Source organism: Stegostoma tigrinum, chromosome 46, assembly GCF_030684315.1.
Source record: "Stegostoma tigrinum isolate sSteTig4 chromosome 46, sSteTig4.hap1, whole genome shotgun sequence".
In the NCBI taxonomy this organism is placed as follows: domain Eukaryota; kingdom Metazoa; phylum Chordata; class Chondrichthyes; order Orectolobiformes; family Stegostomatidae; genus Stegostoma; species Stegostoma tigrinum.
The window spans coordinates 10,110,126-10,232,050 of NC_081399.1; the positions used below are offsets into that span (position 1 = coordinate 10,110,126).

A 121,925-nucleotide genomic window follows, 5' to 3' on the forward strand; every position below is an offset into this window, starting at 1 on the left:
CCTGCCTGACACCCCTCCCTACCTCTGTATCTCCCTCCAGCCCCTACACCCCCTCCCTATCTCTGTAACCTCCTTCATGCCCTACACCCCCTCCCTATCACTGTATCGCCCTCCATGCCCTACACCCCCTCCCTATCTCTGTAACCCCCTCCATGCCCTACACCCCCTCCCTATCTCTGTAACCTCCTCCAGCTCCTACACCCCTCCCTATCTCTGTAACTCCCTCCAGCCCCTACACCCCCTCCCTATCTCTGTAACCTCCTCCAGCCTCTGCACTCCCCTCTCCCCCCGCCGTGACTGATCCTCCTCAAGCCTCCACTCCCCTCTCTACCTCTTTAACCACCTCTGCACCTATACTGTCCTGTATGCCTGTAATGCTGTCCAGCTCCTAGAAATGTGCGGGACCGCTCCACTTCTCCACACTTAGCCACTTGTGAATATATCCCCAGCCTGCACGCCATCCATCCCCCCGTCTATCTATCTCACCGCCCCTCTCTCTCTCTCTCCCTCTCCCCCCCTCTCTCTCTCTCTCTCTCTCTCTCTCTCTCTCTCTTACCCGCCCCCCCCCCTTTCACTAGCCCTCAGCCCCTGCGCTCTGACAGAGCTTTGTGTTTACATCCTAATATCTCTTAATCTGGCAAACTGGTGAGAGTGAGTTGCATGCCTGTGGGACATGTTGTGTTATTTTATATTTTCAACTAAAAAAGACACTGCATGGATTGAAGCTGATCGATTACACTTGTTTGTTCTAGAAACAAGAGATTGTAACGGTTGGGACTGGCCTTGTTGGGCTCAGGAACCTGGGCAACACGGTAAGGTTGTGGGTGACACATGGAATGGATGGGGATGGGGATGGGGCCGGGGGTATCACTGTCAGCGTCTCTGAGGGTGGGCGCCAGGGTAGATAGACCTCAGTCACTGCGGATGTGTGATTGAGAGTCACTGAATCGCTGCTTCATTTTCGAGTATTACCTGTATCCTTTTTCGTTTATTCATTCGCGCGATGAGGGTGCCACTGGCTAACAAGCATTTATTGCCCCATCCCTAATTGCCCAGAGGGCAGTTCAGAGTCAACCACATTGCTGTGGGTCTGGAGTCACATGTAGGCCAGACCAGGTAAGGCTGGCAGTTTCCTTCCTGAAAGGACATCAGTGAACCGGATGGGTTTTTCCCAACCATCGACAATGGATTCATGGTGATCATTAGACTCCTGGTTCCAGATATTTATTGAATTCAAAATCCACCTCCTGTCCTGGCGAGATTCGAACCCAGGTCCACAGAATATTAGCTGGCCTCTGGGTTGCCAGTCAATCGATAATACTCCACCTTTCTTAGACATAAAGCTCAGCAGCACTCTGAGAAAGAATCAGGGGTCGGTAACTGCATTGCCTGTAACAATAATATGGGAATCCTGCACTGTCAGAGAAGCAGTGTTTAGGGAGTCAGTGCTGAGGGAGCGCTGCACTGTCGGAGGGTCAGTGCTGAGGGAGAGCCGCACTGTCGGAGGGTCAGTGCTGAGGGAGCGCCGCACTGTGGGACGGTCAGTGCTGAGGGAGTGCGGCACTGTGGGAGGGTCAGTACTGAGGGAGTGCGGCACTGTGGGAGGGTCAGTACTGAGGGAGTGCGGCACTGTGGGAGGGTCAGTACTGAGGGAGTGTGGTACTGTGGGAGGGTCAGTGCTGAGAGAGCGCTGCATTGTTGGAGGGTCAGTGCTGAGGGAGCGGGCCCTGTCGGAGGGTCAGTGTTGAGGGAGCGCTGCACTGTCGGAGGGTCAGTGCTGAGGGAGAGCCGCACTGTCGGAGGGTCAGTGCTGAGGGAGCGCCGCACTGTGGGACGGTCAGTGCTGAGGGAGTGCGGCGCTGTGGGAGGGTCAGTACTGAGGGAGTGTGGTACTGTGGGAGGGTCAGTGCTGAGAGAGCGCTGCATTGTTGGAGGGTCAGTGCTGAGGGAGCGGGCCCTGTCGGAGGGTCAGTGTTGAGGGAGCGCTGCACTGTCGGAGGGTCAGTGCTGAGGGAGCGGGCCCTGTCGGAGGGTCAGTGTTGAGGGAGCGCTGCACTGTCGGAGGGTCAGTGTTGAGGGAGCGGGCCCTGTCGGAGGGTCAGTGTTGAGGGAGCGCTGCACTGTCGGAGGGTCAGTGCTGAGGGAGTGGGCACTGTAGGAGGGTCAGTGCTGAGGGATCGCCACACTGTCGGAGGGTCAGTGCTGAGGGAGCGGGCCCTGTCGGAGGGTCAGTGTTGAGGGAGCGCTGCACTGTCGGAGGGTCAGCATTCTGGAACGTATGCTGCAGCTGTACAATGGTTCTGCAGCACATCGAGTACAGCTTCTCACCCTGGGTGCGCACCAGCACCTCTGAAGGAGTCGTTAGAGTTTAACAAGAACTGCTGGCCTCGCACGCAGCATTCACATCCTCTGAATGAATATAAAAGCACAAGGCATCTGTTGTGTTAATTACCTTGGGATATTTGACTGTTTGGGCTGATATTTGATCGTTATTTTCTCAGTGTTTTATGAATGCAATTCTTCAGTGCCTCAGCAACACTCAAGGACTCCGGGATTACTGCATCCGCAGGGAATATCAACTGGAAAGAAATGGTTTTGGAAAGCGGAACTGTGAGCTCATGGATGGTAGATATACCCCTCAATCCATGTGTGGTATCACAAAAGTTACCCCCCTCCTCTGTATATCATAATGAATGGCAGCCCACCCCCCCCCCCACTTTATATATTGCAGAGAGTAGGAGTCCCTGCCTGTATTTCATAGATTCACAGAATAGCAGTCAGAGCCGTACAGCATGGTCCACCCAGTCCATGCCGACCATCATCCCAAACTAAACTAGTCCCACCTGCCTGCTACATAACCCTTTTAACCTTTTTGCATTCACGTCCTTATCTCTGTGCCTTTTAAATGTTATAATTGCAGCCATTTCAGGAAGTACATTCCACACGCGAACCACCCTGTACCTAAAACAAAATTGCCCCTCAACCTCTGTCCTCTCAAGTGTCCCCCCCGACATGAAATCCGTCCCCCCCCACTCCGCAGGAAAGAGACACCTACCATTAACCCTGTATATACCTCACATTATTTTATAAACCTCTATAAGGTCGCCCCTCAACCACCTACACTCCAGTGATAGAAGTCTCAGCCCATCCAGCCTTTCTTTGTACCTTAAACATTCCATACCTGGCAATATCCCAGTAAATATCCTCTGAAAGCCCTTGAGGACTGTCGGAGGGTCATTACTGAGGGAGTGCGGCACTGTCGGAGGGTCACTGCTGAGGGAGTGGGCCGTCTTGGAGAGTAAGTGCTGAGGGAGTAGGCCCTCTCGGTCATTACTGAGGGAGTAGGCCCTCTCGGACGGTCATTACTGAGGGAGTGCGGCACTGTCGGAGGGTCAGTACTGAGGGAGTGGGCCCTTTTGGAGAGTCAGTGCTGAGGGAGCGCCGAACTGTCAGAGGGTCAATGCTGAGGGAGCAGGCCCTCTTCGAGGGTCAGTACTGAGGGAGTGCGGCACTGTCGGAGGGTCAGTGCTAAGGGAGCGCCGAACTGTCGGAGGGTCAGTGCTGAGGGAACGCCACACTGTCGGAGGGTCAGGACTGAGGGAGCACCGCACTGTCGGAGGGTCAGTACTGAGGGAGCACCGCACTGTCGGAGGGTCAGTACTGAGGGAGCACTGCAGTGTCGGAGGGTCAGTGCTGAGGGAGTGTGGCACTGTCGGAGGGTCAGTACTGAGGGAGTGGGCACTGTCGGAGGGTCAGTGCTGACGGAGCGCCGCACTGTCGGAGAGTCAGTGCTGAGGGAGTGGGCACTGTCGGAGGGTCAGTGCTGAGGGAGTGGGCACTGTCGGAGGGTCAGTGCTGTGGGATCGGGCACTGTCGGAGGGTCAGTGCTGTGGGATCGGGCACTGTCGGAGGGTCAGTGCTGAGGGAGCGGGCTCTGTCGGAGGGTCAGTGCTGAGGGAGTGGGCACTGTTGGAGGGTCAGTGCTGTGGGATCGGGCACTGTCGGAGGGTCAGTGCTGAGGGAGCGGGCACTGTCGGACGATCAGTGCTGAGCGAGTGGGCACTGTTGGAGGGTCAGTGCTGAGGGAGCGCCGCACTGTCGGAGGGTCAGTGCTGAGGGAGCGGGCACTGTCGGAGGGTCAGTGCTGAGGGAGCGGGCACTGTCGGAGGGTCAGTGCTGAGGGAGCGGGCACTGTCGGAGGGTCAGTGCTGAGGGAGTGTGGCACTGTCGGAGGGTCAGTGCTGAGGGAGTGTGGCACTGTCGGAGGGTCAGTGCTGAGGGAGCGCCGCACTGTCGGAGTGTCAGTGCTGAGGGAGAGCGGCACTGTCGGAGGGTCAGTGCTGAGGGAGTGTGGCACTGTCGGACGGTCAGTGCTGAGGGAGTGGGCACTGTCGGAGGGTCAGTGCTGAGGGAGTGGGCACTGTCGGAGGGTCAGTGCTGAGGGAGTGGGCACTGTCGGAGGGTCAGTGCTGATGGAGTGTGTCACTGTCGGAGGGTCAGTGCTGAGGGAGTGGGCACTGTCGGAGGGTCAGTGCTGAGGGAGTGTCGCACTGTCGGAGGGTCAGTGCTGAGGGTGCGGGCACTGTCGGAGGGTCAGTGCTGAGGGAGTGCCGCACTGTCGGAGGGTCAGTGCTGAGGGAGTGGGCACTGTCGGAGGGTCAGTGCTGAGAGAGCGGGCACTGTCGGAGGGTCAGTACTGAGGGAGCGGGCACTGTCGGAGGGTCAGTACTGAGGGAGTGCGGCACTGTCGGAGGGTCAGTACTGAGGGAGTGCGGCACTGTCGGAGGGTCAGTGCTGAGGGAGCCCCGCACTGTCGGAGGGTCAGTGCTGAGGGAGCGGGCACTGTCGGAGGATCAGTGCTGAGGGCGTGTGGCACTGTCGGAGGGTCAGTGCTAAGGGAGTGGGCACTGTCGGAGGGTCAGTGCTGTGGGATCGGGCACTGTCGGAGGGTCAGTGCTGAGGGAGCGGGCACTGTCGGAGGGTCAGTGCTGAGGGAGCGGGCACTGTCGGAGGGTCAGTACTGAGGGAGCGGGCACTGTCGGAGGGTCAATACTGAGGGAGTGCGGCACTGTCGGAGGGTCAGTGCTGAGGGAGTGGGCACTGTCGGAGGGTCAGTGCTGATGGAGTGTGTCACTGTCGGAGGGTCAGTGCTGAGGGAGTGGGCACTGTCGGAGGGTCAGTGCTGAGGGTGCGGGCACTGTCGGAGGGTCAGTGCTGAGGGAGTGCCGCACTGTCGGAGGGTCAGTGCTGAGGGAGTGGGCACTGTCGGAGGGTCAGTGCTGAGGGTGCGGGCACTGTCGGAGGGTCAGTACTGAGGGAGCGGGCACTCGGAGGGTCAGTGCTGAGGGAGCGGGCACTGTCGGAGGGTCAGTGCTGAGGGAGCGGGCACTGTCGGAGGGTCAGTACTGAGGGCGTGTGGCACTGTCGGAGGGTCAGTGCTGAGGGAGTGGGCACTGTCGGAGGGTCAGTGCTGAGGGAGCGGACACTGTCGGAGGGTCAGTGCTGAGGGAGCGGGCACTGTCAGACAGTCAGTGCTGAGGGAGTGGGCACTGTCGGACGATCAGTGCTGAGCGAGTGGGCACTGTCGGAGGGTCAGTGCTGAGGGAGCGGACACTGTCGGAGGGTCAGTGCTGAGGGAGCGGGCACTGTCAGACAGTCAGTGCTGAGGGAGCGGGCACTGTCGGACGATCAGTGCTGAGCGAGTGGGCACTGTCGGAGGGTCAGTGCTGAGGGAGCGGACACTGTCGGAGGGTCAGTGCTGAGGGAGCGGACACTGTCGGAGGGTCAGTGCTGAGGGAGCGGACACTGTCGGAGGGTCAGTGCTGAGGGAGCGGGCACTGTCGGAGGGTCAGTGCTGAGGGAGCGGACACTGTCGGAGGGTCAGTGCTGAGAGAGCGGACACTGTCGGAGGGTCAGTGCTGAGGGAGTGTGGCACCTACTCAACCACCTACACTCCAGTGATAGAAGTCTCAGCCCATCCAGCCTTTCTTTGTAAATTAAACATTCCATACCTGGCAATATCCCAGTAAATATCCTCTGAAAGCCCTCGAGGAACCTCTCCAGCTTCATCATATCCTCCCTACAACAGGCCAACCAGAACTGGGCACAGCGCTCCAGGAGAGGCCTCACCAATGCCCTGTACAGCCTCAACATGACATCCCAACTCCTACACTCAAAGCTCTGAGCAATGAAGGCCAGCATGCTTAACACCTTCTAACCTCTCTGAGATGCAAACTTCAGAGAATCCTTGTCGATATTACAGAGAGTAGTAGACCCTGTGTACATTGTCGAGAATTGCAGCCCCTGTCTGTGCTTTATTTGATTCATTGATGGGATGTGGGTGTCATCTGGCTGAGCCAGCATTTATTGCCAGTCCCTTGTTGCCCCCCCCCACCCCCTCGAGAAGGTGGGGTTGCGCTGCCTTCTAGAACCACTGTGGTCAATGTTGACCCACAATGCCCTTAGGGAGGGAATTCCAGGATTTTGCACCAATGTCACTGAAGGAATGGCAATATATTTCCAAGTCAGAATGGCGAGCAGCTCGGAGGGGAACTTGCAGCGGGGAGTTCCCAGTGTAAACTCCAGTGAGCAGCTGTCTGTGTGCATGTTGTAGATAGGATCAGCCTGGGAAAACACTCATAAAATATTCCCAGTGTCATACCAAACATAAACACTTTCTTAAAATGTGCACCCAGGATCTGAATTTCCCTGACTTTCAGACCAAATTAGAAAGCACAGATTATGTTTCTGTATTCACCAAGGAATATTATTTATTGCAAATCGCTAGTTTATACCTGCGGATAACCAGATATGAACCATCGGCATACGGTACTGCAGACCAAATCTCTGATCCTCTTGTAGTCTCTCACTTGCGTGCACACACAAGTAAATAGGGAAAATAAATTCAGAACAATTGCTGGAGAAACTCAGCAAGTCTGGCAGCATCTCTGAAGAGACAGCAGCCACTCTATATTACAGAGAGTAGAAGACCTGGTGTATATTGTAGAGATTCATAGAACAGCAGTCCTTGTCTTGAATACAGAGAGTAGCAGTCCCTGTGTCCCTTGCAGAGAATAGCTGCTGCTATGGATATTATCGAGAGTAGCATATCCTGTGTATATTATAGAGAATAACAGTCCCTGCATGTATTATAGAGAATAGCAGTCCCTGTGTATATTGTAGAGAATAGCAGTCCCTGCGTATATTGTAGAGAATAGCAGTCCCTATGTGTATTATAGATAATAGCTATCCATGTGTATATTACAGAGAATAGCCCTCCCTGTTTATATTATAAATAGCAGTCCCTGTGTATATTACAGAGAATAGCAGTCCCTGTGTATATTACAGAGAATAGCTGTCCCTGTGTATATTACAGAGAATAGCTGTCCCTGTGTATATTACAGAGAATAGCTGTCCCTGTGTATATCACAGAGAATAGCTGTCCCTGTGTATATTATAGAGAATAGCAGTCCCTGTCTATATTACAGAGAATAGCAGTCCCTGTGTATATTACAGAGAATAGCTGTCCCTGGGTATATTATAGAGAATAGCAGTCCCTGTGTATATTATAGAGAATAGCAGCCTCTGTGTATATTACAGGGAATAGCAGTCCCTGCGTATATTATGGAAAATAGCAGTCCCTGCGTATGTTATAGAGAATAGCTGACCCTGTGTATATTATAGAGAATAGCAGTCCCTGTGTATACTATAGAGAATAGCAGTCCCTGCGTATATTATAGAGAATAGCAGTCCCTGCGTATATTATAGAGAATAGCAGTCCCTGTGTATGTTATAGAGAATAGCAGCCCCTGTGTATATTACAGGGAATAGCAGTCCCTGCGTATATTATAGAAAATAGCAGTCCCTGCGTATGTTATAGAGAATAGCTGTCCCTGTGTATACTATAGAGAATAGCTGCCCTGGTGTATATTACAGAGAATAGCAGTCCCTGCGTATGTTATAGAGAATAGCTGTCCCTGTGTATACTATAGAGAATAGCAGTCCTTGTGTATATTACAGAGAATAGCAGTCCCTGCGTATATTACAGAGAATAGCATTCCCTGCATGTATTATAGAGAATAGCAGTCCCTGTGTATATTGTAGAGAATAGCTGTCCCTGCGTATATTGTAGAGAATAGCAGTCCCTATGTGTATTATAGATAATAGCTATCCATGTGTATATTACAGAGAATAGCCCTCCCTGTTTATATTATAAATAGCAGTCCCTGTGTATATTACAGAGAATAGCAGTCCCTGTGTATATTACAGAGAATAGCTGTCCCTGTGTATGTTACAGAGAATAGCTGTCCCTGTGTATATCACAGAGAATAGCTGTCCCTGTCTATATTATAGAGAATAGCAGGCCCTGTGTATATTACAGGGAAAAGCAGTCCCTGCGTATATTATAGAAAATAGCAGTCCCTGCGTATGTTATAGAGAATAGCTGTCCCTGTGTATATCACAGAGAATAGCTGCCCCTGTGTATATTATAGAGAATAGCAGTCCCTGTGTATATTACAGGGAATAGCAGTCCCTGCATATATTATAGAAAATAGCAGTCCCTGTGTATGTTATAGAGAATAGCTGTCCCTGTGTATATTATAGAGAATAGCTGTCCCTGTCTATATTATAGAGAATAGCAGGCCCTGTGTATATTATAGAGAATGGCAGTCCCTGCGTATATTACAGGGAATAGCAGTCCCTGCATATATTATAGAAAATAGCAGTCCCTGTGTAATAGAGAATAGCTGTCCCTGTGTGCATTATAGAGAATAGCAGTCCCTGTGTTTATTACGGAGAATAGCAGTCCCTGTGTACGTTACGGAGAATAGCAGTCCCTGTGTACATTACGGAGAATAGCAGTCCCTGTGTACATTACAGAGAATAGCAGTCCCTGTGTACATTACAGAGAATAGCAGTCCCTGTGTACATTACGGAGAATAGCAGTCCCTGTGTTTATTACAGGGAAGAGCAATCCCTGCGTATATTATAGAAAATAGCAGTCCCTGTGTATATTATAGAGAATAGCTGTCCCTGTGTATATTACAGAGAATAGCAGTCCCTGTGTATATTATAGAGAATGGCTGTCCCTGCGTATATTACAGAGAATAGCTGTCCCTGTGTATATTACAGGGAAAAGCAGTCCCTGTGTATATTATAGAAAATAGCAGTCCCTGCGTATGTTATAGAGAATAGCAGTCCTTGTGTATATTATAGAGAATAGCTGTCCCTATGTACATTATAGAGAATAGCAGTCCCTGTGTTTATTACGGAGAGTAGCAGTCCCTGTGTACATTACGGAGAATAGCAGTCCCTGTGTACATTGCGGAGAATAGCAGTCCCTGTGTACATTACGGAGAATAGCAGTCCCTGTGTTTATTACGGAGAATAGCAGTCCCTGTGTACATTACGGAGAATAGCAGTCCCTGTGTACGTTACGGAGAATAGCAGTCCCTGTGTACGTTACGGAGAATAGCAGTCCCTGTGTATAATATAGAGAATTGCTGTCCCAGTCTATTGTATACGGAGTAGCAGCCCCTGTGTACGTTAATGGTGGTTTCACTTGCATGGAAACGTATGATAAAAGTTGAAGGGAGAAGTGCTCAGCAGAGGAGAAAATTTCCAGAACACGTAATAGGACAGAGAGAATGGAAAAAGTCAAGAGTCTAACTTCAGGGCCAGCAGATAAGGGGACAACTATGAGAATGGGGAGCAGTGAATGGAGGACTAAGGGTGTTGTACTTAAATGCACACACTTCTGAAACCAAGTAAATGAGCTTATAGCTGATTGAGATTGGTAGGTATGAAGTTTTGGTATCACAGAGATGTGGCTGCAAGGGGATCTAGGCTGCGAACTGGACTTCTAAGTATACATGCTTGTTGTTGTCTTGTTAGTAAGAAAGAAATTAAATAGATTGCAGATGTGATATAAAGTCAGAAGGCATAGAATCTGTGTGGGTAGAGTTGAGGAACTGTAAAGGGAGAAAGACCCTGATGTGAGTTGTGTACAGACCTAGCTGTAGTCAGGATGTCGGGCAGAAGGTAAATCAGGGCGTAGTGCCTTTCGTACATGCCTTTTCTATTACAGTCATCTTGGGAGACTTCAATCTGCAGATAGGCTGGGAGGATCAGGTTGGTAGTGGATCTCAAGAAAACAAATGTTTGGAGTATCCACAAGATAGTCTTTCGGAGCAGCTGGTGGTAGAGGCTGCTAGAGGACAGGCAGTTTTCTGGATTTGGTGATGTGGAAGGAGGCAAAGTTGATTTGGGCATTGGGAGGCAGGTGACCTTAACAGGATAGAATTTATCCTGCAATTTGAGGGGAGGGAAGAGCTGGAATCAGATGTAGCAGCATTACAGTTGTGTGAAGACCTGAGGGAGGGAGGAGCTGGAATCAGATGTAGCAGCATTACAGTTGAGTGAAGACCTGAGGGAGGGAGGAGCTGGAATCAGATGTAGCAGCATTACAGTTGAGTGAAGACCTGAGGGAGGGAGGAGCTGGAATCAGATGTAGCAGCATTACAGTTGAGTGAAGACCTGAGGGAGGGAGGAGCTGGAATCAGATGTAGCAGCATTACAGTTGAGTGAAGACCTGAGGGAGGGAGGAGCTGGAATCAGATGTAGCAGCATTACAGTTGAGTGAAGACCTGAGGGAGGGAGGAGCTGGAATCAGATGTAGCAGCATTACAGTTGAGTGAAGACCTGAGGGAGGGAGGAGCTGGAATCAGATGTAGCAGCTTTACAGTTGAGTGAAGACCTGAGGGAGGGAGGAGCTGGAATCAGATGTAGCACCTTTACAGTTGAGTGAAGACCTGAGGGAGGGAGGAGCTGGAATCAGATGTAGCAGCTTTACAGTTGAGTGAAGACCTGAGGGACGGAGGAGCTGGAATCAGATGTAGCACCTTTACAGTTGAGTGAAGACCTGCGGGAGGGAGGACCTGACCAGAGTTGATTGGAAGGGGAGCGTAGATGGTGGAGCAGCAGTGGTGGGCGTGTCTGGCGATAATTTAGGGGCCACAGCAGAAACTCAACCCAAGGAAGAAGAACCAGACGAAGGGGAGGATGAGGCAGCAGTAGCTGACCAGGGAGGTCAGCGTCAGCACAAAAGGGAAAGTATACAATGTGGTGAAGGCGAGTCGCAAGCTCTAAAAATCAACAGTGGGTAACTAAAACGAGCATCAAGTGGGGAGTGAAAAGATGAAATGCGAGAGTAAGCTAGCTACTAATATAAAAGAAGATTACAAGAGGTTTTTTTAGACATATAAAGGGTAAGATTGAGGCAGGAGAAAACATTGGACCATTGGAAAATGAAGCTGGAGAATCAGTAATGGGGAGCAAAGAAACGGCTGCGGAACCGAATAGGTACTTTGCATCAGCTTTCACCGCGGGAGACTCCAGCAACATCCCAGAAGTTCCAGGGAGTCGGGGTGGGGGAAGCGTGGAGTGCATGGGAGGGCGGTGGCAGAGGAGAAGGTGCTGGGGAGCTGAAAGGTTTGAAGGGGGATACATCCCCCAGACCAGATGGACTACAGCCCAGAGCTCTGGAGGACGTCGCTGAGGATGTTGTGGAGGTATTTGTGGTGATCCTTAAGGAATCCCTGGAGGCGGGGAGGGTCCCGGAGAACTGGAAAATGACTAATGTGACACCTCTGTTTAAGATGGGAGGGAGGCAGAAGCAGGAAGCTATAGGCCACTTGCCCTGACCTCGGTCATTGGTAAGAATTTCGAGCCCATTATGAAGGATGAGTTTACGGAGTGCTCGGGAGCGCATGGTAAGATTGGGCTGAGTCAGCACGGCTTTGTGATCAATGGGAGGTCATGCCTGACAGAACTGATAGAATTCTTTGAGGAGGGAACGATCAAGTGAGACAAAGCAGGGCCAGTGGACGGGATTTATTTGTATTTCCAGGAGGACTTTGACAAGGTGCCACACAGGAGGATGCTCAGTAAGGTAAGAGCCCAAGGTGTTAGGGGCAAGGTACTGGCAGAAGGCAGAGCTTGGGGATAGCGGAGGTCTTTTTCAGGGTGGCATCCTGTGACTAGCAGTGTTAACGCTCTGGAGAAGGAATTGGGCGCATTGTAGCTCAGCTTGCAGATGACACCAAGATAAATGGAGGGCCAGGTCATGCTGAGGAAGCAGGGAGGCTGCAGAAGGACTTTGGACCGACTAGGCGAGTGGGCAAGGAAGTGGTGGATGGAAACACAATATTAAAAAGTGTGAGGTTATCGACTTTGGCAGAAGAGAGGGGGTAGACTATTTTCTAAATGCCTCACTGTGAAACCATGCTGCCGTCCTAGTAAATGCCTGTACAGTTCTTCCCCATTGAGTCCATGGTTTTGAAAGGATGTGGTTCTTACACTTGTAGAGAATATCAGACATTGCGTATCGTATAGAGAATAGGAGTCAGCGTGAATAAAGTCATGATTTCATATAGCGCTATGCAGAATAATGGATTCTGTGTATCTAATGTCAGTTAATTTGTTCTCACTCCCCCCGCCCTGCCCCACCATGGCTTTTTTTCACTAATTCTTTGGTTTCTTTCTAATTGGTTTGCATTGGTTCCTTCTGTACGTCCACCCTCTGTTTCTGTCTGTGTCTCTCCCCACTTCCCCCCCCCCCATCTCTGTTTGCTTTCTGTCTGTCTCCCCTCCCTCCATCCCTCCGACTCTCTTTCTGCCTCTACCCCCACCCCTCCCCGTTTCTCTCTCCTCCCTTGCTCCGTTCTCATTGTCTCAACTCTTCCCGCGTCATTATCCGATTCGCCGATTCCCCACCCCCCCCCCCCCCCCCCCCCGCCCACCGACTGTCTGTTTCTCTGACCCCTTTCTTCTTTCACGTGCGCTCCCGCCCCCACTCCCTTGTTGCCTGGCACAGCGTTCGCCAGTCTGATAGCCATGCTATGGGAACCTTCAAGCAGCGGCTCCATCAACCCCATCCATTTCCAACAGAAATTCCAGAAGTTTGTCCCGCATTTTGCGGGGTACAGGTGAGTTCCGTCAGTGCCTGGCAGTCCTCATTCTCTCCTCACCCCTGAAAGCCCCTACACCCCTGCCCCCTGCCCCTGTTGCATGTATCGAGGTGATGACAGCCCAGAAGGAGGTTATCTTTCCCATCGCATCTGTCCTTGTTCTCCAGATGACCTGTTGCTTCTTTTGCCACTTGCCACGGGTTTACAATCTGTTTGGCGCTGAGAGCACCCTGCCCCCTCTGTCCAGACCCCTCGTGGTGCTGAACATCTCAGACAGACCTCCCGCCCGGCTTCCCAGGTCCTCCCAAGCCTCTCGACTTGACCACCAAACTTCCTCATCCCCAGCACCGTTCTCATATCAATCTTTCCTGCAGTCCCCCTGATGTCCACGTGTCCTTCCCGAACCGTGAGGTCATGACGAGAGTTTTGCATCCCTGACTGTGTCCTCTATTTACCGTCCTCTTGATAAAGGCTGTATTTTTCATGAACTGCGCCCTCAACTTTCTTAGGGCCACACAGCACAGAAACAGACCCTTCGGCCCAACCAGTCCATGCCGACCATAAACCCCAAACTAAGCTAGTTCCACCTGCCTGCTCCTGGCCTGTATCCCTCCAAACCTTTCCTGTTCATGTACTTGTCCAAGTGTCCTTTAAACGTTGTGACTGTCCCCACATCCACCACTTCCTCAGGAAGTTCATTCCACACGCGAACCATCTTCTGTGCAAAAACATTTACCCCTCATGTTTTTTTTAAATTTCTCTCCGCTCGCCTTAAAAATATGCCCTGTAGTCTTGAAATGCCCCATCCTAGAGAAAACACACCGACCTTGATTTTATAAACCTCCGTAAGGTCTCAACCTCCTGTGCTCCAGTGGAAAAAGTCCCAGTTTATCCAGCCCCTTTATAACGCAAACCCTCCATTCCCGGCAACATCCCGGTAAATCCCTTCTGACCCCTCTCCAGCTTAATAATGTCCTTCCTGCAACAGGGAGACCAGAACTGGGCACAGCGTTCCAGAAGAGATCTCACCAGTGTCCTGTACAATCTTAACATGAAATCTCAACCCTGTCACCTTTCTTGATTTATGTACAGTATCTCAACCCATTGCTTTGTCAGCCCCTTTAGCACTGCTGCCTAGATTTCATCCTGCCATTGTTTATATTTCCCAACAAGATTCACACGCCTTTCCTCTTTCTCTCATCCTACCTCCTCCTCACCCTGCTGCATCTCTCTCTCTCTCTCTCTCTCTCACTCAGCCAGCAGGATGCTCAAGAGTTTCTGCGCTTTCTGATGGATTGGCTACACATTGAGATTAACCGGAAACCACAGAAGACTCCGAACATCATGTCGTTATCCGGGATCCAGGTGCCCTCTGACAAGATGGAGAGGTTACGGTGAGCACAGAAATAGTGCGGCACACATCTTAGCCTGTCTGTCTGTCTGTCCCTGATTCGCTGTTTGTCAGATTCTGTCTCTCTCACCCCCTCCCAGTCTCTCTCCTTCCATCTATCTCTCTCCCTCTGTCTGGGTCTCGCTGTCTCAGTCTGATTTTGTCTTCCTCCCCCTGCTTTCTGTCTGTGTCACTTGCCTTCTGACTCTCCCACTCTATCTCTCTCCTTCCATCTGTCTGTATCTGTATCTCTCCCTGTCCCACTCTCTATCCATCTGCGTTGGTTTTTCACGCACTCCCTCTTGTCTTTTTCTCCTTTCTTCATCTGTCATCGTCGTACATTTTCCCCTCTCCCTTTCTCTTCCGTTTTCTCTTTCTGTTATTGCACACTCTGCCCCTTTCCCTGTCTCTAGTTCTTGCCCTGTCCCCTGCACTGCCACCAAACTCTGTCTTTCTCTGTCCGTCTGTTTCTTCCAACCCCTGAGCTTTGCTTTTGTTCCTCAGTGATGATGAAAAATCGATGCAGATGTGGAAACGATACCTGGAGAGGGATGACAGTAAAATCGTAGGCAAGTAACTCCACTAGGCGTAAACCCCTACACTGTCCTCCCTCATCAAACACTCCCAGGGCAGGGACAGCACAGGGTTAGATACAGAGTAAAGCTCCCTCTACACTGTCGCCCCATCAAACACTCCCCGTACAGGGACAGCTCGGGGTTAGATACAGCGTGAAGCTCCCTCTACACTGTCACCCCCGTCAAACACTCCCAGGACAGGGACAGCACGGGGTTAGATACAGAGTAAAGCTCCCTCGACACTGACTCCCATCAAACACTCCCAGGGACAGGGACAGCACGGGGTTAGTAAAGGGTCTGGGTGAGATGCTGCCAGTGACCTGTATTTGTCTCTGGGAGGTGGGCGATTGTGGCTAGACCCAGCGTTTATTGCCTGTCTCTGGGAGCTGGGAGATTGTGGCTAGACCCAGCATTTATTGCCTGTGCCAGTTGCATTGAGGACAGTGATGAGCCCACTTGCATTGCTGTGGCTTTGGAGTGCGGTTTTGGTTCGATAAACAGATTTCCTTTAACCCAAACGACACCAGTGTGCCAGATCGGTTTTACTACAATCAACTGTGGCTCTGCGGTTGGTGTCAGAGCAGCTATTTATCCCGGGGTTTTAATTGAATTCAGATTTCATCTGCGGTGGCCGAATTTGAACCCACGTCCCCCACGCAAGCTGTCGCTCCAGAGGTCTCACCCTGTGCCATTACAGTCGTCACCGTCTCTGCTCAACTTGGAGTCTCCAGCTGAAGCTGTGAGCTCAGACCTTGGAGAGGCAGCGTGGGCTCTCCGTCCTTGTCGTCTGAAACGTCAATTCCCCCCCCTACCCCGCCGTGAAGCTGCCTGGTCTGCTGTGCTCCTCGAGCTATATTGAACCTGCCACCCTTCACCAGCTCTGGCCACGGGGCGACACGGGTGGCGTTGAGCTGCCCTCTGATGTGCCGTTCGTGGGCAGGAGGTCGTCGGTGGGCTTGAGGGGGGGGGGTGGTTTGTGAATGGGCTGCGCAAAGAGGCTCTAATCGCTGTAGGTTTCTGCCCAGATCTCTTTGTAGGTCAGTTGAACAGTACTCTTTGCTGCACCACTTGCGGTCACAAATCCACCACCTTCGAGGTCTTCTGCGATCTGTCGCTGCCAATCCCCAAGGTACGTTCGGTCTGTTGGGGGGTGGGGGGGTGGGGTGGTTTGTTGGTAGTGCCTCAGACTGACCCTGGTGTTCCCCCCCACCCCGCCAAACCCTCACCCTCTGTTACAGAGACTGTCGATGACAGGCCGTGTCTCCCTGCTGGAATGTCTCAGTCTGTTCACTGCCGAAGAGGAGCTGGACACTGACAACGCACCGGTAAGGACGCTGTCTGATCGGCACTTGTTCCCCACCCTCACCCCCACTTCCAAACCCACCACACCCTCTCCCCCCCACACCCACTCCCCCATTCCCCCACCCCTCCTCACTCCACCCACCCACCCCTCCTCGCCCCCACACTCCACACACCCCCCACTACCCCACCACGCCCACTCCCCTGCCCCTGCCACACCCACTCCCGCTACACTCACGCCCCCACGCCCACCACCCCCACTCCCCCGCCCCCTCACTCCACCCACGCCCGCTCACCACCCCACCCACTGCCTTACTCCTCCCACTCCCTCATTCCACCCAACCCCACTCCACCCACACTCTCACCCCACCCCGACACCACCCATCTCCACCCACCACACTCCGACGCTCACTCCACTCACCCCCTCACTCCACTCACCCTCTCACTCCACGCACTCCCACTACCTCCCCACACCCTCCACCCAGCCCATCGCTCCACCCATGCCCACTCCACTCATGCCTGCTCCAACACCCCACCCACTGCCTCACTCCTCCCACCCCCTTATTCCACCCACCCCGACTCCACCCACCGCCACCCACCACACTCCGGCCCCCACCCCAACCTCCTCCTCGCTCCACCCAGCCCATCTCTCACCCACCCCCACATCACTCACGCCCACTCCACCACCCCACCCACTGCCTCATTCCACCCACCCCCTCACTCCACCCACCCCGACTCCACAACCCCCACCCCACCCACCTCCACCCACCACACTCCGACCCACACCCCACCCTCCTATTCACTCCACCCACCCCCACTCCACTGAACCCTCACTCCACACACCCCCTATCACACCACCTGCCCCTCACTCCACCCAATCCACCCACGCCCACTCCTCCGACCCAAACCCCCTCCCCCATGCACCGACCCGTACCCCACTCACCCTCACTGCATCAACCCCCCAACCCTAACCCCAATCCGCTGATCCCTACCCCACCGACCCCTACCCCACCCAACCCCTCACTCCACCCACCTCATCACTCCCCCACCCACGCCCCACCGACCTCCGCACTCCGCCCATCCCCACCCCAAGAACCTCCACCCACCGTCACTCCACCGACCACCCACCCCATCACTCCACCCTCCCCTTCAATTCTCCCACACCCGCTCAACCCACACCTATTCCACCCTCCCTCACGCCACACCCTCCCTCACGCCACACCCTCCCTCACGCCACACCCTCCCTCACGCCACACCCTCCCTCACGCCACACCCTCCCTCACGCCACACCCTCCCTCACGCCACACCCTCCCTCACGCCACACCCTCCCTCACGCCACACCCTCCCTCACGCCACACCCTCCCTCACGCCACACCCTCCCTCACGCCACACCCTCCCTCCTGCCACACCCTCCCTCACGGTACACCCTCCCTCACGCTACACCCTCCCTCACGCTACACCCTCCCTCACGCTACACCCTCCCTCACGCTACACCCTCCCTCACGCTACACCCTCCCTCACGCTACACCCTCCCTCACGCTACACCCTCCCTCACGCTACACCCTCCCTCCCTCCACACCCTCCCTCACGCTACACCCTCCCTCACGCTACACCCTCCCTCACGCTACACCCTCCCTCACGCTACACCCTCCCTCACGCTACACCCTCCCTCACGCTACACCCTCCCTCACGCTACACCCTCCCTCACGCTACACCCTCCCTCACGCTACACCCTCCCTCACGCTACACCCTCCCTCACGCTACACCCTCCCTCACGCTACACCCCTCCCTCACGCTACACCCTCCCTCACGCTACACCCTCCCTCACGCTACACCCTCCCTCACTCCACACCCTCCCTCACTCCACACCCTCCCTCACTCCACACCCTCCCTCACTCCACACCCTCCCTCACTCCACACCCTCCCTCACTCCACACCCTCCCTCACTCCACACCCTCCCTCACTCCACACCCTCCCTCACTCCACACCCTCCCTCACTCCGTCCCCTCCCCAACTGGTGCATTGCTCCACACTGTCAGCTGCAGCCATACCCAGCACACTCAACCGCACTGTCATTGCATCATCTCACCGCCTCCCACCCTGGGCAGGACGCGTGTTCCACCACCCCCCGGCCTTAGGAGTCTGTGCCCATGTCGAATTTGCAAGTTCTCCGTGAAGACGTGCGGGTTATGGTTGGTTGGCCATACTAAATTATCCCGTAGTGCCCAGGGATGTGCGGGTTAGGGTGGGTTGGCCGTGCTAAATTGTCCCATAGTGTCCAGGGATGTGCAGGTTAGGGTGGGTTGGCCGTGCTAAATTGTCCCATAGTGCCCAGGGATGTGCGGATTAGGGTGGGATTGGCCGTGATAAATTGTCCCATAGTGCCCAGGGATGTGCGGGTTAGGGTGGATTAGCCGTGCTAAATTGTCCCATAGTGCCCAGGGATGTGCGGATTAGGGTGGGATTGGCCGTGCTAAATTGTCCCATAGTGTCCAGGGATGTGCGGGTTAGGGTGGGTTGGCCGTGCTAAATTGTCCCCATAGTGCCCAGGGATGTGCGGGTTAGGGTGGGTTGGCCGTGCTAAATTGTCCCGTAGTGCCCAGGGATGTGCGGGTTAGGGTGGATTCGCCGTGCTAAATTGTCCCATAGTGCCCAGGGATGTGCGGATTAGGGTGGGATTGGCCGTGCTAAATTGTCCCATAGTGTCCAGGGATGTGCGGGTTAGGGTGGGTTGGCCGTGCTAAATTGTCCCATAGTGCCCAGGGATGTGCGGGTTAGGGTGGGTTGGCCGTGCTAAATTGTCCCGTAGTGCCAGGGATGTGCGGGTTAGGGTGGGTTGGCCGTGCTAAATTGTCCCGTAGTGCCAGGGATGTGCGGGTTAGGGTGGATTGTCCGTGCTAAATTGTCCCGTAGTGCCCAGGGATGTGCCGGTTAGGGTGGATTGGCCATGTGAAATGCAGTTTTGCAGGGGATGGCGGGCCCTGGTTGGGATACTCTTCAAAGGGTCGGTGTGGACACAATAGGCTGAATGGCCTGCTTCCACACTGTAGGGGGTTCTCTGATATCTCTCCAGTGATGTCCCGTATCATGCAATGTCCTCCACTTTCCTTACTACCCCTCAGCCACACCAAATCCAAGCACTCCACATCTACAGTTGACTCCTGATCTCGCCAAGCTGTAAGTGATCACACTCGCCTATCCTTGTTCTGTGTCCGTGATGTGGATTTTCTGCAGGCATTTCCGTTTGATTAACAGGTACTAATATATCCCCTGGAAACCATTTCCTGCATTCTGCTAATCCTACCTCGTTGAATAAAGTCATCACATTTGTGATTTTCCATTCAGCTCAGACGTTACCCTTGGAAAATCTAGGCAGTTTGTCGATCAGTGCAACAGTACCTCTTGCAGTCATTTCTTTTTAATGACGCTTTTAGCATGAATACCACCCATTCTCACTAAATTGTCAGCCTGGAATACTCATAGCACAATATCACCATGCTGATTATCATTTTTCCAAATTTCATAGTATCCTTGCAGTGTGGGAACAAGCCCTTTGGCCCAACAAGTCCACACTGACCCTCACAGCATCCCACCCAGACCCGTGCTGCAGAATCCACACATCCCTGGACACTATGGGACAATTTAGCACGGCCAATCCACCCTAACCCGCACATCCCTGGGCACTACGGGACAATTTAGCACGGCCAACCCACCCTAACCCGCACATCCCTGGGCACTATGGGACAATTTAGCACGGCCAATCCACCCTAACCCGCACATCCCTGGGTGCTATGGGACAATTTAGCACGGCCAACCCACCCTAACCCGCACATCCCTGGGCACTATGGGACAATTTAGCACGGCCAATCCACCCTAACCCGCACATCCCTGGGTGCTACGGGACAATTTAGCACGGCCAATCCACCCTAACCTGCACATCCCTGGGCACTATGGGACAATTTAGCACGGCCAATCCCACCCTAACCTGCACATCCCTGGGCACTATGGGACAATTTAGCACGGCCAACCCACCGTAACCCGCACATCCCTGGGCACTACGGGACAATTTAGCACGGCCAGTCCGCCTGAACCTGCACACCCCTGGGCACTATGGGATACTATAGCACGGCCAATCCACCCTAGTCTGCGCATCTTTGGACAGTGAGAGGAAACCCACGCAGACACAGTGAGAATGTGCAAACTCCACACAGTTGCCCGAGGATGGAATTGAACCCGGGTGCCGGGTGCAGTGAGGCAGTTGTGCTAACCACTGAGCCACCGCACTGCCCTAAATTCTCCGTACGCTATTTGTTCCCGATTTGCAAGGACCTCTGATGGTCCATGACGTGGAATGGTATGCTTTTTGATTGAAACCGATATCATTGTTTCGGAGGCTCAGTACTGAGGGAGCCCTGCACTGTTTGTGGCATTTTGTGGGAATCTGTCCCTCTGACTGGAGTGATCTCTCTAGATGTGCGAGAGGTGTAACCAGAGGAAGAGAAGCACTAAGAAGCTGACGATCCAGAGATTCCCCAAGATCCTTGTTCTACGTATCCTTTACACGGTATTTGATTTATCAATCTCTCTTTCGATGTGTCTGCTGTTCACTTCTTCTGTCTTCCTATGTTTTACTTTCTGTACCTCGCTCATCTGCCTTTCATTCTTTCTGATTCTGCCTGTCCCTCTATGTCTCATTTATTGTTTTTCTCCCCTTTCCTGTCTATCTCTGTTGTGTCCCTTTTTATCTTTATTTATCTGCCCCCCTCTCTCTGTCTCTGTGGCTGTCTCACTCCCTCTGTGTGTAGCTATATTTCTCCATCTGTATCCCTTTCTTCCCTCACTCATTTTCTCTCTCTGTCATTCTCGGTCATGCTCTGTCTGTTTCTCTGCCTATCCCTCTCTGTCTCACTCACACTCTCCCTCTGTCCATTACTGTTTTCTCTCTCTCTGTCACCACCTCACTATCTTGCCCTGTCCCTTTCCAAAGCTTACTTGCTCTCCCTCTGTGTCCCTTTCTGTCTCTTGCACATTCTGTCTTTTCCTGGCTTATTCTCTTCTGTGTTCCTATCTACTTCTCTCCCCTTTTCTCTGTGTCTGCCATGAGTTCTCTTTATCTCTCTTTCTCTTCCCACTTTACAATTCAGTCTTTTCTTCCCCTCTTCCTATGTTCCATGGCCCCTCTCGCTCCCTCTCTCTCTCTCTCTCTTTCTGTGTTTCATTCCCTCCCTTTTCTCTTGTGCTCCTTCCTCCTCTGCAGTCTGAATCCCCAGTGACGTTCCTTACCTCGCTGCCCAGACCTGAACCGATTCTCTTTCAGTCGCTATGCGATCAGAAAGTCTACCACTCACGTGGAGTTCCCGTTGTACGGGCTGAGCTTAAGGCAGTTTGCTGCCGACAAGACAGGTGAGAGCGCAGGGTGTGTGTCGCTAAGCGGCGTGAGTCAGAACAAACATCTGGGCCTCCCTGTGACATCCCTGTGCTTTCTCTTTGCCCCTGACCACTCCATCTCCCCAGGCAATCCTGTTTACGATCTCTATGCAGTGTGTAACCACACAGGGACTGTGAATGGCGGTCACTACACGGCCTACTGCAAGTCCAGAGGAAAGTGGCACGTCTTCAACGATTCCAGGTTGGTACTGAGGCTCGGGCACAAGAAGACCCCGTGCTCTCGTGGGGGCAAGAGTGGGGGGTGATGGGTGGCTCTGGATATCGTGGCGTGCCAGCACGGTGTAGAGCAATACAAGCCGGTCTGCCTCCCCTCCATGTTTCCCATCCTTTTCCCCCCCAAAACCCTCGGTGTGGATCTCGACTTCGAATGCGCTCAGTGGAATTCTGCTCTTCATGAGTTTGGGGCCTTGCAGCCTTTGGAGAAACTGCTTTGATCCTGTAAAACATCGAGCAAATTCCAATGAGGTTCCCTCTTCGTTCCCCTAAAGCCCGTCTCATATGCCATCTCCCCTCCTAGGACAGTCCCTTTCACCCCAGAAACTGGTATGGCAACCCTTCCCTTGTCCGGGTACGGTATGGACTTCCATGGAGAAACTCAGCAGGTCTGACGGCATCTGTTGGGGAATCTGTGAGAGACACAGAGTCCTTCAGAAGCGAATGGGGCTGGCAAGGGATAGTTTTCCTGTTGTTGAGAAAAGGGGTGAGGAGCGTATCGGTGAGGATGCCCAGAGAGGAAACCCAAGAGAGAGATAATAATGGCAAAGGAGTGATTGTGAAGCAAAATAGATGTTAATAAATGGAATACTGTCCTTCCTTGTGTAAGGCAAGCAAAAACTATGCATGCAGTGCAGTCACTGACAGTCTCATAACCTGTTCAGCTCTTCTGCAGACACCAGCGCAGCCCCCCCCCTCCCCCCACCATGATCCCTAACTTTGGTGGTACGATTGGAAAGTAGAATTGTGTGCAAAAGGTACAGCAGGCTTTGTAAGTGGTGATGGTCAGAGATTGTTGGGTGTATGCATTCAAGGAACCCAGAATGTTAGCGAACGATGAGAAAATGAAACCACGTTGGGCTACATATCACACGGGTAAGGTACAGAGGTAACTAATTGTGTGGAGTTTTGCTTTTTGTTTAATTCACTTGTGGGTGTCACTGCCTGGGCCAACATGTATTGCCCCTGTCCCTAGTTGGCTCCCTTGAGAAGGTGGGGGGGAGCTGCCTTCTTCAACCGCTGCAATCCAAGTGCTATACTTACACCCACAATGTCCCTCGGGAAGGGAATTCCAGGATTCTGGCCCAGCGACACTGAAGGAACGGGGATATATTTCAAAGTCAGGATGGGGGGAGTGGCTTGGAGGGGAACTTGCAGAGGGTGGGGGTCCCCTGTACCTGCTGCCCCTTGTCCTCCTGGATAGAATTGGCCGTGGGGTTTGGAAGGTGCTCCCTGAGGATCTTTGATGAATCTCTGCAGAGCATCTTGTAGACGATGCACACTGCTGTGACTGAGCGTCGGTGGGGGGGCGGGGGGTAGTGTTTGTGGATGTGGTGCCAATCGAGTGGGGGCTGCTCTGTCCTGGATGGTGTCGAGCTTCTTGAGTGTTTGTTGGAGCTGCCTCCATCCAGGGGCAAGTGGGGAGTATCCCATCCCACTCCTGACTTGTGCCTTGTAGATGGTGGGACAGGATTTGGCGGGGGGAGACAGGACGGGAGTTACTCGCTGCAGGATTCCCAGCCTCTGACCTGCTCTTGTAGCCGCTGTGTTCATGTGGTGGGTCCAGTGGAGTTTCTGGTCAATGGTAACCCCCAGGATGTTGATACTGGGGGGATTCAGTGATGGGAACACCATTGAATGTCAAGGGGCAGTGGTTAGATTGTCCCTTATTGGTGATGGGCATAGCCTGGCATTTGTGTGGCACTTGTCAGCCCAAACCTGGATATTGTGCAGATCTTGTTGCATTCGGACACGGGCTGCTTCAGTATCTGAGGAGTCACGAATGGAGCTGAACATTGTGTTATCATCGGCGACCATCCCCAACATCTGGGCTTATTGGTGGAGGGAAGGTCATGGATGAAGCAGCTGAAGACATTTTAAGTACATGATGAAGATTCTCATTAAGCGAAGGGGGTGAAGGGGACAGCGTAAACAGCAATATGTTTACCCATGATCATATTGAGTGGCACAGCAATCTCGATGGGCTGAATGGCTTCCTGTTGCTCCTGGCTGTTGTAAGAGCGGGTGGATGGGGCATTGGGTAGGAGAATGTTGAGCAGAGGAAGGAGGGGTTTGTACAAGGTTGGTGTGCGTAAGTATGGTACTAATTCCTCTCTCTCTCTCTCTCTCTCTCTCTCTCTCTCTCTCTCTCTCTCTCTCTCTCTCTCTCTCTCTCTCTCTCCTTCCTCCTCTTTCTCTCTGCCTCCCCCTCTCTCTGCCTCCCCCTCTGCCCCCCGCCCCCCCTTTCCCCCTCTGCCCCCCGCCCCCCCTCTACCCCCGCCCCCCCTTCCCCCTCTGCCCCCACCCCCCCCTCTCTGCCTCCCCCCTCTCTGCCTCCCCCCTCTCTGCCTCCCCCCTCTCTGCCTCCCCCCTCTCTGCCTCCCCCCTCTCTGCCTTCCCCCTCTCTGCCTTCCCCCTCTCTGCCTTCCCCCTCTCTGCCTCCCCCCCTCTCTGTCTCCCCTCTTCCTGCCTCCCCCTTCTCTGTCTCCACGCTTCTCTCTCTGTCTCCTGCCTCTGTCTCCCCCCTCTCTGTCTCCATCCTTCTCTCTCTGTCTCCCCCCCACCGTCTCCTCCCCGTCTCCACCTCTCTCTGTCTCCTACCTCTATCTCTCTCTGTCTCCCCCCATCTCTCTGTCTCCCCCCATCTCTCTCTCTATCTGTCTCTGTCTCGCCCCACCTCTCTCTCTCTCTCTCTCTCTCTCTCTCCGTCTCCCCCCATCTCTCTGTCTCCCCACCCATCTCTGTCTGACTCCCCCTCTATCTATCTCCCCCCTCTCTGTCTCCTCTACCCCTTTCTCTGTCACCCCTTTCTCTGCCTCCCACCCCTCCGACCCACTCTCCCTCTCCGTCTCCCCCTGTCTCTGCCCCTGTCTCTCACATCTTTCCCCCCTCTCTCTCTGCAAACCCCAAACCCACCCTTCTCTCTACACACACCCCCACCCCCACAGGGTCTCGCTGATTCAGGAGAATCAGATTGTCTCCAGTGAAGCATATGTACTTTCTACCAGCTGGACGAGAGACAGTCTGTTTGGTGAAGGATTAGGGGCAGCGAGGTCGGGCGGGGGGGATGGTGGGGGCGGGGTCCCTGCTTGTGACCCTCACAGATCCTGGAGCCCTCCACCACCCCAGTCCAGTACTGCCCCACCACCCTCCACCACGTGGGTCCATTCTGTCTCCCCACCCCTCACCTACCCGGTGCCCCCGCCACCTCTTCACTGTCCTTCCTCCTCAGAGGGGACCACTCTCCTTCACATACCCTCCTCCCCACGGACTCTCAGGTGACTGGGCTCTTGAGAAGGATTGAGTGGAAACATTGCAGATTAAAATGGAATCCGTTTACACTGGATGCTGCCTGGATTTCTTTGCACGGGCTGTGTGTGTGTCTGTCTGTGTGTGTGTGTCTGTGTGTGTGTTTGTTTCTGTGTGTGTGTGTGTGTGTCAGCCTGTCTCTCACTTTCCCTTTCTCTCCCCTCCCTCTTTCCATCCTCCTCCCTTTTCTTTCTCTCTTCCCCCCCCCCGCCCCTCAGTCTGTCTCTCCCCAGTCCCTCTCCTTCCTTCCTACTAGACTGTCTTCTCCTCAATCTGACCCCCAACCCAAGCCTCCCTCCCTCTCCGCTGTGTTGGTACATCAGCAGTGTTACTGGGAAGCCCCGAGCTGCCTTTCGGCTCTTCCCAGCCCACCCCACCGATTGGGGGACCCTATCCTACATCTGCCCACTCAGTTTGTTGTCAGGAACGCTGCAGACCCCCCTCCCCCACCTCATGTTGTTCTTGAACACCCCCCTGTCATCAGAAAGCCCTGCGTGAAGTGGGAGAAAATGACGTTTGAGATGTAACAAGGGGACTTCAATAAATCTGTTGGTAAATCAGATACAAACCAAAGGCTGGAGTTGGTCAAGTGAAAGTCTCTACCCTCTCTCCCTCTTTCTCTCTCTCTGTCTTTCTGTAGTGCTATTTCTTCTTGCTCATGGTGTTTTACTCTCTCAGTCTCACCCTTGCACTCTCTCTCTCTCTCTCTCTCTCTCTCTCTCTGCTGCTCTGTCTTTGCCTGTGCTCTCTCTCCATCCCTCTCTTTTACTCTCTTCCACCTCCCTCTCTTTGCTTCTCCCATCCCCTCTTCCCCTTGCCCCGTCTGTGTGTGTGCTTCAGTAAAAATGGAAATGTAAATATTGTAATGCTGAATCACCTGTAAACTAGAAACTACACGCACTCACACTCGCAAAGAGAAATAAATTATTTTATCCTTTTGCAATGGCTGTTGCTGAATTTTGGTCAGTGTCTCCGTCTACGCAACTTCATTATTTACAATCCCATACTTTATCGGGAATGTTGACCACTCACCTCGTTCGCCAACAACTGGCTTAGCTCAAAGAGGACAAGAGTGAAGTCTGTGTCAACTGACCACTTCTTTTATGAGTTTAGTCTCCCCCTCTCTCAGAGGGAGAGGGAGGGAGACACAGAGATGGGGGCGAGACAGGAATTCAATTCTCACAGTTTGGCTAGCAAAGGGTTTATGGCATACATACAAAGCTTCAATTCAAATGGGTAACTCACTGAGCCTGGTGTTCCCAGAACCACTGGGCGGGAGCACTGTGAGCCCCTGGTTGCGAGCTGAAGGGTGAGAGTCTGTTCTACAAGTGGGTGTCTGTTGAGACTGTCAGCCTGTCCTGGGAACGGAACAGGGCTTTCCTGTAGGCAGCCATGTCCCTGCGCACACTGTCCACCCCACGTATGAGCCAGACTTACTCCACACGCACACACAGAGCCATACGTATGATGTTTCTGCGAAACAAAATCTTAATAACCAAGATTAGAAAGTCACATTGGCCAGGCATCTGTTCCAGGACTTGGGAGTATTTCCCATACTGCCAACTTTGTGAAGGATTCTCTGTGGAGTTTTCATTGACAGCGCACTGAAATCCTTCATCTTTACCCTTTTTTTCACCACCCCCAAAACACCTTACGTCCCTGAACTGTGGTGTCTGGTTCTTGGTTCCTCAGTTCACTTATGTGCCAGTGTCTTTCCACTACAGGCTCATCCAAGACCACCTTTAGAATTACTCCCTTACTCTTCCACCTGATAAGGATTTCTCCCTTACGGTAACGCTCAGAGCTGATCTAGCTCAAACCACCTCGAGCCAGCATCTAGGGGCTTGGGGGTTTTCCGCTCGCTGTTTTCATTTGTGAGCAGTTACCCGGCAGGCAGGAGGTTACCAGGAGAGAGGGAACCTCCTGGTGTGACACAGTGTGTGAACTATTGCTGTTAACTGTCACATTGTAGTGGCCACAAATCGGTTATTCCCTCTCCTCTGCTTTCCTGAGAGTGGGCAGCTAACCCCAGAGCCTCTGGACGACCATGGAACACCAGCTCTAGCCTGATTATTGATTCTGGCTGAGATGCTCTCATTTCTGTACTAGCTGACTCAGTCTCCTCCATCCCGTTACAAATCATCTGGGATTCTTTACTCACCAGGGAACTGACCTAACTCAACGTTGAATAGAACCATACCTTTCGGAAACTGACCTTTCAGTCCATGCCAACCATTATCCCCAAACTAAACTAGTCCCAGCTGCCTACTCCTGGCCTGTATACCTCGGAACATTTTCCTATTCATGGACTTATTCAAATGTCTTTTAAATGTTGTAACTGTGCCCACATCCCCCACTTCCTGTGGAAGCTCATGCCACACATGAAACACCCTCTTGTTAAAAAATTGCCCCTCGTGACTTTTTCTCACCTTAAAAATGTGTCCCCGAGTCTTAAAATTCCCCATCCAAGGGAAAAGATAACTGCCATTAATCTGTAATCTATCTGTACCCCGCATGATTTTATAAACATCTATCGGGTCGCCTTTCAACCTCTGATGCGCCAGTGAAAAATGTCCCAGCCCATTGTAACTCAACATTTCCATACCTGCCAACATCCTGGTAAATCCCTTCTGAATCCTCTCCAGCTTAAAAATAGCTTCCTCTGACCAGAACTGGACGCGGCGCTCCAGAAGAGGCCTCACCAGTGTCCCGTGCAACCTCAACATGACATCCCAGCTCTGATACGCAAAGGAATGAGCAATGAATGCAAGCATGCTAAAAGCCTTTTTAATCATTCAATCTATAGGGAATGTAAACTTCAAAGAATGATGTACCTGAACCCGGAGGTCACCCTGTTTGACGCTATCAAAAGCCCCATCATTAATTGTATAAGGCTTGTCCTTGGTTGTTAAACGAAAACGCAACACCTCACACTTACCCTGGCTGAACTCCCATCTGCTCTCAGGCAGAACCAGTTCTAAAGACTCATGATTCTGAGAGAACGTAATCCCCAACAGCGCAACTGGAATGGAGCACTGCTGATGGACTAAACCATGTCCCTGAGACTTCTCTCCCACATATGAGGAAGTGTTCTCTCAGATTCTACCCCTTCGGACCTTATCAAGAAGAATTTGTTTTTAAATGCAGGCTGAAGTCACACACTGCAAGGTGATATAACTAGAACATTTTGCTGCTGTCGATGAAGTGATGAATATTATTTCAACTTGAACAGAGGGAGATCTAATCACCTCAGGAGCAACATATACAATAACTGTAACAGTAACAAGGAATTCACTTTGACCTCCAGCCGAAAGGATTACGCCTCTGACAGTGCGGCGCTCCCTCAGCACTGACCCTCCGACAGTGCGGTGCTCCCTCAGTACTGACCCTCCAACAGAGCAGTGCACCCTCAGTTCTGACCCATTGACAGTGTGGCTCTCCCTCAGCACTGAACCTCCAACAACATGGCCCTCTGACAGTGCGGTGCTCCCTCAGCACTGAAGCTCCCACAGTACAGCACTCCCTCAGTGCTGAAACTCCCACAGTGCGGCGCTCCCTCAGCACTGAAACTCCCACAGTGCGGCGCTCCCTCAGCACTGAAACTCCCACAGTGCGGCGCTCCCTCAGTGCTGAAACTCCCACAGTGCGGCGCTCCCTCGGCACTGAAACTCCCACAGTACAGCACTCCCTCGGCACTGAAACTCCCACTGTGCGGTGCTCCCTCAGTACTGACCCTCCGACAGTGCGGCGCTCCCTCAGTACTGACCCTCCGACATTGCGGCACTCACTCAGCACTGACCCTCCGACAGTGCCGCACTCCCTCAGTATTGACCCTATGACAGTGCGGCGCTCCCTCAATACTGACCCTCCGACAGTGCATCACTTCCTCAGCATTTGCCCTCTAACAGTGCATCTCCGCTTCATTGCTGACCCTCTGACAGTGTGGTGCTCACTCAACACTGACCCTTACTCAGTGTGGCTTTCCCTCAGCACTGATCCTCTGAAAGTGTGGTGTTCCCTCAGTTCTGACCCTATGACACTTTAGCGATCCCTCAGCACTGACCATCCAACAATGCCTTGCTTCCTCAGTACTGACTCTATGACATTGCGGCGCTTCCTCAGTACTGACCATCCCACAATACGGGTCTCCCTCTGTACTGACACTTCGACAGTGCGGCGTTCCCTCAGCATTGACCCTGCTACAGTGTGATGCGCCCTCTGTACTGTCCATCCCACAGGGCGGTAGTCCCTCAGAACTGACCCTCTGACAGTATGGCACTCCCTCAGCACTGATCCTCCAACAGTGCGGCACTCCCTCAGCACTGAGGTAGAGTCGCACTGTGGGAGGGTCAGTGCTGAGGGAGCGCCGCACTGTCGGAGGGTCAGTGCTGAGGGAGCGCCGCACTGTCAGAGGGTCAGTGCTGAGGGAGTGCCGCACTGTGGGAGGGTCAGTGCTGAGGGAATGGGCACTGTCGGCGGGTCAGTGCTGAGGGAGCACCATACTATTGGAGAGTCAGTACAATGGGAATCCCGCACTGTTGGATGGTCAGCATTGAGGGTTTGTTGCAGTCTCAGAGTTTCGAATGAGGAATAATGAGGGTCAGTTTGCACTGAGAAATTTCCTGTTGTGCTGTGAGCTAATACTTATGTATTGATTGTCTTGTGATGCTGTGGGACCTTCTCAAATTGTCTGCTGTGTTTCCTGCATTAATTTGCCTGCATTTGATTAAATATTCCATTGATCCAAAGCAGTTTCTGATGTAATGCACTGCTGGTTTTTGTGTCACTCTCTTAGTCCTCCTGTTGCTGAACTGACCGGAGAATATGAATTCATTGCTGTGTTTTTTTGGTGTCATATCTTGTTCTAAGATTTATCTGACTGACCTGTTAGTCCTTCATTCTGTAGGGAATTGAGAAACATTCTGCTCCTTCAACCCACATCAAGTCCCAATCAATACCTGTATTCTTTTACAATCTGTCCTTAATGTAGAAAATTCCAGGCAAAAAAGAAATCATCTCTGTTCATAATGTGATGCTTTGGGGTCCACCCACTTTTCTGGAAAAGCTACACTGAACTCTCTGAGAGCTTATCTATGTTGTATGAACCTTGTGCCTAGAACTGCTCCATGTCACTCCAGCTGAGGTTTAACCAGGCTTTTGAGTTGCTAAAGCCTGATGTTTCTCCATCTGAAATCTAGTCCTGGAGGTGTAAGGGCGAGCATTCAGCTGCACTCTGTCTCTGTGTTTTTGCCACCTTGATGATCGACAAACTCTATTTTTCAATCCCCTCAGTGACGTTTCAGAGCTCTGATGTTCCTGGCCCTCCAGCCCCTAAAGCTCTTCCTCACCTCTTTAATCTCATACTGTACTTGCACCTCTATAACATCCTCCATTCATTTGAATCATCCCTCCAAGATCTCTTGTTTGTTCCAATTCCAGCTTATTGAACATTCCCCAATTTTGGCTCACTCTGTTTTCAGCAGCCATGTCCTCTGTTCTAAAATTCCACCTCAGTCCTCACCACCTCTCTGTCCCTCCTGTTTAAAAAAAACTTCCCTCCATGGAGGGTCCAGCAGTGACCAGGTTTAATTCAGGTATCAATAGATTTCCAAAAGCTAATACCATCAAGGGATAGGTGGAAACTTATATCAATGAAAACCATCAGCTGCGATCTAGACTGAGCTAGTTGGAGGGGACGTTTGCTTTTGATTTGATTTATGGTTGTCATGTGTTCCTAGATACAATGAAAAGTTTTGTTTTGCGTGCAGTGCAGGCAGATCAAACCATACAAAGATTATAGGGTGATAGAATGGGGGCGAGGAATGCAAAGTTACAGCTGCAAAGCAGGTGTGCAAAAAACAAGATCAACACTAGATTTGAAGTTTGAGAGATTCATTTGGAAATCTAGTAACAGGTGAAAGAAACTGTTCTTTAAAAGTTGGTACTTTTGTTTAAGCATCTGTATCTTTTGTATCTTGCTCCAATAACTGTTCCCCTTTGATCAAGATGTCAGTCAGTCCTCCTATTATCTCTTCACCTAGATCACAGCCAAAGGTTCTTCTGTGCCAATCCTCCCTTGGCATTTAGACAAGGATGTGAAATTGCTCTAGTATAGAGGGCTATGTGACAAGTTCTGGAAAATGGAATTACAATAGAGTCATAGATCTGTACAGCACAGAAACAGATCCTTTGGTCCAACTTGTCCACGCTAACCCGATATCCTAAATCAATCTAGTTCCATTTGCCAGCATTTGACCCATGTCCCTCTAAACCCTTCCTATCCATGTACCAATCCAGATGCCTTTTAAATGCTGTAACTGTACCAGCCTCCACCACTTCTTCTGGCAGCTCATTCCTTACACACACCACCTTTAAAGTGAAAAAAGTTGCCTCTTAGGTCCCATTTAAATCTTTCCCCTCTCACCTTAAACCCATGAGCTTTAGGATTTGGACCCTCCTAATCTGGGAAAATGTCCTTAGCTATTTATCTGGACCAGGCTCCCCATGATTTTATAAACCTCTATAAGTTCTACCCTAGGCCAGAGGAAAAGAAAACCTCCTAGCCTATTCTTAGCTGTCTGGATACAGAATTGGCTGGCCAACAGAAGACAGCGAGTGGTAGTAGAAGGGAAATATTCTGCCTGGAAGTCAGTGATGAGTGGTGTTCAACAGGGCTCTGTCCTTGGGCCTCTACTGTTTGTAATTTTTATTAATGACTTGGATGAGGGGATTGAAGGATGGGTCAGCAAGTTTGCAGACGACACAAAGGTTGGGGGTGTCGTTGACAGTATAGAGGGCTGTTGTAGGCTGCAGCAGGACATTGACAGGATGCAGAGATGGGCTGAGAGATGGCAGATGGAGTTCAACCTGGATAAATGCGAGGTGATGCATTTTGGAAGGTCGAACTTGAAAGCTGAGTACAGGATTAAGGATAGGATTCTTGGCAGTGTGGAGGAACAGAGGGATCTTGGTGTGCAGATACATAGATCCCTTAAAATGGCCACCCAAGTGGACAGGGTTGTTAAGAAAGCATATGGTGTTTTGGCTTTCATTAACAGGGGGATTGAGTTTAAGAGTCGTGAGATCTTGTTACAGCTCTATAAAACTTTGGTTAGACCACACTTGGAATATTGCGTCCAGTTCTGGTCGCCCTATTATAGGAAAGATGTGAATGCTTTGGAGAGGGTTCAGAGGAGTTTTACCAGGATGCTGCCTGGACTGGAGGGCTTATCTTATAAAAGAGGTTGACTGAGCTCGGACTTTTTTCATTGGAGAAAAGGAGGAGGAGAGGGGACCTAATTGAGATATACACGATAATGAGAGGCATAGATAGAGTTGATAGCCAGAGACTATTTCCCAGGGCAGAAATGGCTAACACGAGGGGTCATAGTTTTAAGCTGGTTGGAGGAAAGAATAGAGGGGATGTCAGAGGCGGGTTCTTTACACAGAGAGTTGTGAGAGCATGGAATGCGTTGCCAGCAGCTGTTGTGGAAGCAAGGTCATTGGGGACATTTAAGAGACTGCTGGACATGCATATGGTCACAGAAATTTGAGGGTGCATAAATGAGGATCAATGGCCGGCACAACATCGTGGGCTGAAGGGCCTGTTCTGTGCTGTACTGTTCTATGTTCTATGTTCTATTCAGTATCTCCCTGTAGTTCAAGCCCTCAGTCCCTGACAACTCCCTTGTAAATCTTTACTGAACACTTTCAAGTTTAACAACAGCCTTCCTACAGCAGGGAGATACCTTTCAGAACAAAGGAACAGGGGCTATGTCTGACTTCTCAAGCCTAAAGCCCATATTTCTTTTTGTATTGTTGCCTGTGGACAGAAATGGGAGAAGAACTGTTTTAAATCGAAGGATTGTGGAAAGGAAGATGACACTTTTGTAAAGCAAGTTACTGACACTCGTCGTTAGAGAATAGGCGGATGTTTGATGGCCAACATGGATAAGATGGGCTGAAGGGTCTTGTTCTGTGCTGTAAAACTCTGTGAGTCTATCTTTCTAAGTTCCCAGGTGTTGGAACAATCCCTCGTATATTGGGTTTGCGATTTTACTTAACGTTTGTCCCAGAGGCTTGAGGAGACACGATTCAGCACCAAGGACAGCGCTTGCAGAGCCTCTCCTTTCAGCACCAAGGACGGCGCCTGCAGAGAGCCTCTCCTTTCAGCACCCTGTACAGCGCTCCCACCTCTTTAGCGCGTCCTGTCCAGGACTAAGGCACCGCTCACATGGCGATGCGAGGAGCCTGGGATATGTTTGTTTGCATTAAAAGAAAACTCACAAACTTTCCTTCTATTTTCATGTGGCCGCCTTCCTCGATACGCAATGACACGGAGGGAGGACAAATGCAGGCACCTGCTCGCAATTTCTTTCTCTTTTTATTTGTTTTTGAACTGACATTGCAAGGATGAAACTTGGAAAAATAGAAGCGGTCCTTGAACCCGATCCCGGATTGGATCTCAGCGTCTAGCTCAGTTCCCCTGTTCTGGCTTCGTCCCCACGGCCTTTGATCGCTTCAGCACTGAGAACTACATCTAATTGTTACTGAAAGCATTTGAATTGTATTTTGTATGCCAACAAACTGCATTCGGGTTGGACGAGGAGCCAGTAATCGTAGGAAACCAGACTCGTGCGCATTGCAAAGGGACAGAAATGTTAAAAAAAAAGAGCACATTTTGGTGCTGATTTGGAAGAAGGTGGAATATTTAACAAGGGAGATTTTCATTGTGTTGTGAGAAAAGGAGGTGGGGACCGGGGGGGGAGAAAAAAAGCTTATGTACACACGACCATCTCTGCCGGGACTCGAACCCGGACCCTCTGGATTAGAAGTCCAGCGCGCTGATCCATTGCGCCACAGAGACTGACCCGTTTTTCGTGCCCCCTCTATTGCCAGACTACAACGTGAATTCATCTCTGCGAGCGTGTGCGAGTGGGGCGTGAGGCTGCACACACAGAAGGTAGGGACGTCTTTGCAAAATCCGGACCTGGATTACCGTGCCAGTTTGGAGCTGGATGTTGCTATAAGCCCAAACAAGGAGAGAGGGAGGCGCGGTCTAACAGTTCGGGAATTCCTCTCAGCAAAATATCTTCCCTCTTCCCAACAGCCATCCCACATCCAGCCTATCCCTGTTTTAGGAGAGACAGGCCCAAGATTCTGGAATGGAAATTGCTCACGAAGGATTTTGCACACGTATGGTTTTCAAGGGAAGTGCTCAATCTCAATGCCAGTGATGAACCAGGAACGGGGGGAGGCCATTCGTTCTCTTAGAGCTTGCTATCCACCCTTGGCAAGCTGCTTTTGGTTCCTGCCAGCCCTCTAACAATGTTTCCACTTCCTGGACCACCCCCAACCTCTTAACACATCAATGTTCAACATCTCTTAACTACTATGTCACCCATTGAAGAATGTCATATATTTCTTGAAGGACTTATACATATATATAGGGAGCCTTCAATGATCCATTTTACTCAACCCCACCTCATTGACAGTCCATTGCATTCCAAGTACCTGCCAAGTGAACCTTCACTGCATTTCCTCCAAATTAGCTAAAGCTTCCTTCGGGTACAAGCACCTCTGGGGGGTACATGACACCAGATTTGGTCTCTCATCTTCTCAAAGTGAGACAACCTTATCTAACAATCCAGTCCTGAAAGTCCAACATACCATTTACCTTCCTAATTCATGAATTATTTGCAACAAAACTAAGCAACCAGAGTCAACCTGCCTTTTTAAAAAAAAATTAAACAAACCCAATGGTTAACTGTCATTCATCATTAACAGGTGCCTTCTCTCTGACTACTCCTCCAACAATCAGAGTCTGTTTGCCAGCCAATCATGTCTCTCCTCCCGCAACATAAATGTTGGCTTTCCACTTTGGGATTTCTTGTGATTCTTCCTGATGAATGCAAGATGAAAAGCTTTGTTAAAACAAGTCTCATGATGCATTGCGTCACCCAATATTAATAATATTAATAATTGTTTGGGATTGGCTTCACTCTCCAAGTGAAATTGTCCTTATCCCATTGACTCCCAACCTTCCCCTCTCATTCGCTTTCACTGGGAACTGCAGCAGTCTGTGTGCACATTTCAACTGGGGAGGGTCTTTCCACTTCAAATCTGTTCCATCCTGAAAACGACCCCATTTCCAGTCGTCTCTGCTCACAGGCGGGCCTCCTCTACATTGGGGGGGATGAAATTATGTGCCTGAGTCGCAGAACAGCTCTCATTCTGTGCAAGCATGAGACTGATTTTCCTGCAGCAATTCTGATTCACCTACCTCTTGATTTCCACACTGAAAAGTCTGTCCTGCACCTCCATTTCAAAGGAGCTCAACACCACTCCCAATGAGGCAATTCACAGCTTTCCGGACTTGACAGTGAGTCTGCCAACATCAGACAGCTATTTCTGTCTTCCATTTCAAATTTTAAATCTCTCTTTTTTTTCCCCAGAAAGGTCAGTCTTTATCATGTTCTCAGGAATAAAAACAGAAGTCGCTGGAAAAACTCAGAAGGTCTGGCAGCACCTGGAAAGAAAAATCAGAGTTAATGTTTCAGGTCCAGTGACTCTTTCACAGACCGTAACCCTGTCTGTCACCAGTCCCAAAATATTCACTCTTGATTTTTCTTCACAGATTGCTGCCGGATCTGCTGAGATCTTCCATCAACTTCAGTTTTTGTTTCTGATTTACCGCATCTACGGTTCTTTCAATTCTTGTTGTGGTTTGTTACTGAGACAGAAATGTCCCATATTCTGCTATTAACACCGACTCTAACTACTGTTTTGTTTCTTCATGTAGGCCACTTATCTTCCGCGCAGTGAAATATTTGCGATCTGCTAACCAACTTTTTATTCCAACTCTTCATACGGTATAAAATGTCTTCACAACTTTCCTCTTCAGTTCTGGAGGACAGTCATATTGGGTTTGAAATATTCCCCTGTTTTTACATCCATAAATGTGCAAATCAGCGAGTTTCTCCAGCAGTTTGTTCTTCTTCACAGCATTCAAATCCTGCAGCTGCTGCCCTGCCTGGGACTTAACGCCAGGTTCCATTTGCGCTTCAGCCTTGGTGCTCTCTGAAACATGTTTACTCAGTTTTGGCTCATTTATAATCTTGCCACCTTTATTCCCAAATCCCAACCTGGCTCTCAGCGTCTTCTCATGTCTGTCACCTCTGACAACAACCACCTCCCTTTTGGTGTACGCCTTAAGTTGCGAAACACCTGCCTATCTCTGTCACTCCCTCCAGCCCCTACACCCCCTCCCTATCTCTGTAACCCCCTCCAGCCCCTACACCTCCTCCCTATCTCTGTAATCCCCTCCAGACCCTACACCTCCTCCCTATCTCTGTAACCCCCTCCAGCCCCAACACCCCCTCCCTATCTCTGTAACCCCCTCCAGCCCCTACACCCCCTCCCTGTCTCTGTAACCTCCTCCATCCCCGACACCCCCTCCCTATCTCTGTAACTCCCTCCAGCCCCTACACCCCCTCCCTATCTCTGTAACACCTTCCAGGCCCTGTACCCCATAGCGCGGGGTCTGTGTGAATGCACATTGTTTGTTCTCGAGTTTTCGGCAAATCTGTCATTGCAGAGCAGGCCCAGTTGTGACCCCAGCCCTGGTTTATTTGCTACCCGAGCCTCCAGAGTTGTTTGCAGTGTCTGTGCTCTCACTCTGCCTTCTCCCTCCATTCCAGCCCATCCCCTGCCCTCTCCATTCTCCGAACATGCGACACTCGAGCAGCCTTGCAGAGGCTTCCCTGTTGCCATGATGCCGGACAGTGGTAGACCAAGGGACAATGGAGAGATACAAAGAGGGATAGAGAGAGAGAGAGAGAGAGAGAGAGAGAGAGAGAGAGAGAGGGAGAGATAACGGGAACTGCAGATGCTGGAGAATCCAAGATAACAAAGTGTGGGGCTGGATGAACAGAGCAGCCAAGCAGCATCTCAGGAGCACAAAAGCTGATGTTTTGGGCCTAGGCCCTTCATCAGAGAGGCCCTTCATCCTCTCTGATGAAGTGTCTCGGCCCGAAACATCAGCTTTTATGCTGCTGAGATGCTGCTTGGCTGCTCTGTTCATCCAGCCCCACACTTTGTTCTCAGGTAGAGAAAGAGGACTGGGAGAAAGCGAAGAAGTGTGACAGAACAAGGGAGAATGGGGAGGCTGCTTTCAGTTCTGGTGTGGAGATCCTGGACTCAAAATGTTTGCTGTTTCTCTCTCCATAGATGCTGCCAGGGTTTCTGAGCACTTTGTTTAAGTTTCAGATCTCCAGTATTTGCAACTCTTTGTTTGACATTATTGAGATTGAGACAAAGAGAGAGAAAGAGAAAGTGATGGGGAGAGAGAGTGACAGGAGAGAAAGAGTGAGAGTGAGGGGGAGAAGATGCTAGTGACAGGGAGAGAAGGTGAGAGTGATGGGAAGAGAAAGTGAGAGTGACGGGGAGAGAAAGTGAGAGTGATGGGAAGAGAAAGTGAGAGTGACGGGGAGAGAAAGTGAGAGTGACGGGAAGAGAAAGTGAGAGTGACGGGAGAGAAAGTGAGAGTGACGGGAGAGAAAGTGAGAGTGATGGGAAGGAAGGAGATTGTGAAGGACAGAGAAAGTGAGTTTGAGAGAGGAAAAAAGTGTGATGGACAGAGAGTGAGAGTGAAGGGGAGGGAAAGTGAGAGTGACAGGAAGAGGAAGAGAGTGATAGAGAAGAGGAGGCAGAGGCAGGCAGAGTTGAAGAGAAGCAGGGATATAAGCCCAGAGAAATGAGAAGACAGATGCAGAGAGGAAGATCAATGGGGGTGGGGGTGGGGGTGTGGTCGTGTTAGAGATTGAGAAAGAAACAGATAGAGAGGTAGAAGATGTGCTAGAGAGAGAGAGAGAGGTAGAGGGAGTGATATATATATAGAGAGAGAGAAAGAGAGAAAGGAAGTAAGGCAGAGGGTTAGAGAGAAAGATAGTAAGAGTGCCCCAGGGAGAAGGAGAGAGAAGTTACTGCTTACTGAATCATCTTGGGTACAAAGACACTGACGCACAGATTCCTAAATACAGATTTTGGTGGGTTTCACAGTAGTGTAAAAGCAAAAAAGAAATTAAAAGCAAAGAAAATTTAAGATAAAGTCCAGAGGTGAAAGAGACAGAATGGGAAGCTAACCCAGAGAGGATATGAGGCATACAGAAGTGAGTGAGTGAGAAACAGATAGTGAGGAAGGGACTAAAAATAAATGACAAGAAAAAAACAGTGATTGATCAAAATAAAGGGCACTTTGTAAAGGGGCATGGATAGGGTGAATGGACAAGGTCTTTCCCCTAGGGTGGGTTGGGGTGGGAGTCCAAAGCTAGAGGAGTATAGGTTAAAGCCAGAGACTATTTCCCAGGGCAGAAATGGCTAGCACGAGGGGTCATAGTTTTAAGCTGGTTGGTGGAAAGTATAGAGGGGATGTCAGAGGCGGGTTCTTTACACAGAGAGTTGTGAGAGCATGGAATGCGTTGCCAGCAGCAGTTGTGGAAGCAAGGTCATTGGGGTCATTTAAGAGACTGCTGGACATGTATATGGTCACAGAAATTTGAGGGTGCATACATGAGGATCAATGGTCGGCACAACATTGTGGGCTGAAGGGCCTGCTCTGTGCTGTACTGTTCTATGTTCTAAAGGTGAGAGAGGGAAGGGACCTGAGGGGCAACTTTTCACGCAGAGGGTGGTGCGTGTATGGAATGAGCAGCCAGAGGAAGTGGTGGGGGCTGGTACAGTTACAGCATTTAGAAGGCATCTGGATGGGGACATGGATAGGAAGGGTTTAGAGGGACATGGGCCAAATGCTGGAAAATGGGAGTAGATCAGATTGGGACGCCTGTACGAGATGGACCAAACTGTCTGTTGCCATGTCTTATGATTTGAAAGGATGTTTGCACGTTGGAGTAACAGGAAGATGGAGGGAGTGAGAGTCAGGCAGGGAGACGGAGGGCGAGGCACAGATCAACAGACAGAGAAAGCGACAGTGGAAGAGAGAGAAACAGATTTAAGAGTGAGAGGCACGAGGAAAATCTGAGACAGTGAGGTGGGAGACAGAAAGAGAGAGAAAGATGGGGGTAGGGGAGAGGGAGAGAAAGAGAGAGAGATGGAGAAAATAGTGATATACAAAGAAAGAAGGATAGATAGCAGAGAAAGCTAATCAGACAGAAAGAATGACAGAAAGTTCCAGAAACAGAGGGAGAGGGAGGGAGAGAGAAAGATGGGGGTGGGGAGAGAGAAGGATGGAGTGGGTGGGGAAGAGAGAGAAAGAAAGAGAGAGAGAGACAGATGGAGAAGAGAGTGACACACAAAGAACGAAAGGCAGATAGAAACAGAGAGAAGCAATCAGACAGGAAGAGTGACAGAGAGCAAGAGAGGGAGAGACATAGAGAGGGAGGGAGAGAGGGAGAGACATAGAGAGGGAGAGAGACAGAGGGAGGGAGGGAGACAGAGAGGGAGAGACAGAGGGAGGGAGGGAGAGAGGGAGAGACATAGAGAGGGAGACAGGCAGAGAGGGAGAGAGGGAGACAGTCAGAGAGGGAGAGACAGAGGGAGGGAGAGAGACAGAGGGAGGGAGGGAGAGAGGGAGACAGTCAAGAGGGAGAGACAGAGGGAGGGAGACAGAGAGGGAGAGACAGAGGGAGGGAGGGAGACAGAGAGGGAGACAGACAGAGGGAGAGAGAGAGACAGAGGGAGGGAGAGAGGGAGACAGTCAAATGGGAGAGACAGAGGGAGGGAGAGAGACAGAGGGAGGGAAGGAGAGAGACAGAGAGGGAGAGACAGAGGGAGGGAGAGAGACAGAGGGAGGGAGGGAGGGAGACAGACGGAGAAGGAGAGACAGAGAGAGGGAGAGAGACAGAGGGAGGGAGAGAGGGAGACAGTCAAATGGGAAAGACAGAGGGAGGGAGGGAGACAGAGAGGGAGAGACAGAGGGAGGGAGGGAGACAGAGAGGGAGAGACAGAGAGAGGGAGAGAGACAGAGGGAGGGAGGGAGGGAGGGAGAGAGACAGAGAGGGAGAGACAGAGGGAGGGAGAGAGACAGAGGGAGGGAGGGAGGGAGGGAGAGAGACAGAGAGGGAGAGACAGAGGGAGGGAGAGAGACAGAGGGAGGGAGAGAGAGAGGGAAACAGTCAAGAGGGAGAGACAGAGGGAGGGAGACAGAGAGGGAGAGACAGAGGGTGGGAGAGAGACAGAGGGAGGGAGGGAGGGAGACAGAGAGGGAGAGACAGAGGGAGGGAGAGAGACAGAGAGGGAGAGACAGAGGGAGGGAGGGAGACAGAGAGGGAGAGACAGAGGGAGGGAGAGAGACAGAGGGAGGGAGGGAGACAGTCAATAGGGAGAGACATAGGGAGGGAGGGAGACAGAGAGAGGGAGAGAGACAGAGGGAGGGAGGGAGAGAGACAGAGAGGGAGAGACAGAGGGAGGGAGAGAGACAGAGGGAGGGAGAGAGGGAGACAGTCAAATGGGAGAGACAGAGGGAGGGAGGGAGACAGAGAGGGAGAGACAGAGGGAGGGAGAGAGACAGAGGGAGGGAGGGAGACAGTCAATAGGGAGAGACATAGGGAGGGAGGGAGACAGAGAGAGGGAGAGAGACAGAGGGAGGGAGGGAGAGAGACAGAGACGGAGAGACAGAGGGAGGGAGAGAGACAGAGGGAGGGAGGGAGGGAGACAGACGGAGAAGGAGAGACAGAGAGAGGGAGAGAGACAGAGGGACGGAGAGAGGGAGACAGTCAAATGGGAGAGACAGAGGGAGGGAGGGAGACAGAGAGGGAGAGACAGAGGGTGGGAGAGAGACAGAGGGAGGGAGGGAGACAGTCAATAGGGAGAGACATAGGGAGGGAGGGAGACAGAGAGGGAGAGACAGAGAGAGGGAGAGAGACAGAGGGAGGGAGGGAGAGAGACAGAGAGGGAGAGACAGAGGGAGGGAGGGAGAGAGACAGAGAGGGAGAGACAGAGGGAGGGAGAGAGACAGAGGGAGGGAGGGCGGGAGACAGACGGAGAAGGAGAGACAGAGAGAGGGAGAGAGACAGAGGGAGGGTGGGAGGGAGACAGTCAAATGGGAGAGACAGAGGGAGGGAGACAGACAGAGAGGGAGAGACATAGAGAGGGAGAGAGACAGAGGGAGGGAGGGAGACAGACAGAGAAGGAGAGACAGAGAGAGGGAGAGAGACAGAGGGAGGGAGGGAGGGAGACAGTCAAATGGGAGAGACAGAGGGAGGGAGACAGACAGAGAGGGAGAGACAGCGGGAGGGAGAGAGGGAGACAGAGAGGGAGAGACAGAGAGAGGGAGAGGGAGACAGAGAGGGAGACAGACGGAGAGGGAGAGAGAGAGGGAGAGAGGGATACAGACAAAGAGGGAGACAAAGAGACGGAGTGAGATGGAGAGGAAAGGAGTGAGAAAGATTGGGAGGAGACAGAGATAGAGGCAGAGAGAAACAAGGGGGGGGGGGAGCGAAAGACAGAAGCGACAGAATAAGAGAAAGAGAATGAGAGAGACAGACAGAGAGAGACAGGAAGAAAAACACTGACCCATCGTTCTAGAGAAAGTGATTGATATTTATTCAGTGTTTCAGCAGTAGTTTCGGCCTCAGGCCCTGGGTTTCTGGTCTGCGAGAACCTCTCGGTTTCCCAACAGGTCACCCAATCTACTCACAACCTTTCTGTTTCAGGCACCGGGAGAAAAGTACACAGTGCAATCCCAACCGAACCTGGAGGTGAGGCAGGAGATTTCCCAGCCTGTGGATCTACCTCCATTGGAACACCCCCTCCCTACAGCTGCCACCGCATGGAGTCATTACACAGTGCAATCCCACTGGACCCCCTCACAGCAGAGTGGCCAGCTCAAAGTTGGCCCGTGTTCTCTCCGCCATCTCCTGCTCCTTCTGCCTCCGGTATTCCTGGAATTCCTCCCGGAGAGCGGCGCAGCGAGACTCCATGTCCTGCCGAGATGACCGGAGACCCTGGAGAGAACTGGGCGCTCCCAGAGACTGAACTGTCCCGGATCGCCTCAACTCCCAGGGAGCAGCACCTCCTACAGGGAGGTCGGGAGGGAGACACGGAGAGAGGGAGGGAGACACGGAGAGAGGGAGGGAGACAGGGAGAGAGGGGGGGAGACAGGGAGGGGGGGGAGACAGGGAGATTGGGAGGTAGAGAGAGGAAGGGGGGGAGAGAGAGTGGGAGAGAGGGAGGGTGAAAGAGAGTGGGAGGGAGGGAAGGGGAGAGGGAGAGAGGGAGGGGGAGAGGGAAGGGAAGGTGAGGGAGAGAGGGAGGGGAAAGGGAGGGGGAAAGGGAGAGGGAGAGGGAGGGGAAGGGCGTGTGTTAGAGAGAGGGACAGAGAGACAGAGAGAGAGGGAAACAGCGAGACAGAGAAAGAGAGAGGGAGAGAGAAAGAGAGAGTTGGAGAGAGAAAGAGAAAGGAAAAAAGAGGGAAGGAAAGAGACAGGTGGAGAGAGAGAGAGAGAGACGGAGGGTGATGTGGGGTGGAAGGGGGCCATGAGGGTGATGAGACAATGAGGGGTTTGGGGGCAGTGGGAGGGATGTGGGGAATGGGGGTGATGGGGGGAATGGAGGGGGGGAAGGAGGGAGGAATAGAGGGGGAATGGAGGGGAAATGAAGGGATGGGGCAATAGTGGAGCGAGAATGAGAGATTGTGAGAGGCAGACAGCATTAGGAAGTGAAAAAGAGAGAGAGAATGAAACACACAGAGACAAAGGGTAGTAACATAAACAGAGGGAAAGACTGAATCAGCGAAGATTTTCTAAATTCCCTCAGTTTCCCCTCTCCCCATCCCTCATTACCCCCTCTCCCCATCCCTCAGTCCTGCCCTACTCCCCAATCACTCAGTCACCCCCTCTCCCCATCCCTCATTACCCCCTCCCCAATCCCTCAGTCCTGAACCTCTCCCCAATCCCTCAGTACCCCCTCCCCAATCCCTCACTATCTCCTTTCCCCAATCCGTCAGTCCTGCCCTCATCCCCAATCCCCCAGTCCCACCCTCTCCGCAATCCCTCAGTCCCACCCTCTCCCCAATCCCTCAGTCCCACCTTCTCCTCAATCCCTCAATCCTGCTACAATCCCTCAGTCCCACCCTCTCCCCGATCCCTCTGTCCCTCTCCTCTTTCCAATCCCTCAGTCCCACCCTAATCCCTCAGTCCCACCCTCTCCCCGTTCCCTCTGTCCCTCTCCTCTTTCCAATCCCTCAGTCCCACCCTAATCCCTCAGACCCACCCTCTCCCCGTTCCCTCAGTCCTGCCCTGATCCCTCAGTCCCGCCTCTCCCCGATCCCTCAGTCATGCCCAGATCCCTCAGTCATGTCTTGTCCCTGATCCCTCAGTCCATCTTCTCCTCGATCCCTCAGTCATGCCCAGATCCCTCAGTCTCACCTCTCCCCGATCCCTCAGTCCTGCCCAGACTGTTCAGTTCCACCCTCTCCTAGATCCCTCAGTCCTGCCCAGATCCCTCAGTCCTGCCTCTCCCCGATCCCTCAGCCCCACCCTCTCCCCGATCCCTCAGTCCCTCCCTCTCCACGATCCCTCAGACCCACCCCACTCCCAGTTCCCTCAGTCCTGCCCTCTCCCCAATCTCTCAGACCCACTCTCTACGCGATCCCTCAGTCCTGCCCTCTCCACAATCCCTCAGTCCTGCTCCTCTCCCCGAGCCATCAGTCCAGCGTCTCCCCGATCACTCAGTCCAGCCCAATCCCAATCCCTCAGTCCCACTCTCTCCCCAATCCCTCAGTCTCGCCCTCTCCCCAATCCCTCAATCCCACCTTCTCCCCAATCTCTCAGTCCCGCCCTCTACCCGTTCCGTCAGTCCCATCCTCTCCCCAGTTTCTCAGTCCCACCCTCTCCCCGGTCCCTCAGTCCCACCCTCTCCCCGATCCCTCAGTCCCACCCTCTCCCTGACCCCTCAATCCCACCGTCTCCCTGATCCCTCAGTCCCACCCTCTCCCTGATCCCTCAGTCCTACCCTCTCCCCGGTCCCTCAGTCCCACCCTCTCCCTGATTCCTCAGTCCCACCCTCTCCCTGATTCCTCAGTCCCACCCTCTCCCCGGTCCCTCAGTCCCACCCTCTCCCCGATTCCTCAGTCCCACCCTCTCCCCGATTCCTCAGTCCCACCCTCTCCCCGGTCCCTCAGTCCCACCCTCTCTCTGATTCCTCAGTCCCACCCTCTCCCTGGTCCCTCAGTCCCACCCTCGCTCTGATTCCTCAGTCCCACCCTGTCATTATCCCCTCATTCCCACCCTCTCCCCAATCCCTCAGTCCCACCCTCTCCCCGATCTCTCAGTCCCACCTTCTCTCCGATTCCTCAGTCCTGCTGTGAGCCCTCAGTACCCCCTCTCCCCCATCCCTCAGTCCTGCCCCAATCCCTCAGTCCTACCCTCTCCCCAATCCCTCAGTTCCGCCCCGATCCCTGAGTCCCACCCTCTCCCCAATCCCTCAGTCCCGCGCTCTCCCCAATCCCTCAGTCCCCCCCTCCCCAATCCCTCAGTCCCGCCCTCGCCCCAATCCCTCAGTCCCGCCCTCGCCCCAATCCCTCAGTCCCGCCACAATCCCTCAGTCCCGCCCTCTCCCCAATCCCTCAGTCCCATCCTCGCCCCAATCCCTCAGTCCCGCCACAATCCCTCAGTCCCACCATCTCCCCAATTTCTCAGTCCTGGTCCAATCCCTCAGTCCTGCCCCTCTTTCCAACCCCTCAGTCCCACACTCTCCCAGATTCCTCAGTCCCGCCCTCTCCCCGCTACCTCAGTCCCTCCCTCATTCCAGCCTGCCCACTCCTTCCTCTTCTGTTGCCCCACCCCCCCCCAACACCAGCTCACTGAGATGCGACTGTATTCCCGGGCGGATACTGTGGGAGTTGTGAGGCACTGACCTGTCGGGGCGAGCTCGTGGAGAACGATACTCGAGTGTGGACGTTTTCTCCTCTGGTAGCCCCTCAAGGTCTCAAGAATCTCTGAACCCATGGCGGCTCCGGCATCCCACTCGTGCTCCTCCTCGGCCGGGGCCTCCCTGCAAGAATCCGAGGGGTTGGGGGGTGGGGAGCGGGAAGAGAAACAGGGTCAGGAGCCATTTCTCCGCAAACCTGCTGCCCCTTTCCCAACGCCTGCACCCTGTCCGACTGAGCTCCACCCTCAACGGGTAAAGAAGGTGCCAACACTAATCAGGACCTAAATGCAAGAATGCCCAGACTGAATGCCAACTTGTACAGTAAGTGATTCGTTGACTGTGGCTGTTGGCCAGTCTTAGTCAGGTGATTCGGTTTGAAGCCAGGCTCTGATTGATCAAGCTGAGGGGGGAGTGCAGACTCTGTCGCCCAAAGAACAGAGTGCAACATTTCCACAATGTCCTTCCTCGCCAGACACCGCATGGTGGCCTCATCCATATCTATAGGAGCAAAATGGTGAAGACATAACCTGAAATTGGTTTCCTCTGTTATTCTTCGCACTTTTGGGATTGATCGCAAACCCTGCGCATCTTGAGGGTGGTTTATCAGGGCGTGGAAAGCAATTATTTAGGACCACATGGTTTTAGGGCCATTCAGCCCATCACGGCTGCTCACGCCATTCAATGAGATCGTGGCCATCCTCAGCTCCATTTTCCTTTTCTTTTCCCCCTCGATTCCCTTCCCGATGAAAAACCCCTCTCAGCCTCCGCGGTAGGGAACCTCGCAGATTTGCTCCCCTCGGAGAGAAGAAATTCCTCCTCATCTCTGTCTCATATGGGTGACCCCTTATTCTGAGATTCTACCCTCTAGCCCTAGACTCTCTGACAGGGGAGAAGCAACATTTCCCCTGTCAAACCCCATCTTGTACGTTTCAGTAAAGTCGCCTCTCACTCCCCTAAACTCCATCGAGTACAGGCCCATCCTACCCCAACCTCTCCCTCATCGTACAGTCCCTCCATCCCCAGGATCAGCTGAGTGAATCTTCTCTGGGCTGCTCAGTCTGTCTTCCCTTAGATACGGGGCCCCAAAACTGTTCACAGTATCCCAGCTGAACAGTGTCTTGTATAATTTGAACAACACTTCCCGACTTTGAAACAAAGGCCAGCGTTCCATTTGCCTTCCCTGTTACCCTCTGAACTTATGTGTTAGCTTTTTGTGATTTATACATGAGGCCTCCCAAATCCCTCTGCAGCCTTTCTCCGTTTAAACAATATTCAGCTCCTCTACTCTTACTGCCAAAGTCCTGACCTCACATGTCTCACACTATATTACATGTCACAAACTTTTTCTCACTCACTTAACTTTCCCCTATCGCTCTGCAAACTCTGTGTGTCATCCCCAGCAAATGCCTCCTCATCTATTTTACTGCCATCCGCAACGTGCCTATCATCATCGGAGAATCCCCACAGTGTAAATAGAGGCCATTTGGCCCAGAGAGTCAGCACACAGTGTCCCAAAAAATGCGACTCAGACCCACCACCCCATACCCTATCCTTGTAGCTCAGTGTTTCCCATGGCCCGATGCTAACCTGCACATCCCTGGGCACTATGGGGCAATTTAGCACGGCCAATCCACCCTAACCCGCACATCCCTGGACACTATGGGACAATTTAGCACGGCCAATCCCACCCTAACCCGCACATCCCTGGGCACTACGGGACAATTTAGCACGGCCAACCCACCCTAACCCGCACATCCCTGGGCACTATGGGGCAATTTAGCACGGCCAATCCACCCTAACCCGCACATCCCTGGGCACTATGGGACAATTTAGCACGGCCAACCCACCGTAACCCGCACATCCCTGGGCACTATGGGACAATTTAGCACGGCCAACCCACCCTAACCCGCACATCGCTGGGCACTATGGGACAATTTAGCACGGCCAATCCACCCTAACCCGCACATCCCTGGGCACTATGGGACAATTTAGCACGGCCAATACACCCTAACCTGCACATCCCTGGGCACTACGGGACAATTTAGCACGGCCAACCCACCCTAACCCGCACATCGCTGGGCACTATGGGACAATTTAGCACGGCCAATCCACCCTAACCCGCACATCCCTGGGCACTATGGGACAATTTAGCACGGCCAATACACCCTAACCTGCACATCCCTGGGCACTACGGGACAATTTAGCACGGCCAACCCACCCTAACCCGCACATCCCTGGACTGTGGGAGGAAACTGGAGCTCCCGGAGGAAACCCACGCACAGACAGCCGGCCGAGGGTGGAATCGGACCCGGGTCCCTGGCGCTGTGAGGCAGGGGTGCTAACCATCTCCTACGTTGACTTTCTGCAGCCGAACCATGAAGAGATATTGCAAGGAATTGTGTACCCAGCACTGATCCTCGAGGCTCTCCACTACTTTCAGGTTGCCATCTTGAACATGACCCCCAAGATGTCAACTGTCTGCCTGCTCTGAGTGAACCAATCCTCTATCCATTCCCCAACACCATGAGCACTAGATTTTAAGTTGCTGAATGTGCGGTGCCTTATCAAATGCCTTCATGAAAATCCCAATATACTACATCGATTGGTTCCCCTTCGTCTATCCTAATCTTAAAGGCCTTGAATGAACTCGTAGTAGACACTCAATCCTACCTCTTATTATGGCTCCTGTCTTCAGAGAGCCTCCAGGAGGCCTCTCTGCTGTGGTAGCCGCTGCTGCTGGGGGCGAGAGAGCTAGCTGCGGCTTCTGAGTTTGCTGAGGAGGGACAGCAGCTCGCGGATCCTTCGCGGAGAAAGGCCTGGCTCCCAGAGCAGAGTGTGGCCTGGGGGCCATTGCGCTTGGCGGGCCCAGGCCCCGGAGCCTCCCCTCGCCCTCCCGGGAGCAACAGGACAACCTTGCCGGGGCCTGGGCTCACACCCCTAGCGGGAACCGACTCCAAGGAATGCGGAAAAGAGGACCCGCGGTCAGGGCCTCTGTCGCTGTCGGCAACGGGGCCTAGCCCGAACTGGCTGCAGGTGGGTCTGGGGGCTGGGCCCTCGGGGGGATGCGAGGCCGGTTGGGATGGAGCTGGGAGGGCCCGAGGGGCGATGGGGCTTAAGTCGGGGCTGGGGGGAGGCTGGGATTGGTCGGCAGGGCTGCTGGTTGCCGTGGCGAAGTAGCAGGCCCGAGGTCGGGGCCGGGCCTGGCCATGGGCCTTTGGCCTCAGCAGGGCCCTGGCCTGAACCGGCTGGGCTTGGGGGCAAGGCACAGGGGGCGCAGGAGGAGGTGGGTGGGGCAGGATCTCGGGCTCTGACTGCACCACGAAGCGGCCATCGGCTCCCCGTCGAATGGACTCCAGGCAGCCGAGGTGGGTCTCGTACTGCACAGGTCTCCCTCGTCCAGCCTTGCCAGGAGACACAGCCGCACGCTCAAACGTCTCGTAGAGAGAGCTCTCCAACTTGAGCTTCAGCACGCTGTCTGGGCTGTCAGAGCGCCTGAGGAAAACCGTGAAAGAAACAACACTGAGGCAGAATCAGGTACAGAGCCCTCAGCGCCAGGCCTATCAAACACTGCGTTAGATACAGAGTAAAGCTCCCTCTACACTGTCCCCCCATCAAACATCCCAGGGCAGGGACAGCACGGGGTTAGATACAGAGTAAAGCTCACTCTACACTGTCCCCCCCATCAAACACTCCCAGGGCAGGGACAGCACGGGGTTAGATACAGAGTAAAGCTCCCTCTACACTGTCCCCCATCAAACACTCCCAGGGCAGGGATAGCACGGGGTTAGACACAGAGTAAAGCTCCCTCTACACTGTCCCCCATCAAACATCCCAGGGCAGGGACAGCACGGGGTTAGATACAGAGTAAAGCTCACTCTACACTGTCCCCCCGATCAAACACTCCCAGGGCAGGGACAGCACGGGGTTAGATACAGAGTAAAGCTCCCTCTACACTGTGCCCCATCAAACACTCCCAGGGACAGGGACAGCACGGGGTTAGACTGGGATTTGCTGATGTACTTACTCTGTATTTGGAGACTTCTGATAGCGACCGAAAATGACGGGAACATCTGTTAAAAAAAAAATTCAAAATACTTATTACTACAAATTGCTGTGTGAGGCCCTGCGATCCAATGTCAAAATAAATGCTGTGACAGAAAGAAACTTGGAGACACCAGTCAGTGCACAGATATCTCCCTGAGAGAGAGAGAGGGGGGACTGAGAGACACCAGTCAGTGTATAGATATCTCGCTGAGAGAGACAGGGACCACTGAGAGACACCAGTCAGTGTACAGATATCTCCCTCAGAGTGAGGGGACTGACAGATACCAGTCAGTGTACAGATATCTCCCTGAGAGAGATGGGGGACTGAGAGACACCAGTCAGTGTACAGATATCTCCCTGAGAGAGAGGGCACTGAGAGACACCAGTCAGTGTACAGATATCTCCCTGAGAGCGAGGGGACTGAGAGACACCAGTCAGTGCCCAGATGTCTCCCTGAGAGTGTCCAACTGGTAACTCCAGGAACATAGTAGCAGGAGTGGGCCAGTCACCCCCTCAAGATGCCCTGCCATTCTAGATCACAGCTGGTCATCCCCTGAATTCCATTTCCCCCACTATCTCCATGTCCCTCAATGTTGTGAATCTCCAGAAACCGATTGATCTCTGTCTTTGACCTGCCCAATGACTGAGCTCCCAGAATTTCCCGGGGGAGAGAATTCCAGAGATTTCCCACCTTCGGAGTGAAGTAGTCCCATCCCATCTCCGTGCTGAATAGCCTGCTCCTCATCCTGAGGTCACGATCCCTGGTCCTGTTCTTCATAACTCACCCCCTGCCCCGAGGAAGACAGACTCAGTCTCCTCGATCTCTCACGACAGGACGATCCCACCATCCCAGGGATTAATCTGTGGACCCTCCGCTACCCTCCCCCACAGACCCACCCTCCATTCGATAAGGAGACAGGAGCTGCCCACTGTATCCCAGACGGTGCTCTCCCTGGGGCTGTGTAAGACTGACAGGACGCCGACACCGCTCTGCTCAGCCACCGACGTCCCCCTCCCCTCGCTGCCCCTGCACGCTCGCCCTCGGTGTCTCAGGGGCACAGACACTCTGAACCCTTTGGAATCCACACTTCCCGACCCCTCTCTTTCCCTTTCAGAAACATCATGCCTCCCCGCACATCCTTCTCAAAGTGAATAGTCTTCATTCAACCTGTATTCCAGACTCAACAATGCTGCCCTCATTAAACCGCGACCACCCTCTCTGACAACCTGCTGAAGTTTTCTCTTCCCTGAAGAATCCTGACAGGAACTTGAAATCGCAAATTCCGAAAGGAGAGTACTTTTGCGGATAACAGTTAAATTGGCGCTGTGGCTGTCAGCGAGGAAGGCTAGGTTAGGATCTCAACCAGTTCATGGTAGGGTCCTGGTAAGCGCTCTTGGACATAGAAATGACATTGAAATTTGCCTCGCAGGTCGAGAGGGTGGTGAAGAATTTGTTTCGCACGCATTGAGCCCAGGACTTGCAGCTGCACAAGGCATTGGCATGACTATTTTTGGAATATCACGTGCTTTTCTTGCTCCCCTGCTGTAGGAAGGATGTTACTAAACTGGAAAAGATGCAAGAAAGATTTTCAGGGACGTCACCAGGACTGGGGGGGCTCGAGTTATAAGCGAGGCTGGATGATCTGGGACCCTTTTTTTCACTGGAGCATAGGAGACTGAGGGGTGATCTTACAGACATTTGTAAAATCAGCATAGATAGAGTGAATAGCCCAGATCTCTACCCCAGGGTAGGGGAGTGCAAAACTGGAGGGGCATAGGTTTGAGGCATGGATAACTTGGGCCAAAGGGCCTGTTTCCATGCTGTGTACCTTTATGAATCTATGAGCAGGTCAGATGCTGGGAAAGAGGCTTGGGGTGAGGGGTCTTAGACTCGTTCGTCACTTACAGACTGAATGTCAAGGGGCAGTGGTTAGATTGCCTCTAATTGGTGATGGGCATAGCCTGGCATTTGTGTGGCACGAATGTGACTTGTCAGCCCAAACCTGGGTATTGTGCAGGTCTTGTTGCAATCGGACACGGGCTGCTTCAGTATCTGAGGAGTCACAAATGGGGCTGAACATTGTGCCATCGTCGGCGAACATTCCCAACATCTGACCTGATGGTGGAGGGAAGGTCATGGATGAAGCAGCTGATGGTGGTTGGTCGCAGGACTCTACCCTGAGGATCTCAGCTGAGATGACTGATCTCCAACAACCATGACCATCTCTCTGTGTGCCAGGTAAAGATTGGAGGGACTTGTATACACTTGAGTTTAGGAGGATGAGAGGGGATCTGATTGAGGCGTATAAGATTATTAAGGGATTGGACACTCTGGAGGCAGGAAGCATGTTTCCGCTGATGGGGGAGTCCAGAACCAGAGGACGCACTTTAAAAATAAGGTGTAGGCCATTTAGAACAGAGTTGAGGAAAAACTTCTTCACCCAGAGAGTTGTGGATATATGGAATGCTCTGCCCCAGACGGCAGTGGAGGCCAACTCTCTGGATGCTTTCAAGAAAGAGATGGATAGAGGTCTTAAAGATAGTGGGATCAAGGGTTATGGGGATAAGGCAGGGACAGGATACTGATGGTGGATGATCAGCCATGATCATAATGAATGGTGGTGCTGGCTCGAAGGGCCGAATGGCCTACTCCCGCACCTACTGTCTATTGTATGACTCCAACCACCGGAGAGTTTGCCCCCTGTACCCATTGATTCCAGCTTTGCCGGGGCTCCGTTTTGCCACACTCGGTCGAATGCAGCCTCGCTATCAAGGGCTGTGATGGCTTTCCTCACATCCCCCGACCCCCCCGTCCTCCCCATGCCACCTCCATTTCTCTCACTTTGCATCTGCGCCTGTCTTCTGCACCTCATGACATGTGAAACCAGGATGCTGATGGCAAAGGCACTTGTGAGGAAGCACGCTCCAGCGATGATGCCAGCCCTTATGGAATGTGTGAAAGGCTCCCACATCGTCTCTCCCGAGGGGTAGCTGGACATTCCTGGAGGAGGTGAGGGGAGGGAGCGGAAAAGGAGCGGATCAGCACCCTGCCTCAGGCGGTCACGCTGAAAATCTCCCTCAAAGTAACCCCCCGAAAGACGCTGTAAATCGGGGACAAAAACAGAAGTTGCTGGAAAAGCTCAGCAGGTCTGACAGCATCTGTGAAGAAAGCAATCAGTGTTAATGTTTTGGGTCTGGGCAGTGCCGAGGAAGGGTCACCAGGCCTGAAACAGTAAATCTGATTCTTCTCCACAGACGCAGCCAGACTCTGCTGAAAATCTCCCCTGTCCCCCTTAGGCACTGAGGCTCCCCATCTACACACACTCACTCACAGACAAACAGTCAAACACACACACACACACACACACACACACACACACACACACACACTCACAATCTCACTCACACATGGATACAGTCATACACACTCTCTCTCACACAAACACAAACTGACACAGTCATTCACACACACACACACTCAATCTCACTCACACATGGATACAGTCATACACACTCTCTCTCACACACACACAAACTGACACAGTCATTCACACACACACACACACACACACACACACACACACACACACACACACACACACACACACTCAATCTCACTCACACATGGATACAGTCATACACACTCTCTCTCACACACACACAAACTGACACAGTCATTCACACACACACACACACACGCGCGCGCGCACACACAGAGACAGACACACATGCACAGACAGACACACAGACGCACACACACACTCACAGACAGACACATACACACACACACACGCACACAGAAACACACACACTCATACAGGCACAAGCAGACACACACACACACATGCACAGACACACAGAAATACACACTCACACAGACACACCCACACAGACTGACGAAGAGACACAGAGATACATCCCATTACCTGAGGTTGAGATATTAACAATATCACTGGGCTCACTGACCAGCTCCCCACTGAGGGAAATCATTCGAAACTGATAGGAAACATCCTAATAGAACAGAGACCAAACTCACCGTTAGTGACGAGGCAGGTGGGACCCTTCCCCTAATCCCTTTATCTCCCAGCATCTTTCCTTCTATCTCTCACTTGATCTCTCTGTCACTCAATCTCTCACTATCACTCTCTTGCCAAATGCTCCTCTTCACTCTCTGCCCTCACTCTGTCTTTTCTCAACTGATTTCTCTCCTCCCTCAATCGCCTCCTCCTTCCATCTCTCTCCCGCCAATTTCTCTTCTTCATTCTTTCTCTACCTTGACTGCACTTTCATCCCTCTGTGCCTGCCATTCACTCTCTTGCCTCGATCCCCCTCCGTCAATCTCTCTCTCTTTACCCTTCAACAAGTTCTGCCCTGCTGAGCCTCTCTTTTTCTCTCTTACTCTCTCTTCCCTCAGTCTTTCTCCTTCCTTAATTCTATTCTTTACCCTCATTAACGCCTCCTTCGACATCTCGCTCTCTTTCTCCCCCCTCCTTCGACATCTCGCTCTCTTTCTCTCCCCTCCTTCGACATCTCGCTCTCTTTCTCCCCCGTCCTTCGACATCTCGCTCTCTTTCTCTCCCCTCCTTCGACATCTTGCTCTCTTTCTCCCCCCCTCCATCGACCTCTCGCTCTCTTTCTCTCCCCTCCTTCAATATCTCTCACTTCAGTCTTTCTCTCTCCCTCTCTCCCCCCTTCTTCAATCACTCTTCCTTTGTCTCCCAGTCTAGTCTTTTTCTTTTCCCTTTTTTGCTGTGGCCATCTCTAGCTTCGACTTTTCTCTTTTGTTTTTGGCTGACAACGTCTGGTTACATTTGGGAGTTGGACTGCGAACTGAGAGAAACGCTAGGGAGGCCATCTGGTGCTGGGAACTGGCCTGGGAAGATAACGCCAGCGTAATTACCAGCTCCCGGGACACTGGAGACGAGTCGCCACAGGAGAGGTTGCTGCTCTCAGGGAATGGCAGGCTGGTTGGAGGGACAGCAGTTCCTGACCGCTCCATCACAGAGAGCATTGAGAAAGAAAGAGAAACTAAATTGTGAACCGGTATGTTGGGGCAGGAGGCAATTTTGCTGCAGGGTCTGACAGGCAGGAAGGCTAATTTCGCTCTCCCTCTCACTAATCTCGAGTTGTCGACTTGTTCTGAGAAAAGAAATGCCTGTTTGTAAGAAATAAGGAAATGTCTCTAGAACGCAGTGTGAAGGTGTTGGGGCTGACTTCAGAATTTCAGCAATTGTCAATCATTGGAATTATTCTCTACCCAATATTAAAGGGTGCAAACAGATCATTGAGCTGACAAATTACGAAGTCTTTATATTCTAATTTGTCCCTCACTGTGTCTGTCTGTCTGTGAGTGCGCGAGTGAGAGGTTTGGGCTTCAGTTGGAGATATTAATTAGATCGTTCATCTGTGTTCTGCTGAAAGGTGTGTACTCTCCACAATAAATTGCTCACTTTCATTTAAGTTATAAACTTGGTATCTGAGATCTGTTATTTGTCAGGTTTGATAAGGAACAATTGAGCAATTTTGAGGGCCACTCGATGTTTAAATTTTGAATCCAGTGGCAGGGAGGCTGATCTGGTATCCTTTGGTTTGTCATCGCTGTGTCTTTAAACCTTCTCTTTTCCCGCGATCCCCTTCTCCTTCTCTTTGTCTCCTCTTTCTCAATCTTTGCCTCTCTCTCTCACTCTCTTTCCTCAAGAGGTTTGCTCTCTCTCATTCTTTCCTGAAGAGTTTTTCTTTCTTTCCCACTCTCTTTTTCCTCAAGAGTTTCTCTCTCTCTCTTTCCTCAAGAGTTTCTTTCTCTCTCACTCTCTCTTTCTTCAAGAATTTCTTTCTCTCTCTCTTTCCTCAAGAGTTTCTTTCTCACTCACTCTCTCTTTCTTCAAGAATTTCTTTCTCTCTCTCTCTTTCCTCAAGAGTTTCTTTCTCACTCACTCTCTTTGTTCAAGCATTTCTCTCTCACTCTCTCTTTCCTCTAGAATTTCTTTGTCTCACTCTCTCTTTCCTCAAGAATTTCTTTCTCTCACTCCCTCTCTCCTCAAGAGTTTCTCTCTCTCCCACTCCCTCTTTCTTCAAGAGTTTCTCTCTCTCACTCTCTCGCCCAAACTCTTATGTCTCTCCCTTCGGTCTCATTTTCTTTGTTCTCTTCCTTTCCCTCTTTCTCTAACCCCGCCCCGCCAACTTATCCCCGCACCCCCACTCCCCCCACCCACACCCACCCACAACCCTTCGAACTCCTCACCTTGACAAGTCCCGCCAGCAGCAGCTGGTCCTCCTGGGCTGGGATCGCGCTGTGCAGTACGGCCCAGGCGCCTCCGTGGCGGTACTCCAGCACGTAGGCCAGGGGGAGGCGGGAGGGGGAGGGGGGAGCGCTCCACCGCAGCACCACACCGCGCGCCGTCCGATTCACCACCAGGTCACGGGGGGGTAGCAGGATGCGGGGCCCGTCGCTGGGCACTGGGGGGCGCCGCGGGGCGGCTGTCGCCGCGGGAACACCTGGGTAGGGGACACGGGAGAGGGGCAACGGGGAGAGAGGGTTAGACGTTTGATGGAGCCACAAACTCGAGGTGGACGAACGGGGGAACAAGGTTAATACCCTTCGGCCCTTTAGACCCTGCTCTCCCATTCAATCCAATCGCGGCTGACCTGACTTTAACCATAATTCCACATTCCCCCGATAACCTTCCATGCTCTTGGTCATCGAGAATCTGCCTAGCTCGGCCTTAAAACATGTTCAAACGTTCTGCACCAACATCCTGGAGATCCTCAACATGACATCCCCAACTCCTACACTGAGCAATGAAGGAAAATGTGCTCAACGTCTCCTAAAGCCCCCTGTCTACATGTGACACAAACTTCAAAGCATCATGTACCTGAACCCCTGAGGTCCCTCTGCTCTACCCAGGGCCCCACCATTAAATGCACTACTCCTGCCCTCGTTTGTTTCCCCAAAATGTAACCCCTCGCGGGTATCCAGATTGAACACCACCTGCCACCCTTCAGCCCACTGACTCAACCGATCAAAATCTCCTGGTAATCTCAGGTAACCCTCTTCACTGTGCACTCGGCCACCAGCCTCAGTGTCATCCACAAACCCTTCTTATATTGTCGCCCAAAACCGTTTTGTATAATTGGCAGGCCACAGCGGTCCCAGCACTGATCCCCGGGGCGCACCGCTGGCCACCGGTGTCTTTAGTGAGACTACAATCTTCTTTCAGCGTAGCGTTGAAAGTTTCGACAAAGATCTGTTGTGGGCGAGGGTGTTGACTTGCTCGTCGAGCTTGCTTGTTGTTGCTCAGACGTTTCGTCTCCGTGCTGAGGTAACATCATCAGTGGACCCTCCAATGAAGCGATATTGTTCTGCAGTATGGTGAGTAATGTCATTTCCGGTTTTGATCTGGATGGGTTTGTGTATGGGCACCAATTCTATATGTTTGTTTGTTTGCATTGTGGGTGGAGAACCATGCCTCTAGGAATTCCCTCCCAGTGCAACTGCAGTGAGACATCCTTCATGTTAGATTCCATCCCCCTTGCAATATATATTCCCAATGCCTTTGAACCACTTCCTGCAGCTCCATATTAAGGCAATCACTGCACCAGGATTCCGAGACCCCTCTGCACCTCAGGGCTCTGCAATCTCTTTCCATCGAAATGACCTGCCTCCACGCTGTTGCTTCACTAAATTGTGACAGATTCCCACCTTCCAACATCGTATTCCAAATATTCACCCACTCATGTAACATGCCCAGATACCGTTGCCAACTCCTCATGTCCTTTGTATAATATAGATGTTGCCAACGCCCTACCGCCCCCAGGTAGGGGGATCGACATGAGGCAGAGGGTTGGTACTCACTGAGGGTGTGGGTATTGACGATCTGACTGAAGGGCCCACTCCCATGATCACTCTGGGCCAGGACACTGAACTGGTAGCCGGTGTTCGACCACAGGTGGTCCACACTCAGGCTGGAGTGTCCATCTGGAACCATTCGGATAATCCAGTCGTGGGACCCACGGGATATCTGCCTGAACCTGAGAGACAGAGAGAGGGAGAGAGAGAGAGAGAGAGGGTCACACTCACACTGTAACCCCACCGCCAGGGGGTGAAAGGTCAGTATCACACTGTGACCCCACTGCCAGGGGGGTGAAAGGTCAGTATCACACGCACTGTGGCCCGACCACCAGGGGGTGAAAGGTCAGTATCACATACACTGCGACCCCACTGCTGGGGGTTGAAAGGTCAGTGCCGCACTGTGACCCCGCCGTGAGAGGGGTGAAAGGTCAGCTTCACATACTGTGACCTCTACCACTACGGGGTCAAAGGGGTCACAGTTAGATAATGCTATCCCTTCGGGAGAAAGCAAAATCTGTAATGGACACTTTTAACAGCAAAGGGAGCGGGTGAAAGGTCACCCTCGGACCCCATGACTTTTGGAGGGTCTAAAGGGGGCAATGGGCCTGTGGATAGGGTCATGGTAGCACCATGGAAGGGGACATTTGAAGGAGGGTCAAGCAGGCAGGGTCCTACCAGACAGTGAAGTGCTGTGGGTGACCACCATCGAAGCCGGGTTCCCAGGAGACGTTGACAGCGAACACGCCTGGCCTCACCCTCAGGCTAGTGACAGAGTGGGGGCTGGTTCCTACAGCAACAGACCAGGGTCACTGAGGTCAGGGTTAAACCTTTGGGAGATGCAACTGCCCAAACTTGAGCCCCCTCCTCCCCCGAAACTGTGGGACGCCCCCTCACCCCCTCACTCCCCCCAAAACTGTGGGACCCCCCCTCACCCCCTCACTTCCCCCGAAACTGTGGGACCCCCCCTCACCCCCTCACTTCCCCCGAAACTGTGGGACCCCCACTCACCCCCTCACTCCCCCCAAAACTGTGGGACCCCCTCACCCCCTCACTTCCCCCGAAACTGTGGGACCCCCCCCTCACCCCCTCACTCCCCCCGAAACTGTGGGACCCCCTCACACCCTCACTTCCCCCGAAACTGTGGGACCCCCCCTCACCCCCTCCTCCCCCGAAACTGTGGGACCCCCCCCCCTCACTTCCCCCGAAACTGTGGGACCCCCCCTCACCCCCTCACTCCCCCCAAAACTGTGGGACCCCCTCACCCCCTCACTCCCCCTAAACTGTGGGACCCCCTCACACCCTCACTTCCCCCGAAACTGTGGGACCCCCTCTCACCCCCTCACTCCCCCGAAACTGTGGGACCCCCTCACACCCTCACTTCCCCCGAAACTGTGGGAACCCCCTCACCCCCTCACTCCCCCCGAAACTGTGGGACCCCCCCTCACCCCCTCACTTCCCCCGAAACTGTGGGACCCCCCCTCACCCTCACTTCCCCCGAAACTGTGGGACCCCCCCTCACCCCCTCACTTCCCCCGAAACTGTGGGACCCCCCCTCACCCCCTCACTTCCCCCAAAACTGTGGGACCCCCTCACACCCTCACTTCCCCCGAAACTGTGGGACCCCCTCACACCCTCACTTCCCCCGAAACTGTGGGACCCCCCCTCACACCCTCACTCCCCCGAAACTGTGGGACCCCCTCACACCCTCCTCCCCCGAAACTGTGGGACCCCCCCCCCTCACCCCCTCACTTCCCCCGAAACTGTGGGACCCCCCCTCACCCCCTCACTCCCCCCAAAACTGTGGGACCCCCTCACCCCCTCACTCCCCCTAAACTGTGGGACCCCCTCACACCCTCACTTCCCCCGAAACTGTGGGACCCCCCCTCACACCCTCACTCCGCCGAAACTGTGGGACCCCCCCTCACACCCTCACTCCCCCCAAAACTGTGGGACCCCCTCACCCCCTCACTCCCCCCAAACTGTGGCACCCCCTCACCCCCTCACTCCCCATAAACTGTGGGACCCCCTCACCCCCTCACTCCCCCTAAACTGTGGGACCCCCTCACACCCTCACTTCCCCCGAAACTGTGGGACCCCCCCTCACACCCTCACTCCCCCGAAACTGTGGGACCCCCCCTCACACCCTCACTCCCCCCAAAACTGTGGGACCCCCTCACCCCCTCACTCCCCCCAAACTGTGGGACCCCCTCACCCCCTCACTCCCCATAAACTGCGGGACCCCCTCACCCCCTCACTCCCCCGAAACTGTGGGACCCCCTCCTCACCTCCCTGAAACTGTGGGACCCCCCTCGCCCCCTCACATCCCCCAAACTGTGGGACCCCATCACCTCCTCACTCCCCCTAAACTGTGGGACCCCCTCAGCTCCTCACTTCCCCCCAAACTGTGGGTCCCCCTCAGCTCCTCATTCCCCCCCAAGTTATGGGACCCCCTCCTCACCTTCCCGAAACTGTGGGACCCCCCCTCACCCCCTCACTCCCCCCTCACCTCCTCACTCCCCCCAAACTGTGGGACCCCATCACCTCCTCACTTCCCCCAAACTGAGGGAGACCCTCTCACCCCCTCACTCCCCCCAAACTGTGGGACCCCCTCCTCACTCCACCCAAACTGTGGGAACACCCCGTCACCTCCTCACTTTCCCCCAAACTGTGGGACACCCTCTCATCCCCTCACTTCCCCCAAACTGTGGGACCCCCCCATCACCCCCTCACTCCCTCCAAACTGTGGGGCACCCCATCACCCCCTCACTCTCTCCAAACTGTGGGACCCCCCCCTCACCTCCTCACTCCCCCTAAACCGTGGGACCCCTTCACCTCCTCATTCCCCCCAAACTATGGGACACCCTCACCTTCTCACTCCCCCCAAACTGTTGGACCCCTCACCTCCTCACTCCCCCCAAACTGTGGGACCCCCTCACCTCCTCATTCCCCCCTCAAACTGTGGGACCCCCTCACCTCCTCACTCCCCCCAACCTGTGGGACCCCATCACCTCCTCACACCCCCTAAACTGTGGGATCCCCTCAGCTCCTCACGTCCCCCCAAACTGTGGGTCCCCCTCACCTCCTCATTCTCCCCCAAACTATGGGACCCCCTCCTCACCTCCCCGAAACTGTGGGACACCCCCTCGCCCCCTCACTCCCCCCTCACCTCCTCACTCCCCCCAAACTGTGGGACCCCATCACCCCCTCACTCTCTCCAAACTGTGGGACACCCCCTCACCTCCTCATTCCCCCTAAACTGTGCGACCCCCTCCTCATCTCCTCACTCCCCCTAAACTGTGGGACCCCCTCACCTCCTCACTCCCCCCAAACTGTTGGACCCCTCACCTCCTCACTCCACCCAAACTGTGGGAACACCCCCTCACCTCCTCACTTTCCCCCAAACTGTGGGACACCCTCTCATCCCCTCACTTCCCCCAAACTGTGGGAACCCCCATCACCCCCTCACTCCCTCCAAACTGTGGGACACCCCCTCACCTCCTCACTCTCTCCAAACTGTGGGACCCCTCCTCACCTCCTCACTCCCCCTAAACTGTGGGACCCCTTCACCTCCTCACTCCCCCCAAACTATGGGACCCCCTCACCTCCTCATTCCCCCCTCAAACTGTGGGACCCCCTCACCTCCTCACTCCCCGCAAACTCTGGGACCCCTCTAACCTCCTCACTTCCCCCAACCTGTGGGACCCCATCACCTCCTCACTCCCCCTAAACTGTGGGACCCCCTCAGCTCCTCACTCCCCCCAAACTGTGGGTCCCCCTCACCTCCTCACTCCCCCCCAAACTATGGGACCCCCTCACCTCCTCACTCCCCCCAAACTGTGCGACCCCCCCCCTCACCTCCTCAATCCCCCAAACTGTTGGACCCCCCTCACCTCCTCATTCCCCACCAAACTATGGGAGCCCCTCACCTCCTCACTCCCCCTAAACTGTGGGACCCCATCACGTCCTCACTCCTCCCAAACTGTGGGACCCCTCCTCACCTCCTCACCTTCCCCTAAACTGTGGGAACCCCCTCACCTCCTCACTCCCCCCAAACTGTGGGACCCCATCACCTCCTCCAAACTCTTGGACCCCCTCACCTCCTCACTCCCCCACAAACTGTGGGAGCCCCTCACCTCCTCCAAACTGTGGGACACCCTCACCCCCTTTGGCCCCCAGCCTGTGAAACTCCCTCAGCTCCTCGCTCCCCCCAGCCTTCAGTGCCCCCTCCCACTGAGGGATCACCTTTACTGAGTGACACAGTGAGATGGGGAGTCTCACCTGTCACCCACACCATGGTGCTGGCTGTGATCTCAGTGAGATTATCCGATGCCTTGCAAGTCCACGTTCCATGGTGATCCTTCCTGACGCTCCGGAAGAACAGTGTCCCATCCTCAAGGACCTGGAACTGTCCCGGGGAATTGGTGTCCTCCTGGGAAAAATTGAGGAGCAGCCTGATTACAAAGACGAGCCCCTTCTCCGGCTGTTGTTCCTTTCCCATTTCCTCCACTGCATTGCTTGCTCTCTCCCTTCCTCTATCTCCCCCCTCTATCTCATTCTCTCTGTCTCACTCTCATTCTTCCGTTGTCTCTCTCCTCGTGCAGACTATCTCTCATTGTGTGTCTATTAGTTTCTCTCCGTTATCCTCCTAACCTCTCTCGCTCTCCCTGTCGCGATCTCCTGGTGCTTCCCATTCTATCTCTGCCTTGGTCTCGTTGTCCCCTTTGTTTCTGTCACTCTCTGTTTGTCTGGCCCCTTCTCTCTCTCTTTCTCTATCAATAACCTTCCTTCCCTCTTCCTGTCGCTTGTTTTTTTTTTACAGAATTTTTGGGTCTTTGAAAACCCTCAACGAAAACTGTGTTTGCAAATACACTTCTTTACCAAATGGTGGCAAAATTTCACAAAGAGCAATTCGATACCCAACGTGAACAGGGCAAAGCAGGAGCTCAGGAGCTGTTTGCAGCTGAAGCTGATCGGTTCTCATCTAACTGAGCGGGTTGGAACTGGAAATGAGATACAGAGACACAGAGAAAGACAGAGACAGAGAGAGGGGGAGAGAGAGACACAGAGACAGAGATGGGGGATGGGGGAGAGAGAGAGAGAGATGGGGCGAGAGAGAGACAGAAGAGAGACAGAGAGAGAGAAAGACACATTCATTCGGCTGTACAGCACAGAAACAGAGCCTTTGGTCCAACTCGTCCATGCCGACCCGATATCCTAAATTAATCTGGTCCCATTTGCCAGCATCTGGTCCGTGTCCCTCTAAACCCTTCCTATCCATGTCCCCATCCCGATGCCTTTTAAATGCTGTAACTGTACCAGCCCCCACCACTTCCTCTGGCAGCTCATTCCATACACGCACCACCCTTTCAAGTTTCACAACATCCTTCCTGTAGCAGGGAGACTGGGATTACACACAGTATTCCAGAAGTGGCCCTAACCAATGTCATGTACAGCTGCAACATGACCCTCCCAGCTCCCTGTACTCAATGCACTGACCAATAAAGGCCAGTGTCCCAAACACCTCCCTCACCGCCCTGTCTACCTGTGACTCCACTCTCAGGGAGCTATGAACCTGCCCCCCCCCCCGCAGGTCTCTTTGTTCAGTAACACTCCCCAGGACCTTCCCATTAAGTGTATAAGTGCAGCCCCTCACATTTATCTAAATTAATCTCCATCTGCCACTCCTTGGCCCCTTGGCCCATCTGATCAAGGTCCTGTTGTACTCTGAGGGTAACCTTCTTCGCTGTCCACTATAACACCAATCTCACTGCCATCTGCAAACTTACTGTGTGCATTCATTCTCTCAGCCAAAAGCTGTCGTCATAAAACTCCTGTTTAAAACGGAAGAATGATCAGCTATCTTACCTGCAGCAATTTGCAGTGAAATGCGATTTGTGGATTGAGGAATCAGGCACATTTTAAAAGTGGATCATCCACTCTGTGTGTCTCTTGAAAACTGGCAGAAGAATCCAGAGAACAATAACTGATCCAGAAGGGTCTGGCTGGCTGATGTAGAACCATCCCAACATCGGAAACGGGAAGTCTATCAAACAGACTCTCCACCGTGTGTGTACGAGTGTGAGTGTGCATGCGCGAGTGTGTGTGTGCATGTGAGTGGGCGTGGGAGTATGCATGTGCATGGGAGTGTGCGAGCGAGTGCGCAAATGTGTGTGAATGTGCATGTGAGTGCGAGTAGGTAAATGTATGGATGTGCGTGTGTGCGTGTGTGCAACGTGTGTGTATGTGTGTAAGGAAGACGGAATGAAATTTCAGTTCACAGAATCATACAACAATGGTCTATGCCTGTTTATTTGGAGTGAGAAACAATTTAGTTGCAATAATTCTTCTTCAGTACAGAGAGCAGTCGCCCAGTTTCTGCCAACTTTGCTCTGAATGTCAGGCAAACTCCGGTACAGAGTCTACTTTTTTAAAAAATTGACATTTGGTATCACTCTGGAAATAGCAAAGCTCATCTTAGAGCATGCGATCCCAGTGAATCTTACAATCACAGTCAATGACATCTAAAGGGACTGCTATTCTCCACAATGTACACAGGGACTGCTATTCTCCACAATGTACACAGGGACTGCTATCCCCTGTAATATACACAGGGACTGCTATTCTCTATAATATACACAGGGACTGCTATTCTCCACAATGTACACAGGGACTGCTATTCCCTGTAATATACACAGGGACTGCTATTCTCTATAATATACACAGGGACTGCTATTCTCTATAATATACACAGGGACGGCTATTCTCTATATACACAGGGACTGCTATTCTCTATATACACAGGGACAGCTATTCTCTATAATATACACAGGAACTGCTATTCTCTATACCATACACAGGGACTGTTATTCTCTATAATATACACAGGGACAGCAATTCTCCACAATGTACACAGGGACTGCTATTCCCTGTAATATACACAGGGACTACTATTCTCTATAATATACACAGGGACTGCTATTCTCCATAATACACACAGGGACAGCTATTCTCTATAATATACACAGGGACTGCTATTCTCTATAATATACACAGGGACTGCTATTCTCTGTAATATACACAGGGGCTGCTATTCTCTATAATATACGCAGGGACTGCTATTCTCTATAATATACGCAGGGACTGCTATTCTCTAAATTATACACAGGGACTGCTACTCTCTATAATATACACAGGGACAGCTATTCTCTATAATATACACAGGGACAGCTATTCTCTATAATATACACAGGGACTGCTACTCTCTATAATATACACAGGGACAGCTATTCTCTATAATATACACAGGGACTGCTATTCCCTGTAATATACACAGGGACTGCTATTCTCTATAATATACACAGGGACTGCTACTCTCTATAATACACACAGGGACTGCTGCTCTCTATAATATACACAGAGGCTGCTATTCTCTATAACATACACAGGGACTGCTGTTCTCTATATTAGACACAGGGACTGCTATTCTCTGTGATATACACAGGAACTGCTATTTTCTGTGAAATACACAGGGACTGATATTCTCTCATGTACACAGGGACTTCTATTCTCTACAATGTGCACAGGGACAGCTATTCTCTATAATATACACAAGAACTGCTTTTCTCTGTAATGTACACAGGGACTGCAATTCTCTATAATATACACAGGGACTGCTATTCTCTGTAATTTGCACAGGGAACTGCTATTCTCGAGATTTACATAGGGACTGCTGTTCCGTATGTTATACACAGAGACTGCTATTCTCTATAATATACACATGGGCTGCTGGTCTCTGTAATATACACAGAGACTGCTATTTTCTGTAATATACAGGGACTGCAATTCTCGATAAGAGATGCGGGGGATAATATTCTCTATAATACACACAGAGGCTGCTATTCTCAGTAATATACACAGGGACTGCTATTCTCTATAATCTACACAGGGACTGCTGTTCTTTGTAATATACACAGAGACTGCTATTCTCTGTAATATACACAGGGACTGGTATTCTCTGTAATTTGCACAGGGAACTGCTATTCTCGAGATTTACACAGGGACTCATGTTCTATATGTTATACACGGGGACTGCTATTCTCGATAATATACACAGGGGCTGCTGGTCTCTGTAATATACACAGGGACTGCTATTCTCGATAAGAGACGTGGGGGATGCTATTCTCTATAACATATACATGGACTCCTGGTCTCTGTAATATACGCAGGGACAGCTATTCTCAATAACATATGCAGGGACTACTATTCTGAATAACATACGCAGGGACTGCTATTCTCTGTAATATACACAGGGACTGCTATTCTCTACAATATACACAGGGACTGCAATTCTCTGTAATATACACAGGGACAGCTATTCTCTATGATATACGCAGGTACTGCTGTTCTCAACAATGTACACAGGGACTGCTATTCTCTATAATATACACAGGAACTGCTAATCTCTGTGATATAAACACGGACTGTCATTCTCTGTAATGCGCACAGGGACTGAAATTCTCTGTAATATACACAGAGACTGCTATTCCCTATGATATACACAAGGACTGCTATTCTCTCCAATATACACAGGGACTGCTATTCTCTCTAATATATACAGGGACTGCTATTCTCTCCAATATACACAGGGACTGCTAATCTCTACAATATACACAGGGACTGCTATTCTCTATAATATACACAGTGACTGCTATTCTCTACAATCTATACAGGGATTGCTATTCTTTGTAATGTTCACAGGAACTGCTATTCTCTATAATATACACAGGGACTGCAATTCTCTATACTATACACAGGGACTGCAATTCTCTATAATATACACAGGGACTGCTGTTCTCAACAATGTACACAGGAAATGCTGTTCTATATAATATACACAGGGACTGCTATTCTTTGTAATGTACACAGGGACTGCTATTCTCTGTAATATACACATGGGCTGCTGTTCTCTGTAATATGCACAGGTACTGCTCATCTCTGTAATATACCCAGGGACTGCAATTCTCTCTGATACACACTGCTATTCTCTGTAATATATACAGGGATTGCTATTCTCTGTAATATACGCAGGCCCTGCTATTCTCTGTAATGCGCACAGGGATTGCTATTCTCTGTATAATACACAGAGACTGCTATTCTCTGTAATATACACAGGGACTGCTATTCTCTATAATAGACACAGGGGCTGCTATTCTGTATAATATGCACAGAGACTGCTGTTCTCTGTCAAATACACAGGGACTGCTATTCTCTATGATATACGCAGGGACTGCTATTCTCTATGATATACACAGGAACTGCTATTCTCTGTGATATACACAGGGACTGCTATTTTCTGTGATATATACAGGGACTGTTATTCTCTAATGCACACAGGGACTGATATTCTCTCATGTACACAGGGACTGCTATTCTCTATAATGTGCACAGGGACTGCTATTCTCTATAATATACACAGGAACTGCTATTCTCTGTAATGTACACAGGGACTGCAATTCTCTATAGTATACACAGGGACAGCTATTCTCTGTAATAAACACAGGGACTGCTATTCTCTAAAATATACGCAGGGGCTGCTATTCTCTACAATTTACACAGGGACAGCTGTTCTCTGTAATACACACAGGGACTGCTATTCTCTGTAATATACACAGGGACTGCTCATCTCTATAATTTACACAGGGACTGCTATTCTCTGTAATACCTACAGGGGCTGCTATTCTCTATAATCTACACAGGCACTGATATTCTCTATAATATACACAGGGACTGCTATTTTCTATAATATACACAGGATATGCTGATCTCTATAATATAGAGAGGGGCTGCAATTCTCTTTAATATGCACAGGATATGCTGTTCTGTATAATGTACACAGGGGCTGCTGTTCTCCATATTGCACACAGGGACTGCTATCCTCTATAATATATGCAGGAACTACTATTTTCTTTGATTTCCACAGAGACTAACATTCTTGATAATATCTGCATGGTCTGCTATTCTCCACAATACACACAGGGACTGCTCTTCTCTGCAATATACACAGGATACGCTGTTCTCTATAATATAACACAGGGGCTGCTATTCTCTATGATATAAGCAGGAGCTACTATTCTCTATGATATACAGAGGGACTGCTGTACTCTGTAACATACACAGAGACTGCTAATCTATGTAACATACACAGGGACTGCTATTCTCTCTGATATACACAGGGACTGCTATTCTCGTAATATACACAGTGACTGCTAATCTCTATAATATGCACAGAATATGCTGTTCTCTATAGTATCGAGAGTGGCTGCTATTGTTTTAATATACTCAGGGCCTGCTATTCTCTGTAATATAAACAGGGACTGCTATTCTCTATATTATATACAGGGACTGCTATTCTCTATAATACACACAGGGACTGCTTTTCTCTATAACATGCCCAGGGAATGTTATTCTCTATAATATACGCAGGATATGCTATTCTCTATAATATACACAGAGACTGCTATTCCCTGTAATATACCCAGGATATGCTGTTCTGTACAATATACACAGGGACTTGTTGATAAAGTCATGAGGGATATGGACAGTGTGAATAATGAAAATCTGTTGCCCAGGGTGGGGGAGTCCAAATCTAGAGGGACATAGGTTTAAGGTGCGAGGGGAAGATTTAGAAGGGACTTGGGGTCATCATGTTCAGACAGAGGGTGGTGTGTGTACGGAATGAGCTGCCAGAGGAAGTGGTGGGGGCTGGTTCAGTTACAGCATTTAAAAGGCTTCTGGATGGGGACATGGATAGGAAGGGTTTAGAGGGACATGGGCCAAATGCTGGCAAATGGGACTAGATTTATGTAGGATATCTAGACAGGTTGGACTGAAGGGTCTGTTTCCATGACTCTCTGACTGCTACTTTCTCTTGTATACATTGGGACATCTGCCCGCCTCCCTCTGCCTCACATCTCCCTCTTCCTCGCTCTCACCCATCCCCTCTCTCCCTCTCCCTTCCTCCTCTCTCCCCATCCCTCCATCTTCTCTGTGAACCCTCAACCCTGCACATACCCCTGCCACCACCCCCTCACTCCATCTCTCGCCCCACCCCTACCTTGCTCCAGCTGATCCTGGCCTCCGGGTCCCCAGTGGCAGAGCAGTTGATGCTGAGTTCCTGGCCCAGTTCCTGATGGTAATTGGGGGCAGGCTTTGTTAGGAACCTGGGTGGGTCCTAGAAACAAAACACAGCTTCAGAGAGCATCATAAGCAGGGTCTGGGACAGAGAAAGAGAGAGAGAGAGAGAGACCGGGTTGCAGATGGGGAGACAGGGAGAGGTGGGGAGGAACCGGGGGGATAGAAAGGGAGAGAGAGAGAAAGACAGGCAGCCAGAGATAGAGAGGCAGGGGGCAAGAGAGATAGAGGCCGACAGAGACAGAGGAATAGAGAGAGAGAGAGAGAGAGAGAGAGAGACAGAGAGATAGAGACAGGCAGAGAGAGAGGGAGAGAGAGAGAGGATAGGGCAGATGGAGAGACGGGGAGAGATAGAGAGAAGGACACAGACAGGCAGAAACAGCGAGATGGAGACAGAAAGGGAGAGACAGAGACAGGCAGGAAAAGAGGGAGAGACAGACAGAGCCAGGGGACAAAAAGAGAGAGAGAGAAGAGACAGACAGACAGATAGTCAGAGACAGGGAGAGGGAGGGATGGAGAGAGACGGGGACTGAGAGATAGAGAGACAGAAGGGGAGAGACACAGATAGAGATAGAATCAGAAGAGGGAGAGAGAGGGGGACAGAGAGAGAATAGACGACAGAGAAAGAAAGAGAGAGAGAAAAGCGAGAACAGAATGAAAGGGTGAAAGAAAGACAGAGAATATAAACTAGAGAGAGAGAGAAAGAGAGAGAGAGGGAGTGAGAGAACGAGAGAGAGAGAGTGAGAGAACGAGAGAGAGATAGGGAGAGGCAGAAAGCCAGAAACAGAGATGCACCCCAAGGGTGAATTTCCTGGTGTGGTGGTCAGAATCAGTGGAGATGACGTTGCTGCTGGTCTCCAGGGAGAGAGAGAGAAGACGAGGGTGAGCTCAGAGAACAGGGCTCAGTCGCTGAGGTCAGAGACACCTTTAAAATGACGTTGGTGGGGTCTGATGCCCCCAGGGTCCCGTAGCTGTTGTATGGAGTGCAGGAATACTCTCCAATTGCATCATCATTCCCCATCGAGATCACTATCATTCCAGCACTGTCCAGGGACCAACCCGGAACCTGCAGGAGAGACAGAGAGAGGGTTAGAGGGAGATAGAAGGGAGGGCCGCACAAGGAGAGACACAGAGACGGAGAGACAGAGAGGGGATTAGAGGGAGAGAGGGACGGAGAGAGAGGGGAGGGGGAGAGAGAGACACACAGAGACAGAGAGAGGGTTGGGGGGAGAGACAGACACAGAGACTGAGAGAGGGAGAGAGGGACGGAGAGAGAGGGGGGCGCAGAGAGAGAGAGACAGAGAGGGGGTTAGAGGGAGAGATGGATGGAGAAGTTAGGGGGCAAGAGAGGGACACACAGAGAAACACACAGAGCGAGGGTTAGAGGGAGAGAGGGACGGAGGTGGGGGAGAGGGAGAGATACAGAAACAGAAAGGTGGGGTAGAGGGACAGATGGATGGAGAGGGGGCGAGGGGGGGAGAGGGAGTGAGAGGGACACAGAGACAGAGAGAAGGTTAGAGGGAAGGAGTGGGGGAGAGGGAGCGAGAGGGATGGAGAGAGAGAGACAGAGAGGGGAGGGGGAGAGACACAGAGGCAGAGAGAGGGCTAGAGGCAAAGAGGGACGGAGTGGGGGAGAGATAGAGAGAGAGACACACAGTGACAGAGAGAGGGTTAGAGGGAGAGAGTGATGAGACAGAGAGGGGGAGGGAGGTGAGGGAGAGAGAGGCACAGGGACAGAGAGGGGGTTAGAGGGAGAGAGGGACGAGACTGAGAAGGGGAGGGGAGGAGACGGACTGAGAGAGAGACACAGAGACAGAGAGAGAGAGAGGGTTAGAGGGAGCAAGAGGGACCGAGAGAGAGAAGGGAGAGGGGAAGACACACAGAAACAGTGAGACGGCTAGAGGGAGAGAGGGACAGAGAGAGGAGGGGAGGGGCGAGAGTGACATAGTGACAGAGAGAGGGTTTGCGGGACGGAGAGAGAGGGGTTGAGGGGGGAGAGAGAGTGAGAGAGAGAGGGTTAGAGGGAGGGAGGGACGGAGAAAGGAGCGGGGTGAGACACAGACACAGAGACAGGGTTAAAGGGAGATATGGACAGAGCGAGGGGGTAGGAGAGGGCTTAGAGAGAGACAGAGAGACACAGCGACAGAGAGAGAGGGTTAGAGGGAGAGAGGGGGGCTGAGGGCGAGAGACAGACACAGAGAGAGGGTTAGAGGGAGGGACAGATAGAGAGACAGAGAGAGAGAGAGAAACTCACAGAGACAGAGAGAGACCAGCGAGTGGGACAGAGAGAGAGAGCGGGTTAGAGGGAGAGAGGGGCGGAGATAGAGAGGGGTGGGGGGGGTGAGACACAGAGACAGAGAGAGGGTTAGAGGGAGACAGGGACAGAGGGGGAGGGGAGGAGGGGACTTAGAGAGAGAGAGAGGGGAGAGAGAGAGAGAAAGAGACAGTGACAGAGAGAGGGGCTGAGGAGGAGACACAGAGACAGAGAGAGGGTTAGAGGGAGAGAGAGATGGGAGAGTGGGAGGGAGAGGGAGAGATAGAGACAGACAGAGAGAGGGAGTTAGAGGGAGAGAGGGACGCAGAGGGTGGGAGAGATAGTGGGAGGAACGGAGAAAGAGATGGTTGGATGGAGAGAGGGTGGAGTGGGGAGAGACACGGAGAGAGGGTTAAAGGGAGAGTGGGAGGGTGGGCGGGGAGAGGGATAGAGAGGGAGACGGAGAGAGTCGGGGAGAGAGAGGTGATGGAGAGAGTGGGGATAGAAAAAGAGGTGGGTAGAGAGAGAGTGGGGTAGAGGGGGAGAGAAGGAGAGAGACAGAGAGAGACGCATAGACTGAGAGAGGGTTAGAGAGAGAAGGATGGAGAGAATGGGGAGAGAGAGAGAGACAGAGAGAGACAGACAGAGAGAGGGTTAGAGAGAGGGTTGGAGAGAAAGGGGGCGAAGAAAGAGAGCAAGAGAGACAAAGAGAGAGACAGAGAGAGGGTCAGAGAGATAGAGAGACAGAGAGAAACACTCAGAGACAGAGAGAGACCAGCCAGTGGTCAGAGAGAGAGAGTGAGAGACAGAGAGAGGCAGCGAGACAAAGGAAGAATGAGACAGAGAGGTGAGGAGAGACAGACAGCAGAACAGAAAGTAAGAGAGTCAGCGAGAGAGAGAGAGAGAGGGAAAGAGAGGGGCAGAGAGAGAGAGAGGGAGAGAGAGTGACAGAGAGAGAGAGAGACAGACAGAGAGATAGAGAGAGAGAGAGAGGGACAGAGTGAAACAGAGAGAGAGAGAGAGGGAGAGAGAAAGACAGAGAGAGCGAGAGTGACAGAGAGAGACAGAGAGAGAGAGGGACAGAGTGAAACAGAGAGAGAGAGAGAGAGACAGACAGAGTGAAACAGAAAGAGAGAGAGGGAGAGAGAGAGACAGAGAGAGTGAGAGTGACACAGAGAGAGAGAGAGAGAGAGACAGCGACACAGAGAGAGAGTGGGAGAGAGAAAATGACACAGAGAGAGAGAGAGAGAGTGACACAGAGGGAGAGAGAGAGTGACACAGAGAGAGAGAGAGTGACAGAGAGAGAGACAGCGACACAGAGAGAGAGTGGCACAGAGAGGGCGAGAGAGAGAGCGAGTGACAGAGAGAGAGAGAGAGCGAGTGACACAGAGAGAGAGCATAACGCAGAAAGAGAGAGTGACACAGAGAGAGAGTGGCACAGAGAGAGAGAGCGAGTGATACAGAGTGAGAGAGTGACACAGAGAGAGAGAGAATGACACAGAGAGAGAGAGCGAGTGATACAGAGTGAGAGAGTGACACAGAGAGAGAGAGAATGACACAGAGAGAGAGAGTGACACAGAGAGAAAGAGGGAGAGAGAGTGACTCGAGAGAGAGAGAGGAAGAGAGAGAGAGAATGACACAGAGAGAGAAAGGGAGAGAAAGAGAGAGTGACACAGAGAGAGAGAGAGAGTGACACAGAGAGAGAGAGTGTGACACAGAGAGAGAGAGAGTGACACAGAGAGAGAGTGGCACAGAGAGGGAGAGAGAGTGACACAGAGAGAGAGAGTGTGACACAGAGAGAGAGAGAGAGTGACGTAGAGAGAGAGAGTGGCATAGAGAGAGAGAGCGGGAGAGAGAGAGAATGACACAGAGAGAGAGAGCGAGTGACACAGAGAGAGAGAGTGACACAGAGAGAGAGAGTGACACAGAGAGAGAGAGAATGACACAGAGAGAGAGTGACACAGTGCGAAAGAGCGAGAGAGAGTGACACAGAGAGAGAGAGTGACAGAGAGAGAGAGACAGCGACAGAGAGAGAGAGTGGCACAGAGAGCGCGAGCGGGAGAGAGAGAGAATGACAGAGAGAGAGAGAGAGAGAGTGACACAGAGGGAGAGAGAGAGGGAGAGAGAGAGAGTGACAGAGAGAGAGACAGCGACACAGAGAGAGAGTGGCACAGAGAGAGCGAGAGAGAGAGCGAGTGACAGAGAGAGAGCGAGTGACATGGAGAGAGAGCATGACGCAGAGAGAGAGAGTGACACAGAGAGAGAGAGAGCATGACACAGAGAGAGAGTGGCACAGAGAGAGACAGTGACACAGAGAGAGAGAGAGAGGGAGAGAGAGTGGCACAGAGAGATAAAAAGAGAGAGAGTGAGGGAGAGAGAAAGAGTGACAGAGAGAGAGACAGAGAGTGACATAGAGAGAGAGAGTGACACAGAGAGAGGGAGAGAGAGACACACACAGAGAGAGGGAGAGAGAGAGAGAGAGTGACACAGAGAGAGAGAGTGACACGGAGAGAGAGAGAGAGTGATGTAGAGAGAGAGAGTGACGCAGAGAGAGAGAGAGCGGGAGAGAGAGAGAATGACACAGAGAGAGAGAGCGAGTGATACAGAGCGAGAGAGTGACACAGAGAGAGAGAGAATGACACAGAGAGAGAGAGTGACACAGAGAGAAAGAGGGAGAGAGAGTGACTCAGAGAGAGAGAGAGGGAGAGAGAGAGAGAGTGACACAGAGAGAGAAAGGGAGAGAGAGAGAGTGACAGAGAGAGAGAGAGTGACGCAGAGAGAGAGTGGCACAGAGAGAGAGAGTGGGAGAGAGAGAGAATGACACGGAGAGAGAGAGAGAATGACACAGAGAGAGAGTGACACAGAGAGAAAGAGCGAGAGAGAGTGACACAGAGAGAGAGAGTGACAGAGAGAGAGAGACAGCGACACAGAGAGAGAGTGCCACAGAGAGCACGAGCGGGAGAGAGAGAGAATGACAGAGAGAGAGAGAGAGAGAGAGAGCGAGTGACACAGAGAGTGAGAGTGACACAGAGAGAAAGAGGGAGAGAGAGTGGCACAGAGAGAGAGAGTGACAGAGAGAGAGACAGCGACGCAGAGAGAGAGTGGCACAGAGAGCGCGAGCAGGAGAGAGAGAATGACAGAGACAGAGAGAGAGAGAGAGAGCGAGTGACACAGAGAGAGAGACTGACGCAGAGAGAAAGAGGGAGAGAGAGTGACACAGAGAGAGAGAGTGACACAGAGAGAGAGACAGCGACGCAGAGAGAGAGTGGCACAGAGAGCGCGAGCGGGAGAGAGAAAGAATGACAGAGAGAGAGAGCGTGACACAGAGAGAGAGAGAGTGGCACAGAGAGAGGGAGAGAGAGACACACACAGAGAGGGAGAGAGAGTGCGTGACACAGAGAGAGAGACTGGCACAGAGAAAGGGAGAGAGAGAGACACACACAGAGAGGGAGAGAGAGAGTGGCACAGAGAGAGGGAGAGAGAGACACACACACACAGAGGGAGAGAGAGAGAGTGGCACAGATAGAGGAAGAGAGAGACACACACACACAGAGGGGGAGAGAGAGAGAGTGGCACAGAGAGAGGGAGAGAGACACACACACACAGAGGGAGAGAGAGAGAGTGGTACAGATAGAGGAAGAGAGAGACACACACACACAGAGGGGGAGAGAGAGAGAGTGGCACAGAGAGAGGGAGAGAGACACACACACACAGAGGGAGAGAGAGAGAGTGGTACAGAGAGAGGGAGAGGGAGAGACACACACACAGAGAGGGAGAGAGAGAGAGTGGCACAGAGAGAGGGAGAGAGAGGGAGAGAGAGCAAGTGACACAGAGAGAGAGAGCAAGTGACACACAGAGAGGGAGAGAGAGGGAGAGCGTGACAGAGAGAGAGAGAGAGACTGGCACAGAGAGAGAGAGAAACACACACAGAGAGGGAGAGAGAGCAAGTGACACAGAGTGAGAGAGCAAGTGACACACAGAGAGGGAGAGAGAGGGAGAGCGTGACAGAGAGAGAGAGAGACTGGCACAGAGAGAGAGAGAAACACACACAGAGAGGGAGAGAGAGTGAGTGACACAGAGAGAGAGACTAGCACAGAGAAAGGGAGAGAGAGAGACACACACAGAGAGGGAGAGAGAGGGAGAGCGTGACAGAGAGAGAGAGAGAGACTGGCACAGAGAGAGAGAGAAACACACACAGAGAGGGAGAGAGAGCAAGTGACACAGAGTGAGAGAGCAAGTGACACACAGAGAGGGAGAGAGAGGGAGAGCGTGACAGAGAGAGAGAGAGACTGGCACAGAGAGAGAGAGAAACACACACAGAGAGGGAGAGAGAGTGAGTGACACAGAGAGAGAGACTGGCACAGAGAAAGGGAGAGAGAGAAACACACACAGAGAGGGAGAGAGAGTGAGTGACACAGAGAGATGTGGGCAGGGCCAAAAACCACATGATGCCAGGTTAAGGGACAACAGGTTTGTTTGAAACTGCAAGCTATTGGAGCGCTGCTCCTTCCTCAGGGGTAGTGTGATGGTGGGTACATGTCGCATTGTCGGGTGAACACACCACTCTACACAATCAGACTCTCACACACTCACTCACACACACTCACTCACACACACTCTCTCATGCTTACATATACACACGCACATTCACTCGCTCACACACACACACTCGCTCGCACTCACTCACGCTCATATATATACACACACTCACACACACACTCATGCTCACACAGGCACACACACACACACACACAATCACACACAGTCACTCACACTCATGCTCACATACTCAAACACACTCACGATCACACACTCACTCACGCACAAACACTCCTACACACAGTCACAAAACTCAAACACACACACACACACACACACACACACACACACACACACTTGCACAGACCCTCTCTCTCACACACATTCACACTTATACAGTCCCTGTCTCACATATACGTACAGACACACACTTACGTAGCTCCTTTCTCTCACAAACGCACTCACGCTTACACAGTCCCTCTCTTTCTCTCTCTCACACACACACACACACACGCACACACACACACACACACACACACACACACACACACACACTTACACAGATTGTCTCTCTCTCTCTCTCACACAGGCCCTCTCTCACTCATACAGTTACACAGACCCTCTCTCTCACAACCACTCACACTTACACAGACCCTCTCTCTCAAACAAGCACTCACACTTATACAGTCCCTCTCTCACACGAGTCACACACACTCATACAGACCCTCTCTCACACACACTCACATTCATAACTAACCTTCCAGCTCAGCGAGCAAACTCACATCCAGAACCTCAACCTGAGCTACAAATCTTCTCAAAACTCGCTACTCACATTCACACACTTACACAGACCCTCGCTCACACACTCACACTTACACAGACCCTCGCTCACACACTCACACACACAGACCCTCTCTCACACACACACTTACAGTCCCTCTCTCTCACACACACTCATACAGACCCTCTCTCACGCACACTCACATTCACACACTTACACAGGCCCTATCTCACACACACACACACACACACACACACACACACACACACACACACACACACACACACACACAGAGACACACACATGAATTATCTCATCCAGATGTTTGTGCAATGGCAGATGCATTCTGTTTTGCCCAAAAAATTATAACATGATCCCAGAGAAAGTGAGTGAGGGATATAGAGGGAGAGAGATAGAGAGACAGAGCGAGAGCGAGAGACTCAGAGAGCGAGAGACAGAGAGAGAGACAGAGCGAGAGAGACAGAGCGAGAGAGACAGTGAGAGCGAGAGAGGGTGGGTGGGGTGGGGGGGGGGGGGTGTTGCTGATTGACTGGTGATGGATTCCTGACCTTGTTGACATCTAGTGCTGCTCCATCCTTTGTCCAGTTGACGTAGAGGAGGGGGGGGTTTGCCACCCAGGGGCATCGAATCTGTCCTGGCATTCCCGCTGGCAGAACGGTCAGCCTAGCCATCCTCCTGGTGAAAGCAGGGTCTGAGGGCACAGCAAAGGGGCAACAGGTACAAATGAGCAGCTCCAACCATTGCTCTGGGCACCTGAGTCACCTCAGTTTGCAGTCGGCCACTTCCTCACTCCACACTCTCTCTCCCCCTCACTCTCTTTTACTTCTGCTATCTCACTCCCTCACACTCCCTTCAGCTCTCCCCTGCTCTTTTGCCTTCCTCGCTCGCTCTCTCTCTCTCTCACTGCCTCCCTCTATTTCACTTTCCCTCCATCTCTCTCTCACACACGCACACACTTTCTGCTCCTCCAACTCTCCCTCTTCCTCTCCCCTTCATCCCTCTCTCGATCTCCATCTCCCTCCCCCTCCCTCAATCTCTCTCTTGCATAACCTCCTCTCTCTCTCTCGCTCCACCTTTCTTGCTCTCTCACTCCCTCACACTCCCTCCAGCTCACTTGCTCTTTCTTCTTCCATCTCTCTCTCTCTCCCTCTTTCCATCTTACTCTCACCATCACTCTCTCTCCTTCCCTCTCTCTTGCTCACCCTCTCTCCATTTCAGGCTTCCTCCCTCCAAGTCTTTCTCTCTCTTTCTTATATCTCACTGCCTCTCACCATCACGCTCTCTCACTCTTCCTTTGTTACTCTTTCTCTCTCCCTTCATCTATTTCATTTTCCCTCCATCTCTCTATCTCTGTCTCTCTCTTTTTCTGCTCCTCTATCACTGTCTCTTTTCTCCCCCTTCATCTCTACCTCTGTCTTCGACTATCTCTCTCTCACTCTCTGACCTTCCCCTTCCATCTCTCTCTATTGCTCCCCACTTATGTCTCTCACTGTCCCATCATCTCTCTCTCTCTCTCTCACTGTCTGCCCCTCCATCTCTCTCTCTCCTGACCCCTCCATGTCTCTGCATCTCTCTCTCTCCTGCTTGCTCTTCTTCTCTTCCCCTCGCTCACGCTCTGCCACCTCTTTCTCTCACTCTCTCCTTTCCCCATCATCTGTCTCTCTCTCTCTCATATTCCCGCACTTCTCTCTCTCGCTCTCTGTCTCTCCCCCACCCCCAACCCCTCCATCTCTCTCTATCTCTCTCTGCACCTCTTTGCAGTTTCTCTCATTCACTCGCCAACACAGTCCAATCAAACATTCACCTGACTGAGCCCTGGTGCGGTGAGATAGCCCAGACAGGAAGGGCTGAGTGGCATGGGCCTGTTTATCCCTCGAACCTTGAAGAATGAGAGATGATGTCTGTGAGAAAACGGACTACTCCCAGAGGCTTGGACAGGCTGAAGGCCCAGTATTTCCAACACCACCCCCCAACCCCGGCCGTGGGTGAAGAGTCAGAGAGCGGGGAATGGGTAGTAAGCATGGTAATAACATCTCAGGGCGAGGGAGCGATCACCTTGGACTGAGAGAAGCCTTCTGCCGGCCATTGGACGTTGGGTTGGAGATTGATCCAGACAGCGTTTGGGGCTAGGGGCAGGCTAGTACTGAGGGGCCGATTGCCCACCCAACCATGGCAGGGGCTCGATTCTGAAGGCTATACATTGAAGGTGTACTTACGGAGGATGCACAGGGAGGCCGTGGCTTCAGTGGGAGGGTTCAGCCCATTGATGGGAATGCAAGTGTAACGTCCAGAGTCCCCAGGGACTGTATCTTTAACCAAGAGGCTTCCGTCTGTCAGCACAGACACCCGATCACGGAGCGTGCTGGAGAGAGAAGGAGACAGGGGAGGAGAAGCCAAACACACGTTGCATTAGATACCCCTAACTGAGCCAACACACAGCCACGTTACCCAATTCACAGCGAGGGTCACCATCACAGGAGGGTCAGTGCTGAGGGAGCGCTGCACTGTCGGAGGGTCAGTGCTGAAGGAGTGGGCGCTGTCGGAGGGTCAGTGCCCAGGGAGCGGGCACTGTCGGAGGGTCAGTGCTGAGGGAGCACCGCACTGTCGGAGGGTCAGTGCTGAGGGAGCGGGCACTGTCGGAGGGTCAGTGCTGAAGGAGTGGGCGCTGTCGGAGGGTCAGTGCCCAGGGAGCGGGCACTGTCGGAGGGTCAGTGCTGAGGGAGCACCGCACTGTCGGAGGGTCAGTGCTGAGGGAGCGGGCACTGTCGGAGGGTCAGTGCTGAAGGAGTGGGCGCTGTCGGAGGGTCAGTGCCCAGGGAGCGGGCACTGTCGGAGGGTCAGTGCTGAGGGAGCACCGCACTGTCGGAGGGTCAGTGCTGAGGCAGCAGGCACTGTCGGAGGGTCAGTGTTGAGGGACCGCCGCACTGTTGGAGGGTCAGTGCTGAGGGAGTGGGCGCTGTCGGAGGGTCAGTGCTGAGGGAGCGCCGCACTGTCGGAGGGTCAGTGCTGAGGGACTGGGCACTGTCGGAGGGTCAGTGCTGAGGGAGCGCCGCACTGTGGGAGGGTCAGTGCTGAGGGAGTGGGCACTTTGTTGGGGAATGAGCTGTGGATGTTGAAGCGGACTGGCACAGGTCTCGTTGCCACCTCCCCTCAATACACCTCCTCCCTCCCTCCATGCCCATCCCTTGTTGATCGATGCCCTGCCAACAGACCTGTCATGATGAACATTGATGCCGTCCCTGTACCAGGAGTAGCTCAGGTTGCTCGGGTACGCCTCAGCGTGGCATGTGAAGAGGGCGTCCTGGGTATAGTTCACAGTCAGATTTCTGGGTGGCTGTACAATGACTGGTGGAGCTAACGTCATGAAGAGGAAAAGGGTCAGGGGTCAGTGCCATACTGCGAGCAGGTCAGAAAAGCCCAGACAGAAAACTGGAGCAGGAGGAGGCTATTCTGCCCTTCGAACCTGCTCCGCCCATTCCATATGGTTGTGACTGATAATCCAACACAGTCCCCTGCTCCCACTTTCTCCCCATGCCCTCTGATCCCTCGAGCCCTACAAACTATATCGAACCCCTTCCTGAAAACATTCAAGGTTTTGGCCTCAGCTCTGTTCTGTGACAGAGAATTCCACAGGCTCCCCACTCTCTGGGTGAAGACATTTCTCCCCTTTACAGTCTGAAATGGCCTACCGTGTATCCTTAGACTGTAACTCCCTGGTTCTGGACTCCCCAGTCATCGGGAACATCCTTAGTGTGTTGACCCTGCCTCGTCCTGTCAGAATTTTACAGGTTTCTATGAGAATCCCCCCTCATTCTTCGAACCTCCAGTGAATATAACCGACCCCAGTCTCTCTTCATAGGTCAGTCCTGCCATCCCAGGATACAGTTTGGTGAACATTTGCTGCACTCCCTCCATCACCAGAATGTTTTTTCTCAAATAAGGGGGTTGAAACAGCGTGCAATCTTCCCAGTGTGGTGTCACCAAGGGCCCTGTACAATTGCAGGAAGACATTCCTGCTCCTGTACTCCAATCCTCTCGTTAGGAACACTAACACACCATTTATCTTCTTCAACGCCTGCCCCAGCTGCAATGCTTACTTTCAGCACCCAGCTCTCATTGCACATTGTCCTCTCTCAGTCTGTCAAACTGGCCAAGTGGCCATTAAATATAGCAGCACAGTTAGGCCATTCAGCCCATCGAGGCTGTTCCGCCATTCAGCTCATATACAGATTACTCAACCCCATTCCCCTGCCTTCTACCCATAACCTTTGGTCCCCTTCCTTGTCAAGAACCTATCTACCTCCATCTTAAATACCCTCAATATCTTGGCCCCCACAGGCCTCTGTGATTGACTTCCACGGATTCTCCGCCCTCTGGCTGAAGAAATTGCTCCTCATCTCAGTTCGAAAGGGTCGCCCCCTCACTCTGAGTATTCTGTAAGTTTCGATCAGATCCCAATTCCACCACCCCACCGCTCCCCACCTCATCCCTCCAAGCTCTGAGTACAAATCCAGAGTCCTCAACCGCTCCTCATACGACACGCCCGTCATCCCCAGGATCATTCTTGTAAACGTCCTCTGGACCCCCTCCAAAGCCAGAACATCACTCCTTAGATACCAAAACCGCCTGCCACAGGACAAACACAGAGAGTAAGTGCAAAATAAAGGATTGTGTTCTAAAGAAGGGGCAGGAAGTGGACAGAGACAGAGCTGGGTGTATCTGGTAGCAGGAGAGGTACAGAGATTATAAATTTTACGCGTCATTGCAAACGTGGGAGCTGTAATGACACAGCTTATGGTTTTATAAAAACGAGAGAGCAGTTTTAAAAGCGGGGTTTGAAAGGGCAGCTCTATGTTTTGAAAGGTGAGTAAGCAGGTTATCTGGAACCCAGGTGTGGCTTCTGCAACAAGACGTTGATTGGTCTATGGGCTGGTGACCAGTTATAGAACAAAGAACATAGAACATAGATAAGTACAGCACAGTAAAGGCCCTTCGGCCCACGATGTTGTGCCGTGGAATGTTCCTAATCCAAAACTAAAATAACCTAACCTACATTCCCCTCAATATAGAACATAGAAAAGTACAGCACAGCACAATGGCAGAAGCTGAGTTGCATGGCAGCGTTCAACCAAGTGAGCAGCTTGGAACTCGGAACAAGTTACAGAGAGAAAGAGAGAGAGAGAGAAACAGACAGAGAGAGCCCAGGGATGTGCGGGTTAGGGTGGATTGGCCGTGCAAAATTGTCCCATAGTGCCCAGGGATGTGCAGGTTAGGGTGGGATTGGCCGTGCTAAATTGTCCCATAGTGTCCCAGGGATGTGCGGGTTAGGGTGGGTTGGCCGTGCTAAATCGCCCCATAGTGCCCAGGGATGTGCGGGTTAGGGTGGATTGGCCGTGCTAAATTGTCCCGATAGTGCCCAGGGATGTGCGGGTTAGGGTGGGTTGGCCGTGCTAAATTGTCCCATAGTGCCCAGGGATGTGCGGGTTAGGGTGTGTTGGCCGTGCTAAATTGTCCTACAGTGTCCAGGGATGTGCGGGTTAGGGTGGATTGGCCGTGCTAAATTGTCCCATAGCACCCAGGGATGTGCGGGTTAGGGTGGATTGGCCGTGCTAAATTGTCCCGTAGTGCCCAGGGATGTGCGGGTTAGGGTGGATTGGCCGTGCTAAATTGTCCCGTAGTGCCCAGGGATGTGCAGGTTAGGGTGGGTTGGCTGTGCTAAATTGTCCCATAGTGTCCAGCATTTCCGCACTGTCTGGAATTCTATGGAAGTGACAGTAGGGGGATACTTCTGACACAGGAGAAGGGATTAAGTTTGGGAATGTATTGCCTGAGAGTGTGGGGGGAGATTGGGTCAGTCGAGATGGTTATCTGGACAGAAGCATGGGGGGGTGGTCCGCGGTGGTGGATCTTCGTGAACCATATAAACTATCAAAGGGAATAGGTCAGATTGAAGTGGGGGCTTGTTCCCCATTGGTGGGTGAAACTGGTACGGGAAGCGGGGGGGCGCATAGCCTCAATACAAGGCGGGGGTGGAGTTTGGGCTGAGTTGGGAAGGAACTTCTTCACCCAAAGGGCTGTGAATCGGTGGAATTCCCTGCCCAGTGAGGCTGCGCTGTTGAGCATTTTGAAAGTAAAGGCAGATTATTGAACATTAGAGGTTATAGGGAGCTGGAGGGAAAGTGGAACTGAGCCTTTGTGAGAGAGAGAGAGAGAGATCAGCCGTGATCCTCACTGAATGGTGGAGCATTCTTGAGAAAGGATGAACGTGCAGCTCGAGGGGGAGGGAGGTGGATGGAGAGTGAGGGGAGCTGTTCGCTCAGAGAGGCAGCACGGGCTGGGGATTGGGTGGGGAGAGGATGCGTTCAGATGTGCTTACCCCTCACGAGCAGCTCGCTGGTGTGGGTTATGCTGCCTTCACTATTGCTGGCCTCACACATGTATATCCCAGCAGCACCACGCCTCACCGCCTCGATCTCCAGGCTCCCGTTTCTCGCCTGCAGAGGGTGGGGTGGGGCGGGGGGGGGTTGCTGGTTAGCGGCACTGTGAGCACAGCAAGACCCCCACTCCCATTCCTCCCACCCTCCGGCCCCCTGGGCAAACGCGGGACGGGAGCAGGCGATGGGCTGGCCCCACCCGCGAAGCCCCGCGCAACTGATCAGCCGCGTCGCGGTTTATGCCTACCCCCTCCCCGCCAACGACGCCGAATGTGTCTGTGGCTCGCACCGTATCCTGTGCCAGTACACCGCCCACAGTCCCACAACATCCCCCCTCCAACAACCACTAAACCCACAATGCACCCCACCCTCCCACCCCTAACCCATGCCCGGCGTATCACACGTTCCGCCCTCTGACCTGGTATCGTTGCCCGGCTGGAGGTCCGGTTGTCAGGGGCAGCTGTGCCCCATCCTTGGTCCAGCTGATGAGAGGCTGGGGCCGCCCCTGGGCATCGCAGTGCAGGCGCACCGGCTCTCCGAGTTGAATTTCCACCACGGCTGGCGGGGTCCTCCTGAAGCTGGGTGGGGCTGGGGTAGGGGAGGGAGCAAAGTTCAGAGCAAGAAGAGGCCATTCAGGCCTGCCATGCTGTTCGACAGGACTGCGGCTAACCTGATTTTAATCTCAACTCCACTATCCTTCGTTGCTGTCCCCTTCCCCCAACTCCCTTATCCATCTTACTCAGGCTGGGATACAGTCACAGAGATGTACAGCACAGAGAAAGACCCTTTGGTCTATCTAGTCCGTACTGACCCGATATCCTAAACTAATCCAGCCCCATTTGCCAGCATTTGGCCCAAATCCCTCTAAACCCTTCCTATCCATGTCCCCATCCAGATGCCTTTTAAATGCTGTAACTGTACCAGCCCCCACCACTTCCTCTGGCAGCTCATTCCATACACGCACCACCCTCTGTGTGAAAAAGTTACCCCTCAGGTCCCTTTCCCCTCTCACCTTAAACCTATGCCCCTCTAGTTTTGGACTCCCCTACCGCTGGGGTAAAGGACCTTGTCTATTCACCCTATCCATGCCCCTCCTGCTTTTGTAAACCTCTATAAGGTCGTCCCCTCAGCCTCCGACGCTCCGGGGAAAGTAGCCCCAGCCTCTCCCTGCAGCTCAAACCCTCCGACCCTGGCAACATCCTTTAAAATCTGTTCTGAACCCGTTCAACTTTCACAACATCCTTCCTGTAGCGGAGAGACTGAATGGACCAGACCCCCAGCACTTTCTGTCCAAGAGGGTTCTACAGGCTATTACGCCCTGAGACAAAAATATTCTCCCCAATTTAAACACAAGATCATCATTTTTGACCTGAGTTTCTCCCAGATCCCCCAAGTCCCCGCTGGAATCCTCTCAGAGTCTTGTACATTTCAACTGGATCACCTCTCAGGCTCCAGTAGATTCCCTTCCTTTACAAAGATGATGGCCCATTCATTCTGGGAATCAGCTGAGTGAGCTGCATCTGTCTCTGACGGATGTGTTCTTGTGTACGAAGATTTAAGGTTGGGGACACGCCTCATGAGGATCTGGGGGATCCGAAGAGTTAGCCCACCGAAGGGCATCCCATGGCTCCTGGGTTTTCCACAGCCAAACCACCCAGAACTGCACATCTCCGCGCCACTGGAGGGAACTGGAGCACCCAGAGGAAACCCGCACGGCCATGGAGTTGGGGGGGAGGAGGGAAGCAGGAAAAGAAGGGACAAAGTTTTCACAGTTGGCAGCAAAAGGCTGGTCTTGAACCCAGGACCCTCCTGCCAGGAGGCAGTGGTGCTAGCCACCGAGCCAATGTGGCTACTGATCACTCAATTACCACAGAGGGAACACCATGCTGTCAGAGAGAGCTTTATTCTGTATCGATCCCCGTGCTGTCCCTGTCGCAGGAGTATTTGAAGGGAGGGGATAGTGTAGGGGAAACTTTACATTCAGTTCAGCAGAGTAGAGGGAGTGTAGACTGGTGCAGTTTGAATGGGAACTCACTGCGAACAGAGAGATAGGTCCACGTCCCGTTCTGGGAATCATAGGGATGTGTGAGGAATAAGATCCGACAACGATACCAGCCTTCATCCTGAGCTTGTAACCGCTCCATCCGCAGTGATGTCCCTTCCACTAATCCCAGGCGACCTGTCAGGACAGACCGGCACATGGGCCTCAGGGTTAGGCGGAAGGCTAACAGCAGATATGATCACTTAGTCACGACCCCAGGATGGTCCGGCCCCACCAACAGGGGATCACTACCCCAGGATGGTCCGGCCCCACCAACAGGGGATCTCTACCCCAGGATGGTCCGGCCCCACGAATAGGGGATCACCAACCAGCTCTCTCCTTCCATTAGGGACGCTGTTTAAAGAGGCACTCTCTATCTCTCTCTCTCTCTCTCCCTCTGACAGGGACTCTACTTAAAGAGGGCCTCTCTCTCTCTCTCTCTCTCTCGCTCTCTCTCGCTCTCTCTCTGTCAGGGACCCTGTTTAAAGAAGCACTCTCTATCTCTCTCTTTCCATCAGGGACCCTGTTTAAAAAGGGACTCTCTCTCTCTCTCTCCATCAGAGACCCTGTTTAAAGAGGGACTCTTTCTCTCTCTCTCTCCATCAGGGACCCTGTTTAAAGAGGGACTCTCTCTCTCTCTCTCTCTCTCTCCATCAGGGACCCTGTTTAAAGTGGGACTCTCACTCTCTCTCTCTCCATCAGGGACCCTGTTTAAAGAGGGACTCTCTCTCTCTCTCTCTCTCTCTCCATCAGGGACCCTGTTTAAAGAGGGACTCTCTCTCTCTCTGTCAGGGACCTTGTTTAAAGAAGCACTCTCTATCTCTCCCTTTCCATGAGGGACCCTGTTTAAAGAGGGACTCTCTCTCTCTCTCTCCCTTTCCATGAGGGACCCTGTTTAAAGAGGGACTCTCTCTCTCTCTCCCTTTCCATCAGGGACCCTGTTTAAAGAGGGACTCTCTCTCTCTCTCCATCAGGGACCCTGTTTAAGGAGGGACTCTCTCTCTCTCTCTCTCTCTGTCAGGGACCTTGTTTAAAGAAGCACTCTCTATCTCTCCCATTCCATGAGGGACCCTGTTTAAAGAGGGACTCTCTCTCTCTCTCTCCCTTTCCATGAGGGACCCTGTTTAAAGAGGGACTCTCTCTCTCTCTCTCCCTTTCCATCAGGGACCCTGTTTAAAGAGGGGCTCTCTCTCTCTCTCTCTGTCTTTGTCTCTGTCGGGGAACCTGTTTAAAGAAGGAGTGTTTCTCCGCATTATGTTCAAGGAGGGTGAGCATTGGGTTGAAAGGCAGAGGGAGAGAGACAGAGCGAGGGAGAGACTTATCAATAAACGGAGGGGCGTGGAGCGGGTGTGAAATGGAGAGGCTGTGATTAATGCTGGTTCACCATTGTTCCCGATCTCAATGCAGCTCATTGTCTGGGAGGATTTAAGGACCATGATTCGAGACTGAGTTCCCCAGCAGAGCGACAAACAATACATGCAGGAATGCGGCTCCTGTGATATTGCTGAACTTTTCAACTTGAGCAGAAGAACAGTTACCTGTGGAACTCAGCAAATTGCAGTGTTACAGGCTCAATCAGTCAAAGTCCCTCTCTCAAGTCTCTGTACACTGCCTTGTATCTCTCAGTACCCCCCTCTCAGGGAGATATCTGTACACTGCCTGGTATCTCTCAGTACCCCCTCTCAGGGAGATAACTGTACACTGACTGGTGTCTCTCAGTCCTCTCTCTCTCAGGGACATTTCACTACACTGACTGGTGTGTCTCAGTCCCCTCTATCTCTCAGGGAGATATCTGTACACTGACTGGTGTGTCTCAGTCCCCTCTATCTCCCAGGGAGATATCTGTACACTGACTGGTGTGACTCAGTCCCCTCTCTCTCTCAGGGAGATATCTGTACACTGACTGGTGTCTCTCAGTCCCCTCTCTCTCTCAGGGAGATATCTGTACACTGACTGGTGTCTCTCAGTCCCCTCTCTCTCTCAGGGAGATATCTGTACACTGACTGGTGTCTCTCAGTCCCCTCTCTCAGGGAGATATCTGTACACTGACTGGTGTCTCTCAGTCCCCTCTCTCAGGGAGATATCTGTACACTGACTGGTGTCTCTCAGTCCCCTCTCTCTCAGGGAGATATCTGTACACTGACTGGTGTCTCTCAGTCCCCTCTCTCTCAGGGAGATATCTGTACACTGACTGGTGTCTCTCAGTCCCCTCTCTCTCTCAGGGAGATATCTGGACACTGACTGGTGTCTCTCAGTCCCCTCTCTCTCAGGGAGATATCTGTACACTGACTGGTGTCTCTCAGTCCCCCCGCTCTCTCTCTCAGGGAGATATCTGTCCACTGACTGGTGTCTCTCACTCCCCTCTCTCTCAGGGAGATATCTGTACACTGACTGCCCTCTCTCAGTCCCCTCTCTCTCTGGCAGATATCTGTACACTGACTGGTGTCTCTCAGTACCCCCTCTCTCTCAGGGAGATATCTGGACACTGACTGGTGTCTCTCAGTCCCCTCTCTCTCTCAGGGAGATATCTGTACACTGACTGGTGTCTCTCAGTACCCCCTCTCCCTCAGGGAGATATCTGTACACTGACTGGTGTCTCTCAGTGCCCCCTCTCTCTGTCTCAGGGAGATATCTGTACACTGACTGGTGTCTCTCAGTCCCCTCTCTCTCTTCCTCTCAAGGAGATATCTGTACACTGACTGGTGTCTCTCAGTCCCCTCTCTCTCTCAGGGAGATATCTGTACACTGACTGGTTTCTCTCAGTCCCCCCTCTCTCTCAGGGAGATATCTGTACACTGACTGGTGTCTCTCAGACCCCCCTGTCTCTCTCTCTCAGGGAGATATCTGTACACTGACTGGTGTCTCTCAGTCCCCTCTCTCTCAGGGAGATATCTGTACACTGACTGCCCTCTCTCAGTCCCCTCTCTCTCTCTCAGGGAGATATCTGTACACTGACTGGTGTCTCTCAGTACCCCCTCTCCCTCAGGGAGATATCTGTACACTGACTGGTGTCTCTCAGTACCCCCTCTCCCTCAGGGAGATATCTGTACACTGACTGGTGTCTCTCAGTACCCCCCCTCTCTCAGGGAGATATCTGTACACTGACTGGTGTCTCTCAGTCCCCTCTCTCTCTCAGGGAGATATCTGTACAGTGGCTGGTGTCTCTCAGTCCCCCCTCTCTCAGGGAGATATCTGCACACTGACTGGTGTCTCTCAGTCCCCTCTCTCTCTCAGGGAGATATCTGTACACTGACTGGTGTCTCTCAGTCCCCCCTCTCTCTCTGGGAGATGTCTGTACACTGACTGGTGTCTCTCAGTCCCCTCTCTCTCTCAGGGAGATATCTGGACACTGACTGGTGTCATTCAGTCCCCTCTCTCTCTCAGGGAGATATCTGTACACTGACTGGTGTCTCTCAGTCCCCTCTCTCTTCTCAGGGAGATATCTGTACAGTGATTAGTGTCTCTCAGTCCCCTCTCTCTCTCAGGGAGATATCTGTACACTGACTGGTGTCTCTCAGTCCCCTCTCTCTCTCAGGGAGATATCTGTACAGTGATTAGTGTCTCTCAGTCCCCTCTCTCTCTCAGGGAGATATCTGTACACTGACTGGTGTCTCTCAGTACCCCCTCTCCCTCAGGGAGATATCTGTACACTGACTGGTATCTCTCAGTGCCCCCTCTCTCTGTCTCAGGGAGATATCTGGACACTGACTGGTGTCTCTCAGTCCCCTCTCTCTCTCAGGGAGATATCTGTACACTGACTGGTGTCTCTCAGTCCCCTCTCTCTCTCAGGGAGATATCTGTACACTGACTGCCCTCTCTCAGTCCCCTCTCTCTCTGGGAGATATCTGTACACTGACTGGTGTCTCTCAGTACCCCCTCTCCCTCAGGGAGATATCTGTACACTGGCTGGTGTCTCTCAGTCCCCTCTCTCTCAGGGAGATATCTGTACACTGACTGCCCTCTCTCAGTCCCCTCTCTCTCAGGGAGATATCTGTACACTGACTGGTGTCTCTCAGACCCCCCTGTCTCTCTCTCTCAGGGAGATATCTGTACACTGACTGGTGTCTCTCAGTCCCCTCTCTCTCTCTCAGGGAGATATCTGTACACTGACTGGTGTCTCTCAGTCCCCTCTCTCTCAGGGAGATATCTGTACACTGACTGGTGTCTCTCAGTACCCCCTCTCCCTCAGGGAGATATCTGTACACTGACTGGTATCTCTCAGTGCCCCCTCTCTCTATCTCAGGGAGATATCTGGACACTGACTGGTGTCTCTCAGTCCCCTCTCTCTCTCAGGGAGATATCTGTACACTGACTGGTGTCTCTCAGTCCCCTCTCTCTCAGGGAGATATCTGTACACTGACTGGTGTCTCTCAGTCCCCTCTCTCTCTCAGGGAGATATCTGTACAGTGACTGGTGTCTCTCAGTCCCCCCTCTCTCAGGGAGATATCTGCACACTGACTGGTGTCTCTCAGTCCCCTCTCTCTCTCAGGGAGATATCTGTACACTGACTGGTGTCTCTCAGTCCCCCCTCTCTCTCTGGGAGATGTCTGTACACTGACTGGTGTCTCTCAGTCCCCTCTCTCTCTCAGGGAGATATCTGGACACTGACTGGTGTCATTCAGTCCCCTCTCTCTCTCAGGGAGATATCTGTACACTGACTGGTGTCTCTCAGTCCCCTCTCTCTCTCAGGGAGATATCTGTACAGTGATTAGTGTCTCTCAGTCCCCTCTCTCTCTCAGGGAGATATCTGTACACTGACTGGTGTCTCTCAGTACCCCCTCTCCCTCAGGGAGATATCTGTACACTGACTGGTATCTCTCAGTGCCCCCTCTCTCTGTCTCAGGGAGATATCTGGACACTGACTGGTGTCTCTCAGTCCCCTCTCTCTCTCAGGGAGATATCTGTACACTGACTGGTGTCTCTCAGTCCCCTCTCTCTGTCAGGGAGATATCTGTACACTGACTGGTGTCTCTCAGTCCCCCCTCTCTCAGGGAGATATCTGTACACTGACTGCCCTCTCTCAGTCCCCTCTCTCTCTGGGAGATATCTGTACACTGACTGGTGTCTCTCAGTACCCCCTCTCCCTCAGGGAGATATCTGTACACTGGCTGGTGTCTCTCAGTCCCCTCTCTCTCAGGGAGATATCTGTACACTGACTGCCCTCTCTCAGTCCCCTCTCTCTCAGGGAGATATCTGTACACTGACTGGTGTCTCTCAGTCCCCTCTCTCTCTCTCAGGGAGATATCTGTACACTGACTGGTGTCTCTCAGTCCCCTCTCTCTCTCTCAGGGAGATATCTGTACACTGACTGGTGTCTCTCAGTCCCCTCTCTCTCAGGGAGATATCTGTACACTGACTGGTGTCTCTCAGTACCCCCTCTCCCTCAGGGAGATATCTGTACACTGACTGGTATCTCTCAGTGCCCCCTCTCTCTATCTCAGGGAGATATCTGGACACTGACTGGTGTCTCTCAGTCCCCTCTCTCTCTCAGGGAGATATCTGTACACTGACTGGTGTCTCTCAGTCCCCTCTCTCTCAGGGAGATATCTGTACACTGACTGGTGTCTCTCAGTCCCCTCTCTCTCTCAGGGAGATATCTGTACACTGACTGGTGTCTCTCAGTCCCCTCTCTTTCTGGGAGATATCTGGACACTGACTGGTGTCTCTCAGTCCCCTCTCTCTCAGGGAGATATCTGTACACTGACTGGTGTCTCTCAGTCCCCTCTCTCTCTCTCAGGGAGATATCTGTACACTGACTGGTGTCTCTCAGTCCCCTCTCTCTCTCTCAGGGAGATATCTGTACACTGACTGGTGTCTCTCAGTCCCCTCTCTCTCAGGGAGATATCTGTACACTGACTGGTGTCTCTCAGTCCCCTCTCTCTCTCAGGGAGATATCTGTACACTGACTGGTGTCTCTCAGTCCCCTCTCTCTCAGGGCGATATCTGTACACTGACTGGTGTCTCTCAGTCCCCTCTCTCTCTCAGGGAGATATCTGTACACTGACTGGTGTCTCTCAGACCCCTCCCTCTCTCTCTTACCCAGGTAGGCTGCGTCAATGCGTGGGGGGTGAACTCCAAACTTGATGAATATGGGCAGCACCAGGCCTTTGTTGAGCCATTCAATGACTTGTGTTGTCTGATGGTCTTTGCTGAAAGAGAGGTCACAGCTGAGGGTCGCAGTCTCCCCCTCACGGCCTGTCACTGACAGCGCAGTCGGTTGGTCATCTCGAGTCGAGCCTGTGTGAGTGGATAAACCGCTGTAAGGTTAAAGACTGGTTCGTTGGACTCCTCTCACTACCCCCACCCCATTTTCGGGCAGACTGTGAGTAGCAGTAGCTCTGTGTGACAGAGTGCAGCAATCGTCTCCAGACAAAATGCATCCCTCGCTTTCTCCCTGTCTCTCACACACACTGCCTCACTGTCTTTTACACTGTCTCCCTCTCTCTGTCTCCATTTTTCTCTCTCTGTGTCTCTGTGCCTTTCTTTCTTGTGAACTCTGGTCTCTCTTTCTGTCTCTCTCTGTTTGCTGTCAGCCTTATTATCTCTCTCATGCGTTCTGTGCATCTGTCTCTATTCCTGTCTCTCTTTCTCGTTCTGTCTCTCCCCATCTCTCCCTGTCTTTTCTGTGCTTATTTTACTTCTCTACCTCACACACTATCTATCTCTACCTTAGAGTTTCCCTCTCCCTTTGATGTCCATCTGTCTTATTCTTTATCTGTGTGTGCCTCTCTCTCTCTGCATCTCCAGCTCTGTCATTCTCTCTCTCTGTCTCTGCATCTCCATCTCTCATTCTCTCTCTCTCTGCATCTCCATCTCTCATTCTCTCTCTCTCTGCATCTCCACCTCTCTCAGAGAATGATAGACCGGTTAGCCTGACGTCAATGGCGGGAAAGATGCTGGAGTCAATTATAAAAGATGAAATTACCAATCATTTGGATAGCAGTAACAGGATAGGTCAGAGTCAGCATGGATTTACGAAGGGGAAATCGTGCTTGACTAATCTTCTGGAATTTTTTGGGGATATATCTATGAAGATGGACAAGGGAGAGCCAGTGGATGTAGTATACCTGGACTTTCAGAAAGCCTTTGATAAAGTCCCACAGAGGAGATTAGTGAGCAAAATTAGGGCACATGGTATTGGGGGCAAAATACTGGCTTGGATTGAAAATTGGCTGGTTGACAGGAAGCAGAGAGTAGTGATAAACGGGTCCCTTTCGGAATGGCAGGCAGTGACCAATGGGGTGCAACAAAGTTTGGTGCTGGGACGGCAGCTGTTTACGATATACATTAATGATATAGACGAAGGCATTAAAAGTAATATTAGCAAATTTGCTGATGACACTAAGCTGGGTGACAGTGTGAAATGTGAGGAGGATGTTATTAGAATACAGGGTGACTTGGACAGGCTCGGTGAATGGACGGATGCATGGCAGATACAGTTTAATGTGGATAAATGTGTGGTTATCCACTTTGGTGGCAAGAACAGGAAGGCAGATTACTATCTCAGTGGAGGCAAGTTAGGTAAAGGGGAAGTACAACAAGATCTAGGTGTTCTTGTACATCAGTCAATGAAAGCAAGCATGCAGGCACAACAGGCAGTGAAGAAAGCTAATGGCATGCTGGCCTTCATAACAAGAGGAATTGAGTATAGGAGCAAAGAGGTCCTTCTGCAGCTGTACAGGGCCCTAGTGAGACTGCACCTGGAATATTGTGTGCAGTTTTGGTCTCCAAATTTGAGGAAGGACATTCTTGCTATTGAGGGAGTGCAGCGTAGGTTCACGAGGTCAATTCCCGGAATGGCGGTACTATCATATGTTGAAAGATTGGAGCGACTGGGCTTGTATACACTTGAGTTTAGGAGGATGAGAGGGGACCTGATTGAGGCGTATAAGATTATTAAGGGATTGGACACTCTGGAGGCAGGAGGCATTTTCCGCTGATGGGGGAGTCCAGAACCAGAGGACACTGTTTAAAAATAAGGGGTAGGCCATTTAGAACAGAGTTGAGGAAAAACTTCTTCACCCAGAGAGTGGTGGATATAGGGAATGCTCTGCCCCAGACGGCAGTGGAGGCCAAGTCTCTGGATACTTTCAAGAAAGAGATAGACAGACCTGTTAAAGATAGTGGCATCAAGGGTTATGGGGATAAGGCAGGAACAGGATACTGATTGTGGATGATCAGCCATGATCATAATGAATGGTGGTGCTGGCTCGAAGGGCCGAATGGCCTACTCCTGCACCTGTCGTCTATTGTCTATCTCTCTCTCTCTCTCTGCATCTCCATCTCTCATTCTCTCTCTTTCTCTGCATCTCCATCTCTCTCATTCTCTCTCTCTCTGCATCTCTTTCTCTCTCATTCTCTCCCTCTCTGCGCCTCCATCTCTCTTCATCTCTCTCTCTCTCTCTCTCTGCATTTCCACCTCTCTCATTCTCTCTCTCTGCATCTCATCTGTCTCTCTCTGTGCATCTCCATCTCTCATTCTCTCTCTGCCTCTCCATCTCTCTCATTCTATCTCTCTCTGCATTTCCATCTCTGTCTCTCTGCATCTCCATCTCTCTCATTCCCTCTCTCTTTGCATCTTCATCTAGCTCATTCTCTCTCTCTCTCTCTCTCCCTCTGCATTTCCACCTCTCTCTCTCTGCATCTCCATCTCTCTCATTCTCTCTCTCTTTGCATCTTCATCTAGCTCATTCTCTCTCTCTCTCTCTCTCTGCATTTCCACCTCTCTCTCTCTGCATCTCCATCTCTCTCATTCTCTCTTTCTCTGGTTCTCCATTTCTCATTCTCTCTCTCTCTCTGCATCACCATCTCTCATTCTCTCTTTCTCTCCGCAACGCTATCTCTCTCATTCTCTTTCTGCCTCTCTATTCGTATTCCATCTTTCTCACTCTCGGTGTCTCTCTCACTCTCCGTATCGCCATGTCTCCCATTCTCTCTGTCTCTCTCTGCGTCTCCAAGTCTCTCATTCTCTCTCTGTCTCTCTGAGTGGCTCCCTCTCTGTCTCTACTCTACCCCCCCCGCCCGATTTCATTCTCTCACTTAGTCAGCACTCACGATATTTTCTGTCCATCTCTCTGAAAGGGTTTGTTTACCGACTGTCAGAAAAATTCCAGCAGAAACTGATGAGCGAGTGAGAGGACAGGCTGGATATTACATCGCCTGAGGGACATTAAAAAGTGGAGATTTGGCAGCGAACGGTCTGTTTATTCAGATTGAAGCTGAGCTTGCAGAGAGGTCAGCCAGGGGTGTGTGTGTGTGTGTGTGTGTCTGTGTGAGTGCCTCTGCGTGTGGGGGTTTGTGAGTGTGTGTGTGTGTCTGTGAGTGTGTGTGTGTGTGTGTGTGTGTCTGTGAGTGTGTGTGTGTGTGTGTGTGTCTGTGTGTGTGAATGTGTGTCTGTGTGTGTGTGTGCGTGTGTCTGTGTGAGTGCCTCTGCGTGTGTGTGTGTGTGTGTGTGTCTGTGAGTGTGTGTGTGTGTGTGTGTGTGTGTGTGTCTGTGAGTGTGTGTGAATGTGTGTGTGTGCGTGTGTGTCTGTGTGAGTGCCTCTGCGCGTGTGTGTGTGTCTGTGTGTGTGTGTGTGTGTGTGTTACAGTTCATTTTAACCCACATGGGTCAGAGCAGAGCTAACATTTCAAGTTCAGTGTGAATTCTATCAGATGAGAAGGAATTTTGAAGGAGTCTTTGTCGGGCTTGAAGACTTAACTTGTGTTCTTTTCTCTCTCTCTCTCTGCACTTGGATCATTGTGAGCAGTTCCAGCTCTATGTAAGGATGTGGTGGTCTTGGAGGAGGTGGGATGGGGTGAGCCAGGGTGGCGGGTGTGGTGACCAGAGGAGGTTTACACAAAGGATCCTGTAGATGAAGGGCTTGTCATATCAGGGGGGTCTATACTCAATCGTGTTTAGAAGGAAGTGTAGCGTTCTAACTACAGGATACTGAGGGGTTTGGATATAGTGGGAGTGGAGAAGGTGTTTCCACCAGGAGGAGAGACTAGTCACAGCCTCAGAGTGAGGGGGCCACCCTTTCCGAACTGAGACGAGGAGGAATTTCTTCAGGACAGAGGCATCTCCATCGCTCTCATTCTCTCTTTCTGTCTCTCTATCTGTGTTCCATCTCTGTGTCTTTCTCACTCTCTCCGTATCACTATGTGTCTCATTCTCTCTTAATCTCTCTCTCTGCGTCTCCATCCAAGTCACTGATTCTACGCAAGACAGAGATAAGATAGGTTCTCGATCAGTAAGGAGATCAAGGATGATGTGGAGAAGGCAGGAGAACAGGCTTGAGAAGCATGTCAGCCATGGTCAGATGTCAGAACAGGCTCAATGGACCGAATGGCCTAATTCTGCTCCTAAAGGTCTTCAGCATCCTCGACGCTCCGATTTGATCTTTCGGAACGTTTGCACAACGCTGGGATGGCTGGTGACCCAGGATCAGCAGTGGGGTGGGGTTGGGGGTGGCAGTGACAGCGACAGGAGGAGGCTAAAGAAATGGGCAGGCAATCGAGGAAAAGGGGGAAGGCGGGGAGAAACCAGGGAAGGTCGGGAAGCAGAGGGACACAGATTGGGGAGAGAGAGTTGGGAGGAGATGGGGAAGCTGGGGGGTGGGGTGGTGGGAGAGAAGTTTCAAGCGGCTGTGACCTGGGGGCTGAGTGGGCTCGGGGGGAGGGGAACCTGATTCAACAGGAATGTGTCCGAAAGTGATAGAGAGAGAGAGACAGACAGACAGAGATATAGGGAGAGACTGAAAAGACAGAGAGAGAGAGAGAGAGAGAGAGAGAGAAGGATAAAGAGAAAGATAGAGGCAGAAAGAGAGAGAGATGAATAGAGACAAGGGGAAACAGAGAGAGAGAGAGAGAGAGAACAGAATGAGAGAGAGAGAGACAGAGAGTGAGACAGACAGACCAAGAGAGAGAGAAACTGAAGAGAGAGAGATAAAGGGAGAGAGAGACAGATATAGGCAGAGAGAGAGAGATAGAGAGAGAGGGACAGAAAGAGAGATGGACAGAGACACTGAGAGACAGAGACAGAGATACAGACAAAGAGAGAGACACAGAGACAGGGAGAGAGAGAGAGATGGACAGATACAATGAGAGACAGACAGAGAGAGAGAGAGACACTGAGAGACAGAGAGAGAGACACAGAGACAGGGAGAGACAGATGGAGAGAGACACTGAGAGACAGAGAGACAGACAAAGAGAGAGACACAGAGACAGATAGAGAGAGAGAGAGAGAGAGACAGACAAAGAGAGAGACACAGAGACAGATAGAGAGAGAAAGAGAGACAGACAGACAGACAGACAAAGAGAGAGAGAGAGATGGGGTTGGGGGTTGGGGGGGTGTTAGCCAGTCCTGGTGACTAGTTGCCTCTTACCTGTGGAGGAGACGATAAGGGTCCAGGCCACTGCCAGCAGGAGGTTATGGAGACAGCCGAGCCACATAGCCTGGAGCACGTAGGGATGTGCTAATTGCACAGCTGAGTCAGCGGTAGAGCAGCACAGCAGGATCCCATAGTGGCTGCCATTTCAGAGCCTCCATCTCACAGTGACCCAGTGAGAGGCTAACTTGACAAACTTGGCTGGGATTCCCTGTCTCAGAGTGTCGCTGCCCTGTGCTCTCCAACCTCCAGCCCACAATAAACCCAAATCCTCTGACCCCTGACCCTTCTAGCCAGGAACTCTCCGATTTCCTTCACCTCTCCAATGATCACTTGACCCATCCAACCCCCGACCCCTCCAATTCCTGAAACCCCTGACCCCTCAGATCCCTGAACCCCTGACCCCTCCGATCCCTGACCCCGTTGACCCCTCCGATCCCTGAACCCCCGACCCCTCTGATCCCTGAACACCCAAACCCTCTGATCCTTGACCCTTCCGATCCCTGACTCCTCTGATCCCTGAACCCCCGACCCCTCCGATCCCTGACCTCTTTGATCCCTGAACCCCAGACCACTCCGATCCCTGAACCCCCTGACCCCTCTGATCCCCGACCCTTCCAACTCTTGACCCTTCTGACCCCTGAACCCCTCCAATCCCTGACACTTCTGACCCCTCAGATCCCTGACCCCTCTGATCCCTGACCCCTCCAATCCCTGACCCCTCCGATCCCTGACCCCTCCGATCCCTGACCCCTCCGATCCCTGACCCCTCCGATCCCTGACCCCTCCGATCCCTGACCCCTCCGATCCCTGACCCCTCCGATCCCTGACCCCTCCGATCCCTGACCCCTCCGATCCCTGACCCCTCTGATCCCTCTGAACTGGTTCAGAATAAAACCCTCTGTTTTTCCGCACTCTCTCTGTCCCTCACTTGTGCTTTCTGTTCCCGTTTCTCTGTATCTCCCTCCCTCTCACTCCTTTTCTTTCTCTGACTTACTCTCAAACTTTTCCCCCTAAATCTCTCTCTCTCCCTCTTGTTTGTCTAATTCCCTCAGCCCCTCTCACTATTTCTCCCTCTCCTTTCTCTTTCTCTCTCTGTCCAATTCCCTCAGCCCCTCTCTCTATTTCTCCGTCTCTTTTCTCTCCCTCCCTCGCTCTGATTCCCTCAGCCCCTCTCGCCCTGTCTCCCTCAGCGCCTCTCTCTCTATTTCTCTGTCTCCTTTCTCTTTCTCTCTCCCTCTCTCTCTGATCCCCTCAGCCCCTCTCTCCCTGTCTCCCTCAGCCCTTCTATCTCTCTCTCTCTATTTCCCTATCTCCTTCTCTCTCTCTCTCTCTTGCTTTCTCTCTCTCTCTCTGCAAACACCAACTAACTGTTGCTGTTGTTAACTCGTAACTCCCCAGTTACCTGGAGGACACAGGACACCTCCCCGTCACGCTCACTCTCTCACCCTCCCGACAACTCTCTGCCCCTGTTATGGGCTCCTCCTCTCCTTCGTCTCCCTCCCTCCCTCCCTCTCTCTCAGGTCTTCGCCACAGGCCACCCCCAGCCCGCTGGTGTCCACTGGGTAACGGATGAGATTTAGGTGCTCTGTGAGCGAGAAGCCAACTCCATTCCTGCTGCCAATGCAGGTGCTGTTGAAATCTGATCTCTGCCCGCCTCTCCCTCTCGCCCCGTTCAACAAGGGAATCACATTCCCAGTCTCTGGAACAATGGTCCAAAGAACTCTTCCTCTCCGTCCCTCCCACCCGACACAAATCCAACCCCGGCATCAATGGGAAGGAGGGGCCTGAGGACGCTGACTAGGCCTCGTTGCCATGGGAGACGTTAGGCCCGTTCAGGCTCTGGGCTCATGCTCTGTAACGGCGCGTCTGCGCCCCGTCCCCTCCCCCGCTGCCCACCTCGGGTTCACCCACAACACCTCCCCACCCCCATCTGGGATGGGCAGCCTCCTGACAGAGACATGCCAGGAGGTTGGGACAGGGTGGGGAGGGCAGCGTCAGACATAAAGCCTGAGGCCTAGTCTCCGCCTGTAGCCAAAACTCAAATCCCCTGTTCCGCGAGGGGCTATCTCCGTCAGGGACCCTGCTTAAAGAGGGACTCTCGCTCTCTCTCTCTCTGTCAGGGACCCTGTTTAAACAGTGAAGCGGGGACCCTGTTGTATGAGTGGTTTGGTTGTGAATTGCTTCGCTGTGTTGATCACTTGCTGTTCATGTTATTCGACACGCAAGCAGCTCTATTTGATAACTTTACCTGCTTTTTACAATTCAGTCAGTGTTGAGATTACGTGCACTTCCAGCTTCTGTTGTCCCTTGAGAAGGTTTGGGGATGGGCTTCTTCCTTGAACCGCTGCAGTCTGTGTGCTGTGGGTTGACCCACAATGTCCCTTCAGGTGGAGGGTTCCGGAGAGTGTATTGATATCTCCCCTTCAGGTATTCCTGGTGTTGCCCCTGGCACGCCCTCCTGCACCCTCCATTGAACCAGGGTTGATCCCCTGGCCTGACGGTGATGGTTGAGTGGGGGATATGACGGGCGTGAGGTTACAGATCGTGTTGCTGTACAATCCTGCTGCTGTTGGTGGCCCACAGCGCCTCATGGACGCCCGGTCGATGTTGCTCGATCTGTGTGCAGTCTGTCCCATTGAGCACGGTGATAGTGCCACACAACAGGATGGAGGCTGTTCTCAATGCGAAGGCGGGACTCTGTCTCCACGAGCACCGTGCGATGGTCACTCTTACCGATACTGCCCTGGACAGATGCTCCTGCAGCTGGTAGGTTGGTAAGGACGGGGTCAAGTATGTTTTTCCCTCTTGTTGGTTCCCTCACCACCTGCCACAGACCCAGTCTCGCAGCTCTGTCCTTTAGGGCCCGGCCAGCTCGATCAGTAATCCTGCTGCCGAGCCACTCTTGGTGGGGGGGCACTGAAATCCCCCACCCAGGGTACATTCTGTGTCCGAGCCACCCTCAGCGCTGCCTCTAAGTGCTGTTCAACATGGAGGAGAGACTGACCCACCAGCGGAGGGAGGCCGGGACGTGGTAACCAGCAGGAGGTTTCCTTGCCCATGTTTAACCTGAAGCCACGAGACTTCATGGGGTTCGGGGTCAAGGTTGAGGGCTCCCAGAGCAACTCCCTCCTGACTGTATCCCACTGTGCGCGCCCCCCCCCCCGCCCCGCTGGTTCTGCCCTGCCGGTGGGACAGGACATATCCAGGGACAGAGATGATTGTGTCTGGGACACGGCCTGTGAGGCAATGATACTGCGAGGCTGTGCCAGGCTGTTTTGAGGCGAGTCTGTGAGACAGCTCTCCCGATGGTGGCACTAACCCCCTGCAGGGGTTTGTAGGGTCAGCAGGCAGGTTTCTGCCATGGACTTTTCTAGTGCTGAGCTCGACGCCAGCTGATCCACCCAGTTTCACTTCCTTTATTAGACTTTGCGGTGAGTGGTACAACTGAGAGGCTTGCTGGGATATTACAGAGGGCATCCGAGAGGTGCCCATATCGCTGTGGGTCTGCAGTAGGCCAGGTGCAGATGAGAATTTAGGAGGGTATGGTTAGTAAGTTTGCTGATGTCACCAAACTTGGTGATATAGTGGACAGGGAAGGAGGTTATCTGGGAATACAGCCAGATCTTGGTCAACTGGGCCAGTGGGCTGTGGACACGGCAGACGGAGGTTAATCTGGATAAATGCAAGATGTTGAATTTTGGTCGTTCAGACCAGTGAATGAGTTACACAGCCAATGATAGGGCCCCTGGGGAGTGTTATAGAACAAAGATAGCGAGGGGTAGAGGCTCACAGTTCCTTGAAAGTGGGGTCACAGGTAGACAGGGCGGTTAAGATAGCTTCATCAGTCAGAGCATTGAGGATAGGAGTTGGGACGCCTTATTATAGCTGTACAAGGCCTTCGTGAGGCTGCATTTGGAGAACTGTGCGCGGTTCTGGTAGCCCCACTGTAGAAAGGATATTATTAAACTAGAAAGAGTTCAGAAAAGATTTACTGGGATGCTTCCTGGACTGGAGGGTTTGAGTTATAAGGAGGAGCTGGATAGGCTGGGACTTTTTACCCTGGCGCGTTGGAGACTTTGGGGTGACCTTACAAAGGTCTGTAAAATCATGAGAGTTGCATGTGATATAGACAGACAACAGCTTTACCCGGGGGAAGGGGAGTCTAAAACTAGAGGGCACAGGATTAAGGTGAGACGGGAGAGATACAAAAGGGTCCAGAGGGGACAGTTTTTTTCACACAGAGGGTGGGGAGTGTCTGGAACGGGTTGTCAGAGAAAGCGGTGGAAGCGAGAGGCATTTTCTCATTGAAGAAGCATTTAGACAGGTACATGGAATGGGATGGGTACAGAGGGACAGGGACCAAACACAGGCAAACGGGACTGGATTAAATTGTGAAAACTGGGCAGCACGGACGGGTTGGGCCGAAGGGCCTGTTTCTCTGCTGTAAAGCTCTACGAAGCTGTGACATGATTTCCTTCCCTGAAGGACATGAGTGAGCTGGATGAGTTACTAACAACGATGGGCAAACATTCGGTTTATTAATTTTCGCTGAATTGAAAGTCTGTCCTCTGGCACATCAAACTCAGTTCCCCGTGACATTGGGTCACTAGTCCAGCAACAGTACCACCATACCAGTGCTGAGGTGTTGATGCTGCGGGGTTTATGAGAGGTAAACTATTGGCTTTTGTTCCAGATTCAGTGTAGGATTATAAATATCTTTTATTCTTCAGTTCAGAAGAAAGTAGTTGCAGGGGCTCAGGGCGCCTCAGGGAGCGAGACTGCTCAGTTTAAAGCATTTAGGTCGTGAAGCTTCTAAACCCAGAGAGATTGGTTCAAAAATCTCCAGGTTATCAGAACCGAGAAAGTTTATGTTCAGATTTGCAAAAAGCTCAAAGTATATCATTTGGAAAGCGATCATTGAATTCTCTCCAAGGTCCACAGTGTGGAAGGAGACGAAGAAACAAGTTGTTAAGACCTGAGATGAGAGATAAACGTCTGAGACAGAGTGTGTTCGAGAAAAGAGATGAAATATTGTTTCCCTGTGTGTGCATTTTCAGAACACCCTGTCCTCTGCACTTAGCCTGTCTTCTTTTTCTTCTTTCCTGTGATAAACTTCTGCTCTGCTATCAGCGAAAGTTGACAGGCTCACGGGAACACACCCCAGTGATAGACCGTCACTTTAGCCAAATCACAACCAGAATCTATCAAGCTGGTTATCTGTTTCACATATGACGGTACAATCACACGGATCTGTACAGACCCTCCCCGACAGCGCAGCACTCCCTCAGCACTGACCGTCCGACAGTGCCCACTCCCTCAGCACTGACCCTCTGATAGTGCCCACTCCCTCAGCACTGACCCTCCCACAGTGCCCGCTCCCTCAGCACTGACCCTCTGATAGTGCGGCACTCCCTCAGCACTGACCCTCCGACAGTGCCCGCTCCCTCAGCACTGACCCTCCGACAGTGCCCGCTCCCTCAGCACTGACCCTCTGATAGTGCGGCACTCCCTCAGCACTGACCCTCCGACAGTGCCCGCTCCCTCAGCACTGACCGTCCGACAGTGCCCACTCCCTCAGCACTGACCCTCTGACAGTGCCTGCTCCTTCAGCACTGACCCTCCGACAGTGCCCGCTCCCTCAGCACTGACCCTCTGATAGTGCGGCACTCCCTCAGCACTGACCCTCCGACAGTGCCCGCTCCCTCAGCACTGACCCTCCGACAGTGCCCACTCCCTCAGCACTGACCCTCCCACAGTGCCCGCTCCCTCAGCACTGACCCTCTGATAGTGCGGCACTCCCTCAGCACTGACCCTCCGACAGTGCCCGCTCCCTCAGCACTGACCCTCCGACAGTGCCCACTCCCTCAGCACTGACCCTCTGACAGTGCGACGCTCCCTCAGCACTGACCCTCCCACAGTGCGGCGCTCCCTCAGCACTGACCCTCCGATAGTGCGCACTCCCTCAGCACTGACCCTCTGACAGTGCCCACTCCCTCAGCACTGACCCTCTGACAGTGCGGCGCTCCCTCGGCACTGACCCTCCCACAGTGCGGCGCTCCCTCAGTACTGACCCTCCGATAGTGCGCACTCCCTCAGCACTGACCCTCCGATACTACGGTGCTCCCTCAGCACTGACCCTCCGACAGTGCCCGCTCCCTCAGCACTGACCCTCCGATAGTGCGCACTTCCTCAGCACTGACCCTCTGACAGTGTGGCGCTCCCTCAGCACTGACCCTCCTTCAGTGCGGCGCTCCCTCAGCACTGACCCTCCGACAGTGCCCACTCCCTCAGCATTGACCCTCCGACAGTGCCCGCTCCCTCAGCACTGACCCTCCGACAGTGCACACTCCCTCAGCACTGACCCTCCGACAGTGCCCGCTCCCTCAGCACTGACCCTCCGATAGTGCCCGCTCCCTCAGCACTGACCCTCCGATAGTGCGCACTCCCTCAGCACTGACCCTCCAATAGTGCGGCGCTCCCTCAGCACTGACCCTCCGACACTGCGGCGCTCCCTCAGCACTGACCCTCCGACAGTGCGGCGCTCCCTCAGCACTGACCCTCCGACAGTGTGGCGCTCCCTCAGCACTGACCCTCCGACAGTGCCCACTCCCTCAGCACTGACCCTCCGAAGGTGCCCACTCCCTTAGTACTGACCCTCCGACAGTGCCTGCTCCCTCAGCACTGACCCTGACAGTGCCCACTCCCTCAGCACTGACCCTCCGACAGTGCGGCGCTCCCTCAGCACTGACCCTCCGACAGTGCGGCGCTCCCTCAGCACTGACCCTCAACAGTGTGATGCTCCCCCGTGATGGGAGGGTGAGGAATCCAGGCCAATGATGTTGATTGTGGGAGCGGCTAGGGAGGCTGATGGCAGTAGAGTGGGAGAGACAGACATTGAGTCATGGAGGGAGGTAGAGAAAGGGCGAAGGCCACAAGATCAAGATGGGCGAGATATCGACTGGAGAGAGGGAGGAAGGGACACGAAGTGAGATGTCGAGGTTGTTGTGAAAGGGAGACACAAAAGAGGAGTGTAATTGTCAAGTGCTCAGGGGGAATGTGAACATCCTCAGCAAAACGGATTCCCAATGATGACAGTTGAGAATGTTACAATTTGGGCCTAACCCACGGTTGGAGCCTGAGCTACAGCTGAGTTGTCTCATTTGCCAGCACCGGCCATCCTCCATCTTGAGGCACAGTCCTATTCACAACCATATCCCACATTTTCTTGACGTCAGTTGGGCCTTCTGTGAGCAGCCAGGCCCAAGCCTTGAAGTAGGCCCAGTAGCCTGCACTCCAAGGCAAGACAGAGAAAAGGGGTGGGGGGAGGAGGTTGCGGGGTGAATGCCGTGGACTCCTGGATCGCAGCCCTTGCTCTGATGGGTCGCGCGAGGCCTGAGTCAGTAGGCCTCTCCTGTAGTACCGCCATCGCACCGATACCTGACAGAACGAAGAGCCTGATGATAAAACACTTTCGTTTTCGCCTTCAGTTTGACACTTAGTTGTTTAAAATATAAAACTCCAAAACTTTTGGAAAAGCCGTGACTCCACCCAGTGGGTGAGCCGGTTCCTGAGCGGAGAAGGTAGGGACAGTACAAGAACCCATGGTAACACCGAACACAATGCAGGCATGAGCAACACAGTGCCGCTTTCTGAACAAGACACATGTAGACACCAACTTAGTATTAATATTTATATCTTATATATATTTATATACTGTATACATCATTCCAGCCAATTAAATCAAATCGAATCTTGCAGATCATGGGCGCGTTCAGGTAATCTCTGTCTCTTGTTGGCCCAATGGTGGCTCTTGGTTAGGCTTGGGGCAAGGCTGGGGAAAACAGCCAACAGCGGGACAGCTTTTTTGCTGAGCTTGGCGGCCATCTTGGCCCGTCTCCAAGCAGAGGGGTCTCCGCCTGGGGTTTGGTCGGGGGTGGTGGGTGTGGTGGGTGGGGGTGAACGGATGGGAAAAGCCAGACGATCCTCGCGGTAACATCCAAGGGGCTGAGAAAGCGCGCGACGTACCTAACCAGCCCCACCCTCTCTCACGCAACCCGCCCCCACCCCACCCAACCCCCTCCCGGGACCACTCCACACACACACACACACACGCCCGCTCAACGACCCCCCCCCCCCACCTCCCCATCCCCAAACTCATGCCACCCACACCCACAAAACATCCCCCCCTCCCCCTCTCCCTCCCCCAACCACACCCCCCACCCCCCAATCGCTTGGAATACCCCGATCATCCAGAAAACAGACACAGATAATTTTATACAACTCAGATAGACACTCCACAGACAGGAAAAACCAGAAACACAGTTTTCATATTTACAACGGAGGGAGTGCGGGAGTTCGGGGGTTTGGGGAGGGGCAGGGTATGTTCCTGAACACTCTCTCCATAGTGAGGGGTGGAGCTTGTTAGATACACTCCCAGGACAGGGACAGCACAGGGTTGGGTACAGAGTAAAGCTCCCTCTACACTGTCCACCCATCAAACACTCCCAGGGACAGAGGGACAGGGACAGCACGGGGTTAGATGCAGAGTAAAGCTCCCTCTACACTGTCCCCCATCAAACACTCCTAGGGACAGGGACAGCACGGGGTTAGATACAGAGTAAAACTCCCTCTACACTGTCCCCCCATCAAACATTCCCAAGATAGGGACAGCACGGGTTTAGAAACAGAGTAAAGCTCCCGCTACACTGCACCCCCCCCCCCCGACCCCGACACCCCCAACCCCGTCCCATTGCTCTCTCTCTCATTGGTCTAAAGTGAATTTTGGAGTTGGGGCAGTGAAAGGGACAGGGAGGTAAATTGGGGATTGGGTGGGGTGGGCGGGGGGCGCGGGCAGGGCTTTTGTGGAGGGAGGCCCGATCGATCAATGGGCCAATCCCCCAACGCCCCCCTCCACCCCCCCGGCCCAAGGTAGACCGGGGCCCAACCTCTGTTCCGTCCATCTTGGTCAACGGCCATCCTAGCGATATTGTTTGGAGTGTGGGGCTGGGGTCAAGGGAGGTCAATGCTGTATGTTCACCGGGAGAAATGGAGAATAGTCTCGAAGCCGGGGGAGAAACAGGGGCGGGGGAAGGGGGCAGGGGGGAGCAGGCTTAGCGAGCTGTGGTATCAAGCAGGTCTTCAGTGGGATCTTGCTGTTCACTCCCGCAGGAGGAGGTGGAAAGGGGGCAGTGTTCGGGCCAGGCACCTCTCTCTCATGATTCCCTCCCCGCATCCCCCCAACCCTGACCCCCACCATGCCTAACCCGCACTGCGTCCCCTCCACCCTCACTCCTGCTGGAGGCCACTCAGCCCCTCTAAATGAAATATTCTTTCTTCTCCTCTGAGCTTGAGTGACCGACCTCCGCATTAATAATGGCTGTATCTGCGTCCAGAGCGCCGTCTGATCCCTTTGCTTCGTGCGTGAGGTAGGTTCCTGCCGGAGAGGAAGAGAGAGAGAGAGAGAGATAGAGACAGACAGAGAGAGCAAGAGTGAGTGTGTGTGTCTGTGTGTGTGTGTGTGTGTCTGTGTGTGTCTGTGTGTGTCTGTGTGTGTCTGTGTGTGTCTGTGTGTGTCTGTCTGTGTGTGTCTGTCTGTGTCTGTGTCTGTGTGTGTGTGTCTCTCCGTGTGTGTGTCCGCGTGTGTGTGTGTCCGCGTGTGTGTGTGTGTGTGTCCGCGTGTGTGTGTCCGCGTGTGTGTGTCCGCGTGTGTGTGTGTCCGTGTGTGTGTGTGTCCGTGTGTGTGTGTGTGTGTCCGTGTGTGTGTGTGTGTCCGTGTGTGGGTGTCCGTGTGTGTCCGTGTGTGTCCGTGTGTGTGTGTGTGTGTGTGTCCGTGTGTGGGTGTCCGTGTGTCCGTGTGTGTCCGTGTGTGTCCGTGTGTGTCCGTGTGTGTCCATGTGTGTGTCCGTGTGTATGTGTGTCTGTGTGTGTGTGTGTGTCAGTGTGTGTGTGTGTGTCAGTGTGTGTGTGTGTGTCTGTGTGTGAGTGTGTGTGTGTCTGTGTGAGTGTGTGTGTGTGTGTGTGAGTGTGTGTGAGTGTGTGTGTGTGTGTGTGTGTGAGTGTGTGTGTGAGTGTGTGTGAGTGTGTGTGAGTGTGTGTGAGTGTGAGTGTGTGTGAGTGTGTGTGAGTGTGTGTGTGTGAGAGAGAGAAAGGAGACACTCTGAAAGTGGTCAATGGAAATGGCCTGTTTGCTGTGGCCCCACTTGCCTTGTGAAGGGGCTGTGTATATGTAGCGCCTTGAGTTGGACGGGAATAAACTCCTCCCGACCAGTCCCAAACCAAAACCCAACGCAGGGTGACAGCATGAGCAATCAGGGTCATCCCACCAACTAAGATAATAAAATGTGAGGCTGGATGAACACAGCAGGACAAGCAGCATCTCAGGAGCACAAAAGCTGACGTTTCGGGCCTAGACCCTTCATCTGATGAAACATCAGCTTTTGTGAGGGTCTAGACCTGAAACGTCAGCTTTTGTGCTCCTGAGATGCTGCTGGGCCTGCTGTGTTCATCCAGCCTCACATTTTATTATCTTGGAATCTCCAGCATCTGCAGTTCCCATTATCTCTCATCCCACCAACTGCTTCGTCAAGCAGGAAATGCTAAGACAGAGAGTCTTCTCGGAGGGTGGAGAGGGAGAGAACGAGGGCAACAATGGAGAGAGGGAGGGTAGCGACAGGGAGGGCATCCCCGAGCTCAGGGCACAGATATGTGAAGGTATTGACTGGAGGAACAGGATGGAGGGGGTTACAGAGATAGGGAGGGGGTGTAGGGGCCGGAGGGGGTTACAGAGATAGGGAGGGGGTGTAGGGGCTGGAGGGGGTTACAGAGATAGGGAGGGGGTGTAGGGGCTGGAGGGGGTTACAGAGATAGGGAGGGGTGTAGGGGCTGGAGGGGGTTACAGAGATAGGGAGGGGGTGTAGGGGCTGGAGGGGGTTACAGAGATAGGGAGGGGGTGTAGGGGCTGGGGGGGGTTACAGAGATAGGAGGGGGTGTAGGGGTTGGAGGGGGTTACAGAGATAGGGAGGGGGTGTAGGGGCCGGAGGGGGTTACAGAGATAGGGAGGGGGTGTAGGGGCCGGAGGGGGTTACAGTAACATGGGCACTAGGATTCAGTACAGAGATCTGTAATGTCAGATGTGAATGTTAAAGTCGAAGGCTTTGTTTATTGGGGAGGTGATCTCAGTCGTGAGCACTGAATTTGATGGTTGAACAGAACCTGGTGTGAGCGGGGGGCGATGTAGCTGTGATGGAGTCCTGGGAATTCCAGGGATTCTGACGCAGCGACACTGAAGGTACAGGGATATATTTCCAAGTCGGGATGGGGAGGGTCTCGGAGGGGAATGTGCAGGGGGTGGGGGTCCCATGTACCTGCTGCCCCTTGTCCTTCTGGATGGAAGTGGGTCGTGGAATTTGGAAGGTGCTGCCTGAGGATCTTTGGTGAATCTCTGCAGAGCGTCTTGTAGATGGTACACACTGCCGTGACTGAGCGTCGGGAGGGGCGGAGGGAGTATTTGTAGATGTGGTGCCAATCGAGCGGGGGCTGCTTTGTCCTGGATGGTGTCAAGCTTCTTGAGTGTTGTTGGGGCTGCCCCCATCCAGGGCCAAGTGGGGAGTATCCCATCCCACTCCTGCCTTGTGCCTTGTAGATGGTGGGACAGGATTTGGGGGGAGACAGGACGGGAGTTACTCGCTGCAGGATTCCCAGCCTCTGACCTGCTCTTGTAGCCGCTGTGTTCATGTGGTGGGTCCAGTGGAGTTTCTGGTCAATGGTAACCCCCAGGATGTTGATCGTGGGGGGGGTTCAGTGATGGGAACACCATTGAATGTCAAGGGACAGGAGTTAGACTGCCTCTTATTGGTGATGCAGGAGAGTGGTATAGTGCCAGGTCAGGGGGAGGAAAATATCAGAGGTGGGCAATGAGGGAAACTTGGGATCAGACACAGGGAGACCGCTTTGCGTTTGATAACAGTGGCTCCCAAAGGGAGATTGTGCAGAAGGAATTGGTACATGGAGACCTGGGAATGATTGGGAAGGAATGAAGGAGGGAGCAGCAGATTTGGAAAGGAGTCTGCAAAGTGCAGACAATGGCAGGGATTTGAGACTCACCCTTGTGTCGAATCAGATAGCGGATCATGATGATCAAGAGACAGAGCACGATGAACACAATGACAGCCACAATGCCACCGATTACTGCGTGGTCAATGCTGGATTGGGTCAGCTGGGAGAGAGGGTCTGCACAAAGAGACAGAAACAGGCAAACAGAAATAAGGCACATAGTCCGAACACTGCACGCACTGTCGCACAGTGATCTCTGCCCCTCCGACAGTGCCCCCTCCCTCGGCACTGACCCTCTGACTGTGCGGCGCTCCCTCGGCACTGACCCTCCGACAGTGCCCGCTCCCTCGGCACTGACCCTCTGACTGTGCGGCGCTCCCTCGGCACTGACCCTCCGACAGTGCCCGCTCCCTCAGCACTGACCCTCCGACAGTGCGGCGCTCCCTCAGCACTGACCCTCCGACAGTGCCCGCTCCCTCAGCACTGACCCTCCGACAGTGCCCGCTCCCTCAGCACTGACCCTCCGACAGTGCCCACTCCCTCAGCACTGACTCTCTGACAGTGCCCACTCCCTCAGCACTGACCCTCCGACAGTGCCCGCTCCCTCAGCACTAACCCTCTGACTGTGCGGCGCTCCCTCGGCACTGACCCTCCGACAGTGCCCGCTCCCTCGGCACTGACCCTCCGACAGTGCGGCGCTCCCTCAGCACTGACCCTCCGACAGTGCCCGCTCCCTCAGTACTGACTCTCTGACAGTGCCCGCTCCCTCGGCACTGACCCTCCGACAGTGCGGCGCTCCCTCGGCACTGACCCTCCGACAGTGCCCGCTCCCTCGGCACTGACCCTCCGACAGTGCCCCCTCCCTCAGCACTGACCCTCTGACTGTGCGGCGCTCCCTCAGCACTGACCCTCCGACAGTGCCCGCTCCCTCGGCACTGACCCTCCGACAGTGCCCGCTCCCTCAGCACTGACCCTCCGACAGTGCCCGCTCCCTCGGCACTGACCCTCCGACAGTGCAGCGCTCCCTCAGCACTGACCCTCCGACAGTGCCCGCTCCCTCGGCACTGACCCTCCGACAGTGCAGCGCTCCCTCAGCACTGACCCTCCGACAGTGCGGCGCTCCCTCGGCACTAACCCTCCGACAGTGCCCGCTCCCTCGGCACTGACCCTCCGACAGTGCGGCGCTCCCTCGGCACTGACCCTCCGACTGTGCGGCGCTCCCTCGGCACTGACCCTCCGACAGTGCGGCGCTCCCTCAGCACTGACCCTCCGACAGTGCGGCGCTCCCTCAGCACTGACCCTCCAACAGTGTCCACTCCCTCAGCACTGACCCTCCGACAGTGCCCACTCCCTCGGCACTGACCCTCCGACAGTGCCCACTCCCTCAGCACTGACCCTCCGACAGTGCCCACTCCCTCAGCACTGACCCTCCGACAGTGCAGCGCTCCCTCAGCACTGACCCTCCGACTGTGCGGGAGGAGATAAGCTCTCTCTGATATAATATACCTGTCATTTGTGACATTCCCACTGACTGGGTCTTACTCATGGGGTCATTAACGTTTTCTTGTCCCCACCCTCCAACAGGGAAGCAGCAATGAAAAAACATCAATGCTAAATCCAACATTTCTGCTGTTTCTCCTCATTTTTCTGATTTCCCTTCTCTCTGTCTCTCCCTCCCTCCCTCTCTTCCTCTTCTCTGTCTGGTACAGACCTGGTCTCATCTCATTGCTTCGTTCTCTCTCTCTCCACACCACCCTCCTTTCCCAAAATCATCTTTCCCTCTCATCCAAAATCTCTCTTTTCTCCCTCTCTCTCTCTCTCCCCCTCAAATCATCACCCTCTCACTGTTTCGTTTGCTCCCCCACGACCCTGTTTCTTCGCTCTCTCTCTCTCTCTCTCTCTCTCTGAAACCCCCTTCTGTCTCTATCTCTCCCTCCCCCCAAACCCCTTTCTCTCTCTTCCCCCCCCAACTTCTTGCCCTAATCCCTTTCTCTCTCTCTCTCTCTCTCCTCCCATCCCACCCAAACCTTTCTCTCTCTCCCTCCCCAAAACCCCTTTCTATCTCTCTCTCTTCCCCCCTCACCCTAATCCCTCCCTCTCTCTCTCTTCCCACTTCTCACCCTAATCTACCCCTCGCCTCCCCCTGTCCTACCCAAAAACCCCTTGCTCTCTCTCCCCCAACCTCAACCGCCTTTCTCTATCCATCTCTCTCCTGTTGCTCACTTCTCTGTCCTCAGACACCCTGTCAGTGAATCTGTTTACGGTATTGAACACGAAGAGAGTGCGGGTAATCGGAATGGAGAGAAACACACAGAAAAAGACAGCAGGAGAGAGGGAGAGAGAGAGAGAGAGAGAGAGAGAGAGAGAGAGAGAGAGAGAGAGAGAGAGAGAGATGACACAGAGAAATCAGAGAAGCTGAGAGAAAGAGACAGAAAAAGAAAGAAAGAGCAAGAAAGAGAGACGTAGTGACAGATGAGAGGGACAGAGAAGGAAATGGCGAAACAGAGATATAGGAACAGAGAGACCGAGAGAGTGTGAGAGAGAGAGAAAGAGAAAGCCAGAGAGAAAAAGGGAGAGACAAACAGAAAGAGAGAGCAAGAGAGAGGGAATGTGACAGAGTCAGAGTGATGGTGAAAGAGAGGGACACAGAGACACACAGAAACAGGGACAGAGTCAGTGAGGTACAGAGACGGATGAAGAGGGGTTGAAAGAGAAAGACAGTTGTTGGTGCAGTCAGGGTGGGAGAAACAGAACGAGTTACTCGGGTTTGGAGCGGGGGGGAAGTGGCAGAGAGACTGATACAGGAACAGAGAAGGGCAAAAAGAGAGGGAGACACAGAAAAAAGGAGTAACAGAGAGAGAAATTGAGAGAGACAGATACAGATTATAGAGAGAGAGAGAGAGAGAGAATGATATATAAAGAGAGGAATGGAGGAGAGAGAAAGGGAGATACAGAGAATGGGAGAGCAAGACAGAGAGGCATTGAAACAGAAAAGGAGAGGGCGAGAAAGGGGACGGAGGTAAAGGAAGCCAGGGAGCGATAAAGAAATACAGGGACAGAGACGGAGATAGAGAAATGATGACAGCGGGGGTGGGGGGAGCAGAGAGAAAGAGAGAGAGATAGAGAGAGATAGAGAGAGAGAGAGAGAGAGAGAGAAGGACAGTGACAGAGATAGAGGCGGAAGGTGTCAGGTCAGGGGACAAAGAGAGAGGGACAGAGAAAGAAAGAGATGTAGAGAGAGAGAGAGAGACAGGGATATAGAGAATTGAGAAATACAGAGAGAGAGAGATAGGCTGAACATTGATGAAAGGGGCAGAAAGATTGAGTTGGAGAGAGAGAGAGAGAGAAAATGACAGACGAAGAGGGGGAGAGAGTGTAAGAAAGGGACACAGAGAAACAGAGAGAAAGATAGATTCCTGAAGAAGGAAAGACAGAGAGAAAACGAGGTGGAGAGATGGAGGTAGAGAATGAGGAAGGGAATTTAGAAAGAACGAGGACTGAAGGGAGGAGAGAGGAAGAGATACAGCTGATGTGGAAAAATGGAGAACCAAGAGCTTGAGGAGGTAGAGATCTGGAGATAAGGAGTGCTGAAGGAGATAAGGAGAGATAGAGAGAACAGGGTGGGGGAGAGTGGAGAGTGGTAGATGAAGCAGATGAGAGATGCAGAGCACGAGGGCTAAAGGAGAGGAGAGATGGAGAGAAGGAGGAACGGAAGATGAGGAGAGATGCAGAGCACGAGGGCTAAAGGAGAGGAGAGATGGAGAGAAGGAGGAACGGAAGATGAGGAGAGATGCAGAGCACAAGGGCTAAAGGACAGGAGAGATGGAGAGAAGGAGGAACGGAAGATGAGGAGAGATGCAGAGCACGAGGGCTAAAGGACAGGAGAGATGGAGAGAAGGAGGAATGAAGGAGAGCAGGAAAGGAGAGATATGGTTAGTACCTTTGTCCGTGGGGCTTGAGGTTGATTCTGAGTTGGTAGCGAGCGATGGATGGTAGCGATGCAATGATTTCAGAGAACGGGAGGGGAAGAGAAAGGGAGAGGGTGAAGGGCAGGAGAGGAAAGGGAGGAATGGAAGCAAGGGGGGAGAGAGACAGAGAGAGAGAGTGAGAGAGAGAGAGAGAGAGATGGAGAGACATATGGTGTATTTAAGCGAGAGGGTGGGAGAGGGATGAATGGGAGAGGGAACGATGCAGCGAGCCAGAATGAGGGATTGAGAAACAGAGGAAGAAAGAGTGAAGTGGAACAGAGAGAGGGGAGTAGGGAGAGGGAGAGTGGTGGGGGTGGAGTGGGTCGGAGAGAAAGAAATGGATGGATAGAGGGGTTTTGGGAGAGAGAGGGAGTGGGTCAGGGTGAGAGATGGTTTCAGGGGCAGGGAGAAGGATGGGGAAGAGATGGATTGGCGGGGTAGAGAAAGACCGATGGGGTGGGGGGTCGAGAGTGAGAAGGATGGGGTAGAGAGGTGGATGGGGGGGTGGAGAGAGAGAGAAAGAGTGTGTGTGTGTGAGAGAGAATGAGAGAGGGGTGGGAAGGGATGAAGGGAGTGGGAGGAGAGAGAGCAATGGGGGAAGAATGGGGTGATGAGGGCAGAGACAAAGGGTTTGGGGGGGTAGAGAATGGGGATGGGAGAGACAAGGGGGGATGGGGGATTGGGGGAGACAAGGGGGATTTGGGGAGTGTGGGGAGAGAAGGGAACGGGCATGGAGAGAGGGGAATGAGGGAGAGGGTGTTTGTGGGAGAGAGATCGATGGGGGGGGTAAGAGAGAGGGTTGGCATCATTGAGAGTGAGGGATGGGGGTACCAAGCGGATGAGGGGGAAAGAGAGACAGATGCGTTGTGGCGGGGAACGGGGAGAGTGGGCGATGGAGGAAGGGGGGAATGGGGTGAGACAGTGAGTGGTAACGTGGAGAGAGAGGGGTTTGAGGGAGCAAGGTGGGAATGGGGAGAGAGTGGGGGAATGGGGGAGAGAAATATGGGGATTGCGAGTGAGAGAGGGATTGGATGAGGGGAGAGAGAGAAGTAGGATGGGAAAGGGAGATGGGAGGAAAGAGGGGTGTGGGGGAAGGGTTGGGGAGAGAGTCAGGGAGAAGGGGCCGGCAAGGGGGAGAGAGAGAGAGGGAGACAAGGGGGTTGGGGGAGACAAAGGGCAATGGGGGTGGATGAGAGAGGGGGAATGGGAGGGAGAAAGAGAGATGGGGATGGGGAGAGAGAGGTGGATAGGGAGAGGGGGTTGGGAGGGAGGGAAGGAGAGAGAAAGTGGAGAATGGGGAGGATAAAGGGTTAGTGGGTGGGTGGGTGGAGCAAGATGTGGGGAATGAGGGAGTGGGATGAGGGTGGAGAGAGGGTGGGGATGGGGGGGGCGAGAGAGAGGGTGGGGGGATGGGGAGAAGGGTCAAGGGTGAGATGGGGGTAGAGCAACAGAGGAGGGGTGGGGAGAGAGAGACAGGGATGGTGGTGGGGGGGTGGGAGGAAAGGGGGACAGGGATGGGGGAGAGAGAGAGGGGCGATGGCATGAGACAGAGAGGGGAAGTTGGCGGGAGAGAGAGGAGGCAATGGGGTGATCGAGAGAGAGAAGTACGGGGGGAGAGGAGAGAGAGAGAGAGAGAGGGGTGATGATGGTCAGAGAGTGGATGTGGGGAGAGAGGAAGGGTATTTGGGTTGGGGGGGTGGAGAGAGAGAGAGAGAGAGAGAGAGAGAGAGAGAGAGAGAGAGAGAGAGAGAAAGGGGATGGGGGATAAGAAAAGTTGGAGGGGGAGAGGGTGTGGGGAATGGACGGAGCGTGGGGGATGGGGCAAGGGGGAGGGGGGGTCATGGGGAATGGATGGAGAGTCGGGGATGGGGGCGTGGGGAATGGACGGAGGGTGGGGGATGGGGAAAGGGGGAGGGGGCATGAGGGGGGATGGGGGAAGGGGGGAGGGGGGGTCATGGGGAATGGACGGAGAGTCGGGGATGGGGAGAGGGCGTGGGGAATGGACGGAGGGTGGGGGATGGGGAAAGGGGGATGGGGAGGGGGCGTGGGGAATGGACGGAGGGTGGGGGATGGGGAAAGGGGGAGGGGGAGAGGGCGTGGGGAATGGACGGAGGGTGGGGGATGGGGAAAGGGGGATGGGGAGGGGGCGTGGGGAATGGACGGAGGGTGGGGGATGGGGAAAGGGGGAGGGGGAGAGGGCGTGGGGAATGGACGGAGGGTGAGGGAGGGGGCAGGTCGGGGGGGAGTGGGAGGCAGAAATAAAAATGGAAGAATGTAACAGACGAGGAAATTCTGACAACGGCTGGACCCAAGGTTGGAAGCAGCGACTGGAAATGACCAATCAGCTGCAGGCAAAGGGGCGGGCCCAAGAACCACCTCACCACAGCGCAGCCTCCCATGGTCGAATTGCTTTAATCAAGCAAGGGGCAGACGTTGGGTTTTGTGGAGGGGGGGGGTGTGCCCTGTCACTCACACTCACAGCCCCAGGCAGCAGGGGATCAAGAGAGGGCCAGAGAGAGACACAGAGAGAGATTGGGGGTGAGGTAGTTGGGTTGGGGCAGTGAGATGGGGCAGAGAGTAACATCACAGGGGTAACAGGTAGAGACATACAATCGGACAGGCACAGGCACTCCAACAGTTTGCCCTTCGAACCACTGCACACACTGGCACAGCCTACTCCCAGATGATCTACCCCACCAGAGCCCCTGGGGGTAAAAGGGCCGAATGCCCTCACTACAGTCTACAGGCCAGCAACCCCCGGTTCAGCTTTGGTTCAGATCAAGGCGAGAGTTCAGAGCACGGTGTGGGGTTTAAGATCAGATCAAACACTCCCCAGGGACAGCACGGGGTTAGATACAGGGTAAAGCTCCCTCTACACCGTCCCCCCCCATGAAACACTTCCAGGGCAGGGACAGCAGAGGATTGGATACAGAGTAAAGCTCACTCTACATTCTCCCTCACGCCTTCTCTCTGAACCAAAACTTGCCTTTTGCAGCCAACGAGCAAAGCCCCATCTCCATTACATGATGCCCGGGAGGGGGAGGGGGGCAGTGGTTGACGGGATCGGTCACCTGGTTCTCCCCCTGATTGGCCAATTTCGCTTTTAACCCGATCTGATCAGGAGCGAGCCAATCGGCTGCTTAGCTCCCTCAGCCAATTGGGCCCTCCAATGACCGCTCCCTCCCTGAGCCAATCCGCTTCGTGGAGTCAACCCTGGGTGGGGTTTGAGGTGACCAATCCTGTCAGGGCGTGGCCCGGCTGGGGTAAGGTTGGCGGGCGGGGCAGCGCTAACTCGTGGCATTGCGGACGTGAGTCATGTGGGACCTACCGTTGGCGATCACGGGTGGGGAGGTCACATTGGTTGCTGGGGGCGTCTGGAGCCCTGTGGATGGAGGTGGGGTCGACAGATGAGAGTCAGGCGTGGGCCGCTTTGGCCCTTCGAGTCTGTGCCGGCCCCTTTCAACCATTCCCCCCCACTTCGGTTATTCTACTACCCCTCGCCCTCGCCCAACCCAATTCTGGGCAATCTCTCCGTCTCCCCTCTCGAAACACCAGCGAGACTCAGCAGGTCCAGGGAGCAACAAGAAACAATGACATTCCAAAGCATGAATTATTCCAGAATTTATTGCCCATCCCTAATTGCCCTGAGTCAACCACACTGCTGTGGGCCTGGAGTCACATGGAGGCCACACCAGGTAAGGATGGCAGATTCCTTCCCGAAAGGGCATCAGTGAACCAGGTGGGTTTTTCCCAACAATTGACACTGGATTCACGGTCATCGTTAGATTCTCAATTCCAGAAATTTTTATTTTTCAAACGGCATTCAAACTCCGCCATCTGCCGTGGTGGGATTCGAACCCAGGTCCCCGCAACAGTCTGGATTAACAGCTCCTGCGATAATACCACTCGGGCCGTGGCCCGTCCACGGATGCTGCGCAAACTGCCGAGTTCCTCCGGCATTTTCTGGGTTATAGACCAGTCCGTGCCGACCACAATCCCAAATGAAACTAAGTCCCACCTGCCTGCTCCCGGCCCATATCCCTCCAAACCTTTCCTGTTCATGGACTTATCCAAATGTCCTTTCAACATTGTAACTGTGCCCACATCCCGCACTTCCTCAGGAAGCTCATTCCACACGTGAACCCTTTTCTGCGTGAAAAAAATTGCCGCTTGTCTTTTTTTAAGTCTCACTCCTCTCACCTTAAAAATATGTCCCCCCCGCGAGGCAAAAGACATCTGGTAATCACCTCATCTACGCTCCTCGTGATGTTATAAACCTCTAGGTCGCCCCCACATCCTCCCACGCTCCAGTAGCCTCTCCTTGCAACTCAAACCCTCCATTCCCGGCAATATCCTGGTAAATCCCTTCCGAGCCCCTCTCCAGTTTAATAACATCCTTCCTGTAACGGGGAGAACAGAACTAGACACAGTGCTCCAGGAGAGGTCTCACCAACATCCCTGTACAACCTCAACATGACGTCCCCAACTCCTACACTCAAAGCTCTGAGCAGTGAAGGCTAGTGTGCTAAACGCCTTCTTAACCCCCGTCTACAATGTGACACAAACTTCAAAGAATTATGTCTGTGAACTCCTAGGTTCTACCCAAGGACCGACCATTAATTGGCCACTTCCATCCAGAAGGACAAGGGGCAGCAGGTACATGGGACCCCCACCCCCTGCAAGTTCCCCTCCGAGCCCCTCCCCATCCGGACTTGGAAATATATCCCCGTTCCTTCAGTGTCACTGGGTCAGAATCCCTGGAATTCCCTCCCGAAGGGATCAACCCCACAGCACATGGACTGCAGGGGTTCTAGGAAGCAGCTCACCCCCACCTTCACAAGGGGGGCAACTAGGGACAGGGGGGTGTCAATAAATGATCCCCTCGTCCCAACAGAGCATTAAGGGTGGCATTCCTCAGCCACGATGCCATGACGATGGGGCACCTCGCCACACAGTGGGACACATCCCCATCTCCCACGACCCCACCCCCTGCAACAGGAAGGAAGGATCCTTGGTCCCCTCCAACGGGCCCAGGAAGGCGGAGGAGGGAGTTACATGGAGTGCCCATTGGAGGCTGTAAGGCTCACCATGCACAGTCAGGGAGTAGTTCCGGAAGCCGATGCCCACGATGTTCCTGGCAGAGCATTGGTACATCCCAGCGTCGCTCTTGTTCAGGAAGTTAAAGGTCAGGTTCTCGCTCCTGGGAATGGCCCTGTCCGACAGCTCTCCATTAAATCGGATCCAAGTGAACACGCTGGGCCTGGAATACAACACCCAGCGGGTCAGCGGGTAAAGCTCCCTCCACACCGCCCAGAGACAGGGACAGCACGGGGTTAGATACAGAGTAAAACTTCCTCTACAGTGTCCCCCATCAAACACTCCCAGGCACAGGGACAGCACGGAGTTAGATACAGAGTAAAACTCCCTCTACACTGTCCCCCATCAAACGCTCCCAGGCACAGGGACAGCACGGGGTTAGATACAGAGTAAAGCTCTCTCTACACTGTCCCCCATCAAACACTCCCAGGCACAGGGGCAGCACGGGGTTAGATACAGAGTAAAGCTCCCTCTACACTGTCCCCCATCAAACACTCCCAGGCACAGGGGCAGCACGGGGTTAGGTACAGAGTAAAGCTTCCTCTACACTGTCCCCCATCAAACACTCCCAGGCACAGGGGCAGCACGGGGTTAGATACAGAGTAAAGCTCCCTCTACACTGTCCCCCATCAAACACTCCCAGGCACAGGGGCAGCACGGGGTTAGGTACAGAGTAAAGCTTCCTCTACACTACCCCCATCAAACACTCCCAGGCACAGGGGCAGCACGGGGTTAGGTACAGAGTAAAGCTCCCTCTACACTACCCCCATGAAACACTCCCAGGGACAGGGACAGCACGGGATTAGATACAGGGAGAACACTGGTTTGGAGTAAAGCTCCCTTTACACTACAGTACTCACTCTGGGTTGCCTCTGCCAATGCATCGGAGTGTGAAAGGCTCTCCCTCCTCTGGGACTGCTTTGGAGGCTCGGATCTCAACGCTGGGAGTGTCTGTTGGTGAGAAACCACGGCACGTGTCAACCATCGAGAGGAACTCGTCCCATCACCATTACACGCCGTCACGAAATGTGGGGGATGGGCTCCGGGCACATCGAAGGTACCATCTCCTTTCGGATTGTGTGCAGTGGGAGTGAATGGGAAGGGATTCGGGTCCATTGCGATTGCGTGCAGTGGGAGTGAATGGGAAGGGGTTTGGGTCCATTGGGATTGTGTACAGTGGGAGTGAATGGGAAGGGGTGTGGGTCCATTGGGATTGTGGACAGTGGGAGTGAATGGGAAGGAGTTTGGGTCAATTGGGATTGTGTACAGTGGGAGGGAATGGGAAGGGGTTTGGGTCCATTGGGATTGTGTACAGTGGGAGTGAATGGGAAGGGATTCAGGTCCATTGGGATTGTGTGCAGTGGGAGTGAATGGGAAGGGATTCGGGTCCATTGGGATTGTGTACAGTGGGAGTGAATGGGAAGGGGTTTGGTTCCATTGGGATTGTGTACAGTGGGAGTGAATGGGAAGGGATTCAGGTCCATTGGGATAGTGTACAGTGGGAGTGAATGGGAAGGGGTTTGGGTCCATTGGGATTGTGTGCAGTGGGAGTGAATGGGAAGGGATTCAGGTCCATTGGGATTGTGTACAGTGGGAGTGAATGGGAAGGGATTCAGGTCCATTGGGATTGTGTGCAGTGGGGTGAATGGGAAGGGGTTTGGGTCCATTGGGATTGTGTGCAGTGGGAGTGAATGGGAAGGGATTCAGGTCCATTGGGATTGTGTACAGTGGGAGTGAATGGGAAGGGGTTTGGGTCCATTGGGATTGTGTGCAGTGGGAGTGAATGGGAAGGGGTTTGGGTCCATTGGGATTGTGTGCAGTGGGAATGGGCCATTCTGTCACATTGGGATGTCATATACTCACACTTGACCTCAATCCTCTGTGCTGTTTGAAAATCCTTGGGGTCTAGGCTCTCCTGGTCCACGCTGCAGATAATTTCGATGCCATTATCTTCCCTGGTGACAGTAATGTTTATCTGGCTTGTCACAGCGTATGTCCTGATATCTATATCCTCGTGGTGTGTCAAATGTTCTGGAGGGAGCGTCAGAAATGAACAAGAGAACACTGTTGGTGAGGGCTATGTTGTAGAATGCAGGCTACGTTTGGAGGGAATGCACACTTTGGATAACTGAGATTTGGAGGGGCAGAAATTTGAGATCAATCCCTCTCCCAACACACCACCTCCACCTCATGCCACCGACCAATGGGAAACTGTGTTAAGGTGGACTAGCACGCGAGTGTGAGAGGGGGACAGCAAGTGAGAGAGGGAGACACAGCGAGTGTGAAAGAGAGAGAGAGAGAGACAGCGAGTGTGAGAGAGAGAGAGAGAGACAGCGAGTGTCAGAGAGACAGCAAGCTTGAAAGAGTGTGTGAGAGTGACAGCGAATGTGAGAGAGACAGAGAGTGTGTGAGAGACAGTGAGTGTGAGAGCGACAGCGAGTGTGAGAAAATGTGACAGAGAAAGCACGTGTGAGAGAGACAGAGTGTGAGAGTACAGAGAGCGTGAGAGAGACAGCAAGTGTGAGAGAGCGGTGGGGAGTGTGAGAGAGAGACAGCGAGTGTGAGAGAGAGAGACAGTGAGTGTGTGAGAGAGAGACAGCGAGTATGTGAGAGAGAGAGACAGCGAGTATGTGAGAGAGAGATAGTGTGTGTGTGAGAGACAGTAAGCTTGGAAGAGTGTGAGAGAGAGAGCGACAGCGAGTGTGAGAGAGAGAGACAGCGAGTATGTGAGAGACAGCAAGTTTGGAAGAGTGTGAGAGGGAGACAGCGAGTGTGTGAGGAGACAGCGAGTGTGAGATGGAGACAGCGAGTGTGAGATGGAGACAGCGAGTGTGAGAGAGACACAGCGAGTGTGAGAAAATGTGACAGAAAAAGCGGGTGTGAGAGAGTGTGACTGTGCCGGCGTGTCAGTGTGCCGGTGTGAGCATGTCAGTGTGTAGGTGTGAGCATGTCAGTGTGAGAATTCGGTGTGAGCGTGCCGGGGTGTGAGCGCGTGTCGGAGTGACAGCGTGGCGGTGTGACAGCGTGGCGGTGTGACAGCGTGGCGGTGTGACAGCGTGGCGGTGTGACAGCGTGGCGGTGTGACAGCGTGGCGGTGTGACAGCGTGGCGGGGTGGTGAGCGTGGCGGGGTGTGGAGCGTGGCGGGGTGTGAGCGTGGCGGGGTGTGAGCGTGGCGGGGTGTGAGCGTGTCGGGGTGTGGGCGTGTCGGGGTGTGGGCGTGTCGGGGTGTGTGAGCGTGTCGGTGTGTGAGCGTGTCGGGGTGTGTGAGCATGTCGGTGTGTGAGCGTGTCGGGGTTGTGTGAGCATGTCGGTGTGAGAGCGCGTCAGTGTGAGAGCGTGGCGGTGTGTGAGCATGTCGGAGTGTGTGAGCGTGTCGGGGCATGTGAGCATGTCGGTGTGAGAGAGCGTGTCGGTGGGTGAGCGTGTCGGGGTGTGTGAGCATGACGGGGTGTGTGAGCGTGTCGGTGGGTGAGCGTGTCGGGGTGTGTGAGCATGACGGGGTGTGTGAGCGTGTCGGGGTGGGTGAGCGTGTCGGGGTGGGTGAGCGTGTCGGGGTGGGAGCGTGTCGGGGTGTGAGCGTGTCGGGCTGTGTGAGCGTGTCGGGCTGTGTGAGCGTGTCGGTGTGTGAGAGTGTGTCGGTGGGTGAGAGTGTGTCGGTGGGTGAGCGTGTCTGGGTGTGTGAGCATGATGGGGTGTGTGGAGCGTGTCGGGGTGCGAGCATGTCGGTGTGAGAGCATGTTGGGGTGTTGTGAGCGTGTCGGCATGTGTGAGTGTGTCGGGGGTGTGAGCGTGTCGGGGTGTGAGCATGTCGGGGTTGTGAGCATGTCGGGGTGTGAGCATGTCGGGGTGTGAGCATGTCGGGGTGTTGTGAGTGTGTCGGTGTGTGAGTTTGTCGGGTGTGAGCGTGTCAGTGTGTGAGTGTGTTGAAGTGTGAGTGTGTCGGGTTGTTAGCGTGTCGGTGCGTCAGCGTGTCGGTGTGTCAGTGTGTCAGGGTGAGCGTGTCGGTGTGTCGGGGTGTGAGCGTGTCGGGGTGTGAGCGTGTCGGGGTGTGAGTGTGTCGGGTTGAGCGTGTCGGTGTGTGAGTGTGTCGGGGTGTGAGTGTGTCAGGGTGTGAGCGTGTTGGGATGTGTGTGTGTCGGTGTGAGCGTGTCGGGGTGTGAGCGTGTCGGGGTGTGAGAGTGTCGGGGTGTGAGAGTGTCGGGGGTGAGAGTGTCGGGGTGAGAGTGTCGTCGTGTGAGTGTGTTGGTGTGAGCGTGTCGGGGTGGTGAGCGTGTCGGGGTGTGAGCGTGTCGGGGTGTGGGCGTGTCGGGGTGTGGGCGTGTCGGGGTGTGGGCGTGTCGGGGTGTGTGAGCGTGTCGGGGTGTGAGCATGTCGGGGTGAGCATGTCGGGGTGAGAGTGTCGGTTTGTGAGTGTGTCGGGGTGTGTGAGCGTGTCGGTGTGGTGAGCGTGTCGGTGTGAGTGTGTCGGTATGTGAGCGTGTCAGCGTGTGAGTGTGTCAGGGTGTGAGCGTGTCGGTGTGTGAGAGTGTCGGGGTGAGCGTGTGTCAGGGTGAGCGTGTCGTCGTGTGAGCGTGTCGGGTGGTGGGCGTGTCGGGGTGTGGGCGTGTCGGGGTGTGGGCGTGTCGGGGTGTGGGCGTGGGCGTGTCGGGGTGTGGGCGTGGGCGTGTCCGGGGTGTGGGGCGTGTCGGGGTGTGTGAGCGTGTCGGTGTGTGGTGAGCATGTCGGGGTGAGCATGTCGGGGTGAGAGTATCGGTTTGTGAGCGTGTCGGGGTGTGTGAGCGTGTCGGGGTGTGTGAGTGTGTCGGGGTGTGTGAGTGTGTCGGGGTGTGAGCGTGTCGGTGTGAGCGTGTCGGTGTGTGAGCGTGTCGGTGTGTGAGCGTGTCGGTGTGTGAGCGTGTCGGTGTGTGAGCGTGTCGGGGTGTGTGAGCATGTCGGTGTGTGAGCGTGTCGGTGTGTGAGCGTGTCGGTGTGTGAGCGTGTCGGGGTGTCGTGGTGTGTGAGCGTGTCGGTGTGAGCGTGTCGGTGTGTGAGCGTGTCGGGGTGTGAGCGTGTCGGGGTGTGAGCGTGTCGGGGTGTGTGAGTGTGTCGTGGTGTGTGAGCGTGTCGGTGTGTGAGCGTGTCGGTGTGAGTGTGTCGGTGTGTGAGCGTGTCGGTGTGTGAGTGTGTCGTGGTGTGTGAGCGTGTCGGTGTGTGA

At 53.0% G+C, this 121,925-nt stretch overlaps 3 protein-coding genes and 1 non-coding gene across 5 annotated transcripts in view; 1 reads left to right on the forward strand and 3 right to left on the reverse strand.

Moving 5' to 3' along the window:
* Positions 1–26,145, forward strand: part of LOC125449492 (ubiquitin carboxyl-terminal hydrolase 21) — a 53,923-nt gene extending 27,778 nt beyond the window's left edge. The window contains exons 4-14 of one of the 2 annotated variants that reach the window (XR_009443448.1): positions 753–812; positions 2,502–2,625; positions 12,875–12,986; positions 14,225–14,362; positions 14,863–14,927; positions 15,959–16,062; positions 16,172–16,258; positions 20,704–20,796; positions 21,490–21,635; positions 21,747–21,861; positions 24,842–24,954. Coding sequence is in view for 1 of the 2 variants with exons in the window: in XM_059642826.1 (XP_059498809.1) it covers positions 753–812; positions 2,502–2,625; positions 12,875–12,986; positions 14,225–14,362; positions 14,863–14,927; positions 15,959–16,062; positions 16,172–16,258; positions 20,704–20,782; positions 21,528–21,635; positions 21,747–21,861; positions 24,842–25,175 (1,326 nt within the window). In the remaining variant the exon portion in view is untranslated. Of the gene's footprint in view, positions 1–752; positions 813–2,501; positions 2,626–12,874; positions 12,987–14,224; positions 14,363–14,862; positions 14,928–15,958; positions 16,063–16,171; positions 16,259–20,703; positions 20,797–21,489; positions 21,636–21,746; positions 21,862–24,841 lie in introns of both variants that reach the window. The other variant, XM_059642826.1, reaches the window with a different exon arrangement.
* A 7,849-nt stretch (positions 26,146–33,994) lies between these two features.
* Positions 33,995–34,068, reverse strand: trnar-ucu (transfer RNA arginine (anticodon UCU)). The gene has a single exon. It is a non-coding gene; the product is annotated as a tRNA-Arg (tRNA).
* A 7,670-nt stretch (positions 34,069–41,738) lies between these two features.
* LOC125449637 (protein turtle homolog A-like) lies at positions 41,739–95,979 on the reverse strand. The gene is made up of 20 exons (XM_048525490.1): positions 95,609–95,979; positions 90,282–90,479; positions 84,237–84,380; positions 82,620–82,789; positions 82,144–82,261; positions 78,980–79,121; positions 77,984–78,129; positions 76,316–76,458; positions 69,098–69,238; positions 68,096–68,212; positions 61,261–61,411; positions 57,658–57,769; positions 56,986–57,161; positions 55,375–55,628; positions 53,060–53,144; positions 51,976–52,134; positions 49,114–49,159; positions 47,760–48,581; positions 45,076–45,212; positions 41,739–42,234 (listed from the first exon to the last, which is right to left on the reverse strand). The coding sequence occupies exons 1-20, from the start codon at positions 95,673–95,675 to the stop codon at positions 42,026–42,028; spliced, it is 3,537 nt and encodes a 1,178-aa protein (XP_048381447.1). The 5' UTR covers positions 95,676–95,979; the 3' UTR covers positions 41,739–42,025.
* A 7,841-nt stretch (positions 95,980–103,820) lies between these two features.
* On the reverse strand, positions 103,821–121,465 carry LOC125449585 (cell adhesion molecule 2-like). Its single transcript, XM_059642911.1, has 8 exons — positions 121,303–121,465; positions 118,594–118,761; positions 117,591–117,681; positions 116,721–116,893; positions 114,962–115,015; positions 111,606–111,632; positions 107,717–107,842; positions 103,821–105,047 (listed from the first exon to the last, which is right to left on the reverse strand). The coding sequence occupies exons 1-8, from the start codon at positions 121,463–121,465 to the stop codon at positions 104,929–104,931; spliced, it is 921 nt and encodes a 306-aa protein (XP_059498894.1). The 3' UTR covers positions 103,821–104,928.
* Positions 121,466–121,925: the final 460 nt, after the last annotated feature.

Excerpts from the sequence above, each read along its gene's own strand:
- LOC125449637 (XM_048525490.1), bottom strand. The coding sequence starts at position 95,675 with ATGTGGCTCGGCTGTCTCCATAACCTCCTGCTGGCAGTGGCCTGGACC. Across the intron at positions 57,162-57,657 it reads CCACAGCACTTCACTGTCTG|GTTCAGGCAGATATCCCGTG; the intron begins GTAGGACCCTGC and ends TCTGTCTCTCAG. Across the intron at positions 49,160-51,975 it reads AAGACAGGCGCAGATGCAAA|ATGTTCCCGTCATTTTCGGT; the intron begins GTGAGAGAAATG and ends TTTTTTTAACAG.
- LOC125449585 (XM_059642911.1), bottom strand. The coding sequence starts at position 121,465 with ATGCTCACCCCGACATGCTCACCACACACCGACACGCTCACACACCCC. Across the intron at positions 117,682-118,593 it reads ACAGAGGATTGAGGTCAAGT|ACACTCCCAGCGTTGAGATC; the intron begins GTGAGTATATGA and ends TCTCACCAACAG. Across the intron at positions 111,633-114,961 it reads CCCACCCGTGATCGCCAACG|AATCAACCTCAAGCCCCACG; the intron begins GTAGGTCCCACA and ends CTACCAACTCAG.